The following is a 143,053-nucleotide window of genomic DNA, read 5'->3' on the forward strand; positions in this document are numbered from 1 at the left end:
CCCCCCCCCCCCCCCCCCCACGTCTCGCGATATAGCAGTGCGATTCGCGTATAGATGGTCTGGTCATCCCTACCTGCCTTAAGATTCGACGAACGTCTTTAGCATGTCAGAAGCTGCATTGTATTTTTTTTTTCATTTCCGTTAGAGCTATTATGTTTCTTCCGCACTTGCACAGCATGTATTTTTCCGTCATTTCATATTAGATTGCCTCGGTTCTTGCTATAAGGCGCACATATTTAACGACGTACAGGCTTGGTATACTTAACATTTTCGCATGGTTTATATTCTTATAAAAGGCATAAGTTATTGTCCGGGATTGGCTAATCACATCCCTGAAACATATTATTCTGCGACGTATATATGCGAAACGAAGCCGCATTCGTTGTCCACGCTGAAAAATGAAGCCAACCTCTCACTGTGCCAGTATCAGGTCTAAACGAGGCGACAGTAGAATTCATTTGTGCCTGACGTATTTGGAGGTGACAGGAGTGACATGCTGCTACCGTCGCCGACGCCCGGAAGAGCAGCGACGATGCGCGCATAACTGCGTCCCCGGGTAGCTCTTGCAGGCTATCGCGTGCTGTACGAAGACGCAGCTGCTTTTTAAGTAACCTAAACGTACTCTTTGCTTGTAGACGTCACCATAACAATTTTTTTTAGGGCGCGGAAAGGCGAAAAGAAGCGAAACAGAACCAAAACACTGCACGAGCCCCTATCAGCCCCGCAGCGCACATCCCGTCAACGACGCGGAGAAGCGGCGGCAGGCGGCGCAGCGATCGCAAAGCTCGAGGCGTATAGCTTATTTGGGCGAAGTTTACGTTAAAAGTGGTGTCGGTATGATTCTAACGAGGCAATCTTTCGAGTGAATTGCTTGCGTTTCGGCATGGTCCTTTTAAAATTCCAACTATTGCAGCGCGGAACAGGAACACTTGTCCTTCCTGTCTTTCTTCCGTCCAGTGTTCCCGTCCGTCGAGCGCAATTTTCCGTATCGAAAGGAGAAACACAGGAGAGGCGTCTGCCCCGCAGTGGACAAAAACAGGCTTTGATGGTGATGGTCTCGAAACAGCTGAGAACGATCGAAGGTAACCGATACCTTCAACAGCCGGGCTTGCTGATGAGCCACCATCCGTGCTAAATTTCCATTGCCTTGCTCGTCGATCCTATAGCGAAGTTTTCACGTACGAACATCGTCGCAGCAGTATCAGCTCACTTTCGCTTAATTTTCTGCGCCTCGTTGCCGCTTGCAGTACCACCAGCGCTACAACCCGAACCTGGTGGGCGACGAGCACCAGGAGCTGGAGGCGCACCTGCGGGCCCGCCGCCGGCGCGCCCACCGGCTCACGCTGGCCACCATGGCGAGCGAGATGAGCTCTGCCGAGATGAGCGTCGAGGGCAGCCGCGGAAACCTGGCGCCCCCCTCGCCAGGCACCACCGGGGCGACCCTGAGCCCCTTGAGCCCCGTGGCGCCCGGGGGTGCCGACGCGGCCGCGGCCACAGTCGCCGCCGCCGCCGCGCTGTCGGCAGGCGTCGAGCAGCTGGCCGACGGCCGCCCCCTGAGCGCGGCCCAGTTCCGCCGCGCCTCCACGACGCTCCAGAAAAGCGCCTACACCTGGCTAAGCCTCGCGCACCGCCGACACTCACTGCTGCGCAGGAACAAGGCCGGTTCCATCGACGGCCGCTCGCTCAGGTAGGGCGCCGCGAGCGTTAGTCATATTGGAGTGACCAATAACTGCATGAAGGCTGACCTTGCACTGCTGTGGGGAAGTTCTAGGACTGCTCTGGGAATGTTCTCGGGCAGTACGGACGGAATGACGGCAGGAAGAGGCTGAATCCTCAAAAGCGACGTTATTGCAAAACTTCCGTATCATGCCTCGTTCTGAAAGTCGGCTTTCCATCATTATGTCTACGTTAGGAGTGAAGCATCCTTTACAGGCTGTAATGTTGTCGCTGCACTATGGAGTAATAAATACCCTGGCACGCTTACCGATTATAGCTGTCGCTGTAAAAGTCGACGCAAGTGGAACGAAGGTCGTTTTTGAACGTCTGAAAAGATTTTTATTTGGAACCGTATAAGTTTGCTGATCCAATCTCATAAGAAAATTTGCAAATTATTCAATGCTTAACATATGTCTGAACACCTCTAAGTATTTTACAGTTCTGCCACACACACACAAAAATTATAGCCAGGCAAGGAGCATTCACGGCAGAACGGAAAGTGAAATTTTGGGCTTTGGAACTGCTGGTCCTTTATTTATTCTTTTTTGCGAAGTCCTTGCACTGAGGCCTGGTTGCCTTGCAATGACACTGAGCTCTGGCAGTCCTCTTCGCTTTGCTGGTTGACAGCAGCAATCTGATGACATGGTTGATGCAGTTTTTTGTTGGGTCTCCGTGGCTGTGAGTCCCTGCTTCTGCATATGCTCATGACTGCATAGAATGAATGCACATGTTACCCTGAAAACTGGTAAGCTTGGCCCTAGAACAATGTCCTATTGAGCAAAGTTAACGATGTAAACACCACAGACCAGTCGTTACGCTAAAGTGTGTGCTTTGCGGTTATCACAACTGCTCTCGAACCAAACAGAACGACAGAATTTTTATGGTGGTAGCGAACATTTTATTGGAGCAAATGGGGAAGAAGAGGGGGAGTGGGAAGCCTCTTTAGTCCAGTGTGATATATAAATCCTTCGTTAGTCAAACCAGAGCTCTTCAATGAATCGAAGGACTCTGATCAAGCAAAACGAGGTAAGTTGGAAGACGTAGCATCATCGTTTGAAGCAGGAAGCGATCCACCGAGAGGACATCATAGTGAGTCAGCGCTGCATTATCACGTCTGCGGTGACCATTTATTCCAAAGTAAACACTAGTGGCTTAACCAGAGTCTTCCAATCGGAGTCCTTAACCAGAGTCCTTAATGTACGAGCTTGGTTTCAAGCAAACATTTAAAATTGTGGGTTGACCTTATTGCACTTTGGCTGCTGCACAATGCTGCTCATCTGGTATTTAGCTAGTTAAGTGATCCTAGTTTCCTCATACCCTTCCAGCTAGCTAGCTGTTCCAGGATAGAAAAACGTATGGAATACGTATTGTCCGTAGAGGCGAACAGCTCGAAAAGTCTGTTTGTTGTCCTTGATGTCTCAGGATATAGCATTGTGAATAATATATTTTGTATATTGGTCTTTTAATTTTGGTTTATTTTTTAAGCACACTGCTTACCTGTCGAGGGTGGACAGTTCGGCTGTACTCCCCCTCACCCAATTGTTCCTGCTTACTACGGGGAAATTCTCTACCACTGCCACCTCCACTGCCCTTAACTTCGCCCATCTGTTAATACTCACGACGCCCGCCTATGGTGGCAACTCGAAACCCAAACATACTTTAACACCCTCATGGTATACCACATTTCTCCCACCCAATGTCTCTACGACTGCCCTTGCCAGACTCCTGCACCACGTACCACCTTGTGTGGGGACGCCCATACCATCCAACAACCCTTCCTTCCCCATCCTCGGAGCAGTGGGAGTGCAAACTCACCAGCTCTTGGCCTGAAGAACATTTGATCTCACAAGCTAGAACAGCTGCAACAGCAGCTGCAACAGCTCGTGGCTTTCTGGACTGAGAAAAAGCCACCTATTTTCCATTTTACTTTTCATTTATTTTTACTTGGCTCCATTAAAAGTTTTACTCACTCACTCACTACTCCCCCAACACTGCTCCTATAATAATCGTTGAGCTCCTTGCGGCCTTTGGAGTTCTAAGCCACTTAAAAGCAGAGCAAATGAACACGATTGCTTCTTGGATTAACCATGCAAGCCTTATCTTTTCACCTTTTCAGGTAAGAATGAACTCTCGCAGCTCAATACTCCGATGGTGCAAACAAAAATAAACTTGCTGCATGCCTACTACCAGGAATGCACCTACGGCTGCACACTTGCCCTACAACTACAGAAACAGATAAGCCTAGCGCATGCATGCATGTGTGTTTTCTTGGAGCAACCAAATTTAACTCCGCAACATCCTCACCTGAGAGGAAATTGCCTGCAAAGATGCGATGATGTGTACAGCTGAGCTACAGTGATGCCCTTTTGAAGGTAATAATGAGTGTAATGGTCCGTGGTTTTTACGTTGCCTTCACTCGGCAGCATGTTTTGCCAGGCCCAAGCTTACCACTTTTCCTGGAGCAGCCAATGTTGAACACATACGTGTATTATAGGCAGCCCTAGACATATGCGCAAGACAGGAGTAACATCGATCAAGTCCCAACAGAAAACGCACCAACCACGTTGTCTGCTACCATCGACCACCAAATCGGAGGTGGCTCATAAAGCTCACCAGTGCCGCAAAGCAGCCAAGCATCAGGGAAAGGGCTGTACCAGAAGGTGCAGTTCTACCGCTTAGTCACATGTGCAGGAAGCCCAGAGCAAACCTGAAACAATGTACCCAGGTGCATTTGAACTCAACAATTTGTAAATGCAGAAGTCGGATTCAAGCACGTTTTCTCAGCCCTTTTGGCAGCCGAGCTGCACTCAACAAGCAGTGATTTTGTTGTTACTCTCTTGCGGTCTTTACTCTCATCATCTTTCTCTGCTCAAGTCTCATAAGCATCACCTGACCATCCCATAACCCAGCTACAGCAATGTCATGCCTGCTCCACAACTTGTGGTGAGAGCAGTCTGTCTTGATTTTTTGCCCAACAGACCAATCTGCTACTGCTCACTGGCCAGCCAGAATCGCTGCTAATTATTTAATCACTATTCCTTGCTTTGGTTAGGGCCTCATTCAAATGCGGCCATTGATAGAGTTATGCCCAATTATCCATCACGAATAGCAGTTAACATAATGTTACGTGATGGGTTTATTATTTACAGGAGGTTGATGAGGTAAAATGGTAGGTACATGGTGTCAAGATGGAACAGCAGCGCACTTCCTGTTGTGTTCACGTTGTACTGCTTGTTGTGCTCATAATAAAGCCATCACGTAACAATGGTAATTAAAAACCAGTTAATGATTTGTGATAAAGTGAATTCTGAAGCGGGAGTGACATTTAGTTGTCGCGGTGGGAGGATATTTGGCGACGCTTGCAAGACTCTCGCCTTTTCTCCAACTCCGCCCCTGCCATCTCCTGTGTGCAGGACAAGCCTCAAGTTGGAGCGCCAGAGTGCCGTGACTGAGGATGTGTCGGACGACAACGCCGACCACGCCAAGAGTGAATCCAGCTCCACACAGGCGCACTCTCGCGAAGGCAGCCAGTCCATACAGCTGTCCGTGGGGCAGCAGCCGCCTGAGGTGCGCGAGCCCGGAGCCGATCCACCGCAAGCCAGCGAGGAGTGCAAATCACCGGACGAAAAGACTAAGGAGACCTCTCTTTAGTGCAAATGCGGACCTGCTTGCTGGTCTTCTTCAACCCCTGGCTTCCTCTTGAAACTCTAGACTTCACTTTAGGCAGGAACTGTTCTTCGCTGCCTCATCGGGCCCTCGCTCATGCCGTGGTTTAGTCTACGGCTGGGTTTTGTCGGTGAGGTAAGGGTCGCAAGATGTAGTGTACCAAGCACAGTGAAAGTAGGCTGGCTGGGCCAGTTTCTTTTTCAGGCTTGCGAGATGGAACACCAGATGAATTCAGTAGTGCGTGCAAGTATAAGTTGAATGAGTTTGCACCTAATGAACTTCTACCCTTTACTGCTATGTGTCCGTGAGGTTTGTATAAGCGTTTTTGTCACTTAACCCTACATATTACGTTGAGTCTGGCGTGTTGTGTGTTCGAGCAGACAGACGGCTTTGGGGAATAGTTTGTCCCATGCCAGGAAGAATTAGACAGCATAAGAGAGTCTGCTGGTGACATCTCAGGCAGTGGACGTATGCCTTATTCAATCTTTTTTCTTTTTGAGACGCAGCATCGTTGTGTTGCTTCTTTTGTCTTCTTGCTTCAGGGATTAGTTTTAGTCTGTTTTTCAGGATTTTTTTGCATCATCAGGCTGTACGCTTATTATCAAATGTTTTTTCACGCTTGTCGTTGCCAGTGTCCTCACATTGTTGCGTTATTCAGAGGTATGTCACCCAAGCACACAGAATGCATTGCACTATCCAAAACTAGGTGGCGCTAGCTGACATTCAAGATCAAAACAACGAAGAAGCCTCATGAGGGCGTCAGCGGGAATGAGGAGACGCTGGTACATTTCAGCAGCAAAACAGGCAAAGGGTGGCGAACAGGCGCCGCAAAGCGGTGCCACAGGTTACCAGAGACACCCGGGAGTGCTTCACTTTGGCTTCCAGTTAACCGCACCATTGAAGTGGAAACTTGGCTCTGCACCAGAGCACAGAGCCTCTGCATAGGTTTACGACTGCCCCGCTCCCCCCTTCTTCGAGGGGGTGGCGTGCAGTCCCCACTTCAGTTTGTTACAAACTTTAGCGAACCCCTCCCGACGGGTTGAGAGAGTGAGAACGTAGGCTAGGCTCTTAAACATGAAGACTAGGACCACTGCTTGCGCGACTAAATGCCTTGTCGACATCGTCGCGACGCAAACTTTCACTAGCGCGAGGCCTGGCGCACGTTTGAACCCGAACCGACACTGCGCACAGAGCGCGTCATCTGCCGTAGTTCAATCAAACTTTTTAATAGAAGCTAGCAGAAAATAGGCTAATCTAAAATCTTTTTTCAAAGCTAGGAAAGGTGTATTTATCGAGGCTAAGCTTACACGTAGGCTTTGCGACAGGGAGCTGTGGTCCAACACTGAGAAAGAGGTTATCTATACATATGTGAGCGCTACCAGCAATATGTCACGAGTCCCGCATTTCTGTTGATGTGCGTTCTTAGGTTCCTGACAGAGTCTGTGTTGGTGTCGCCACCTATAAACCCACCCCCTCGAGTCAAGTACGGTACGATCCCAGTGCACGCACACACACACATACGCACGCATCTGCATTGAGAGAATGCGTAACATTCCATGTCAACGTTAATCCATGTGCAACCGGTTCAGTGGTGCATGTCTGTGTGTGTGTCTACATGCTGCTTGTTGCTTTTCAATTGCAAGAGTTGGTTTGTTATGTATATAATAAAATCATTAAAGTTTTCTATATCAAACCTGGGCACTTCGTGCCTTCCAGACGTCTTTCTCTTCTGCTTCTAAAGAAAATTTCTCCAGAGGACACCTAAGCACTTACGAGTTGCGAGTGCAGAAGCTTTCATGTCCAAATGCCGAATGGATATGTCGGTGTTGTGGGCACTGCCCCGCACTGCACAGAGCCCCCTGGTTCGCTGCAAATGCTACAGCGCTGGGTAAAGCAATGGTGGCAGTGCATAGCTCGACTTGGCGCATACTGAAATAGCATGTCCTGTTGTCATCATTTTTTCTTTGTGTCATGACATACTGAAATAGCATGTCCTGTTGTCATCATTTTTTCTTTGTGTCATCCTTCTCTCTATTACTACAACTAAATAAGCCTCGGCCAATCGCCCTTGCTAGGCCTATATTTACGCCTACGCCTTGCAACGTGCCAAGTAGCGTCAAATTTGTAGTTTAAGCTGCACGTACCAGTTGACAAGGTTGGACCATTGACAATGTTGGACCACATACCATTACATTAGGCCTAACTGCTGAGTGTCAAATTGAACTCCACCCTCCTTATCATCGCGTTGTGTTCACAGCCACGTGATGTGCCGCAGCCAATGTGGACGTCAGCCCAGCACATACTTGCATTCAGAGCCAATGTATACCCACATTTAGCCACAACGCATGCCAGCCCGTGTGGAAGTAAAGCCTGTTCACACCTGCATTCGCAACCAATGGGTGCACTCTTTTTCTTTGCTTTTTTTTTCTGATGCACTCGTTATGGAAACTGCCGCAGCCAAATGGAAATTATGCGCCGCTACAGACGCTGGACATTGCCAATGCCGACTTCCTCACTCAATACGCCATTTAATCCTTTTGCATCAAAAGCAAGCTGTCTGGTAACCACACAAGTACAAGCCTTCAACAACACGTAGCAAGAAATCTGATAGGACAACTGAAAATATTTGAATGTGTGCAGTAGCAAAACATCTCCAAAATTAACATTGAAAGAGACGAAAGCTAAGGAAGGGCGTCGCAACAGCACTTGTAGATTAATGTCACGGTGTGAACTGATGGCATGCGGGATTTGCAGCATGGGTTTTGGTGTACATACAATCTCCTTAGTATCAGGTTGGACCATGTCCAGGCACTGTGGTGGCTCCTACCGTTTATGTTAGGTCCCAGCTGATTTAAACCAAGACTTCCTGCACTGAAGCAAGTGATTTTTTTAAATTACAGCTTGTTTGCTTTCTAATTAATAGACTTCATAAAACCAACTTTATTAACCGGAAGGATGACAAAGATCATATAACGTTGCAAAAGAACACTGCATGGATGCAAGTTCTTGCAAATTTAGGAGAAACTCTCAATTGTGGAGTCTGCGATACTTTCTTGTAAAACTATCTTACCCCTCCCCCCTCCTTAAACACACATGCACACACATACACACACCTTGTCCACCGAACACTCACTTTTTTTTGTTTTCTGCCAAACAACAAATGTCGGTAGCAAAGCAACAGGTAAGCCCTATGGCACAGCATATCCATTCTGGCTTCTCTGCAAAGCACCTGCTGTTGCGTTGGCTTTTTTTGCACAACACCGGAGCTGCACAAGAAGGCTGGATGCGTGAATGGTGGGTAAAACGTGGTGTGAGCAGCTTGCTTCGTCAGTATGTCGCAAATCAATACCACTACAGTGGGAGGTGCCCCTCATACCTTGCACAACCAGATGGGGTCCCTGGCGCATTTATTGTCAAGATTCGTTGCTCTAACAAAATATTAGGCTTTGTTTCTTTGCACTGTGAAGCAGACGATCACTGCACACTAGTGGTTGCATCATTTTTCTCGCTCTTCCACTCCCCAACAGTGCAAAGAAAAGTTTGACAGTAGCAGGAGTTTGCAAATACTGTGGGTTTGCGACACTGTGCAACCTAAGTCTATAAACAATCAATGCTAAGTCCAAAAGCCTGTCATGACCTTCATGCCTGGAAAAAACATTTCCACAGACCGATTAAAAAGATGTTTCAAAACTGAATTTTTTTCATTTCATGCTTCCATTTGTGTCTAAACCCACAACTTGTCTAGGCAGATCAATTTTTCCATATTTCATTTGAATTGATGATCTAAATTATGCACCGCTGAGAAAGTTTGTCCCGTGAACACTGGCATGGCAATACTTTATTCATATTGGCAGAACAGATGGCACGAACTATGGTTAAGGATGAGCGTAATAATATAGCTGAAACGCTTCAAGGAGCCTCGAAGTTACAGCAAGATTGTGGAACCTTCAGGACATTGTAGACCTTTGAATGCAGCTGGTCTTTTGACCGAGTACAGTTTCAAAGCTTTTACACAAGGAGAAAGGAGCAAGCATATAAGTACAAGGGAGCCTGGTTTTCTTCTGGCATGGTTGAATGCTGCTTTCCACCGACCTAAGCATGCCATTCTCAATGCTTCGCCCAATTCCAGTCACGCCAGCTTGGAATTTGGGGCGTGAATGCAGATACAGTAAAGCCTCGTTACAAGAGACATTCAAGGGACCCAAGAAACATGTCTCTTGTAACCAAGGTCTCTTGTATGCAATGTTGCTAACATGTCGAACATAGGACAACCAACCAAACTGCTTTCATACAAATGTCTCTTATAACCAAGTGTCTCTTGTAACAAGATTTTACTGTGTTCTTTTTGAGGTCAAAACTTAGACAACAAGCAATACAAATGCGTGCTTGCCCCAATGGCAAAGCTTGACAAACGCTTTTGCGGTGTTCTGTTGTGGGTGTTTGGGAACACGTGACATTCTCGGCGCCTCCACTCCGAACAGCTGGCCTCAGGTGTGGCTCCACACTCGCATCCAGACAAAGAACGCTTCGTTTTTCGAACAAATTTAATAACTATAGTATAGACTGTACACAACACAGGGGTATGTACTTTACCCAGAACTTCGTACATAAGTTGCTCATTTTCATGGAGTGCAACCGCATTAAATACATATGTACAATCAATGCAACATGCCGTAGGGGAGCTAACCTTGGGAAATCCTTGCACATGCTCATTTCGAGTGCAATACAATCATGCTGCTGCTAAGTGAAAAGCAATACCCAACCCAAAACTGATGATTCCGCGAGAACAGTGCCTTGAGCCCCCTGGATCTAAACGTATGCAATCAAAGGAATGCAACATTTCACTAACATCGAGGTTCTAGAAGGCATGTTAATGAACACACGAAGGCTTTAAATATGGGTGGTTGGGCTTTGGCGATTGCAGCGACCTCTTCTTACAGCCAGACGCTACAAAATTGAGGCACAGAAGAAGCAAGCTCTAAATACCTTGAACGTAGCCATAAATGCAAAAATCTTCAGGAAAACTAACATAACATGAATGGACTATGCAAAGCCCATGCTAGCAAAGAGGAATTGAAAAATAACTGATAATGACCCAGTAGTTGAAGTTATAGGGCTTCCTGGTAAGTGGATAACGAAATAAAAAGAACTGCAAACACCAGATGTCCTTAGGCCTACACAAAGCAGAAAAATAGAAAAGTCCTGCCAAAATGACAGGCCAGCAATAAATGCCACCAAATAAACATTCGATATTGCAACTCTGACGGTTCGCTTTAAGTAAGCCCGGTGCAACAAGCTCATTCAATTGAGAAAATTAACCCCTCCTACTTATCCACTACATTTACAGATGACGCTTTAACGCAATAACAGATGCACTGACGTACACGTGCACAGTTGACCGATTCTCTACAAAAACTGATATTTTGGCCTCAAATGCTTGCACTTAGCCTTTAAATACTCCATCAACCTAAGATATTGTTCTAGTATAAGGAGCCATCAGAATGAATTGTAATATTTAAGCTGCTGCATAAGAAAATGCCAGCAGCAAAAACCATTCGGACTCCGAGAAATATATGCGCAGCTGTGCTTATAATTGTATAGTTGAGATTACAAGCTTACGATCACACACACAAAAAAAATGATTGCTCGCAAAAAATTGTTCAGAGACAATACTTGCATAGTACGTAACATACAAAATCAATGTGCTTCGTATGTTGCATCCGCCAAAAATAAATGCACACAATATACAGGCAATTCAAATGACGTGCTCAGATGTACCTCAACAACAGATAACCACTTAGTGGGAACAATACGGTGCTCCATTTTACAATGGCACAATCCGGTTCAGAGCGAAGCCATGACCATCAAATCAATCTGGGTGGAAGGGGGATATGCAAGGAAATGCAGACATACATGATTGTACCAATGCAAAAGATATCAGGCAAGCTTGAACGTGCGTTGCGGCACTGATGCATGGGCAGAGCCTTAACCTTCGCTGCTGTTTTTTCGCAATTCATAGTTTGCAAACTGTAGAGGCACTATTTAGAGTCAGCTGACGGAACAAGCATCCCCTCTGTTGTTCCGCCTGGTGACCAGCCATAGAATAAAAACAAACAGAGCGCAAGACACAACAAGCCTTTCTAAACAGCAGTCAACAAGCACTGCAGCAACTGTGCAAAACAAACAAGTGCTCGTGTCACCAGAAATGCAAAGTCCAGGCTGCAGCACCAGACATGTTTTCGTTAAGAGATTACACCGCAACAAAGATAGTATATTCTCAAAAAGATTTTGCACTAATTGATAGAAGATTGTACAAAGAGCAGCATAAAAATAACGGATGCAGACTGCCACCTGCACTCGGACAGTCACATGCAACAAGAACGTTCAAGCTCAATCGACGCAACGCTGGCAGTCAGGTTAGTGATTGAAAAATAGTGCGCGACTTCGACAACGACACAAAGGAAGAACAACGGGACAAGTCCCGTCGTTCTTCCTTTGTGTCGTTGTTGAAGTCGTGCTCTATTTTCCATCATAATGCACCAATTTGCCCAACAGCTGTGTTGAATGCAGCCAGGTTAGTGCTCTCACTGCAGCGCTAGGCAAACCCCAGAGGCCACCCCACTTCACACCAGCAAACAGGAACTGAAACCCCATTCAGGGAAAGCGCACTGTCCGTTTTTCGTAACTTGTCGGTGACGGCGACAAACAGTACGGGCTGCTTCGATAAATAACGATCGACACGCACGAACCTTCCAGCACGCATTGGCACAGAACAAGCGCTCGGCCGCTCAGACATTCAGGAGTGACGCGCTCCCGTCGGCCGCCGCACTGCTGCCATCCTGCAGCTGGCTGACCATGTTCTCGAGCTCCTTGACGCTCATCACGGACTGCTCGAACTTGTGCGTGACGAGCTGCCGGTAGAAGTGGACGGCGAAGATGACGAACACGATGGCCACGGGGATGAGGATGATGGTGGCGGCCAGGGCGGCGCCGCGGCTGTAGTCGAGGAAGACGACCCACGAGAGGATGGCGATCTCGGCCATGAAGAGCAGGATGCCGAAGACGGTGGAGAAGGCCCAGGCGGTCTCGATGTACAAGTGCATCTTCTCGTGCGGCGACTCGGAGACAGCGGCGATGCCGTGCACGCTGGCCACGGCCTCCAGGTTGGGCAGGATGCAGGTGGAGATCATGAGCGCCAGCATGTGCACCGACACCAGCAGCGTCGTGCACACGCTGAACGCGATCAGCAACTCCCACGGGATGTTCTTGCTCAACTGGATCTCCACCAAGGCCACCTGGGTCAGGGGAGATAGGAGGAGATGTTTGGGCCGGATTTCCTCTTCCCAAGGAATCGGTAAGGGCATGAGACATGACGATAACGAACACGTCATGGGTGCGAGTCATGGTACACCACTCTCCGTTATGAAAAGACTCATCATGATCCCAATCCAACAGAGTTACACAACAGAGAACACGCATATTTATCCTTCGAAGAAGACCAAGGCAGCACTAGTTTCACTGCAGCATTAAGTAAAAACCCCTACACTTACACCATACGAGCTGCTGTTTTTTTTTTTTTTTTAAGTTGAAAGTGTATAGGAAAGGTCGTCGTCCATATGTGGAAACCAATGGACTGATGATGATTACTGCGTGTGCATAATTAGCTGACACTGCAGATACGTCACCAAGAAATGATAGAGACCATGCAACAAAACAGTGGCGCCACTTCAAGTGGATAGTTTGTTAACTACGCGGCAGCAGGAGGTCAAGCACATAAACCCTGCGGTAGTTATGCAGAACACCAATATTGAGAAGTTGCACACAAACTGTTCCGTCGTGAACTTAAAAAGAGTTAACCTAATTACTTAGCAGAAACAAGTTCTTTTTTATTTTTAGAACAGCCACCACTTCATGATCAGCAAACACAATAGATACACAGTGTGCGTCACGTAAAGGAAGTGGTTGTTCACATTTTTGTTCAAGTATCCTCCCGTGTGGAAGACGAGTGTAAACTGTTCTTAACATAGTGCCGATAGAACCGAATAACAGCCAGCAAAGGGGACAAGGATTTTAAGTGGCAAACCATCGACCAGTTCAAGATCTCCGTCATTTGTGCCTACGATTTTCTCAGTGACCTACCGGAAAATTTCCGCAATAGCTGAAGACAGGAACACTTATTATAAATAAACTTCCAGTCTGTTTTCTGAATTTTTTGTTCATCAGGCAATCCTCTTCATACATGGGAATCTTGTGAGCCATTCCGAGCCGGGGAAATAAACGAGCATTTTATTGGCTACAAAGATCGTGTCACCCTTTCTTGTGCTGAATCAGCACCACGGGGATTATTTTTGAGCCATCAATTTTCTATCCCCCTTTGCAATTCTATCCCCTTTGCAATTTTCTATCCCTTTGCATTAAGACCTGCCTGTTGATGAGCATTGCAAACTGCTACCTCACATACCTTCTTTCTCTTTTCTTGTGCTTTTTAATTACATGGTTGCGCTGAATCAGCACAGCGAAAATTATTTCGCCCCATTGCATTTCTTTTATCACTTGCGGCGGCTACCAGAACTTACATGGGATTGAACTGCTGGCTGATCTGCAATTTCAACAGCTCACTTTAAGGAAGTCACCACTGCCAGTTATTTATGTAAACAAGAAAGTGTCCAATTACAGCACTTATCACCTCTCTTGGCATTGCATTTGATTTGCCCATGAGCAGTGTGCACTACGCAGAGAAGCAAACACAGCCAGACTTGTGCACGCACCTTTATAGATACAGGAATGGTGATAAAGATGCACTGATTTCATTTTTAGTGTAGTGGAAAAGTGGCAGATACAGAAGCACAAACACTGCAGCTGTCATTTTCAAGGTTACTTCCGTGTGCAGCAAACGCATCTCTCACTCAGAATCTCATTTATCTCAACTCTCAATTTGTTAAGCCAGTTTCATCAAACATGAGGACGTTGCTTTTTCCCGAAAGACGCATGTGCTGTTTCGTAAGTACGGGGGCCACAAGAACAAAACCAGCGTGCATCCCGACAGGCGCTTGTCTCAAGCAGTGGCACTAACATTCACAAGCAGACAGCACTGAAGTGAAATGAAAATGGGCCAAACCTGAATTGCAACGGCGTAAGACATCTGCTAGACAGATGCAGCGATCTTTGCCAGTGTTGTTGTGTGTTCTGACACATTCATTTTAAACGTTGAAAACGTTCTTAATCTTGAATATTTTGCACTCTTTTTCTCATTTGCGGCAATAAAAATCCAGAGCTTTCGATACTGGGAAATTCAGCTTGTCAGATTATATTGCTTGCCATGGCGAACGCTTGTCGGTAGGCAGCTGAGGCACACCTCTCCTGCCGCGACATGATGAGACGACGAGTCGATGGTGGCGCTGCCATGCAAGCTGTGCAAGCTCTTTAGGTGACCGTGTCACACAGTCCCTACCCATTATACACTGAGAGAACTAAACTCAGAAACAATAGCAGGGCAAGAATTGCTACAGTAAACATTAAACTCACAAATTTTGGGGTTTAACTAGCTGAACACCTTTAAAAATGAAGTCAAACCATTGCCATCAACAAATTGATTTACGAGAGATTCTTGTCTTGAACAATCACACTGTCATTCTAACCACGATACACAATAGCATGTTGACCCAAGCGTGCCAAAAAAATGTGTGTGCAGTTTCTAGAATTCCAACTAAAGTGAAATATTCTGCATTTATTTTTCTTTGCCAGATTTCACAAAAAGTTACTCTGTACAGCACTCTAATCCATGCCATTCCCTCACTCGGTGTCATGCTAAGGAGGGAGGAATAGCAGTGGTGTCGCCCCATAAGGCCCTTCACGAGATTATTGTTACTGGCAAACTTCACCCATTGTGCGCTATGTCTGTCACCGTGTAGCCTCCTGTGAAATTCAACGGCCACACAAAACATTCCAAGAGTTACAAGTGGGAACCGAATCCACGTCTCATGCATTAGAAATGGAAGCACTACCCGTTAAACCACTCATGGAAGATGACTGGTAGGCATTCAAAGGAATGACAACTGCTTGTACTGAACATACCGTACATGCTGGTGTCACCACAGATGGTATGAAATACATATTTATTATTGTAATCGTCATTCATGGCCTACTTCACCCACTTTACGGTATAGGCTCCGGACAGCGAAGTTTGCCGTGCGAGCGCAACGCCAGCTGCGACAGACACGCGCAACTCTGAGTCGGTCCCGCCGCGCCGACCGCCTTCAGCGCCAGTGAACGCAACTTAGCAAAAAACGTTTGTTATAAGGTTATTTGCGCGTATATGTACTACAAAGTGCAACAAAGCCATGCAAAATGTTACACAGTCGGGGGAAGCCTCCAAATAAAATGGGGCACTGATGAAATGCTGTCGCCTCGCTGCCGAGCCGTAGGCTAGCACAACTGGGAACCAAATGTGTTCAAGGCTTTGCATTCTCCCGCGGATTCTTCTACTCTGTTTTTTTTTTTCGCAGATACCGAGCATGGTTACTGAGTCTTGAAAGGCCCACATTAAGCGAGCGGATTACATGCTGCCGTGGTGTACGATCAGCTTGTTAGTAGCCTGGTTAGCAGGCGGTCGATACACATAATTGCGCTCTGAATTTGGTAACAAAGAGGGTCCCCAAGCACAGTTATAGCATTGTAGCTTTATCACCCAGCGGTTCTGCTCTGCTTCATCTAATATTCCACGTGCTTATACTGCCGCATTAAATTCATATAACCACACGTGGGGCACGGACACTTATAGGCGTTAATGTTCCCAAATGTTTCGCGAGCATTTGGATAGCATAAAATCACCACCTCTTCTTGCAAAAGAAACAATGAAATTGTTGTCTAAGCCACTGAAAAGCAAAGAAAAATAGAGCTAATACATGCCGCAATCAAAGTTGGAACAATATGTACACAGGAAAAAAAATTTCGCGTTCGGGGAGGAGGAGGACAAACTTTATTTATCCCATCCGTGATTGCGGTCACTCCGGACCAGTGAGGGGTGTACTCAGGGAACTTAATTTTTTCTCCCGTGACTTCTGTTGAAAAAGTGTTGACGGTAATAAAAGCGCTACTATTCCTTCCTAACGGAGGTCTCCTGCCGAACCCGTTGGCATGGAGAGAAAAAAAAATACCCGAATATGAATATTCCGTAATTTATTCCGATACCCCTATTAGATGTTCTGCTTACCCTCCTCATACCATCCCTGCCCAAAGGAATTTCATGTGATAGCCTTCTCGTGATGAGTTTCTTTTTTGGGGGCGTGTTTACATACTATATGCAACTAACGTACTGGGCTACAACTGGAAGCCCAAAAGTTTCTCGGCGAAGCGGGCACTTATTAACGTCCGCACTTTCTCTATACCCCAACAAACGTAAATTTCATACTGTTACATGTATGGAGCATCACATTTGGATCGAAGACCTATATGTAACTCCCGTGTGGTCCAGTTAGTAGTTCTGCAGGCGCATGCAAGAGCACTCACATGGATGGAATACCCCGCGCGGAAACATCGCGCAACGTCTGATATATTTGCAGACAAAGCCTCATCTTTTCAGGAGTGAACAATATAAATTACGTTTTCTTTTGAAGCGGAACATGCTGATCTTGAGAAAGGTTTGCCCCGCAGGCGGGCTGTACAAGCGTTTCTCTTGTGGGCATCACGCCTCTCATACGCGAGTTCAACCGAATAAATCTTTCTCCATTCACATGCACTATGAAGCAGGATTACTTTACAATCTCTTACTTCGTTTTAAGCCCAAAAGGGACGACTAATATGCTTAATCCGCGCTGCAAAAAGAAGAGCGCCCCCGAGCCAGCAGCGTACCGGCTTGCGGGGACCGACCCAGTGTTGCGCATACTGCCGAAGGGGGCGCTGGGTGTCGCGGGCTTTGTGTCGCCCTCTGGGCGCTGTCCGGAGCCTATAGCCTCTTACGCAGAGTCATTGTGCGTGGAGCATAGGGGCAAGTCACAAGTCGTGGAGGAAGTGGGGGGAAGCGAATTCAGTTCAACACAAATTTTTCTCAAAACTGCATCAATCGAAATGATCACCCAAGATCACTGTACATCAAACTGCACCATGTGCAAGTGTGCATGCTTGGTAGCAGCTCTTGATTACCCTTATTTGACCACTGGAGATGTGACCACTAGAGGTTGAGAGGTGACCACCTCCAGTGGTCAAGTAAGGGTGACATCATCCATCATGTGCCCACCACTTTGGGTCACCAGGCTCACTCAAGGCTTCACTCGCTACTCACTCGTGAGTGGTGATTGAGCTTCGCCACCGTTTTGTACAGGCGACTGCGAGTGCCGCACGAGCGGTGAGTGCGGGCGTCCATTGAGGTTGGGGGACTACCACTGGCAGACCACCACCACTACACTGGCAATCGTATCTACGTGCACAATTATCCCCCAAAGGACGGATTTTTAACCGGCTGTTGTAACCTGTACTAGCCGAGTGCTGTACACTTCGAAATAACGGGGAAACTTTCAGAGTCCGTCAACGAGAGCAAGCGTTGTGTGTACTGGCGCTCGTGCGCCAGCGGCCGGAAATCAAGACGAAGATAACGTTTTTACACAACGTTTGAATGTAATATGAATCCTTTAAGGAAGCAAAGGTAGGCTGGATGTCCAAAGAAAGCATGCTTAGTACCTTGCGAACAAAAGCATCAAGCAAGTCCGCCCGTGGTCTACACGGAAGCCGGGAATTGAAGCGAGGAAGCTTATCCCGCGTGTAAGTATTATTAGCGGCGAAACGGCGAAACGCAGATGCAGTGCAAAGAAACGGTACGAACCATCGCAAATCCGGACAGAAGAGCCGATGTCCTGCTGGAGGCCTTGAGTTTAGCCCTGCTCAGGTGGAGCCTCCTCCAGGACAGAGCGTTTATGTTGTTCTCCGGCTTGCTCATTTCCTTGACCAACGACTGAATGACCAGTTCCTGTATGACATTGGGACGGTCTCCAATCGAGTCAGTCCATAAAATCTCTGCCCCGGGAGGGAAATTCATGGGGAAGACAGCAGTTGAACACACACGCACGCGCGCGCGAGCGCACACACCGACAGACAAGCAAGCGGCTGGAAAGTCCAGTCGCCAAGTCGCAATTACTGAGCTCGCGACAGCATCCGCATCGGACTTGTTTACTATGTAGGCACGCTAAGATATGAAAGTGGCGATGACACGTATACGAAGCAGTTAAGCACAAGGAAGACCATCTTCTACACGCCCGCTCATGACATAGCCCTAGCAAACAGGGAAAGTAGTTAATTTGTGCCAAGAATTATTCGGCAAACCGCGACTCCGCGAGCAAGTTATCGATCAGCACGCACCAATCCTTACACTTGCCCGGTACACGTAGCGTAGACGTATATTTCGCTGTGTCTGGCTACATAAGGCACTTTCTGTGCTTTGAGCAGGAACAAAACTTCGATACAATTAATAGGCTTATCCTTGAGTCGTTCCAGAGCCAGACAGCGAGTGTTCGCGGTTCAGTGACTACCGTGCGGAACATAAGCGGAAGTCGGTGCATACGGGCGCGTGGGGAAAGCAGGCGGGGACAAATCACGTGACCCTGGGAAGGCGGTGTGAGCTATGTCGTCATGAAGCACACACTCGCGGTCACGCACGCACAGTAACAATACACTGCGGCTCTGTAAATTTGCTACGCGCTTCGCGTGCCATTTGCAGAAGTATTGTGAGCGAACTTCTGACGTTTTGGTGCTCCAAAAGAAGTCATGGAGGAAGAGACGGAGGAGCGGCGAAAGTTGGTGCGTATTGTTAAAGTGGCGTCCGAGGCATCTCCTTGTCGATGCATCGAAAGTGATGGTTGTTGAAAGCTTTGCAGCCATTTTGTCGAATTTCTTTTTTTTTTCTTTGCGTCCAACCAAACTTATGGGTGAAGTGTGTTCTATCGTCGACGCTAATTTCTTCCCACGTTCCGCGTAAGCCTTTCATCGCGCATTAGCGCACGCTGTTTTCATTGTGCACGGGACGCTTTGTCTGCACTACATCCCTACTAAAAGCGCCTACGCATAGTGCACAAGGAGTTTCGGTTAATTTTACACTGGTCTTGTTTTGTTTGCTGCAGTGCGGGATTACATTACGTTTAAAAGTTTTCGAGTACACCTAGGAACTCCTGCAGCTTCTTGCAAGGCTATGATAAGTCATCGCGGCTTGTGTTTGTTAAGCTCTAGTAGATAATTTCCTTGATCTCAGCGCTTCTCGCAAGGCTTTTTTGTCGCGTGCTCATGCTTGTTTGTTATGTCGCAGCTACTGTTGTCGAAAGCATGTTCATTACGTGTTCTTGTTTGTCCTAGTTACACGAATTTCGCTTCACAACCTGTCGTGTCACCTGTGCAGTGAGAGAGAGACCGTCAAAGCGTCAGGTGCATGTTGCGCGAAAAACACAACAAAGCAACGTGCTCGGGCTTGTAAACACCCCCCCCCCTTTCTTCCCCTCCTTCCTTCTTTTCCTTACTTTTTTTTTTGTATTAAGTGTGTCTGTCAGACTGCGTCGCAAACGCAATGACTTTAAATGCATGAAACTTCATTTGCCTTGCTTCTCCATAAGATATGATCTGTAACGTTGCATCATATCGGGCCGATATTCACAGGCATTGAGGCCGGTGCACATGGTCAAGTAAATTTGGGGGTCTATGCGACTTTTTTTTAGTAATAAATCCATGTGTTGCGTTTTTTGAAAGTAATCCTGACACCATCCGTGTCAGGAGACACTAACCGTGCGCTAACGCGAAGGCAATCGCGTTAGCGCACGGTTCTGGCTCCGGTTAGGTTAGGAACCTGCCAAGCCCCCTCCCCATGTCAAGCGCGTCTGCCCCAACACGCCCAGACGCGCGGACAAACTCCGCGGAAATACACGCATACAAGTTTACTGTAGAATTGGCGACTCGGCTGCTTTGGAAAACGACACTGGGCGGCTGCATTCTCTTCTTAGCTTTCCGCGTGGTTTATCGCGTGTTGTGCCCCCGGCAGAAACTTTTGTGCGCCGTTTCCAACTTTCAAACTGGAGAATTGTACTGCGGGCTGGCGGCGTTGGTACGGGGTCGAGCTGGAACTTTGTAGTTTTGTATTGACGTTCGTTTATTGAGTTGTACAAAATTCTTCTTTTCTAACCAAACCAATCTATGTAGAAGGATAAAAAAATATATCGCTGTGGTGGACACTTTGTGTCGCAGCGGGGGGGACAAACAGGCTACCGAGCTTTCTTGTTTAGTTAGGCTTTTCCAGCTGCTGCAGTTTGGTTTATACCTCCCTCCCCTCGGCGTGGAGCGGCCGCGTCGTAAACCGGAGTGCTCCCCTACGACGCCGCGTTTTCAGGGGCTTTCATGTTGCCGCCTCTTCAGATGTATTCGGTGGCCGTATACATACCATGCTCGCGCTGCTGCTGTTGGCGCTGCCGTAGTTGGTGTATTTATCGAACAAAATTGCCTAGTAACCGCTTTGAAGGTAGTTAAATGAGCTGTTCCTGTAGACCCTGTAACCTAAATTCGTAAAAATTAGTCAGCTTCGTATACCGTACGTTCTCTTTATTATTTGGTGAGAGCCATAATACGTTTTAAAGATGTGTTATTTAAAAAAAAACATTGTTTTGCGGCCAATAATAAAGTTGTACATAATAAAACTTCCAGCTAGGGCTAATTGATCACATAATTGTGCATTAACTGGCTCAACAGGTTTATTGCGTGTTTTTCATTTGTTTTTCTTTATTGCTGTTTCGCGTTTTAAGCTGGAAAAAAAGGAAGGGCTTTCACTACATTCTTGCTAAAAAAGTACACATCACTCGTGTTTGGAGCGCCGTTGTTTTGAAATGAGTTGTTTCCTCGATTAACTAGTTCTGACAGTCCTCGTTGCCATTTATCTGTATGCAACTATCTCTCCAGCTTGTGAACAGTCATGTTCTCTTGAAGCACGACCGGCTTCAAGAGAACAGCAAACATGAAACATTAGAACATCAGAACGAAAAAGCCGGACAGCCCAATCCTTCTCCTTCTATATAGTTTGGGGGGAAAATTGGGGGGGGATGCTGTTGCTGAGGTTTGTAGGCCCCGCAAGTGTTAGTCCTGAGAACTTGCCTAATTTACTATAGCTACAAAAAAAAAAACATTTAATTGTGTCGTCCTAAACCAAAACTGCCTGAACAAGCTGTGGTCTACCTTGATTTCTTGACCGTGTTTTACAACGTTTATGTAGCTCTCCTGAAAAATGTGCACTGGGGGACTAGTGCCTGTCCAGTATTTCTGCAGATGTTCCTTTCATTTCATCCAATATTTGCTGCCTGGCCAACAGCCGATAGCTTGGGATGTACCGGACTAAGCTTCTGCAACAAGGCAACCTGTCTGTGGAGCTACTAAGCTCGGAAAGAAAACTCGCAAAAATTGTTTAGGGAGCTGAAAGCATTGTCTGTTTATGCTGATAACCAGCATTTCTTTCTTAACTTTTAAGTTAATGAGTTACTTTCTATATTTTCCCATTATGTGCACAGAAAAATGATGGTGACTGGCAGTTTTTACTTCCGTTCAAGGTGTACAGGTATCGACACCCATTTCTACCGCCAATTCTGTTTCTGAGTGAATTATTTTTTCGCAGTGTTGACTTTTTTTAGCGTTTTTGTCACCTTTTTTTAACGGTGCAGCAGAAGTTGTTCGAGCTAGAAATAGGCTTTCGTAACATCCAAAATAGCCTGAGGCTTGTGCCTGGGAAAAAAAAATGTAGCCAGAATTGATAATGCTTTAGGTATTCCGAAAATAGAGGAACGGTTTTTTTTAGCGTAGATTCTGATTATTGGACTAGAAGTTTAATAATTAGGATAAAGACTTGTGCTCAACGCTTCGCAGCGCGCGCAAGCAGAAACGGGCGAAAGTAATGAAAAACTGCAACTGCGGTGTAGCAGACGACAAATTGGGATCCGACGTTTACACCTTACGTCATGAGTTACAGTCGTCATTCAAAGACGTTTCCGGCGTTGTCTGTTTGGGCGGAGCGATTTCGCACCGCGAGTTTAATATATTACTGAGCGAAAAAAAAAAAAGCAATTGCAAACATTTAGTGTGAGGCCAAATTCGACGGAAGAGCATAATCGTCTGCGCAGGACCTTGCGAGGTTCGGCGTGCGTTCGCTAGGTGGCGGCACCTGTCCTGACGACATTTTTTTGTACTGCTGCTGTTGCGTTGCTGTTTCCCCCAATCAAAACATCGCGCCCATGACAGACGATCATGGCGGATTCCGATGTGAATACCGAAAAAGACCCTGCAGAGTCGACGTCGCTCACGTCCAAGGTATACCAGCCAGCCGCAACTCGGCCATATGCTTTCCAAAATCGCAAGCGACCGGTGACGTCCATCCCAACCGTCGCCCTGCCGTGCCGACTGCTGCTGCTCTGGGATCGTGTACGCGACGCGATCGCGCTGGGCTGAGGACGGATACTTTTGCCTAAAGCTAGTTGCTGTGTTTACTTTCGGAGTGTCCCAGGTGCTGCGGCGTGGCAAGCCATTTTTCTGCTCTCACCCCGAACGCTGGCAAAGTTTGCGGTTGTCGCGCTTCCTGGTTCGTCTCGGGCAGCGTGATCCGGGTTTCTCTTGAATACCAGCTGTTCAGTGCATCGGTGCACTAGGCTTGGCACGCACCAAGCTCTCCGCTTTCGCCTAGCGCCCTTTTTCTCTTGCGATTGTTTTTCTCGCCAGCTGCGCTAGCGTCTGCCGAGTCTTAAAAACGGCGTCAAGTGAGCAGCTCCCGACGAGAGCGCCTTCATTCGCGGGAGTGGCTCAGTTGATACTTGCCTCTTGCGATCCTGCTATCTCGCTCGACCCGACATCAGGTTTCGCATTTTACGAGGCGCTCTGGCATCCTTTTTGTTCTGATTGCCCTCGTGTTTTTCTTTCTCTCCGTGCGCGTTAATAGCGGGTGAAAGAACGGCGGCACTACACGGAGGACTGCCTTCAAGACGACGAGATCGAAGGCCGCAGGATGTTCACCGTCGAAGATAAAGTGACCAGCCCCGCGTTCACCTGCTCGTTCGTCAAGGAGATGAAAGGGGAAGGTGAGACGCGCTGCTGTCACTGTTGCTTTCATTGACAGGCGCGCCTGGTGTGTGTGTGTGGCACCCTCCCTGTCGTTTCTTTTGCCCGTCCTGTTTGCGGACCGTGTATGTAGGTCACTGTGTGCGTATGCTTGTCAAAGAGAGAGAAACTAAAGGTTGTATTTACCCAAGGCTCTCGTAGCTGCTTTCAGAGAAACTAAAGGTTGTATTTACCCAAGGCTCTCGCAGCTGCTTTCAGCCATGTCCTCATGTATACTCTTTCACATTAGCGGTAGCCAGACGTCCGCAAGAAAAAAAGAAATTTTTAGCGCCTTGCAGAAACTAGCTGAACAGATATGTGTGGTTTTGAGCGGCACTCCAGATCTCGGAACTGCAGTTTACGGTGTTGGGCTTGCTACATTCGGCTATCGGCGGTGAGCCGTTATTTCTGGCACACATATCTTGCCCTGAAGTATCTTCAAGAGCATGGCTTTGAGCACCTTTCACATTAGTGGTAGCCAGAAGTTTGCAAGAAAAAAAATTCTTAGTGCCCTGCAGAAATTAGCTGAACAGATATGTGTGGTTTTGAGCGGTGCTGCAGACCTGAAACTGCAGTTTACGGTATTGCGCTTGCTACATTCGTCTTATCGGCTTAGTGCTAGAAAAGTACTAACCTGTGGCGCGCCGTTATTTCTGACAGACTTTACCCTGAAGTATCTTCAAGAGCATGGCTTTGAGCACCCCATCCTTTTCAAGAGCAAGGCAAACATGGGAATGAGGCAAGTGGCCATCATCTGTTTCTTGGCGTTCGCTGTCATTGGTTTTTGCATGTTTGAGTCACATTTTTGCCCTGTTTCTCTGGCTACCAAAGAATGCATCCACGCTTTAATATGTTAAGCTCTCATAGTACCTAAGGGCTGCTGTAAGTCGCATTGATGCGCTTGTAGATCAAGCTTGCTCATTGTGTAAGGCACACTAAAACAATGAAATGTTTTTTGTGTGCTTTATGCATTCACCTGGCTCAGTGTGGGTGCGCACACTGGCACAATCCTCTCAGCTTGGTGAAAAATGTGTTGAGCGAAATTCCACGACAAAATTGCTATTGTTTTTTTATATTGTTGCTAGTTTTTACCATTGTTGTTGGGTTTGCCTTTATTGCAGGTTGCCGAGCCACAACTTCACATGTAATGATGTCAGACAGTGTGTGGGTAAGTGCTGCATAGCCAATTCATCTGTTTGTTTAGTTTTTTAAATCAAGATTACCTGCACTACAGAGTGCACTTGTGCGCAGTGTGCATATGTGCACACTGTGGTTGTAACACTATCAAGGTGGCAGCAGCAACAGAGTGCACTTAAACCGCATGTGCAAATGTGCACACTGTGGTCGTAACACCATCAAGGTGGCAGCGGCAACGGAGTGCGCTTAAATCGTATGTGCATCTGTGCACGCTGTGGTTGCAACACCATCAAGATGGCAGCGGCAACAGAGTGCACTTAAACAGCATGTGCACTTAAACCATATGTGCACACTGTGGTCGCAACACCATCAAGGTGGCAGCGGCAAACATTTTAGTCACCGAGTAACCTTTCTCTTTCAACCTAATGCCGTCACATTTGGTATATCAGTTGTCTATGTATGGCACACGTGCCCAGTAAAAACTAGCTTGAGCTTTGGAAATTCAGGGCGATGTTTTTTGGGTCCTGTGTGTGGAGTGTAACTTTAATGTGCCCCTCACCCCATGTCTTCTAAAAATGATTCATGAAACCATGCTGAATTGAAAGTTTGCTTTGAAAGAAGAAAAAAAAAAGGATTTTGGTTTAGTTCTTCAGTGGAGGCAGTCCTTTCATGGCATGAAGCAGAGTATTGGACATGATTAGCAGGCACATCAAATAGATGTCAATAGTGTCACGTGCATAGCATTATTTGATTCTGTTATTAACTGATAGCCAGCTTTGGTAGGCTATAATTTGACCACAGGTCAAACCCGTGTTTTTTTTTTTTTTTTTTTTTTCTGCTGTGTTGCTTTTAGGGGCTCCAGTTAGGACAACGAAGATAGTGCACACTTTAGCTGGTAGATTTGGAAGTTCATAGCACAGTCCATTCTTGTTTGATTGGAATGACACTGCTATAACTAAGAAGTGTTGCCTTAAAGGGCAGATTGTACTGTAATGGGATACAGTAGGGGCAACAAGATGGCGAATAGTTTGTATGTTGACTCCATGCAAAAAGGTGGGATAAGGAATTCGGGATATCGCGTATGAAGCATAGTACTACCTAGTAAGGTAATTGACCTGTGTAACAACATCGTCACGGTTTCTGTTATTGTATTCGTGATTTCGGTTGGGAGACCACTGAAGTAGAATTGATTTCATTTTGAGGAGTTGGTATGGCAATGTGGCCTCCAAATACAGCACTTGTGTCCACATGATGAGTTCAAAGGATTTTCCAGGCAAGCTAGGCTTTCTTGTGTCGGCAACATTTTCGGTATGCGGCTGCTTAAAACTTTCAAGGCTTGAAAGTTGTACTTTCTAAGGGAAAAGCTATGCCGTAAAATTTTTCGTTACGGTGCCAGAGGCCATGGGACACGAAAACTCAAAAGGGCGGCTTGCAGACAGCTATTGCCACCTGGCATATTTATCGGCAAATCCTCTTTCAGTTTCAGTTTCGATTGTTTGCATTTCAAGAGCAGAGGCGGCATTGCGAGCGAAATTCGAACCGAAGGTAGCTCTGAGTTGGTCAGAAGTGGTGTGCACTTACCGCTGGCTGCACCCCGCAAAGGCTGTCTATTGTTGCTGGGACTCCAGCAGCTCCTGCTGCTGTTTTTTCTGACCCCAGCAACAGTGACAACTCTAGCAATGACATGGGATCATGATATTTTAGTTCCGATGAAGCAGGTATTTGAGTGCAGGGAAGTGTCACGAGGACACGCCCCCTTTTCGCCCCTGTACAACACCAGCCGAAAAGGATGGAGAAGAGAAGGAATTGCAAGATCTGCTATGAGAAACAAAGGCACAAAGCAGAACGAATGTCTTCTGCGCCACTTGCAATGTTTACCCTTGCTTTCTGCTGGCGCATGACTGCATCTCTGAGTGGCACAGCGGTCAATGCTGCTAGATTCACGAGCCTTCAGAAATCTAGAACATGGTGTGCAGGATTGATGTATATATTGAATGATAGCTAAGGAACATAGGAACAACTTGTGTATTTCATATTTCCTAAAATCATTCTCTGGCTTTGTAAATCTCCTCTATTTCTGTTGGGCTTATACTTTTTTGTGCAGTTTTTTGTTTTTTTGACAACTAAACTCTGAGTAATTGTACCTCTCACAAAACAGCTTCTATGCATTTGACAGGGCAAAGTATAAGCTACAATTTGATGTATAATAACAATGCTAAACATGTCCAGTTGCTCAAGAGTAGAAAAAATTTGTGGAAGCACCCAAAATTGGTCATTTTTCTGCCGTAACGAAAGAGTTAAACTTTCTTAAGAACAGCACCAGATGCAGCTTGCTTCAAATGGCACCGGGCGTTTAGAGTCTCATGCAGTGAAAAAGCCACTCTCCGTATCTCTTTATCCTTACGGAAACTGTGACCTTGAGAATACTTAGCTGTGTGCGATGTGCCCCTTGTCATTGCCAGGAAGCCGCCGGATCCTTGACGTCATGGATGTGACGACCCAGAAGGACATTGAGATGACCATGAAGGACTGGTGCCGCTACTTTGAGAACCCCAACAGGGACAAGCTGCTCAACGTGATCAGCCTTGAGTTCAGCCACACCAAGCTGGAGAACTACGTGGAGTCGCCCAGTCTGGTGAGCTGCTCCCCTCCTCCTCCTAGAGGCCAACTGCACTCAAATTTCCCCTCAACCAAATTTATTTTCAATGCGTAGTAAGTACCCCCAAATCAGCTGGGACACAAGTGGCAGCCCCGTGAAACGCCTCGTTAATCAGTCAGAAGCGTTCAAAAAAGCTCCGCCGCAGACCACACTGCACCTGCCGGCGGATCGTGTAAACAGCCATGACGCCCCTGTGACGTTCCAGCTGAGGGGGGCTTCTTCCTCTGGCCAGCCACGCAGTCGGAGAACCGGTCAAGCTTTGCTGCGCACGCTTCACCCATATGCTGGCCCTTGTGCACGTAGAGCTGCGCGCAGACTTTCTCCCGAGCTGGTGACCGTCCGGCCGCTCGCTGGACAGCTGCAACGTCACTGCAATGGCCGCGCTCTCCTCGGTTTCGGTTTCAAAATTGCAGATTTTTGCTGGCTGTTCGCGGCGTCCCTGCGCGCATTTCGGCTGTTGTATTTTGCATGTTGCTTTCTTTTTAAGCAGACTGTACGAAAATAGAGTTTTGAAGAGGTCGAAATTTTGAGTGCAGTTGGCCTTCCTAATGGCGGAAGAGTCACTGGTGCTCTTGCAAAAGGGCGTTGTGCTCTGTTCGAGAAGTAGGATCGTGCTATTCCTGGCAACAAGGAGAGATGCCACTGAAAGCACCCGATTTCTGCATCTCCTTGGCTGCTCATGCCATTTGACGTTTACAAGCAGTGCTCAGCCACAAACAAGCTCAGGACACCTTTAAGGATGTTTGAATGGGCCTAGATGATTGACATCATCTGTATTTTGAGGTTGTAAATATGGTGAGAGCAGCACAAGCAACCGCAGTTTCCTGTTTCATTACCTTCGAGTAGTCGCTTGGCTAGGCTGACTGTGTAGGAGCAGGGGTGAGACAGCTGCGCATATTGCGCAGATTGGATACAAATTTGTTTTCCTGCGCCAGGCTGCTCCAAAAGCTTGAAAATTGCGAAAATTGCGCCAAACTGATCCAAAACAGTCTGAGAGCCAAGGATTTTAACGCTCCTGTCAGTTTCAGTGGGGGAAAATGCTTACTGACGGCATTATTTTCCAGCACCCCCAATGTGATGGTGTTTGTAAAGGTTCAATTGATTGATCATTCAACAAAAAACCGGCATAAAATTGTCCCCGAGATAGTTTTTTCAAAAGTCACAATGTCAGGTTGCACATGTGCGTTTGTACAGTTTTCCCATCGAAAACCATTGCAAAGTCGTTTAAAAAAAATACTTATGTGTCCTGAGGCATCGAACTACTTGTGCAAGTTGATGAAAAAAAAACGGTAATTTTTGGAGCGCCGTATCTCCGGAACGATCTTACTGGGCGCTGCCATCTTTGTGTGGTGAAGATATGAAAACGTGTCCTCCGGGCGAAGCATTTGCTTGTGGTTCAGGCAGAGTGCTCTTCGCCGATTTCTACCTTAGTTTTAGTTATGGGGGTAACTGGGTTATTATTTATTCATTTGATCTGTTGCGGGTACGTGGCGGGACTCAAAAGACGGGAGTTCATAAAAAACAACCCACGAATTCGCCGTGTTTTGGCTTCGAGTGTGAGGCCAGCGCGGGCTTGAAGTGAAATTTCGGACTCATTGTGGTGTTATAAATACCTGAGTTATTGCCGCCTTTCACAGCGAGTTTGCGAGCAGCGGGAATGGGACGATCGACGGTCGAGGCTACATCGAGGACGATCGAGGCTACATCGAGGACAATCGAGGCTACATCGCCGCAAAATGTTCAAGCAGTGTCTGATAGCAGGACGGGCTATTATTTCACGCTAGTAATAATGGTTCATTTATCTGAAGTGAAATTTATTGCCAGGAGGGAGGCGGCTAAACATACCAGCGTTACTCAAATTAGTATCGTAGTGAATGTGCGCCTTGGGGATTGAAATGGAAGGGCTGGTGGGATGTGACAACTGTCACCTCACTTTGCGCAACTTTTGCTGCGGCTCTACATTTGTGCGTAAAGCCGAGTCTGCGACGACAATAATAATAAGTTTGGCATTCACATGGTAATAAAACTGCCTTATTATTGCTTAGTTTTCCAAATTCGGCATTTTCAACTACCCTCCTCGTAATCCATGCATAGAGCCTGAGTATTTAAAAATAGTTTGTAAGAAGGTAGTGCAGTTATTATCTCGTGATACTCTGGTAGAAAAACTTTATTGAATGTCTATTTCCGTGTTATGTACGTGCAAAACCGATTGAAAAGTGCGTTTCTTCCCCTCGAGTTTCCAAAATTTGATTTTGAGGCAACTAAGGTGACATAATAAATGTCGTTCTTCTGCTCCAAAATCAAGATTTCGCTGCTCCAAAAACTGCTCCCAAATCTGATTCAGCTGTCTCACCCCTGAGGAGGCATTCGGGAAGTGGTAAATGCAGTTAAAAAAAGCACCTGTGCCTGTCAAGTTGTCCTTGGCCTTGTTTATGTGCTACTGGACTAAAATAGCCGGCAACTTGCCCTACGTCACTTTGGATTGTGGGCAGAGTTACATTTGAAATGGTGTTTAGCAAGTGTGACACTCTTTTTCTGTAGCACATATACAAAGGCAAGAACAATGTGATGTGAAGGTCGATTTGTTGAAGGCTGCTGTCAAGCTTTAGGGTATTGCGAAACAGGGTGACGCATGTCGAAAAAATCTTCCACAGGTTCGACAAGTTGACTGGGTCGACGTCGTATGGCCAAGGCACCTGAAGGAAAGCCAGACGGAAGGAACCAACGCCATTGAAGACATGAAGTACCCCAAGGTCCAGAAGTATGGCCCCTGCTTTTCTCCTTGTTTTTGAATGTGGTATGAGGCACTGAGCAAATATTGCTTTGCTAACTGACAACATTAAATTGTCTTCTTTATTTTTTAAATTTGCAGGGTTTGTTCAGCTGTTTTCTGCTTGCTTAGAGGCATTGAAAAAGAAAACAGCTGAATGCCATTTAACTGTGTGCAGCTCCTGTATATTTTAAATTGTTTTTAACTTTGGGAAAATATGGACATTCTTAAACTGCTTGCCAAATTACTGATACCAATTCTTTTTTTAACTTATCATGTCGGTTGCTTAGCAGACAGGATAGAGTGTGTCACTGGATTTTTTTTTTTTTTAATATCTCACACTGGATGTGTTTTGTAAGTGCTGCAGTGCCACTCGATGCAGAGGTTTCCTTTTTTGTTTTTTTATATCTTCTCGCTGTTTGACTGGAAACAGCTGTGCCTTGAGCACAGCTGTCGCTGTGGCATTTGCTTCGTGCCTTGTTCTGTAGTGCTGAACCTGTGTTCGTTCTTCCAAACTTTCTCCCCCCCACCCTCCTCCTCCTTCACTATGCGTCATAGGTCTATTTTTTCATGTGTGCGTGTGAGCATCCTGCGGATTTGAGCACATTTGTCTGCTAAATATGTTGCTGCTAGTCTTTTGCGGCACAGAGGCAACTATGAATTTGTACGGAGCTTTTGAACAACGCTTTCCCATAATGTCGGAAATTTTTTCCTTGTATTCGCCATCTATTTGACCCCTGCTACATTCTTCTGTTTTCCATTTTTCTTTATTTTCCTGTAAAGAGCGAAAACTAGATAAAAAAAGTGAAGCAAAACTTGGCAGGCTGGGCTTGAAACAGCTTTGTAGCTGTGTCACTGCTCTGCTATTGAGGAATTCAGGAATGCGGAGGATAATTTGTTGCTGTCCCCGCGTTACCAAGGAAAGAAAAAGAACAAAACGAAAGAAAGAATTAAACATAAAGAACGCACGCAGCCAATTGTGCTGACACATGCTGCCGCAGGTGCAGGGAAAACGAAAGAAAAGGCATTGTGAGCTCTCACGTGGCCAGTTTAGGAATAGGCCAGAGGATAATTTATGCTGAAGCACGTGACACACACTAGCACGGCAAAATAAAATGGGAAGCAAAAATTCTTTCGAGACAAATGGTCGCGTAAGAGACGTTGGCAAGGAGGCACCGGTGCGTTTTGCATTCATAAACTTGTCTACAAAGGTCACCTGTAGCCTTATTGTGCCTTTTTTCTTTTCGTGTCACTCGTTTCCTGCAGTGAGCTTCTTTGTGTCATCTGCAGCTGCTTGTTTCAGCAGTGCTGCACCTCGACAGTATATTCACGTTAATTTGCGTGCAGTCAGTTCCCAGTAAATTTGCCCTCTTAACATCCTTCGTAAGTGTGTCTCGACAGAGACTAGGGCTGGCATGGAAGTGCTTTGTTTTAAAAAGAACCTGTACCGTGCAATAGACGTGGCTTCAAGCGCAGAAGGCTTTTTGCACCTTGTAATTTACACTTTGTAGCAGTGCCATGTATTGACAGAAATAGTTCGTGTTTGAGTTGCAGTGAATGCTAAAAGCAGCGCAACATATCTCCGCGCTCGGTTTGCCCCAAAACTAGGTACTTGATACTTTTGTCCGCTTACATAGCGTTGCCATTTGTGGTAAAACGGCCACACGGGATGAAAGAGACTTCTGCGGTGGCTAGCCAATGCACCCTGCTCCACCTATTACCCAGCGGTCTCGTATTGCAGTGTAGCTGCTATAAACTGTACCTAGTGGGGAGACAACACTGCGTGGAAAATTTCGTACTGCTAACCAGTACGGAAAAAGCTGCGGCTGTTGAGGCGTTTTGGCACAGCAGGGGACACATACGGAGACGGCCCTGTCACGTCTCCGCTTCTGTGTGCGTCTCCTGGTGCACCTTCAAATGCTTTGTAGTTTTGGGGATGTGAATCCTAACCTGGCGGCTTGGCGTAACAGTTTTTTGGTGTGCAGCTTTAAGGGGGGACACTGCCCTTAAAACAGCTCCTTTTGATTTGTAAGTGAACTCTGTGAAACCTGCCAGTCTTGCTGCTTTTTCCCCACTGAATTCAAAGATGCCATTATTTTTTGAGCCAGTCAATTAGTTCCCAAAATAATTAGAGATAATTAGCCATTTTTGGTGGAACAATGGTCAAAACAGTGTGAGTCATAAAACTGTAATCTTTACATTTTACAGTACTATGAACCCTGGTTAGTGCAGTAAGAGATTAGGTTTTTTGATGCACTGCTTGGAACTAATTTTACAGCTCATTATGCTTTGGTGACACCAGTGGCAAGGAACCATTTCGAATGCCCATTTCAAACATTAAAGGTTAATGAGCTGTAAAATTAGTTCCAAGAAAGTGCATCAAAAAAACTGATTCCCTTATTGCACTCTCCAGGGTTCATAGTACTGGAAAATGTCAAGATTACAGCTTTACGACTAACACTGTTTTGTCTATTGTTCCTCCAAAAGTGACGAATTATCTCTAATTATCTTGAAAACTAATTGACTAACTCAAACTATGATGGCATATTTATCAGTGGGGAAAAAGCAGCAAGACTGGCTAGTTTCACAGAGTTTACTTGAAAAATTACGCCCACCTCCCCTCGCGGGAACCCTGGTTTGACGCGACGCTGAGGGGGGTTCAAGCACAAGCGGAGAGCAACCGTCAACCGAAAGGCCACCGAAGAGCGGCACACCGGTTATATGCGCAGCGCGCCCGAAGGAGAGGAGACCGCGGAGAGAGAGAGTACTGCACATGCGCAGCACCACGCGCAGCGCCGCCCAAAAGCGGAGTGAGAGTGCGCTGGGCCGCACACCCGCAGATGTTAAGAGAGAGTGTTCGCTCTCACCTGGGCACGCGCCGGCGCAGTGCGTCTGCCGCGGCTATGACGCAACACAATCCACTTTAATCCAAGCCAATCCAATCGAATCCAATCCAATGTCCCTCGCGAGAGAGTGTTCGCTATCGGAGAGGAGAGGGGGTGAGCAGAGGAGAGTGCGGCCGCCGCCGCCGCCGACTTACGCACGCAAAAAAGACAGGGCCGCCGACAAGAGATGCTCTCAGCGTCGCATCTAAAATTTAAAAAAATTCTTTTAGGAGCTATGTTCCTCCCTTAAGTGGGTGCATGCTATGGTTTGACTGCACTGACGGGCAGCCTGTGTAAAACGAGTGGTGTTTGTGCTGGCATTAGCAGATTGCAGGAAGGGCCTTTTTTTTTTTCTACTTGCAGGTATTGCCTGATGAGTGTGAAAGGCTGCTACACAGACTTCCACATTGACTTTGGTGGCACGTCGGTGTGGTACCACCTGCTGCGAGGCCAGAAGGTGAGGGGCATGAGCACGTTGCTCTTGCGCTTGTGCATCGCAACAGCCGCATTGATCGATCCTTCAGGCATTTCCTGCCAGCACCTGGTCTCGTCAGCACAGAACTCCCATCTGCCTCTTTCACCTAGTGCTTTTTCTTTTTCTTTCCCACTGTAGATTTGCAGTAGCAGGTGTCATTAGCTAAGCCTTACAAACGTGTGGGGATTTTTTTTTTACAGTGGTAGCAACTCGTATGCTGTGGTTATTGCACATTGCGAAAAGCGGGGACTGCCGTAGTTATGATTGGTAGAACTACTGCCATGGCTTTGAGGCTAATAGCGCTTCGAGATGAGAGTTTGTACTTCTGCTACACCTCTACAAAAGGTCTGCTGAACCAACATAGTTTTGGCACATTGCAACATTGAGAACATTACTCAAAATTGCTACAGCAAATAAAGCGGCACACTTTTTATCGTCACAAAAAAATATCAATGTTTAAGAAAGTGCAATAATTTTTACCCAGTTGTATTTTCCTTCCCCCCCCCCCCCCTTTTTTTTTTTTTCACTTGTCAGTAGATATCAGTAGACAGTGCTTGCACCGTTAGCCAGAGAGGGGGAGGGGAAGAGGGTGTAGGGTTGGTTTTGGGCCGGTGCAAAATATTGAGGTGAAATATTGCAACAGGGGTGTAGTAAAAAAACCCAGTTTTCTACCCACTCCTCAGATAGGAAGGAGCACGGGGCCGGCAAAAAGGGCATGCAGAATCTCTAATTTTGTTTTCAGACAAGAAAAGTGCTCCACTCCAGTAATTTCTCGTATACCATTTTATTTTGGAGCTACATTTCAGTAGTGGCAGCAAGGCCTGTGGTTAGAAATTTGCTGCCTAAGAGATGTAGATGTTTATTGGTATATCTGTATAATAGAAAACTGCATCCAGGTTTTTTTACGGGGAGTTCATTTTGTTTTGCCTTTTCAATAGCAACAAGAGTTTGTTTATGTTTAGCCTTAATGTTCACTCTCACAGCTGGCTAGAACAGTGCAGCAATAGTTGCATACAAAAGTTTGTCTTTTTCTTCTTGTGTTCTCAAAGAGACCTCTCTCAGTAGTATTGTGCATGCCTCATGAAGAGAGTAACAAACAGATGGCAGTGCAAAGAGATTGCTCAATTTGCACAGGGCTTTTTTTTTTTTTTTTAACCCTGCATGTTTTTGCCCTGGTGCTAGTATTACTGTTCTCCAGTTTTCTCCACGTTTGAACTCTGTTGATAGTTTTGGGAGGGCTCATTTTAAACGCCTGTATTAAGGCCTCAGCCAGAGTGTCAAGCCATTGTCGACTCTATAATGTCAAGAGTGCATGCGTCGGAGTCGTGCTGCAAAATGTGCCATTGTAAACGCCGGACGGGTGATGCATCATTGGGGCATTCTTGCTGACAGTGCGGGTGAGGCGGCCGCCATCTGGCCACCTTTGCATATTTCGCAGCCCTGCGAGGATTTTTGTTGCGCCTTGCGCTTTCCTACGCTCTATTTGTCTCGTCTATTTCTACTGTTGCTCTTTTCTCGCTCTAGGGGAGAGTGCGTCAGCGCGCTAGTTGGGCTGTGTGCTACTTGAGGGTTTATTGCTCCTCTGTGCATTCAGTTTGAGAGCCGCCTTTGTCCCGAGCCAGCTGTTGCACTTAGCGCCGAATAATTGGTTGCCAGTAAACGGCCCTGGGAGCTCGCCTGCTGCTAAGTGTTTGGCGGCAGTTAAATGCTTCTAGTGAAGCGGCACATTTTGGAGGCGTGTGCATGTGTGTTTGGAGCTGCTAATTAAGTGCGCTGTTCTTTTGAGAAAGCTATAGGACAAATAAACTCCTGTGGTATGAGTTCTGTTCGGGCTTACAAATGGGCTAACCTACGCCTTTTTTTTTTTTGTAATAAACCCAGGATTGTTCGTTTGGGTGCACGGTAGTTATGATGAGGGGACCGTGTGTGGATCAAAATGGCGTTATTGCCTGTCCTGCATAAATTTGTCTATCTTTTTCCGGGGCTGTGCAAAGCTAATATTTAATCTGTTTAACTAAGGCAGTTGTTGTTGGCGCCTTGCAAAAAGTTGATGTTAGCTTCTGTGTTGTTTCTTTTTATTTTGATGGACTGCACTTCTTGGCGGGGAAAAAAGGGAAAACGAATTGTTGCACGACATTCCCCTTGTCAAACATACGCTCGATGAAGGCACGCTCTTACTGGGTTTTGCTGACAAATTTAGCTAAGCTCAGTATGTTGCTGACACGTTATTTATCAGGGCCCTTCCCCTTGACTCATGTTCTGATCACTGAGATTTCTGCACCCAATTACTAGCAAGCACAATTTTGAAATCGCAGCTTCATAGCTTGCCCGTAAAAAGAGCGAGTGTGGCTGGCTCTTGTGTTGCTGGGTTCACGCAGAGCTCTCATTTGCGTCTTTGGAAAGCCTTGTTGTTGGGCCTGACAGCTGTGGGACGGCTGGTGGTGTTTCGTGTTCCCCTTTGACGCAAGCTGCGTTCTCTTTCGACAAATTGAACTCTTGTGGTTTCTCCACTTTTTTAGGTGGTTTGTTCTGCTTCTCAGCTTTGCGTAGAATATGTCAGCTGCCTCATAATTTTGGCCTGCCAAGAGCTGTGCTTCCTTGTACATTGTAAAGTACGACCAGTGAACTTGCAAATACTTGTTTTGGTCATTTCAGTTTTTTCGTGAGAAGCTTTGATGTTGACCCTTTGGTTGACTAAAAATGAAAATGAAACACACGCCGCCCTAATGAGGGACACTATAGGGTGAAAACAATTCGGCACGTGACAATACATTTGAGTTCTTAGAAGGCAAATACAGTTGAACCCTGTTGCAGTAAGTGCGCTGAAATGAAATTTCTCCAACACTGAAGTACTGATTTCCCCTCAGTCGCCCATATCGCTTGATGCACTAAAGTTCCCTTCTGGGCGAACAGCTTTCTCCAGATTGTTCCGCTTCACCAAAATTCTTGTGAAGGAAAAATTGCGATTTCTTCTTCATTGGGTAACGGACCATCAGAAAATCGGTATGTTCATGGCATCACAGATGCACATAGAGTCGTAATATTGCAGCTTCCCTTCCCCTTCCCTCTCCACAGCGTGACATGTTATCGTTACTACTGTGAGTAACCATGAAGTTAAGATGGAGGCCCTTTTTGTTGATGATGTTTGATAGAGGCAAAAAAAATGCCTCTGTGTCGAGTTTTCAGCACATGTTAAAGCACTCCAGGTGGGCTGAATTCAACTGTAGCCCTCAGTATGGCGTTCTTCGCAGCTCAAGTGCAAAATTGGCACATAAAGCGTTAAAATAAAAGCTGTTACCTTTCAGTTAAAACAATCAATCAGCCTTTTGCTCCCCTTTGGGAAATCTGGCGGCATACGCTTACAGATTGCTGATATGCAAGTTTCTCCGTTGGGGAGAAAAGGGGGTTATGAAAAAAAAAAAATATTGTAACTGCAGCACTGTTTTTTTTTTTTTTTAATGAATCTGTTAGTTGATGGTTTGAAACGGGTGCCCAAGTAATGGGGAGTGTCCGCGCCGCCTTTTTGCAGGTGTTCTGGTTGATTCCGCCAACCAAGCGCAACTTCCAGCTGTACGAACAGTGGGTGCTCTCTGGCAAGCAGGGGGACGTCTTCTTTGGCGAAACAGTGGAGAAGTGTGACCGTGTCACCCTGACCGAAGGAGACACCTTTTTCATTCCTACAGGTATGCTGTGTGACAGCCTGTGGCATTTCGTGCTAGCATGCAGCCAAGTCAAGCCTGTGGGCTGCCTTGCATGTATGCTGACCAATAATCGTGGCATGACCAGCTTAGTACGATTGTTGCACTAGTTAAGAGTAGAGCTCATGCTATTTTACTTCCCAGAGCCAAGGTTTTTTTTTTGTGCGTTCAGGTTAATAGGTCTACAGTTAAACCTCGATCTAACGAAACCCTCGATGTAACGAACCACGGAATTTTTTGTAACTTCAAGTGTATGCACACCATGTATTTTCACCCTCTGTGTAACGAAGTCCCATTTGCCGGAATTTCAATGTAACGAAGTTTCATGGAGAACGAGGCGTGGAATTTAAGTTTGTAGAGGTATATTTTGAAAGACGCAAGCGCCGAAATGGGGTCTCAATTAAACGCGAACGGCGAAACGGGCCGCCCAATGCCGCAGATACATGCAAGCCACGGAGTCGGTGAGCGAGCCCCTTGCCTACAAACTGCGTGACGTACATACACGGCTGGCGCACTGTTTCTGTTTCTGTCGGAGCTTAATCGTCTACGGGGGCATCAGCGTGAACCGCATGGAGCGTCTTCTCCCCGCAAAAACGCAAAATGCGCCCCGCAAGCCACAGGCGCACTGACGCAGCCGCGGACACCACCCGTGCGATATGGGTTGCTCCAGCGACCGCTTGTAACCGCTTGCTGAAACCCAGCTCGAGGGGCAAACGAGAGGGGCACGCGAAAAACTAAGTGGATAACGTGGGAGAATTTTTCACAGTATAACGTCATACGCGTCGCTTACGAAAGCGCCCATCAGATATGCTTCGCAGCGGTAAGCCTAATCTTCTCTGGCGGGGCTGCCGCTTTGCCCTTCATTCGAGTTCGCTCATGCTTGTTGGGTTTCATCGTTCCAGCAAGCATTTGTGAATCTTTATGAGCCTTGCGTGCGCGTTTTTTTCACACCCGCGTCCGCTATTGCGCGTAGGCGGCGGCTTTTGCCTCAGCCAGGAAGTGACGCGCTGCGCACGGTAGTGAGAGGAGCCTGACCAGTTTCGCCAATGGGGCGGCGCGCACCCTATGGCGGGAGCTTCGAAGCGCTCGGGGATGCCGGCTTGCCAGACGATTAAGGCTTACCGCCACGGAGGATATTTGTTAGGCGCTTTTGTAAGCGCAGCGTAGGACGTTTTTTAGTGAAAATTTCGCCCACGTTATCCGCTTTTTTTCTCGCATACCCCTCTCGTTTTCCCCTCTTGTTGCGTTTCAGCGAGCGGTTGGAAGCGGTCGCTGGAGCAACCCGCACTGCGCTGGTGGTCTCCGCGGGTGCGTCAGCATGCTTGTTCTTGTGGGGAAAAAACGCTCCATGTGGTTCATGCTAACGCCCGCATAGACGATTAAGCTCCGGTAGAAACAAACAGTGCGCCAGCCGTGTATGCCCGCCACGTTTTCTTTTGCAGGAAACGCTTCACGGGATGAACACTTCATTATAACCACGAATTTCAATGTAGCGAAATTTCAATGTAACGAAGTAAATTGCGAATTTTACCGACTTCGTTACATCAAGGTTTAACTGTATATATATAATTTTATGGGACAAGAAGAATGTTGCCAGATATAATGGAACTGCCGAACTAAGTATAACAATATTATGGAGCACGGCTTGATTATACATTTTGAACAAAAGAGAAACAGTGCGGAGAATAAAGACCAGAAAAAGAAGATCGACAAGCACCGGTCCGCCTGTTTGCGTTCTTTTCGCCTTTGCGCTTTTTTGTTTTTAGATGTTATTGTGCATTAATGTGCCAAAGACAGCTCTCGCCAACCCAGACAGACCCATGTGAATATTTTGCTGGCAAGTGTATTTGACAGCTTCAAGCAGAAGTTTCATTCTTGTCACGCTGCATCATGGCAAAACACCTGTGACCGCCTTTTTCGCAGCAAATATGATTGCAACATGAACCTATAAATAATAAGTCGTGCTCGCTCAAGACGCCTTTTCTTTTCAAGGAGAGGAAATAAGGGGGGAAATGGGGGGGGAATGGGGGGGGGGGGGGTGAACGATACAAAATCTGAGTCAATTTTGCAGCTTTCTGGGAGTCACCTAAATTTTGTGAATAATCGTGGGTTGTCTTTCTTGTTCACGACTGTTGTGCGTTACTACACAGAGTTATTTTTAAACAAGATGGCCTTGTATTGTGGCCTTTAATTGTTTTGAAATCATTTGGCAGCTGGAGTGTGCCTATTTATTGGCATTTACCATCGTTTAGAAAGATGTGCACAGATTTCCTATTTGGGATGTTCGCAAATTGTTTTTTGCGAGCATTGTAAACATCATTAGAAGTGGGCTTTTTTTCTCTCTTTTTCTGCTTCAGAGAACATTTCGGTGTCCCAGTTTAGCCCAGCTTACTCCTCCGAAGTACACTTCTTGCTTCTTCAACAGCGTGTCTAGCGACCTGGAAAACCGGGAAAAGTCAGGGAATTTCGAGCCACCTGGAAAAGTCAGGAAATTGTCGGAATTTTTCAATCAAGTAGTACCAGTCAGGGAAAACCACTTCGGGGCCTGCCCACACAGTTTTAGAGTAGGAGAAACCAGTGTTGGAGGCCCCCAAGAAGTTACCGAATGCAACATGTTCGCACGCGACGAAAGCGTGAACTGCATGAAACGTTTTCTGGTTCTTCTGCAAGCGAAAACGCACCACGCACGCGCATGCCAGAGGCGCGCTGACGCCGCTGCGGAAACCACCGCACGGTGCGTGCCGAGCGGCAGGCGCCAACAATGTGGCGGCGGCATCGGCCGCGGAGTAGTGCAGTTGCTCCAACGACCACTTCAACCGCTCTTTGAAATGCTACTCAAGGCACGAACACACTTGTTTGTTCCGGAAAGGAGCTACTGCGGGCGCGAAATCATCGACGCGGCCGTGAAAATACCGCCCACAAACGAATCGCGTGCAAAAACTCTCGGTGCGGTTCACGCAGCTCGCAGCTGGCTTAGGTTGTTAGGGGCACTTGCGCAGAGGGGCTGTGTAGATGGTGCCCAAATCGCACGCACAACGCCCCCCCCCCCCCCCTCCTCCCCCCCTTTTTTTTGCGAAATTTAAAAGGCAGTGCTTTTTGGGAGCTAATCTTAAAAGCACCTCTTTCTTATGATATCAGGAGCCAGAATTACACAATCAAAAAGGAACATGACATATGGTATAGGTGTCATCATGTCTTAGACATGCCTTAGAATCATGTTGCATGTCAAGCCAGGTCAATCAAGAAAAAAAGTAAACGGTGCTCACTGAAGTGCAACTTGAAGCTTCTGTCCTGCAAGATGAAGTAAACTCTCTCAAGCCATAACTGAAGGCAAGCAAACCTCAAACTGAACAAACAAACTTTAGTTAATCAAAGGGCATTTTGAGAATTAGGGCAGTTGCAACAAATGTGCTTTTCTCTACGCTTGTTATATGCTTCACAGACCATTCCCACAAAATGGCGCCTGTTCTATAGGTCAGGAAATTTCAACTAAAATGGTCATGGAAAACCTGGAAAAGTCAGGGAAATCGAATTAGGCAATTTGCTAGACACCCTGTTCAAAAGAGTGTGTTTTTCTGCTCCAAAATTCTCTGTTTGGTACAAAATCCCATTTTGCTGCGCCAAGAACTGCTCGAAAACGACTCTTAACACTCACATCAATCAGATTCTAGTCATGTGACGTGTAGCAAGCCGTGCACAAATGGTTGTGTTTTGTGTCACGTGAGAAACCTCGTGAAGTGTCGCTGTGGAGCCTCCCTACAGTGGTTTCCACGCCTAATGCACTCTCGTTGGCCACACGGGCCATGACAGTGAATTTTAGCAGAGGTGTGCCGATTATGATTGTGGCAAACAGATGTCTCATGGCGCTAAGACTGCACATACCGTATTTACTCGAGTCTAACGCGCCATCGATTGTAACGTGCACCCATTTTTCATGGTCCAAAGAAGAAAGAAACGCTATGTCCTCGATTGTAATGCGCGCTAGACTTTCATTACTTAATACAAAAATGCAACTTTTTCTCACTTGGAACAAGGAAGGAATATTCCAAAGGTGGCATGAAATGAAATGTGCTGATTATTGCCGGTAAGACAGTCACCACGACGACAGTCCAAGGCAGCGCCATCGCAACCCAAGCAGCTCTGTCGTTACGGGTCTCTGAGCCGCTCGCTGCTGCTGCACATACCCCGCCAGCGGGTCTTCTATTTGGGGATATCGCCCCCTCTTTGGTCCGCTGAACCCTTTCCGTGTCGCCTTGCTTGTGAAAATTTTCTCTTTTTGTTTGCGCCAGTTCTGCGCACAAGTGTCCGGAACACTGAACGCAAGTGATGCGGCCCGAATTAGGTCGCTTTCCGCACACGAGATGACTCTTCTTAATCGCAGCATCGTGGTGAACTCACTTTGTCTTCGTGGTTGGGATTTTCATGGCGCAAGAACAGAGGGACGCAAAAAAGGACTACGCAGACAGCAAAAGGCAAACATGCGCCGACTACGAAGCGCTGGCTACGCATTCAGCAGTCAAGCAGCCATCTTGAAACTTTGATGACGATAGGACCATACGGCGCCGCAGTTTTGAGTCGTACTAGAGTGTAAGCGCATGCGATTTTGGCACCTATTTTTTTCCGGAAAAAAGGTGCGCGTTAGATTAGAGTAAATGCGGTACCTGATCGTCCTGCCTCTGATATCTCTTGCAGGATGGATTCATGCTGTGTACACCCCGGAAGATGCGCTGGTGTTTGGAGGGAACTTCTTGCACAGCTATGGCATTGAGAAGCAGCTGCAGATCTGCCAGATTGAAGATGCCACGCATGTGAGTGTGCCTCGTGCCTTCTGCGACTTTTTCTGCAGGGGGGAGAGGGGCAAGGTCACTGCATCACCACTGTGGTGCAGTCGGGCAGAGCACCAATTGGAGACACTCCACTGACCATGCACACGGGTCCCAAACTACAGTGTAGACCGCTTAGAACGTAACCGCTTTTACTGTTGGACCAGATATAACGCCGGTTTTTGTGACTACTGGTTTGCCTCCCATAGAACTTAATGCAGAAGCATGCCGCTTAAAAGGCGGTTGGCCGAAGCCCAATACCGTTTGTAGTGTGGTTTTTTTGGCAGGTCTGCTGATCAACCGGTTTAGCTAAGGCATCATTTTAGGGTCACGAGAAAAAAAGAAAAGGAAAACGGAATCAACCATTTGACAGAGCACGCTCCCTGAGGAAAAAATTTCACCATCTTCCCGTAGGGGTACCCTGAGTAGTATGCGAAGCAGCCAGCACGCGCACGCATCATTTATACCGCGGAGCTACAGTGGTGCCCCCAGCGGGAGTATGCAGCGGCTACCGTCGCGCCTCTAACCCTAAGCTGCTCCGCATTATCGCGCACGGAGCCGCAGGCGTTGCCATTCGTTGCGCAATCCCGGAGAGGAGAGGAGATGGGACAAAAAGAGGAGAAGAGGGGGAGGGGGATGCGCATGTGCAGTGGGGGTGTGGACACCACACAACGGCGGAGGGCACAGGCGCGACCATAAGCTGCTTCGCATCTAAAAAGGCGAAATGAAAACCATGCTTCTGTTTTTATAAGGTACTCGTTTGAGTGGTAATAAACGCAGAATGATTGAAAGGTAGATGACAATGTGGTTGGATTCTCACGTGTTTTCTTTATAGTGTGATATCGCTTATAATGCGGATTTTCACAGCTCCCACGAAATGCTTTATAAGCGGTCCACGCTGTATTGCCAAAAACTTGAGTAGTGCTGTGAGGCCATCTGTGGTACCTTTTGTATGCTGGGAGCTTCGCATGCGTACTCATTTCAGCACACAATGTAATTTAAGAGTCGTAGGGGCTATTATATGTACACCCATAATACAATTTCCTCAGTTTTGACATGTTTTCCTTAAGAGTGTATAGTGTGGTCAACTATGTCAGTGCTGGTCATGCGTTGATGCTACAGTGAAACCCCGATAATACGACTTTCAAGGGACAGTGAGAAAGCGTCGTACGACTGGGGTGTAGTACGACCGGGGTGTGGGTAAATGCCGGCCTAGTAGACAGTCTCACGCGAGAGGTGAGGTGAGAACTTATTTAAAATTCAATATTTAGTGCGTCCTTGTGCGATTCTCGAACCTTTAGCTGAAATCCAAAGTTAAAAAAAAAAAAGTAAAGCCTATGTTCTGCCCCCTTCCGCTCCACAGCGTCTGAGCTAGCCTGCCAGCCAAGCGCCACGTGTGTCGTCCGGCACTATTAGTGCCCGCCAGCTCTGCGCCTTGCGCGCGCGAGATAAGGCCGACGTAGTCGAGCAAATTGGGAGGGGCAAAAGTGGTATGAGACTGCCAAAGCCAAGAGAAAGAAACGATAGTACAAACGAGAGTACAAGGCAGAGATGGAAAAAAAAAACAGCATTCCGTGCTGGGTGGAGACACCCTTCGAACGATACCCTGCCGTCGCTATTGGGTAAAAGTGCTCAACACAGGACTGTTTTCGTTTCCCACAAGACCTAGCAACGCGAAATAGATAAGATACTTCACAATTCGCTTGTAAGCCGTGCTGCTGCGAAAATTACAGCGCTGTCTTGCTACAGTGACTTGCTGCAGCGGCCAGCGATTGACCCAAAATGGCGGTGCCAACGTGTATGTGTCTCCACCCTTGCGGCGGACACGCGGGATTCGAGGTGCCCTAGCAAAGAAAGGAGCAGAGTGACAACGCAGCTTTGAAAGGCACTGATAAGCAGAGAGCAGAAATATAGGGAGAGAGAGCGTGTCGTGAAAGGAAGAAACTTGGATCGAGCAGGTGGGGAAAACTGGTGTTCGGTCATCACCACAGAGTTGCGTCGTATGTGTTTTCGCTTTCGGCGGCGGCTCGACGGGAGCTTCACATTCACGGTCCGCCTGGCACCTGAACTTCGACTTCTCGTGGTTGGCTCGATGGCATACTGCTGCCACTGGGGCAATCGAAGATTAACTCCTGCTCACGAGTACTCACCTGCTTGCTTACAACTGTTCACCAAGTGGTCTGGCCCGCGTAGCTAAAAAGGGGGTTAAGAATAAAGAAAGGTCGGGACAAGGCGGCGAAGCGGTGTAAAATATGGGGAAAATGCCGGTTTATCCGCGCCTGGGTCCGTCGTATGAAGCAGACCACGTGCACCTGGGCGCCATATCATCGGGGTTTCTAATGCATTGTTTCTATGGGAACTTTGCCGGGACCGTGGTGATCTGCGTAAGAAACAGGTCATCGTAAGTCCGGGGGACGTATCAGCGGGGTGCCACTGTAGTTACTATTGCGGTTTAGTGTTGGGTTCAGGGAACAAGCAAGAAGGTGAGTTTGAGGGCTGAGACTGGGTAGGTATTAAGAGGTCCAGTTTTTATTCACAGTGCTGCATTGTGCAAAAAACAAAAAAAATCAGCGAAAAGATTTTACAGTTCTGGAGGGGTTTAAGAATCTCGCAGAAAACTGTCAGTGTAGAGCACATTTTGCCATTTTTGCTGCCTGGCTGGAACGGCAATGCTGTTTAGAACACGAAAGAGCCTGTGCTGGCACGGTTATTTTTTATGGAGCCTGGACTAAAGCAGTGAAAGCTGATTTGATTCTTGCTTATATAATTACGTAGGGCTCTTGGTCAGTTAACTGCTTGAGGTTCGCCCGGTATGGCATCGGATACTTGCTGCTGCAGTACAGTTGCCATTGAATGTTGCACCTCCAACGACTGCTCCCAGATTTGCTCCCTCATCTTCGTCTCCTTGTGCTCGCATGTGTGCAGGTGCCCGTGAAGTTCCGCTACCCCTTCTACCGGGAGATGCTGTGGTACGTGCTGCAGAGATACGTGCAGTGCCTGCTGGGCATCAACCACCTCACCTGCAACGAGGACGGGGACCCCGTCGACGGCCCCAAGCGGGGGGCCCAGCAGCAGGCAAGTGGCCCCGCCACTTTTCACCCGAGTTATCTCTGTGCCCAAGAGGGCTTTTATTTCATAGGCTGTGGAGGCTGCCCATTGAACGTGTCTAACTCGTGGTGACTTTCTGCCAACGCCGGCTGAAGGGAAGCAACTGTGTGCGTTAGAACCTTGGAAGCGCATTTCTGTCCCCCTACTGGGCAGGTGGAGCTGCCTCGTAGCTTCGACTGTGCTGCACGCAACTTGGGGAAGGAACTATAGATGTCCATTCCTTTGTTTGCTGAGTTCGATTCATGCTCTGTATGCAGGCTTCTTGTTCTAGCTCCCATACCTCTCTGTAACAATGGCAAGCTCCATATGTTTATATTTCTGCCAGTTTCAGTGTGAGATGTTTTTTGATTATTGAAAGCTTTTTGTTAAACTTGCGCTCTTTTCTCCTTTTTTTTTCTTCTTTGTGTGTGTGTGTGTGTGTGTGTGTGTGTGTGTGTGTGTGTGTGTGTGTGTGTGTGTGTGTGTGTGTGTGTGTGTGTGTGTGTATCAGCTAGGTCGTAGCTCGAATAAAAGTCATGCTTGGGGAAATTAAAAGGTTTAAGGATTAATAAAAACGGGGGTTACGGTAGATCAGGACAGAGGAGCACACGAAGAAGCATCCAAATCAGTGTGTGTCCACAGGACAACTCAAGTGTACGAAGGGCATGCAACCAATGAGAGAGTCTGAAACATGAACCATATATGCTGGTTCGTATAAACATCAGCACAGCCTCGAGAAACAGCTTGGGGCACCTAAGGGCTACAGCGAGTAGTTCTTTACGTGCACTCAAATCGTTCCCGGCGCCCCGTCATGGGCACTTTTTGGTGGTGTCCAGTTCTTCGCGTTCATCTTAATCTCGCTGCCGATGATTACTCCTAATTTTCGTTTCTCAGCCCGAAAGAATTCTCCAAATCCTCGGAGCTAGCTGACAAAGGATCCTCACGTGGTCTGAATTAATCTGTAGCCCTCGTTACACTGGACCTTACAGCCGAGATGTAGTTTCAGCATTAAACCATAATGCGAAACCACTAAAATGCAAAATTAAATTTTACTTCAAATGGAAGTCTTGGGAGTGCATCCTCTAATGACACAGTTTGGGACACAATTTCAAAATAAATATGTGAGCATGTTCTCTTTACCAGTCATCAGAATGGGGAAGTAAATCTTCAAATCTTCATTGGGCAGACATTGCTGTCTTTTTCACAAACATCATCGATGTAAACCAAATAATGCTATCTCAAAGTGTACCAAACTGTGATTAGTGCGTTGAATTCTGCAAATGAGTGAAAGAGTGAGTGACTGTTCATGTGCACCTTCGCCTCAGTGGGATTTCGGCACCACATCTCAGTAGCTACCAACAGATCAGGGAAACACCTACCTACTATCGATGTTTCACCCGCGGGCTGTGCGCTAAGCTGTTTGAGACTTAATAGGTCCCTCAGTTAGGGCTGCAGCTGAGGTCTGTTGTGCTCTGTTTTCCAGGCCCCACAGCAGCCAGCGGGCGTAGGTGGTCGATCCTTCGACGGGAGTTCGTTCCTGGACCTGAGCACACTGTCGCCTAAGTCCAATGGTGCCGGCGGCAGCAGTCCGACGGTCCCCAACGAGGACTCGCTCGACTCTGCCGAGGAGCCCGGCCGCCGAACCTTTCCCCCCGGACATGTCCACCTCACTCGCCGGGAGGTCGACGGGCTGCGGGTCAGTTTCTCTTGGCGGGCCTCCTGCTTACCTAGCAACTCTTCATTATTACATTCGATACATTGTTGTAACCGATATTGTTATGAGGGGATTGGACTGTAGCGTTGAAGCAGTGCAACACTTCCTGACGCTACATGACCTCTTGTGTTTGTTTTTTCTACCATTGCAGATGATAATTCGCTGGCTTCAAAAGCTGCCACCCAACAAGAAGTTTGTCCCTGATTTGGTGAGGGACCCCGATGCACTGCTGGCTGACGCAAAGGTTAGTTTTGGCTCTCTTTTTATGAAAATTTCTGCCTCGCATTTAAAGGGACAGACAACCGATTTTTGTCGAGTATATATTCTCTATCCCAAATGAAAGGGCATCACTTAAAGCACCTTGACGAGAAACGGTTTTGCTGATAACGCCCTAGAACTTTTTAAACCGAATTTTTTTATCTACGAGCCGTATGTGTCCCTCCCAAAACTAATGCTGGCAACCATGACATAGAGTAGCTCGGCAACATACTTTTATTTGTATGCGAAATAAAAAACGATATTTAAAAACTTGTTCCCAGCTAAAAAAGTTTGAATGGCAGGCTTTCCTGCTCCTTTATGTGTTTTTTTAATGCAACGGTCTATTTTGCACGAACGCGCCATCTGTTGGGATAGACGATAGGTAGAATCTGGCCGCACGTTGTGGAGGCGGGAAGTTCGATTCTCCCCGGGCGCGACTTTTTTTTTTTTTTTATGCTGTCGTTGGCGTATTTGGAAACTGAAATCAAATATTTTGGCAGAACAAACGCCCCTGACTCAGGCAGAATCGTCAAAGCTCCTTCGCTGGGTCTGTTTACTGAACGCTGCCGTTGATTCTGGGCATGGAGGCTCAGTTAGCCACTCTGAGAGGCATGCTGAGAGGCACCCAGCGACGGCGGGCGGCGTGTCTTTAAAAATTTCAGAATAATGTTTAGAAATACATATGCAATTTAACCTTGTACAAATACTTGTTTTAAAAGGTTTTCAATACGCAAATAAACGTTTCAGCAGTTACAGTAGCTGCTAGGTTTGCAGGTCACGTGACAGGGACACATATTGTAGTGTCAAGTTTCGACACTACGAACCGCCACCCTTCCGATTTCAGGAAGTTTGCTGCCAAATTAAAATTATTTCCGCCAGTTTGTTTAGAAATTGCTTGTGGTTATCGGGCTATATAAAACGCTGGCTTTCATATGAGCTAGAGAACATATACGCGACAAAAATCGGTTGTCCGTCCCTTTAAGTGTACATCGTCCCTTGCAGTTTTTCTTTGGGCAGCCTCTCGGGAGCTCTAAATGAGCTAGCTACTCCGACATGTCTAGGATTGGATTGACGCTATTAGATTGAAAGGAAGTACATTTACGAGCTGTTACTCTCGAAACTTCTGGGCACTGTTAAGCTGGTTGGTTTTTTTCCTGCTCGAAAAATTTTTGATTCTCCTGATTGTGCACTTCTAAACATGGATGCATTATTTGCTGACGGTGCCTCCTCAACCCTTTGCAGCGCCTGGTGAAAGAGCACAAGCATGACGATCCATTGCTCGCGATCACCGACAAGCCTGTGCTGTTCTGGTCCGAAAGCAAGGTGCGTGGTGCATGCGTTGGGAACTGTTTTGTTGGAAGAGCACTTTCGTCTGCACAGCTTCGCTGCGTAATGGTAGAGAGTACTTTATAGCTACCAGGGGTGGAACAGCTGCTTAAGGGGGGACACCCCTCTTAAAACTATTTCTTTTAATTTTTAAGTAAACTCTGTGAAATTTGTCAGTCTTGCTGCTTTTCCCCCACTGATTTCGAATATGGCATTATTGTTTTAGTTAATCAATTAGGTCCTGAGATAATTAGAGGTAATTAACCATTTTTGGAGGAACAATAGACAAAACTGCGTTGGTCAGAAAACTGTAATCTTTATATTTTCCAACACCGTGAACACTGGTGAGTGCAATAAGGCTATCAGTTTTTTTATGCGTCGCTTCGAACTAATTTTACAGCTCATTAAACTTCAGTGTTTGAAGTTGGCACTTAAAATGGCTCCTTGCCAGTGTTGCCACCAAGGTTTAATGAGCAGTAAAATTAGTTCCAAGCGACGCATAAAAAAACTGATAGCCTTATTGCACTCACCAGTGTTCATGGTGTTGGAAAATGTAAAGATTAAAGTTTTCTTACCAACACAGTTTTGTCTATTGTTCCTCCAAAAATAGTTAATTACCTGTAATTATCTCGGGACCTAATTGACCAACAAAAAAATAATGCCATATTTAGAATCAGTGGAGGAAAAGCAACAAGTCTGAGAAGTTTCACAGAGTTTGCTCAAAAATTAAAAAAGTTTTTTCAAGAGCAGTGTCTCCCCTTAAGGGGGGACGCGGCTTTCAACTTCGGAAAAATGACCAAAACATCGTTTTTTTGAAACCCGCATATTCGGCTTCTATGTTTCCTATTCTATGCGTCTGCAAAGTTTTTACGCTGAAAAGCGTCGCAAAGTGGCATAAAAAAATACTTTTGTCAGGCGCGGTGACAAACTATCAGCGCAAAAGGGCGAAAAAACGGCAATTTTCGGAGCGCTCTATCTCCGCAACGGTGCCACCGGGCGCGGCCATTTTGATATGGTTAGATCGGCCGAGCGATCGTCTTTCCGGTTCCGCTCGTCTCTTTTATCTTCGTTCATTCACAAACGCACAAACGGCAGAAAAGAAACGACGCACAAACGAAGCTAGAAATAGATGCTGAAGCGCTATTGGTCCTCCCAGAACAACGACCCTCCTGATTGGATGTCACGGGCGCAACGCAAGATGGCGGCCGCCTGAGCTGCGTAGCGAGCGCATTGAGTTCATTTTCGCCGCTTCGCTCGGCCGAGTTTCTGTTCAATCTGTGGTATTCAACACGCACGTTATCGCGATGGGAATGCCTGAGATCGCGAGCCAGATTACGGGAAGTTGTGTGGCTCGAAAGGAGGAGGTCATCGAACGCTTCGTGGTGCGCGTGACTCTACCGTCGCCAGACCCCGGAGGGTGACGCGGTGTGCGCGCTTGCGATAGCGGTTCGTGAAGTGACCTTTTAGTCGGGTTTGCCATGTTTACACGCTTAGTTATTGCTGTGTTTTGACTGTGGACTCGCTAGCCTTGAAAAAGAAACGGTCGACGCGTCAAACGCGCTGGCGCGCACGGCATAGCCGACGCGCATTGGAGCAGCACATGACTGGGCAACCGGTTACGATTGAACGCCAGTAGTTGTAATTAATGCCTGCGACGTTAGATTTAATCTTAAAAGCGACCTGACAAGCCATATCAGGGATAATTAAAGTTCGATATGTCGCGGTAAGCGTGCGCTACGATGCGCGCGAGCCATATCGCCCGTATTGCGCAACGTTTCCCGTGCACTTGTAATTTTCATGCAAACAGGTTTGAGTTAGTAATATAGGAATAAAAATATGTTCTCTGCATTAAAAATGTACGTTACTGTCGCAGCATTTAACGGTGATTTTTTAGGGAAATTATTGATACCATTGCTTAGGGCATACTGGCTTTGCTGCTAGAAATATTGGATGCCTTGAATGTCAAAAGTATTAAAAAAATATGCTCTTGCATTGAAGTTGGGAGTTATGCAGAATACTCTACCAAGCTTCAAAGTAGCTCATTTTCATCCTTGTGGTATGCAAACTTTTGGCAATGAACACCTCTGCACGTATGAGTACTAAGTTGCTGTGCCAGGCAAGATGATAAAACATAAAAAAAAAAGCCAAAAATGTTCAAATTTAATTAAAAAAAATGCTCAACTTGTTGCCATGGTGACAGCACTGCAAAAGGAGGCTGTTCAGTGCAATACAGCCAACCAGCTAACCTACTTTGCATTGAAAGCCCATTGAAACCCATCTCCCCCTTCGTTTGGTCTGCAAAGTGGGGTATGTACTCTTCACGGAGGAGCTGAAAATGATGTTTTCTGGAGAGAAAAAGGCTGTAAAAGGCACTCCAATTTCAAGGCAAGGCATTCCAGAAGCCCCATGTTCAAAAGGACATGAAAGGCTACAACCATGACGACTTTTGATAAGTGAAACCTATGTTGCAACTTCGGAAGCCGTTTTCTCAAAACAGTTTTTTTTGCTACCTCCGTCGCTTGTACCAGGGATTTTTTTGTGACCGCTGGGTCTATTTTGATTTCGTTTCTTGCATTACATTCCTTGATAAACAGTTCAGGTCGTGACACTCTTGGTTTTCCAGATTTGTTTTTTTTGTGATTTTTTTATTCGAATAATCGTTCACAGTCAACATGCCTATTGCACATTAACCTCTAAAGAAATGAAAACCAAAAAACATTGTGTTGTAAAAAAAAAATTCTAAAACTGTCACGACCTCGTCCATTCATTTGGGAATGCAAAGCACTTCGAACAAGTTTTCTATCGTGTTTTATAAGCCGCTCAAGCTCGGTACAAGCGGAACAGAAAGAAAATTTAATACATAAAAAAGTTTTCAAAATATTAGTTTGAAATTTTTATGGTGTTATCACGGAAGCATTTCCAGTTGCTGTGCCAATTTTCATCAAAATCCACAAAGAAATAAAAAAGTTGATTTTGAAAGCCACGTCCCCCCTTAAGGGGACACGCGGGTCGAAAAAACGCGATTTTTTCGAAATATACCGATTTTTTGTGCTCCCTTGCATTAGCATCTTTGACTATCCTTCTTTCATGGGTAAAAAAATGAAAACGAAATACGAACGAGAACTTAGTGAAAAATGTGTCTGAATGACTCGCGGTGACCCAAGAAATCGCGCAATCAAGCCAAATTTCGGCCAGGTTTGAGAATTTATTCCGCACGGCAGCGTGGCTCGTCGCCATTTCGGTCACTTGAGAGAGGTAGATCAAGCCTTCTTCTCTCGATCGAGCCGCTCGCCAGCTTCGTATCTCCGCGTAAAAAAAATTAAAAAAATGTTTCTTCCCGCTTGTTTTGCGAGCTCCCACTGGGCATTTAAATCACGTGACGCGAAAGCGGGACCGCCATTGGCTCTTGCCGCTTGTGAGCCGCCATCGCCCGCATCGTTCCGTTCGCTACTTCGTGCTATCTTTTCTATTTCCTTATCGTGTGTTTTTAATCGTGAACGGTGAGGAGAAGCGTGACTTTTGTCGCCGGAAGCAGCGTACTTCATGCCGGTTCAAAGGAAAGCGCAAGCGGCGAAGCATTGTGACGACCACGGCCAATGCCGGCACGACCGGCACCGTGAGGCCTAACGGCGCCGGGCCTTCAAGCGTTGCAAGCGCGGCTTTACCAGGCGGGGCTGATTTTATCAGCGAAGATATCGGCTTTATTAGCGCATCGGAGAAGAAGTCGGCAGCCTTCCAAGGTGAGGAGACAGCCAGCCACGGGAGCGGTGCAGTTATCTGTGAAGTCGGCGCTCTGACTGACCTTGAGTGGCACCGTGTGCGCGACGTGCGGGAAGTGCGAACTCGTCGTAGTCGAGGTTGCGAACAAGCGGAAGGGCCTCGCATCGGTACTGGAACTGAAGTGCAAAAACGAGAAGTGCCCTGCGGGAGTGATTTCTTCTGTTTACTCGTCGCAGCGCGCTGCCGCCGTCGGTCGCGGAGGCCGCAAACCGGAACTCTGCAGGGGAAGTCCCCGTGATAGTTTCGCCGTCAATGTGAAAGCGGTACTCGCTGCACGCGCGGTTAGCATCGGACACGATCAGCTGTGCAGGTTTTGTGCCATTCTTGGTCTACCAAAACCACAGCATCAAAAGACGTTCTACAACACTGCCAAGAAAGTTCATGTTGCGGCCACAAAAGGCGTCTCTGACAATCTTGCTGAAGCAAGGCAAGTAACTGCGTTGCAAGCTGGTCAGACTGACCTCAGTGTGATTTTTGATGGTACTTGGCAGAAGCAAAGACACGAGCCACAACAGTGTTGGCACTGCCATTTCTCTTGACACTGGTCTCTGCCTGGATTTTGAGGTGCTGTCAAACTACTTGTACTAGCCGCCACCAAAAGCTTGATGAGCAAGAGGAGGAAGTGTGGCAAGCCTTTCATGCCTCTTGTGTGTGAAAAAAATGTCGACTGCTCATCCCATGCCATGGAGACGGAAGCAGCACTGCGCATCTGGCACAGGACGCTATCGTACAACCTGCAGTTCACTGTAGTGGAGACTGCCACTGCCCTCGCAGGGTTGTGGTTCAACAGGGGCCACACTAGCTTTGAGCAAGTTTTTCAAGAACTGGGAATCTTCCCTTCAGAAGAACTGGTCAGACTAAGCAATGCAAGTGACCAGCGTAGGATCAGGCAGATGTGTGCCAAGCTGACTGCTAAGGCAAATCCATTGCCGCAGCCTGGTGAAACGGTCCCATACCAAGGACTACTCCAGCAAAAACCGTGAGGGTGCAACTTATGCAGCGGGAGCATTCTAGTTTTAGTACCTCAATGTGGACATTTCAGACTGTATCCCCACCAAATTTCATGTTGTTCGAGCAAGAATTTCTGAATCTGCCAAAGAAATAAACTTTCAATTGCGTTTTTCTCAGCTTGTTGTTTTTGTCCGTTTTCTGAGTTTGTGCACACTTATTTTCCCACCTAAAGTTGTCGTATCAGGATGAAATTTTGCACAGATGTTCATTATAACACGTAGAGTGCACAAATCTTGTTCATTATGCAATTTGTGTCCTTAGATATTTCTGACGGTCATAAAACAAAAATATACAGAACAAAAAAAGGCACACTACCAGTCATTTTTTTTTCGTGGTGAGTAAAATGATGATGAGGCTTTTTCAGGTAGATTTGTGCACTCTGCAGTTCATAAGGAACCACCAAGGCTATTTTAAAAGTTTCAGAAAAAATTTTTACTATAAAAAAAAGTGTGCACAAAAAAGCCATTTTTCTGAAAGTCATGCTGCGTAACATTTTACCCGGAGCAGCTATTCAAAATCTGATTACATATATGACCAGAGGAGCTCAATCTCTACAAGCTGTGAAAATTTCAGCCTCCTAACTTCATTATTAAAAAAAAAGTTGTTTGGAGGAGCACGTCCCCTTAATTTGCACCATTGAGCGCCAAACTTGTTTTCCTGTGCCGAACTGCCCCTGTTGCGCCAAACCCGTTTATCAGCGCCGTCCTACACCGCAGTGCCTGAATCAAGCCACAAAAGACAACCGCCATGGTGCCCAGTGCCTGAAAAATTGGCTGAAGCATTGAGTTTTTGCTTTCATCAAGACGTTTATGGTTTCATTTTCATCAAGGCTTTGAGCGGCTATGGAACTTGGCTTTGGCTTAGCCGTAAGGTCGCTGGCACCATGCGCCATCTGTTTGAATTCCGGTGTGTTGCATTTGCACGGTTGTGTTTGCCGATGTAGGCCACTACGCCACAGTCAATGAAAAATGACAAAAAGTAAAATGTTTTTGTTTGTAATCACAAACAGATTAATATCTGCTTAATTCTGATTGTAGGGTTTTACGCGCCGACGCAACGCAGGCGATGAGGCGCGCCGTAGTGGAGGGCTCCGGATTAATTTTGACCACCTGGGGATCTTTAACGTGCGCCGAAATCTCGTACACACAGGCGTTTTTGCTTTTCGCCTCCATCAGAAAAGCGACCGCCGCGGCCGGGAATCGAACCCGCAACCTCGTGCTCAGCAGCGCAACGCCTTAGCCACTGAGCCACCGCGGTGGGTTAATATCTGCTTAAAAGATTGTAGTTTATTGGAGGTGGCTATCAATTTAGTCGCCCATTTTTGGCAATGCTGGCTTTGCTGCCCGCAACTTTCCGTTGCTGCGTGTATTGAGCAAACAGGGTCTTGGATGCTTAGCCCTCACTTGTTAACTCTGCTCGCTTTTTGTTTTGAGGTAATTACTCATTTTCACCTGCGAACTTTAAGTGTAAACGAGTTTGGAACTTCAAGTAAACTCCCTGTGAAACAAAGGGAAGGCTGGTCACCTACCTTTTGCCTTCCCTGTGTTTTCTTGTATTCGGAAAAGAACAAATAAACTTCAATTGAAATCAAGTTTGGGCTAGCTTAGCTTAGTGGAGGATGGTCCAGCATTAATTGTGCCTTCTGACAAGCTCTAGTTACGTAGTCTGCGGCGTACAATCGTCGACTCTCTTTTTCTCCCTTCTGTTGTATGTGTTTTAAATATTGATTGTGTAAATTCCCCCCCACCCCTCCCCCCTCCATGTAATGCCCCTTGGGGCCTTTAGGGTATGTAAATAAATAAATAAATAAACCTTGTGACGAGCAAAGCTTCAGCTTCGCAGGTACTGAAACCGCTTTTCGAAAAAAAAAAATGCACGTGAACACCTTGTTTTACGGAATGCCGCCCTGGGTTTGCATAAACACTGCGTTTACCGGACACCAAGCAAGGCCTGTTATCTGATCCCCTTGGACTCTGCGGGGGAGGTTTGACCTTCAAACGGTAATAACGCGGCGCGCTCACTGGGGCCGTAGGTAGATAAGTCCGCATTTTGTAAGCCTCTAGACCAGTGGTTCTCAGCCATGAGTGCGTCGGGGACCCTTTTTGGGCTTGCAAAAGTGACGGGGGACCCCACGATGAAATGTATGTGGATCGATGTCACAATGTCAAACAATTCGCACTTACAACTTACCTGGTCCACACACTTATTCAATGCCCGCCTTTCGTGTCTGAATTTAATGACGATGCGTGTCGTAATGTTAAACAATTTGCTTTTGAATAGCCTTGTGAACAACAATCTTCTGCCTTTTCTCTGTCTCTTTTTCGTCTCTTTCATAGCTGGAGTGTTGCGCAAAAAGCAGATGTTAAAATACGTGCTACGTGGAGAAACTAAACCTTGCAAGTCACGCGGTGAAGCCACCTTTTTCCATTGCCAGCAAGTTCTGACAAAATGAAGGAAAAAATGGCGGGGGAAACGTTTTGGAGGAGGCTTTGAGGACCCGAAAATTGCTCTCGCGGACCCCCATTTGAGAACCACTGCTCTAGACACTAGACATAGTACAAGAAGTGTGTTCCTCTTTCAGAGTAGGTCTAATGCATGGTAGAATGCCTGAGATAGTAGACAGCAGGGGACTTGCACAGCGGCCTGTCGGGAGATAAGGGAGGCGCCATAATGTTGTGAAATGGTGTTACGTCTGCTCCAGATGTCGTTTCTGGCTGCTCCAAACCTGTTCCAAAAATGCCTTTCTGGCTTCTGCAAGCTTGCTGCAAAAGGCACTTGCTCCCAGGGCTGCTCCCAACAAACCCATGTACCCTGTTCCACCCCTGAGCTGTGCAGCACAGAATGGCAATTGTATTCTCTCAGCTGCTGGGTAGTGCTACACTCGCGTGTGGTTGCACGAAGGGGCGGGTGCACTTGTTGTCTGCAGTGTCGCACTACCTCCACTAAGTGCAAGGGTCATAGGCTGTCATGTAGAAGTGAGGTCGGAGAGCGTAAACTTTGCTTTGATCAGAAGTTGCACTACTGTCACAGAATGAATCGGCTGTTAAAGGGGCCATAAAGACAAAATGCACGTTTGGTTCATTCGAAAGATTGCCTTGTTGAATAACACTCATACCACTTTTTACGCGAACATCGCTCAAATAAGCAGTATAATGAGGACAACAGAGAATGGGCATGCAACACCCTAGCCACTTTTCCCACACTGAACTCGTGAAGTATTATGAGCAGCTGGTTGTGATTGGCTGAGGCCGGCAAAATCCAGCGCTAATTAAACGGGGAATATAAGCTTGCAGAACGAGCCATTCGGTCTTAAATTTAGTGCACGCTCTTTTTATAGCAGTAAGAATGGTGGGCTAGACAGTGGAAATTACGAACAAACGTGTAAACATAGAAACACCAGTGCGTACTGCATGCACTATGCTGGTAACAGCTTCACATCAGTTCGATGCTTTGGAGCTCTCTCACACAACACTGTGTAAGTGGCGTGAGCAACATCGCCACTTATATGACCCTGTTTGTCGAGCATACCAAATTTATCACGGATGATTACTATCAACTGTAACAAAAGCAAGCCAGGCACAGGAGAAGGAGCGGTTTGAATAGAAAGTAGAAAATAAGTAGACTTGGAATATTTTGAACTCATCTGGGAGCTTACGAGCATAAGCCAGGCCCAAATCTGGTCCACAAAAAGTGCAGACAGCGGTCACTGAGCGTGTTCTCCCGCCATCTATGGAGGCAAACTGTAAACGAGGCATCAATTTAGACATTTCCCCGTACACAGCAGTTTTAGTCAACATACTAACGTTTTTTTAGGCATGTTCTCGAATACATCATTGCTGATGTCATGAAATGCATGGCAACAAACATTGGGGGCACTATAAAACAGCTCATTTTATGTGTAAAACAAACTTGTATTTTGTCTTCATGGCCCCTTTAAATCTGAGGGCGGTAATCTCGCTACGTGCTTAAACGCCACGTGTACGAGTACCACCAACACGACGTACAACTTGATGCACAATGAACAAGGGGCAGCTCGGTGCAGCATTTCGTAGCGTCACCTGGAAGGTACAGATTTTGAAAACATGTTGATCTTTGTTGCTTGTGGCAGCTATTTTGGTTCTTTAAATCTGTCCGGAAGTGCTGGCGGGTCCGTGTGTTGAGTGTGTCGCACCCCCCCCCCCCCCCCCCTCCCCCCTTCCTTGTGCGCAGAAGAAGAGCAAGCCGCGGGTGGGCCTGCCCCCCCTGGGCGGCGGGGGCGGCGGCGGGGGCAAGGGGTCGTCCAAGGGCGGCCGGGGGTCGGACAAGGACAAGAACGGGGCCCGGCGGCGGCGCACGCGCTGCAAGAAGTGCGAGGCCTGCCTGCGTGCCGACTGCGGTGACTGCCACTTCTGCAAGGACATGAAGAAGTTTGGCGGGCCCGGCCGCATGAAGCAGTCCTGCATCAGCCGCCAGTGCATGGCCGTGAGTCGCTCCTCCGCTCCCCTGCAGGGAGGGGGCTTAACCTTTCCTCTCCTACCTGGCAGTGTATGTGGCATGATGCTAGTCTGACTATTCAACTCACAAAACCACTGGTTGGGTTTCAACAAAATTTTGTGCATGCTCCAAGAGTGTACTACGTTGCTGCTAGAAGGCACGGCTTCCGATGTTATTAAACCAGGTCAGGTTGCTGTTGAAATCCATAGTAGGTTGTAGGCTACGCTGGTGAACAAAAGGTCAAGTGCCAAAACTGTGGGTCAGCTTGTGCACAAGTACTGCTAAAGTAGGCATAAATCGATGTTCTGACGCTTGTCTGTGCATGCCACTATATTGGCTGCCCATTTGTGTTTTCTTTTAGCTTATTGCGAGGCACAAGTTTGCCCTGCTACACTTTATGCCTTCCAAGAACCATTTGCCATCCCTGTGTGTGTGTGTGCGTGCGTGCAGCTTTGGACAAGGTAGCGGCCTCAGTCCGGTGCCAACGTTTTGACCACCAGAGGGCCTCCCTTCCTTAATGAAGGAAAGGCTTTTTGTCTAAACTTTGGCACCAGGCTGAGGCTGCTACCTTATCCAAATTTTTGTCTCTTGCTTGTCCGCCATCTTCCGGGGTTTATCGTTCTCTGGATATGCAAGCAAGCGCCGTAGCTGAATTTTCTCAGTATGCGAATGCCTTTTATTCCCCTCCCCCCCTCCCCTTTTAGCCCGTGCTTCCGCACACGGCCTGCTGCATGCTGTGTGGTCGGGACGGCTGGGAGAAGGGGGCCCCGCAGCCGTCGGACCAGGAGGCCTGCTCCTCCCTGATGGAGTGCTCCCAGTGCTGGGAGATTGTGCACCCGGCCTGCCTGGTCGAGCGCAACCCGCACCTCGCGGGCCTCTCGGGCAACGTCAGCGACGACCTGCCCAACAGCTGGGAGTGCCCCAAGTGCTGCAAGGACGGCAAGCCCGACCAGGTCAAGGTTGGTGCACTTCTTTCCTCAGGTGCAACACCAACAACAAAAGCCACAAGACGGCCTTTCTTGTGTGATTGCAGCCATTCACGCCTCGTTAAGGGGACACGCGGGTCGAAAAAACGCGATTTTTTCGAAATATACCGATTTTTTGTTTTCCCTTGCATTAGCATCTTTGACTATCCTTCTTTCATAGGTAAAAAAATGAAAACGAAATACGAACGAGAACTTAGTGAAAAATGTGTCTGAATGACTCGCGGTGACCCAAGAAATCGCGCAATCAAGCCAAATTTCGGCCAGGTTTGAGAATTTATTCCGCACGGCAGCGTCGCTCGCCGCCATTTTGGTCACTTGAGAGAGGTAGATCAAGCCTGCTTCTCTCGATTGAGCCGCTCGCCAGCTTCGTATCTCCGCGTAAAAAAAATAAAAAAATGTTTCTTCCCGCTTGTTTTGCGAGCTCCCACTGGGCATTTAAATCACGTGACGCGAAAGCGGGACCGCCATTGGCTCTTGCCGCTTGTGAGCCGCCATCGCCCGCATCGTTCCGTTCGCTACTTCGCGCTATCTTTTCTATTTCCTTATCGTGTGTTTTTAATCGTGAACGGTGAGGAGAAGCATGACTTTTGTCCCTGGAAGCAGCGTACTTCATGCCGGTACAAAGGAAAGCGCAAGCGGCGCAGCATTGTGACGACCACGGCCAATGCCGGCCCGACCGGCACCGTGAGGCCTAACGGCGCCGGGCCTTCAAGCGTTGCAAGCGCGGCTCAACCAGGCGGGGCTGATTTTATCAGCGAAGATATCGGCCTTATAAGCGCATCGGAGAAGAAGTCGGCAGCCTTCCAAGGTGAGGAGACAGCCAGCCACGGGAGCGGTGCAGTTATCTGTGGAGTCGGCGCTCTGACTGACCTTGAGTGCCGCCGTGTGCGCGACGTGCGGGAAGTCCGAACTCGTCATACTTGAGGTTACGAACAAGCGGAAGGGCCTCGCATCGGTACTGGAACTGAAGTGCAAAAACGAGAAGTGCCCTGTGGGAGTGGCTGCGGGAGTGATTTCTTCTGTTTACTCGTCGCAGCGCGCTGCCGCCGTCGGTCGCGGAGGCCGCAAACCGGAACTCTGCAGTTTCGCCGTCAATGTGAAAGCGGTACTCGCTGCACGCGCGGTTGGCATCGGACACGATCAGCTGTGCAGGTTTTGTGCCATTCTTGGTCTACCAAAACCACATCATCAAAAGACGTTCTACAACACTGCCAAGAAAGTTCATGTTGCGGCCACAAAAGTCTCAGACAACCTTGCTGAAGCAAGGCAAGTAACTGCTTTGCAAGCTGGTCAGACTGACCTCAGTGTGATTTTTGATGGTACTTGGCAGAAGCAAAGACACGAGCCACAACAGTGTTGGCACTGCCATTTCTCTTGACACTGGTCTCTGCCTGGATTTTGAGGTGCTGTCAAACTACTTGTACTTGTAGCCGCCACCAAAAGCTTGATGAGCAAGAGGAGGAAGTGTGGCAAGCCTTTCGTGCCTCTTGTGTGTGAACAAAATGTTGACTGCTCATCCCATGCCATGGAGACGGAAGCAGCACTGCGCATCTGTCACAGGACGCTATCGTACAACCTGCAGTTCACTGTAGTGGAGACTGCCACTGCCCTCACAGGGTTGTGGTTCAACAGAGGCCACACTAGTTTTGAGCAAGTTCTCCAAGAACTGGGAATCTTCCCTTCAGAAGAACTGGTCAGATCTTCCCTTCAGAAGAACTGGTCAGACTAAGCAATGCAAGTGACCATCGGAGGATCAGGCAGATGTGTGCAAATCTGACTGCTAAGGCTAGCCCCATTGCCGCAGCCTGGTGAAACAATCCCATACCAAGGACTACCCCAGCAAAAACCGTGAGGGTGCAACTTATGCAGCAGGAGCATTCTAGTTTTAGTACCTCAATGTGGACATTTCAGACTGTATCCCCACCAAATTTCATGTTGTTCGAGCAAGAATTTCTGAGTCTGCCAAAGAAATAAACTTTCAATTGCGTTTTTCTCAGCTTGTTGTTTTTGTCCGTTTTCTGAGTTTGTGCACACTTATTTTCCCACTTAAAGTTGTCGTATCAGGATGAAATTTTGCACAGATGTTCATTATAACACGTAGAGTGCACAAATCTTGTTCATTATGCAATTTGTGTCCTTAGATATTTCTGACGGTCATAAAACAAAAATATACAGAACAAAAAAAGGCACACTACCAGTAATTTTTTTTTCGTGGTGAGGAAAATGATGATGAGGCTTTTTCAGGTAGATTTGTGCACTCTGCAGTTCATAAGGAACCACCTAGGCTATTTTAAAAGTTTCAGAAAAAATTTTTACTATAAAAAAAAGTGTGCACAAAAAAGCCATTTTTCTGAAAGTCATGCTGCGTAACATTTTATCCGGAGCAGCTATTCAAAATCTGATTACATATATGACCAGAGGAGCTCAATCTCTATAAGCTGTGAAAATTTCAGCCTCCTAACTTCATTATTAAAAAAAAAGTTGTTTGGAGGAGCACGTCCCCTTAAAGAGGGTGCGTTTTCTTCTTTGGTTTGCTATTTCGTCCATGAAGTGAGTGCGAAACGGGGGAAAAGAAGCCTGTGAGCGATGCAATAGTCCGTTCCAAGCACGTGACAACAGGGTGCAGCCTGATTGGCAATGCCGTGCAGATCACCTGTACAGCACCATCATAACGGAGCCGTACAACAAATAAAGGCAGTGGCCAAATTCCCCACGCATAATTTTGAAAAATCATCATCATCACTTTCGGACGAAGGCAGTTAGGTCAGTGTAGTGCTGAAGCCAGAAACAAATAATTTGTACCTTCTTAAAGAATCTAGGAACACTAAAAAGCATGATAAGCACAGGTCCGCGGGGGAGTAAACGGAGCACGGGAGCGGTGGCCGAATTGCATCACGGCGCCTCCTAGAAACGCTGACGGGAAGCAACGAGCAGCATTCTGGGACTGCGTGCGCACTGCCCCCGCCACCCTATCTGATAATGCCTAATCGTCGCTCTGCTGGTGTATCTGACTGTGCGTGCCAGTTTTCAAGGGGCAGCGCTTCATTGTAGGATGGCGCTGGTTACGCCGTTCACTGCAATCAGTGCCGACCAAATTCGCCACTCTGCAGTTTGAAGAAGCTACGGCCTTTGAAAGCTTGCCTTGTTATGCGCTATTGAGCGCAGCCATCAATGTCCTTGTCAGGTTAAAGGCCAACTGCACTCAAAATTTCGACCGCGTTAAATCACTGTTCCTGCATAGTATGACTAAAAGACCGCGATGTACGAAGTATGACGCCTAAAATGTGCGTAATTGCGCCGCAAGCGACCAGCAAAAATCAACGATTTTGAAAACGAAACTGGGCAAAACGCGGCCATTACGGGCAGGCGGAAGTGACGTATCAGCCGTCGGCGCGAGCGGCCAGACGGCCTGGCCTGACGGCGCGAGCTGTGCGGACCGGCCGGCTCGGCCAGCCAGGAGGAGAGTGTGAACACGCGCGTGCGGGGGTGTGGGAGGCGCGCGGAAAAGCGAGCGCTTGTCCCGCAAACACGGGAAGCCGGCGTTCGGGGCCCCCAAGAGCGCGGCGAGTTTTGGAAGAGGGGCGCCCCCGGCAGCCCGCAACCGACTTGCGTTGCTCAGGTCGGCTCGGGTGATGGGAACTTTAGGCTTAGCGTCGTGGCGGGTATTTGATCGTCGCTATCTGTGCAACTGCGAATGACAATCCGTAACACAACTTTTCACCTGTTTATTTCAGCTATAACTGCCGTTTGAGCGATCGGGGACCAAGACATCTGCATTGCCTGTTTCGATGCTTCCGCGCAGGTTGCGCCATCTCTCGGCCGCTCCGCGCACCGCGGCGATCGGTCGGATCGCCGAACGTCCGCGGCCGGTCAGCGTAGGCTTAGCATTGCGGCAGATATCTGATCGCCGCTTTTAAAATAAGCCCTGACAATCTCTAGCACAATTTTTCATCACACTAACACCTACCTTCTCGCATGTGGAACTTCTTTTTAGCGATCACATTGATTCGGAAGAGCAGCGACAAGACGTTGCTATCGTGGTCTGCGCCGGTTCAAGCCGCTGAGTGTGCCGAGCTGGCATGCACGGCTGGCGTGTGCAGGCATTGTTTCCGAAGACAAAAAACGCTTCACGATTGCCTGCTTTATCCATTTCTTGCGAACGACGCGCGGTATCTACAAATTCAGCTCAGCGATCGTCGTAGTTGATCGGGTTAGAGTTCCTGTATATAGCTCCCACAGGGAGCTAAGAGTTGCGCGACCGACCGCCATCGTTGTTATCCGGATTGCTGCGGGAAAGCCGCCCGTCGCGAGTGAAGGAGCCTCGCCGCCACGCTTCCGACGGCGGCCGACGCGCGGTGGGGGCGCTTCGGTCGGCGGCGCTTTACGGCGGCTACACTGGATTCCTGCGATGTCGCTCACGTTTCTGCTGCTGCTGTTCCTGGGCGGGGCGTGGTGCCGCCCGCGTCGGCGGCTGCGGCGCAGCCGTAGTGGGGGCTTCTCTGCGCGGCATGGATAACCGGAGTGTCGCAATCACGGCGGCGCGTGGAAAAGAGTCGCGCAACTCTTAGCTCCCTGCGGGAGCTATATACAGGAACTCTAGATCGGGTGAGTCGAGGAACAAGCCGCAGGTTTCGCTTCGGCCATGGTCACGCGCAGTCTCGCTGGCTGCGAGAGCGACGCAAGAACGCAAACTGCAGCTTTGGGGCGCCCGCTATTCGTGCGCTCCGACAGCAGCACACCGCGTTGGCATGATGTCGTGACGACACTCGACAAGGAGAGAACCGTACGGTTAGCGAAGCCTCTTATGAGCCATGAAGGCCAGGCGTACCGGCGGCGCGAAATACGAGTTTCCTGGATTCTCCCGCTGCGAGGCAGGCCGATCGGCCTGGACGGCTGGCATGTCACTTCCGCTAAATGGCTGTTTGCGCGACACGCCGGCAGGTGCTTTGTCGTCTGCAAGGGCGTTATTTTGAGTGCCTGAAACTGAATAACCACGCATTGCACAGAGCTACCGGTCGCGTCGCAGTAGTTCTCATGGTACCTACTACACATTTCGAAGGCATTGAGCCAGGGTGAAATTTGAGTGCAGTTGGCCTTTAAATCATTCAGTTAAATCATGTTTTGTTTTTCATTATTTTCATTAAATTTTGGACGTGATTTAATCTTAACCTTGATATTCTGGCTTGTGTGGTAGGCAAAGCTATAATTCTTTTTGTAACAAAAAGCTAGGGGTACCTATTCTTTATTGTTGCGAGCAGATGTATTTTATATGAGCTTTTGATGTACTGTTTTGAAATCTATCTGCATTCAGTGGCCACAATTTGAAGCTGTTTATAGGCTGTAGAATCACCACAAGTAAATTCAGGAAATCATTAACTTCATTCCTTATTCTCTGGATACCTGCTAATGTCAACATTTTTACTTGGCAATAGCAGTTTCTTCAATTTATAAATTCAACGACAGTGGAATCTCGGTGATAGGAATCTCAAGGGGTGGCAAAAATATTCGTATCACCAGAAAATAAGAAAATATACGTTCTCTGCTCATGGAAACAATCGACCACCTCTAACTTTTCGTTAAAATTCAGCTCGAGGCATAAACTCAATTGCTCATGCGAGAAAGGAGCTGATAATGTGGGCGAAAACTGCGCCATAAAATGTTATCCCACCAAATATCCACTGTGGAGCTTGCCCAGCCAGCTGCTGCGAGCGTTTCGAAATTGCCGCCACTAGACGCGAATCTCCCCATTGGCGCAAGTAGTGAGGCTCCTCCTACTGCTGCGTGCAGTAACTGAGGCAGATGATGCCGCCGGAGTGCCTGGCCGAATCGTCAATGCGGCCGTTAAAAGAACGCGCTTCCATCGCCGACGCGCACGAATCTCGTGCAAAAATGCACCATGCGGTTCGACGCGCAAGCAATATGCAAAGCGACGACAGGACAGCTAGAGCACGGGGCATAGAGGAAAGTGAGGAATGTGGATAGGAGAAATGGCGAGTACTCGTCGTCAGAAACGAGAGGGAACACCTGATTGCTGCCCCGGCCATGGTTTATTAAAAAAGTATAATACAAATAAGGAAGCTAGAGGCACCCGACAGCGGAAATGAAAGGGACAGTGAGAAGGTATTGTAGTGGGAGATAAAAAGAGGGGAGGGAGAAAGAACAGGCGTGGAGAGGGCGAAACGTTCTGTTCATTCGAAGCAGCACCTCGCCCGCCGCTATTGTAAACACCCCAGAAGAGGAATACCATCGGTGGGGGAGGAATAATGCTTTTGTGCCCTGCGTGCAAGCAAGACCGCACGGCCGCCGCGCCAGAACTTCCACATTCTGTCCATGCCGCGGTCGGCTGCTCACAGCTTGCTCGTTCGTATCACCCGCACCGGAGTGATAAATGTGTACAGATCATCCTAATGGTTTTACATTGTATACAACACATTTTGGTTGGGAAATTTTAAAAATTCATATCACAGTGAAATTCTTATCAGCCGAATTCATATCACAGAGATTCCACTGTAATTGTTAATTACCTCTGAAACTGTCAAAATAGCATTTTGTTTGTTTCACGTTGTCAAAACAGGAGTATTTATACTTTGTAATCCCGGATTTGATTTAAAGAAATTTAATGAGTAAAGAAATGTTGATTTACACATTGATGGCTAATCAAAAGAATAAGGAAGGAAATGGTGGCACGCATCGTGTAGATTTTCATAAGGCAGGTGTAGTAGCTTCAATACAGTCAAACCCACTTATAATGAACACGGTAATTCTACGAAAAATCTGTTGTTATATCAGTATCTCGTTATATCTGGACTTACATATAAAATAAGAAAAAGGGCGATTTATGAAGTGCACTACCTTTTCATTGCAGGAATGAAGTGATGGTTGCTTGCTTCTGCACTGTAGTGCACACGACAGTCTTTCCCAGGCTATCCAAAGGTCCCCTCGCAAAAACAAGGTCCTTGAGAGCCGCAGTGTAATCTAACGCCTTGGCAGTACACTCGAGTCCGCTTATAACAATACGATTTATAACAATATACCGGATATAACGATAAACAGCTACGACACCGTCCACTTTTGCATGCTTCCTATGGTTAAATAAATCGCTTATTACAGTGCTCCAGTGCCGCTACATTGGATATAACAATTAAATCCGGTCACTGTGTGCATCAACAGTGAAAGCTGAAGACGGCCAACGGCATGCATTCCGAGCGGCGATGCACCTCACCTCTTCCACCCCTTGGAAAGGGAGCCGACTGCACCGCTTGCAGGGAAGCGAGAGAGAAGGAGAGCAGCTTTTTCTGAACCCCCCCTCGCGGCGCCAGCGCTCGCTCACGTGTTCGGTGGTTGTGTCACGTGCGTGCCGCTTTGAATTTGAGTGGGTGCCTCTTCAACTGCCTCCATCTTTCCGTGGAAGAGACGTCAGGGCCGATGTTTTAGAGACGTCCAAGTGAAGAGGCGATCGTTGCACGGATACGTGCTGCGGACAGAGGTGACAGTGACGATTCTGACGACGCGGTTGTGCAGCATAGTCAGGTAGTGTTCTCGCAGGATGCCCAACGCATAAGGACCTGTTGCTCAGCTAGGTAAAGCATCTTTTGAAAAAGATGTGCACCAGCTTTGCGTGCAGTAAACAAAACTGACCGACTATTCCTACTTTTCGGCAAATAAGTAGTACAGTAAAAGCTTGTTAATTCAAACTTGAAGGATACCGTAAAATTGTTCGAATAAAACAGAGCTCGAATTAACAGGTGGGCGCTAGAATGAATGGACATTGGGCCACATTGTGCGGGCAGAACACGAAGAAGCCACCTCTGGACTAGTTATCGCGAATTAGTTGCTACTGCATGTTTGTGGCAGGTGATTTTGTGAATAACGACACTGTTTATGCTCGAAAACACGTTTATTTCCACGGCAGGGTCGAGGCATCAAAATTAAAAGTAATCGGCCGCTGCGCAAGCGAAATAAGCTGTCGCAGCAACGTAGCGCATGCGCTTTGCTGCTGTTTTTCAGTTTCATTGTTTTGCATCTCTAGTAAACTTGGTTTGGTTTAGATTTGCAACACATTGTAATCACTCTGGGCCGACTTCTTCTGCGAGGAGCAATGGAAACCAGAGAATCCCAGTTCGAATTAACCGTTCTGGATACCAACGCATTCATATTATTGGGAGTTCTCCCCCAATGAAATATATGGGGCTGTAACTCCTTGTCGCAGTCGTCGTCGGACAATGAAGCAGACTTGCGACTAGCTGCAGCTCTCACTTGGCGGATCCTTGTACATGTAAACGCTTCCGTTTCTTCTTATCGTCGTTGAAGTTCACCAATTCCATGATCTTCTTCTCGTCTTTCAAGATAATTGAAACTGCAGACGTCGACAGTCTCTGCTTTTTGGCGACTTCGGCGTTTCTGCCCCTGAGCGTATCTCGCGAAGGATGTCCACTCTGGTGCCAACATCGATGTCTTCTCGATTTTTTGGCGCATGGCCGTCGGTTGCAGCCATTACACTCCGCTGGTAGTTGCCAAGCCAACTAATTCAACTTTGACGTATCAAAGAAGAGAGCGCACGTCCGGGTAAGAACACAAACGTAGCAACGCTTCCACCACAGGCCACCAGCACAATGTAGCCTTCTGTCGGCTCATACGATGACGGCTAGTGCGGCTGCATGAGGCTACAGGGGCAGCTAGCGAGCCCTCGTGCAAGGCTACATGAGGCTATGGGTTCCATGCTGGCTTGGGCCGGTATGCACGCGTGATGCGGGCAGGCCAGCGAGCCCTACAGTGGAGGCAATCAATCACGCACACCACAGGAGTGCGTTTTGAAAGCCAGAGTGGATGAAATGAGCATGTGCATGGCTCTCCGGAGATTGGAAAGTACACTGTTGATGCCGTTTTGTATTTCCCATGCACTCCTTTTTCGTGTTTTTCCCACAAGGGCGACTTTGGGTGCTTGTTGTACCAGTAAGCAGCCATGAAAAGCAGTCGTTACATCTGGACGCAGTTTCAATGGGGAGGAGCTCAGATTTGTATATTTGAGAAAATCCTGTCGTTATGTGTGGGATCGTTGTAAGTGGGTTTGACTGTACAGCCTGGTGTTGCCTCATGTCAAAGTAGCCTGTTCTCTTCGACGAGCTGCTTGTGACTGCAATTTTAGCATGCGAGGTTGGCACAACTGGAGCATGTTTGCCTTGGAGGTTTTTCTAATGATACCTTGACGTGGATTCGTGTCCTGTGCTGCAGCCGCGCCACACTCGAGGGAGAATGTCGAAAGGTCCCCAGGATGGGAAGTCAGAGTGCGAGTACGTGCCGGGCCTGGACATGGCGCCGCCGGTGCCTGGCAACCCTGCTCTCAACCTGACCCTGAGGCCGTACGAGTCTGAGCTCTGCCCCGGCAGTGAGCTCGACCCCTGCGGTGCTCCGGCAAAGAAGAAGGTGAGGGAAGGGGAGGGCATTCCTTGGAGCGAATGTCTATGGTTCTGCATTGGACATATTTCCCATAACGGTGCCTTGGCGGTGCTTTCCAGATCAAAATGGAAGGATCTCAAGAACCCCTCGAGTACGACGGCGTGCCTTTATCAGACGAACCAGTCCAGCACCTGTCTGCATCAGTCAAGAACGGTGATGCAAGTGACGAGGTGAGGCCCTTGTATGGCGAGTAAGGGGGGAAAGGGAAGTGTGGGAGACTAGCTAAGGACGAGCCGATAGGCCAGTGGGTTATCTATAACCGTTGTGCCTCGCCTTGAACCAGTATCCTATTTTGGCGAAAGGGACCAGGGCAAATTGAGAAAACGTGTGTTCGAGGTTCATTGAGTTCATTCAACGTGTATCCTCTAACTAGCCCTTCATTTCGGTGTAAGTGGTAGTGGAGCCTTGTTCAAGAGCGTGAAGAGAATGGTCGCGAGGTTTCGTAGGTCTAGTGATGAATGGTTGAAGGCTTGGCCAGGTGATCTGATTAAGTCTTTGTTTGAATGTAAATAAATCCAGAACAAAGGCCCAAAAAAATGGTAGTGTAATATGAAGTTGGCTATAGCACACTGATTATGTGTGGATGTCGGACGAAGGGGAATAGAATGCAAAGTTACAGTCCAGTTACATTCGAAGGCCAATGCCTTCGAGTTTTCTGGCTTTGTAATGTAAATTTCTTGATCGTATGTCGTGCCAGCTGTGCCAGAGCGTATTCAAGCACAGCAAGAATTGGGGTCGGGCAAACAAACATTCACTATGCTGTTTTCTTGGACAGACGTTTACCACTGAGGATTGGGATCCGAGGCTGGGAATTTGAGTTGCAAATAGCAACTTCTAAAAATTGCGGTCACCACACTTGGACCACCTCTCCCCCATTGTGTGTGCAATCTTTGTAAAAATATGCATAGGGCCGAATCACTTAATTATTGTTGCTTGTTGTCTGATTTGATCTGTGTGTGTGTGTGTTTGCTGGGCGTTTGCAGGAAATGTACAAGAACCCGGACACATCTTTGAGTAGGTCCCGGAAGGACGACTACGTTCGCTCTTGTGCCCGGCTAACGGTCCCCCTTGGCGACAAAGGGCCGGCAGCGAGCTCGCACGACCAAGTGGTGAAGTCCATGCGCAGCTTGCACAAGGGCTCCGAGCTGGAGTTTGCCGAAGCCGCCGTTCCCGCGACACCCGCCGTGCCAGCTGTTCCCACCGAGGAGCCCGAGCTGAAGAGCGGCCTCGCTGCCGTCACCGCTCAATTCCAGGGGGGCGAAGACAAGGAGGACCGGAAGCCGCCGGGCGCCAACGGTGCCTCCGACCTGCACCTGACGGGCGTGGGCCCGCCGGGAGACTTCAAGTTCAAGATGACCCTGCGCGACCGGGGCAACCTGCGCAAGCCCACGCACCTGGTGCGGCCCGCGCCGCTGCCGGAAGATGTGGAGAAGGGCCAGCAGCCCGTGAAGAAGGTCAAGCTGGAGGACGGCAGCGTGTGCTACGCGCTGATGCGCGAGGTGATGGTGCCCGTGCTGCAGTACCTGGGCCCGCAGGACCTGGCCCAGTGCCAGCTGGTGTGCAAGGCGTGGAACCGCTGGAGCGTAGAGCCCGGCATGTGGCCGCGGATGGACCTGTCGCGGCGCCGGGTGAGCGGCCACGCGCTGGCCGGGGTGGTGCGGCGGCAGCCCTGCTGCCTGGACCTGGCCTGGACCAACGTGTCGGCCAAGCAGCTCAGCTGGCTGCTGCCGCGCCTGCCCGACCTGCAGGAGCTCGGGCTGAGCGGCTGCTCGGCGGCCGCCGTGGTGGCCGCGCTGCGCTCGGGCGTCTGCCCCCGCCTGCGCTGCCTCGACCTCAGCTGGGTGGAGGGCCTCGGGGACCAGGCGGTGAGAGACCTGGTCGCCCCCGACGCCCGCTCCAAGCCCCGGCTCCTGGTCGAGGTGCGGCTCGCCGGTTGCGACATCTCCGACGTGGCCCTGCGGCTCCTGGCCCACCAGCTGCCCCACCTGAGCCGGCTGGACTTGTCCAACTGCCGCGGCGTCACAGACATGGGCATCGCGGTGCTCGGGGCGGCCAAGGCGTCGCGGCTGACTGCGCTCGACGTGTCGCGGTGCGCCAACGTCTCGGACACGGGCCTGGAGGCCCTCCGGCGGTGCGTGGGGCTGCGCCACCTCGATCTCAGGGACTGTCCACAGGTCACGGATGCGGCCTGCCGCCGCTTTGTGGCCCAGATACGCCTTCCGGTCACCCTGAAGGAAAGCAAGCTCATTCAAGTGGCCTCCACCTAGGCTCCTACCTCCTCCTCACCCGTTCTTTCTCATTTGCATTCAATCGGTATGCATTTCATTAGCTCAAAACGTCCCTCCGAGCTGCCCTTGCTTCGTACTTTGATTGGCAAGGGTGAAGCTTGGTGGCACCACCTTGTGGCTGCCTGTGCAATGTTTGCTCGAGGGTACAGTTCACCCTTCGTGCAAACTCTTACAGCAGATTTTGCTGCCTGAGTTGTAGTCATGCCAGCTCTCTAGCACACGCAAATTAAAGAGTGTGGAAAGCTTCAGGAACCCCAATGTGCCACAAAAAGCATTTCAGATTAGTGAGCCAGTTGCACTGCGTTCCACCAAACGTCTCGAAGAATGCTGTTAGTGAGTCAGCCCAATTAATGTTTACAGTGTTAATTTTTAACGTGGGGTTTTTCCTTTTTCGGCAGAAATATGCCAAAATTCCCATGTTCGTGCTGCTTGCATTTTATTCTAGCTAAGAAGTTGCAACTTCCTAATTTTCCTCCGAGGTGTACCTTAGAGGTGCTTTGTTGTTGCGTAGCGATTCGATTTCTTGGGGCAGGCAGTTTTCTGCTAAAATCCATTTTACTAATGGCTATTGTTAGATTTCAAGAGCTCAAGTCTTTTTTATTGAATACAAAAATAGTTGAAAAAAAAAACAAAAAAAAACAAAAACCCTTTTAAGTGCTTCCTTTATGGAAAAAATCGTAAAGGAAGGCTTTGCGAGCTTTTTTTTTTTTTCTTGCAAGTTCCCCTCTTTAGTTTTTGTTGTTTGCTTGTTACGGCCCATCATTTTTTTTTTTTTTTTTTTCAACTTTGTGTTGTACCTAGCTTTGGGCAGTAAGTGTTTTTGTTATCAGCTGCTAAACTACAGGCAGTTCAATGTGCAGTAGTGTACCTTAGTACATAACCCAGAGTTTGTAGCGTTATTCCTTTTTTTGTTCGTATCACGTAATTTATTAAGTTACCATAATCACTCATTTTACATTTGTGTGCGAGGATATTTGCATAGCAGCTCATCTCTGCAGCCATCATAAATTTGTATGAAAATTGTAACAACATGTAAATACTGTCTGACACCAGGTGTTACCATTGAAAGCAAACACACGCCATTGAGTCTTTTTTTTTTCCCCATTGTTCTCATTAATGTGTTCATGTTCTGTATATACTGGAACTTGTGTTACTCACTTCATGTAAACAAGTCTGTTTGGTGAGTAAATATTTGTAGCTAAACACGCACCATTGTCTTTTTGCTGCCACTAACTGATGTGCAGTTTCTGGCGCGTGTGGTGAAGTTTTACTGCTGACTGTTCCATCAGGAACAATGGACTGTGTAAAATGGAAACTATGTCAATGCATGCAGACGGACATTGGAAAAACGGCACAAGGCCTACCGTTTTGTGTGGCATGCGCCCACATCATTACTACTTCTTAACGAACATCTGCTGACTTGCCTTATATTTGGCACTTTATGGTCTGGCTCCGACAATAGGGCAGTAATCAGGTCAGCTGTTAACATTGTTGCTGCTGTATGGCTGCAGTTATTCACCTAATTTCAACAACCCCAAGTCACATTGCAGTTCGTGCAGCACTGCATCATGTGCTGTACCGAACACATGGTAGAATGGGCAGGTTGTCTTTCTGGGATCAAGCAGGAGCTGCTAAAAACAACCCTGCCACCTTCAATGCCTGGCATAACCATGTGGAGAGCGGTCGTGTCGCTTCAACCCTGCCACAACTGTCCATGGTCGAGAACTTCTGGCGATACTCCACAAAATGAAACTCATTGCCAAGACTAGCTGAGAGAATCCACCTTTGTATACAATGTATACACGCTTGCTGATGGCCTTTCTAAAATGTTAAGCAAAAACCGCTAATTGCTGCATGGTTGAGTGTATGTGCAGCTTGGTGTTCCACATCTGAAAAAATGAGTGTCTCATAAGTATTGGCACTCTTAGCAATGAAGAATCATGGTGGCAAATGAAGAGCAGCCTGGGTGAAACTTGCCACTGCGCAAATGCCTGGCAGAGCCATTTTCCCTGTCACGGCTTAAATGTATCGTGAAGTGTAGGGGTGTACCCTATACCTTTGGAGATAGATGCCATAGATTCACACCAAGACCAAGCTCTACCAAAGGTTCTTCTTGGGTATTCCTCTCGTCCCATAGCCCATAGCTTCTTCTGCAGGAAGCAAAGAATCATCCGCAGTGCCCTGGCAGGTATGCTAACAACTGCATTCCTGTACCGCAAAATTTGTGCAAATTACAGCATCCTTTAATTCAAGTTGCCAAAAGCTGGTTGGCTAACTTGATAACTAATTACTTCTAAGCCACCTTGATGACTGTTACGCCTTAGCCACTTCGTTATGTGCGGTCGTTGAACTAAAGAGCCCACCACTTTGCGTAGAAAGTCTCCTAAACGAGTGCTTTGTTGCCCAGTGCTCCGTAACAAATCCTAGAGGACAAGCTGATGCACAACCATGCTCATGGAAACATCATCCCCTCGTAATTGCAACTGTTGCAACGGTCCGAATCGAGCAAACTGGCGCAAATTGCAGTGCTATTAACAGATGAACACATGTGTGCACCTTTTCTGCCAGACTCTTGAGCTATGTCTGGTTTCTCTGGACCCCTGTAGGCCTCTGCAGTACCGTGTATAGTTCGACCCCACTGGTCACCTGTTGAAAGAGTGTGTGTTTATTGCCTTCATCGTTCACCCCACAGACCAAACCACATCTCCCTGCAGTGCCTGCACCATTGCCTTGCTTGATGCAATCACTTCCTCTTCCTCCCAGAGGCTTCAGAAGTGCTTCGAAGTTGGGTATGGGAAGGGATGACCCTTTGGTTTAATTGGTCAGCTGGAGGCAGGTGAATAATTTTTTAATTTAAACTACCTGATCAGAAAGTGATGGTGGTGACAGGGACAGGAAGCGAGTTTCCTGGATCAGAGAACAAACTTAAGTAGGTGTGTCATAGTTGAGAAAAAAAATCCTGGGCCATCTCCACTAACGTGCAACCTGGGGATGCGCAAAGCATGCAGTGTACTTATGTATTCTTGCCGCCTCGGCATTTTCGCCAACGGAGATGAAACTGTTAGGAGGGGGGGGGGGGGGGGGGGGTTTGAGGTATACAGCTTTGCTGTAAGTCTCTTGTATTTGAAGCACAAAGCTCTCTAGCGTGAGGTATAAATGAGTGCCCCGGTGTTTTTTTAGTGTGCGTTATGAAGCACTTCAGCGTGAGGCGAGGTGAGGCGGTGTGGTGTGTTTTTTTGGTACACATTGCGTTCTGGCGAGACGCATAAATGAGTTTCCCGGTGTTTTAGTACCATGACTACATGAAACGACGGTTACGACGATGACAGCAGGCGCCAACAGCCGCAGCCCCTAAGGGGCTTTGCCCCTAATAAAGAAAAAGATGGACTTGGGCTGGCCATGTGGCGAGACGAACCGACAACCGGTGGACAATTAGGGTAACAGAGTGGATACCAAGAGATGGGTCTGGAAGGAGAAGGCCGATAACACGGAGGGATTATATAGGGAGATTTGGAGGCAAAGAATGGATTCGAGCAGTTCGAGGTCGTTGGGAGAGGCCTTCATCCTGCAGTGGACCTAAGTAGGCCGATGATGATCGGAAAGTGTAGGTTGCTTAAAGAAAAAGTTCCTGCGTTATTGCATCCGCCCCTTCCCATAGGGGCGATTTCCTGTGCAAGCCGGGTGAACTTCCCAAGCGTTGTAGTCCCACACAAGGGCCGAGCACCAGGCTGGGGAGTCGCTTGTACCTATTTTACCAGTAGGTGCCCGGCGCCACCAAGGCACACAAATGCACATGGTGCCTTCCACAGCCACGGTGGATAGTCAACTCGCAACCGCCTGTGGCAGGACATGCCGCCAGACTCTTTCACCCCCGGCAATGGCGCAACGCGGCATGATGGCCGGAGGCCCTGCCAGATGGACAAGGGTCAGGGGCCCCTCGATAGGGCAAAGGCAGCTTTCCAGTCGTGGAATCCCCTTTCAAGGGTTTGCACTCGACCAGGGACGCCTGTATTCATTAAAGGCCAACTGCACTCAAATTTCACCTCGGCCAAATTTGTTTTTAATGCGTAGTAAGTACCCCCAAATAAGCTGAGACACAAGTGGTAGCCCCGTGAAACGCCTCGTTAATCAGTCAGAAGCGTTTAAAAAGGCTCCGCCGCAGACCACTCTGCACCTGCCGGCGGATCGCGTAAACAGCCATGACGCGCCTGTGACGTTCCAGCCTACGGTGGCTTTTTCCTCTGGCCAGCCACGCAGCGGGAGAACCGGTCGAGCTCTGCTGCCCCGTGCGCGCGTCGAGCTTGCGCGCAGACATTCTCCCGAACTGGTGACCGTCCGGCCTCTCGCTGGACGGCTGCAACGTCACTGCAATGGCCGCGCTCTCCTCGGTTTCGGTTTCAAAATCGCCGATTTTTGCTGGCCGCTTGCGGCGTCCACGTGCGTATTTCAGCTGTTGTATTTTGCATGTTGCTTTCTTTTTAAGCAGGCTATACGGAAATAGGGTTTTCAAGAAGTCGAAATTTTGAGTGCAGTTGGCCTTTAAAGAAACCAGTGGGTGCCCGCAGCGGTACCAGGATTCGAACCCGGTGCCTCCCGCATACGAGGCAAGTGCTGTACCTCTGAGCCATTGCTGCGGTTCTGCATTTCTTATGGTTGAAAGCTGCCTTTACCTCTGAGCCATCGCTGCGGTTCTGCATCTCTTGTGGTCTAAAGCTGCATTTACCTCTGAGCCATCGCTGCGGTTCTGCGGATCCACAGCGATGGCTCAGAGGTAGGCGAAAAACCTTAGCAATGGCTCAGAGGTACAGCACTAGCTTATGGGTGGTTTGGTATCTTTTAGGCCTGTTTGGGCGTGTGGTGCGGCACATGAACAGGTTTAATTAAAGTTCAGCACTACTCCAGAGATTCCTAGGTTGTACCTATTTCGGAACAAAATATTGCCACTTCGCTAGTTAAAAGCAGAACTTAAGGGTATATGCCGTCTTAAGACTAGCATATTGCTTTGAGGTCTGACTATGCCAACAGATACCCACAGCTGGACGTACAAAAAGTACGTTTTCCAATGGGTACTGGTTGACAACGTTAGAGCTCGAATCGTGACGTTAGGCCTACGTTTAGGTTTGCCATTCCGTACGTAACCTCCAAGTTAAGCCTTACAACATGCATGCAGTTAGTAGGCTTACACTGCATGTTTAGGGTTACTGTTAGTAACCTCCAAGTTAAGCGTTACGACGTGCATGCCATTAGGCCTAAATCCCGTGTTTATGGTGTGGCGGCGCCCCAACACGTACAGTCGTCTGCTGCCGCACACGGGCAACCCTTAAGAGTGATTGTGCTGGGGCTGAGCCACCACCGATGAGTGCGGCGCCAGCCACGAGCAGAGAATAAACGGGAACAACATGTTGAGTGCACGGCGGGGGAACGTTCGGACATATTCTGCCCCATCTCTGCTTGGCTGTCATGGCAATGGTTACCGCTTCGTAACTAACCTCCAAGTTGAGCCCTACGACATTTAACGTGCCTAGCATCACACTCATTGCAGGTACCCTTAGACAACGTTATACACCGTACCCTGTCGTCCCTCACTCAGCTGCGCATCAGCCTTTGCGCAAATTAGTTATAAAATTTAAAGGGGCCATGCAGACAAAAAAAATGCGCGCCGATCCACCCTGTGAATGTGGTTGGAAAGTGAAGCTATAAATGACACCCACAACGATTACCCATGCGACGTCACTTGAATTCATACTCGTGGCTCTACAAAGAGGGAAACCAGAGTCAAGTGAAATGCACCTAACCACACCCTTTATTGCTTCAAAGAGATATGCTTTGCTAAGGTCAAATCAATGCGTAATGTATGGTTGGTGGTTGGTTAAGTTGCGTTGGTGAAGCACATGAGGGGAAACTCTATAAAATGAAAGGAAGCTCAAACACGGTGTTAGACGATCCCACTTCTCCACCGTCTCTGCCGCCGATCTCGTCGCCTCCGGTGGCGGCGGCAGAGACGGAGAAGTGAGATGCCACGCGTTGGTGTGAGCTTCTTTTAATTTTAAATGCAGAGCATTTCAGTAACTCACGATGTCACCCGCGTTGACGTCGGTAGGCGTCCGTAGTCGTAGTCCGCACCCCTCCCCCTACACTATATAAAAAAAATAATATCCGGCGCCAGGTTTCGACCCTGCGGGCGGGACGCAATGTACATGGTGCTTTACCCACTGCGCCACAAAGCCGACACAGAATGGGAGGCTACGAACGCGCCTTATATCCTTGACTCATTCAAATTACTGCTGACGAGTGCTCTCTCTTCAGCAGTTGCCACAAGTGCAACAACATTAACGTAACGCAAACTACTTAACGTCGTGCGCCCCCGGAAATGCTCTGCATTTGATCGTGCCCCTCGCGAGGGGGATGTTTCACTGCGTCGCCATGCGAAAAGTTTGCCATTATAGTTTCCGCCCGCTCCGGTCGGTGTCGCCACGGTTCAAACCACGGCAGGGGAGCTGCGCGTGCGTTCGTTGATCGGCGTGCGTTCCGGCGTGGTGGTTTGATTTTTCGTTTCCCACCCGACCCAGCAACGCGAAACAGATAAGATTATTTACTAACTCCTAGCGCATGGGCACGGTGCGCACACGGCCGCTACACGCGTCAGGAATGGAGCGCACTACGCCGCCAGAGGTCGTGTGACGCTATCATGGGGCATTCAGCGAGAACGCAGGGGGTAAACCCGCAGATGTGCTCGGTGAGTGCACCGTCTGTCTCCCCCGTCTCCTCGTGGGCTCGCAGCTCAATCGGTAAGACAACGGACTGTCGCTCCGTTTCTCTATTCATACCAGGTTCGATTCCTGGCGGTGCTAGTAACTTCTTTTATTTGTTCGCGGGAGTTTTCTGTTGACACCAGTTGTCACGACAGGACCCTTGGGGGGTAGAGGTAAAAAATGGCGGAAATATGCGGCGCCAGCTAGGTGGGTTTGACGCGTTCTTGACGCAGAGGGGGTAAAGAAAGTAGCCTCTCGCAGCCAGGCGATTTCGGCAAACAAAGCAGCCAGACAAGCAGACGAGAGACGTCGTCTGCTGCGGCCGTCTGCTGCGGCCGTCTGCTGCTTGACAGCGCGGTGGCCCACTTGGTGGTGAAAGAGAACGACTCAACCTCAGATCTGCACCAAGAAGCGGCGGAAAGGAGCGAAGCAAATAGAAAAGTGGGAGCAGATTTTATTTCTCTTGTGCGTGGATGGTGGTCGCCCCAAGAAAGATTTTTGCGTCTCCGACACGATATATACCTGCAATCTTAGCCTTCAATTTTGCGGTAGTTGAACGCGGTTAAACGGAGATCGTCGAATGAAAGTTCGGTTTTCTGCTAAAGCGGCAGTGAACGCGCACACAATTTGCACTGCAAGAACGAACGCCCGCGCAGCTCCCCTGCCATGGTTTGAACCGTGGCGACACCGACCGGAGCGGGCGGAAACTATAATGGCAAACTGTTCGCATGGTGACGCAGTGAAACATCCCCCTCGCGAGGGGAACGACCAAATGCAGAGCATTTCCGGGGCGCATGACGTTAAGTAGTTTGCGTTACGTTAATGTTGTTGCACTTGTGGCAACTGCTGACGAGAGAGCGCTCGTCAGCAGTAATTTGAATGAGTCAAGGATATAAGGCGCGTTCGTAGCGTCCCATTCTGTGTCGGCTTTGTGGCACAGTGGATAGAGCACCATGTACATTGCGTTCCGCCCGCAGGGTCGAGGGATCGAAACCAGGCGCCGGATAGTATTTTTTTTATATAGTGTAGGGGGAGGGGTGCGGACTACGACTAGGGACGCCTACGGACGTCAACGCGGGTGACATCGTGAGTTACTGAAATGCTCTGCATTTAAAAGCTTCACTTTAAAATTCATGTTTGGTTCATTCAAAAGATTGCTGCATCTGTCTGGAGCGTTGAGCTTACACTGGCCAACTGGCATAAGCGACAATGTCTTCTTCGACTCTGTCTAGCGTACTTATTGTTTCACGAAACTAGTACCAGCATTGAAGGACTCTGCTAGTACTATCAACCGTAACAAACATTATCCAGGCACAAATCCGGACAAAAACAAAGTGAAGGTGGGCAGCGGCCCTGAGAAGTATGGTGGCGCCATCTAGGAGGGCTGACAGAAAATAATGTGTTCTGCCATTCGCTGCAGCTGCAGTCCGCATATTTGCGTTCGCTCCACTACTTGCCCGTGATACGTCATCCCAGACATCACGAAATACACGAATAAGCGGGAGATTAAAAATTATAGCTTAAATTGTTTAATTTCTCAGTGAATAAGGCATCATTTGGTGCCGGGCAAGCGCTGGGGGCACTATAAAACAGGAAATCATCCGAATAAAACAAACTTGTATTTTGCTTGCATGGCCCGTCTAAAGTTTTAGCTTTAAAGGGGCCATGCAAAACAGGCTTCATGAATTTCCAGTTGAATTGATGCGGCACTTCAGTGCACGGATCGAACAAATTATACTAGGTATAGTCTATCGCTAATGCGCCTCTACAACCATGCCGTATTTTGTCCAGTTCGTTACAATTCATAGTTACTTATTTCTTTTAGAAGATGAATAATGTGACGCCGCTTTAGCTGTGGTGGCTGCGCGTGGTCCAGGAAAACATCTGTGAAACGGCTTATAACTGAATTTCCTTAAGTAAATGAATTACAGCGTGCCTGTGCGCCAGGACCAAAATACAGCCCTGCCAGCCTTTTATCACGCAAGCCAACTCAAAATGGTCCTAATCACAATTTGAAAACGATTGACATTCGGTATCGCACTCGTTTGGTAGCGACAGCGTCGTTTCGGCCGCTTTGTGCGATCACAATAAAGCTCTCCTTGTCATTGTTCACCACAATGAGGGCGAAAAGTCGACCAGCTTTGATCAAAAAATATACTTGACGTAAATCAAACCAGAATAGCAGATGACATTTAGAACCTTTCCACTACTGTGAAGATGGAGGACCAGCGAAGTTGTATTGGTGGGCTATGCATATATTGTACGGCGATTTACTATGTGGAATGTCGTGGGGTTCTTCGGGGCGACCTAGCCAGTACCACAGAACAGGGAGGCCACTACTCCGACGTAGGCCACCACGCTAGCTCCCGGCGTGTCAACCACGCCGACTCCCGAGCCTACGGCAGCCCAGCGAGGTTCGCCGATACGAGAACACAGTAGACAATAGTGCCGAAGCACAGCCGTTTATTTATGAACTCCCAAAGCATGCGCGCACAAGGCTCGACGGCGTTTACGAATCACGCCGTCCGGGTCGTGACCGCGAACGGGAGGCAGGCACTCACGGTGCGCGCAAACAGCAGTTCCCACCTGAGATACAGGGTATCCGCCAGCGCCGCGCTATTCCGCCGATCTTGCCCCGACCGGGCCTCCGGCGAGACTCCGTCGTCCGCGCGCACATGTTCGCGCCGCCCGCGCGCCTATGCGCCTCTGCCCCGCATGGACCGGTGGTACCATCTCCTGGGGCGCGCCGATGAACCAGTGGAGCTCCGGACCGGTTTCAGCGCAACGCGTCTCTCCCGAAGCGCGGGCCGGCTCGGGTTCGCGGGCCGCGGTTCTCCACGATTCCCACAACTATATTGATCGCATTAAGACGCATACACATTACTTCCTTAGAATTTATGCAAAATTAAGGGGGACGCTGGTCTTGAGGTCATTTTCGTTATTTTAAATGCAGAGCATTTCAGTAACTCACGATGTCACCCGCGTTGACGTCCGTAGGTGTCCGTAGTCGTAGTCCGAACCCCTCCCCTTACACTATATATAAAAAAAATACTATCCGGCGCCTGGTTTCGATCCCTCGACCCTGCGGGCGGAACGCAACGTACATGGTGCTCTACCCACTGCGCCACAAAGCTTTTTTTTTTTACTGCTGACGAGCGCTCTCTCGTCAGCAGTTGCCACAAGTGCAACAACATTAACGTAACGCAAACTACTTAACGTCGTGCGCCCCCGGAAATGCTCTGCATTTGATCGTGCCCCTCGCGAGGGGGATGTTTCACTGCGTCGCCATGCGAACAGTTTGCCATTATAGTTTCCGCCCGTTCCGGTCGGTGTCGCCACGGTTCAAACTACGGCAGGGGAGCTGCGCGGGCGTTCGTTGATCGGCGTGCGATCCGGCGTGGTGGTTTGATGTTTCGCTTACTTTCGTAAGAACCAACCCAACGAGCGTTCCTAACTAAATGAACGCGGGTGCTGCCTTTACTACACATTTAAATATAAATTTTCGGGACGGGAAGAGCTGCTGCTGCCCGACGCCGCTATGCTGGCTCACCCGAGCCGACGCCATTGTCCCTGTGTTCGTTGCGCTTTTTTTTTTAACCTATGTGCTTGAGATTTACACATTGAGTATCTTAACATCCTGAGCACAAATATGCAGTCAGTTTTCGTCTATGTGGTGTAAGGTCCGAGTTGTGCAACTTGTTATGCATTTCCATTTCGGACAATTTTTTAATTATCTACCCATGAAATACTCGAATAGTTGTTATCTCTGTGTGCTGTAACAGGACCAGGGAGTGCAACTACACTACAGAAGTAATTTTGAAGTTGTTTCCGCAAACACTGTAAACCTATTAAATGTGTCAGGTTATGAATTTCCAATGTTTTCATAAAACGTATTGCATAAAATCTTGTGCTAGTAAAACGACCCCTGTTAAAATGGAAAGAGCATTTCTAACAAGGAATCATAATTTTGCGCTTCATTTCTGACTAGATTATTAGATTCTAGCTGGAATCGACAGCTTCTAACTAGAAAAATTCTTAGTCTAGCTAGAGACGATTATTTCCAGCTTGCGGGGTTTTTTTCTTCTAGCTGGACTGACAAATGCTAGCTAGAAGTAAATCTCAATCCAGCTAGAAATAAACTAGAAACTGAATTTCTAGCTAGAAATTCTGATATTTCTTGCTAGAATATTTCTAGCTAGAGGGAATTTTTGGTTCAATAATCCAGCTAGAAAAAGACATATTTTCACCTGGGGAAATTCTATATTTTTGTGGTTTTATTGCACTTCTCAGTTCATAAGCTTTTGAATGTAGCAAGGATGGAGCACATCTGACCAGTACATCTCAAGATATTGTACCCGACAGTCGACCTCGTGGGAAAAAAATTCGTTCTGAGAAAACGAGGCACGAAGGTTGGATACATAGGCAAAAATGGTCACTTGGGCGAATTTAAAGGGCGACAGCTTTGTAAATACTTATGGTGCAGCTATGAGATTTTGCAGGTACATTCTTTGGGACCTGTACACTGCAAATAAAATTGATGCAGAAAATTGATTTTTTCGAAAATAGTCCTCAAGACCAGTGTCCCCCCTTAATTATACAATTTGTCTCGGGGTAGTTTTGATAAAACACGAGCTGCAGCCGTTTTCTGTAATCATATTCCCACCGTGGACGGCCATCAGCAGACGGGAATACGTCCCGGACGCGGTGGCAGCTTTTCCGATAGAGGCGAAAAGCGAAAACGCCCGTGGTCGAGATTTCGGCACACGTTAAAGATCCCCAGGTGGTCTAGATTAATCCGGAGGCCGGAGCCTTTCACTACGGCGCTCCTTGTAGACCAGGTGTATCTTGGGAGTGTTAAACCCCGCAATCGCTCAGACGGGAATACTGTGAGTCTGTGACGTTTACAAGTTCACTGTGAGCCTACTAGTTTTTCCAAGAAAATGAAACTGGGAGTAATGACCGATCGAGTCGTCTTGGCAGGCAGTTTCAGTGCGATGTTTTTCCGGGATACCTGGTTGGTTACAGAATCGAACACGTTAAGTCGGAGTGCCACAACAACCGAGACCCGCCACCCCGTTCCCCATTTCCTGAGCAATGGGAGATATTGCAGCTACCTGCCATAAGACCAACTTCTGCTGATCGAGAGCGCCAGTCGAGCCAAGACGGCGCATCGGTTCCTAAATGAGGGACCACCCCACATCTAATGCTCATTACCAAAATATTCCTCTCTCTCTCTCTCTCTCTCTCTCTCTCTCTCTCTCTCTCTCTCTCTCTCTCTCTCTCTCTCTCTCTCTCTCTCTCTCCAAGTTGCCTCATCACATTTACAGCTATCGATTATTTTAAACCTGCTCTGAAGCGAGCGGGTGCGATTCTTTGTCGACGTGACCCGATATCCGCAGGAAATGTTGGTCGGAGCCTAGCGCATGACAACGTCGCTGTAAAAAAAAAATAAAAAAGAAAAAAAAAACTCCTTATTGTCATAGGGACGGGCTACCCGCCAAACATTTACCGAATTCTATTCAGTTGGGCTTTGCAAGCACCAGCGTCGGAAACCGTTTAGAAAAGTACGCCATAGGATTGGGTTAGGCCAGTGCGATTACGCGCTGTATACGCGTATACATAGTCGGCGAACTGTATCAACCTCCGCCGCTCCTCACGTATGCCTGATCACGGGAATGAAAACAGGAAGAAATGGAGGCCAGCTTGCGTCTAAAAATAAGATTGCGGCTGCTAAAATTGTCCCTGTTGCACAAACATGTTGACGAGACCTAATCTCGGTCCATTATCAAGTGCTTCTCTTCGCACTTGCTGCTAACGACGCTCCGCCGTTATGCGGTCGTGTGAATTGCGAACATCCGCCACGGTCTCCGTGACCTTGCAGCAAGGCGGCCCCCCTTTTTGCGCAGGAAAAGACGACCACGTGCGCTCGCGCTGCCTTACCTGTACACGCCTACGCCTGCTCCAGCTTCAGGTTGCAGCGAATAAATATTAATACGCCATTCCGCCGAAGAATTGACAGCGAAAGCCGCATCAACACAATTGGCACCTGTCTGTAAATTCAGCTTTGCTTAAATGGGCCAAGAAGACAATTAATATATTGATTGATTGTGGGGTTTGATGCGCCGAAGCTACACCGGCGATGAGGCGCGCCGTAGTGGAGGGCTCCGGATTAATTTTGACCACCTGCAAGGGACCGTTAACGTGCGCCGAAATCTCGAACACACGGGCATTTTCACTTTTCGCCTCCGTCAGAAAAGAATCAGACGATATAAAGCTATCCAGTTTGAAATAACTAGCCTTTTGTAACCCATGACTGACTCGAATGGAGCTTAGTGCACGAAGCTCCATTAGAGCCACGAAAGACGTTTTTAACAACAACGAAAAGAAGTGAGAAACTCAAATTTCGCACTACAGTGACGTCATATGGGCAAGTGTGACGTAATATGTGCCAGCACAAAACACATAGTCATCTTTGTGTTAACTGCGCGTTAACACTAAAGTAATACGATCAAACGGAACAAGAGGCCCAGCCATATTTCTGGGCGGTTGCTTAGGTCGGCGGCCGCCGATCGCACCGACAAAAAGCTGTGACGTCATTGATAAATCTCCGGAAAGTTGCCGGGGAGCCGCCACTGCTTCATCTGTTTTCTTTTATATCTCGATTAATCTCGATGTTTGACATCAAATTGTCACCACTGTTATCGGGACAAAGCAGTCTTTTTATGAGCCAAACTTGAATTTGGTCTTCATGGCTCCTTTAAATGTTGGCTCGAGAGGTTGCCTTTGCCGCAGTCGGTACTGTCAGTGTTTTCGGTCTAAGGTTCGGTCTATCGCCGAGACATGCCGGTTCGGACGCAGCAGCAGTTCCAGACATATGCTGCACTTCGGTTCCAGGCATGGGCACAGAGACAAAACGGTGAAGTTTGCTTTGGCGCGAAGTACACTCTGTGCACCGATTGACGGGGAATATGGTGTCTGTAGGGCCTGGGCCACCAACAGTTTCCGGTGTACAGAGTTGATGGTAAGTGCGCATCTGTAGTCTTCCACGTTTCGAACTCAGTAATTGACTATTCAACTTCGAACTAATGACATTTATAGGCCCCGTCGGCTAAAAGCTTTCGTTCTGAAAGCAACGTGGCAACGTCATTTCAAGGTCACCTGCTCGATAGCGTGTATTATAGGTGAGTACGCTGTTTCTTGGGGCGCCTGTCGCAATGACGTCAGCATAGGCGCACCGTAGGTGTCACATCATGTTCACCCCTGACTTGACCACTATGTTGCACCTCACTTATACGACCTAGGTCGTATAAGTGAGACCTTAAGCTTAAGGTCTTAAGCTTAAGACCTTAAGTGCGCATGATCACGCACACTTAAGGTCTTATTTTGTTAAACTAGATTTCATTCGACGCTCTTCCCAACTTTCTTCAACTTCATCATCATCATTAGCCTGTCTACGCTCACTGCAGGGCAAAGGCCTCTCCCATTTATCTCCAATTACCCCGCTCCTGCGCTAACTGCGACCAATTTATCCCCGCAAACTTCTTGATCTAATCTGCGCATCTAGCTTTCTGCCACCCCCTGCCACGCTTGCCTTCTCTAGGGATCTACTCTGTTACCCTTAATGACCAACGGTTATCTTGCCTTCGCATTACATGCCCTGCCCACGTCCATTTCTTATTCTTAATTTCTACTAGTATGTCCTTAACACGCGTTCGTTCCCTGACCCACTCCGCTCTCTTCTTGTCCCTTAATGTTACACCTATCATCTTCCGCTCCATTGCCCGCTGAGTCGTTCTCAATTTAAGTTGAACCCTCTTAGTGAGCCTCCACGTTCCTGCCCCGTAGGTGAGTACCGGTAAGATGCAGCTGTCATACACTTTCCTCTTCAGGGACAGTGGTAGGCTGTCATTGATTATCTGAGAATGGCTGCCGAAAGCGATCCACCCCATTCTTATACTTCTAATTATCTCTGCCTCATGGTTGGGATTGATTGATTGATTGTAGGGTGTAACGCGCCGACGCAACGCAGGCGATGAGCCGCGCCGTAGTGGAGGGCTCCGGATTAATTTTGATCACCTGGGGATCTTTATCGTGCGCCGAAATCTCGTACACACGGGTGTTTTTGCTTTTCGCCTCCATCAGAAAAGCGACCGCCGCGGCCGGGAATCGAACCCGCGACCTCGTGCTCAGCAGCGCAACGCCTTAGCCACTGAGCCACCGCGGCGGGTGTGGTTGGGATCCGAGGTCACTACTTGGCCCAAGTAGATAATTACCTTACCACTTCCACTGCCTTGCCACCTAATTCAAACCACTGTGCTCTCCGAAGACTATTGAGCGTTATTTTAGTTTTCTGCATATTAATTTTCAGGCCCATGATTTTACTCTGCTTGTCCAGTGCGGTAATCGTGCTTTGCAGTTCGTCCCCCGACTTAGCAAAGCAACGTCATCAGCAAATCTGAGGTTACACTTACTGAGGTATTCTCCATTAACCCTTACGCCCACCTGTTCCCAATACAATGTTCTGGATACCTCTTGTAAACATGCTGTGAGTAACTTTGGAGAGATTGTGTCTCCTTATAGGTACTTTACTGCTCTCCTTATGGAGGATGATGGTAGCTGTTGATTTATTGTAGATATCCCATAGTATTCTTACGTTATGCTCGTCTACACCCTGATTCCGCAATGCCTGCATGACTGCTGAGGTTTCGACCGAGTCAAAAGCTTTCTCATAATCTATGAAGGCTATACATAGGGGTTGAGTATATTCCGCGCATTTCTCTATCACCTGGTTGATCGAAATTGTGGTGACAACATCGCCATCCTCATCATGAGCGCCACAATCACCATCAATGGACTGGACTGACACGTGAGCAGTTGCACGCGACAACAGATGGAACGTCGAGTCAGCAGCTGGGCGGCCGCTCGTTCTGGCCGTGCCTACGCGACCTGAATAAATGTAGGAGACCACAGCACCCAACCGAGTCTGCTCCGTACAGTACCACCTGATTGATTGCGGGTTCTTCAACTTATACTAAACTTATCCGCGAGCCAACGGGCATCCTACTTACTTGCTATTACGTAAGTGTGGTATTATGCTTTCCTTGGCGGCCGCAACGCTGAGGAGTGAGTTTGACAGCGAAGTTTAATATCTCTCGGTTTCCCCGTATACAGCGAGCGTTAACGGGAGTAGCGTCGACAAAGAATGGTACGTGCCCTCCCCAGAGCTTGTGTAAAATGCTCTGCAGGTCTAAATCTAATGTAAATATCTTGAAAAAAAAAATCATGCTGAAATTGGCCACTAAGGCGACTCTTCAGTTGTACCAAAGACTTTTCATTCGGCCGAAACTATAGGCCGAGCATTCGGACCACCTGGGCGACCGGTCTGCGCTGTTCTCCTTCCCCTTAATTACGCCGAGTTTCATTTACTTGTTGTAATTAGTTCACGGTGAAGTTGTAAAAACGTCAGAGAATTCCCGTCTGCTTCCAATACATGGGCGTCGTCTACGAAGAGAGTACTGTTACAGAAAACTGCTGCAACACTTGTTTTGTCGAAACTATACGGAAACAAATTATATGAGAGCTAGCCGCTAAGACGTCGCTAACTTTACGCCGAGTTTCATCTACCTTTCGTAATTAGGGAATTCCCGTCTGCTGTCACTGCATGCGGGCATAGTTTCTACGGGAACGAAACGGGCAGCCCCATTTTGCCCGCCTATTATAATGAGACTCTAGTCCTTCCAAGTTCCCTTCAGCTAATTAGCTAGGAAGTATTCGCAATCGCAAATTAGAAACAAACGTGTTTTGTTTTGTGGATTCCTTGGACTGCGCTTTGCTTCACCGGCCACCTTTATTCGCAGAGCAGGAATGCACTAAATTTTTTTTATTTGCAATGCGGTAAATAAACATTTATCAATGTTTAATTGACCACTTTTTCCAATTATTTGTCCGACGTCTAAGGGTCAGTTAGAGATCCGTAAACTACATTTCAAATTAGTCGATTACGTTAGATAGAACGGTACGCAGGCGCATTGAGGAGGGGAGAGTGGTGGGGGTGGTGATTTATTAAGAAAGCTGGGAAGAGCAAAGAACTGGGGATATTGTTGAACTTAACGGGGAGTTCACCTTCATGCAACCCAGCCCAGGGAAGGGAAGGGGGGGTTTCAAAGGGTAGGAAGACAGAAAGAGAGGGAAGAAGGAGGTGAGTGGGGGACAGTCTATGTAGCGTAGTTAAGGGGACCGACCCCCCCCCCCCCTACCTTCCGTCCATCACACTACTCTATTAGGTCAACTGCACCAGCACCGCTAGGGAAGCAGTGTGTACTGTCAATTCTTCCCATGCTTTAAGGTATCTGACATTTACCTCCCGTCTATAAGATGTCAGTCCGGATATACTTGGGCGTCTACGTCTCCTTCGCCTAAGAGTACTTCTAGTTCGCCTGGACGTAACGTGTGCACCGAATCATCGCTGGGGGGGGGGGGGGGGGTGGCAATGTCCAGGGAAATCTCCAAAAGACCCAACGTTGCACAACGCTACAGGTTGTTGCGACCGGGTGGTACGACCCGAGCCGAGCTCCGTCGCCTCCGACATACGTGTGGTAGCGTGGTGTGAAGAGCGGCCAGCCGCTGTTGCAGCCGTGAAGAAGTCCAGAAGCCGTAGGCTAACGTAACTGTTTACTTCATAGCGAGAGGTGAGCCGAAGCCAAAGAACAACACCCCGACGGGCGAGGTAACAGTACAGGACTCGAGCAGAGCCACAGCATTGATTCTCTGCTCTTACAGGAATGGATCTACAGCGCTTGGACGGCTCTGTTTATACCGAAAAGCGGCAACGGTCAAAACAGCGTCCCCTCTAGAATGTGCACACGCCACGAACGTCACAGACACACACAACCCTCTTTCCAGAGTTCGTGAGCAGTCGGTAGCATCGGCGCACGTTGAGTCCAAGAGAGGGGAGAGAGGAGGACTCCGCGGCGATCGCGGGGCCTCTGTGTCCTTGGGCGCCTCTCTACGTGTCACTGGCAACCGCCGGAGTTTGAAGCGCGCCGAAAGTGAGGCGTCTGACCCAAGCTTGTCGAAACGTGAAAACATGAGTCACCGATACGGTGGGGCTTGTTTGGAAGGCGCACGTAGTGGCTTCGCCGCACAGCCGAGGAGTGCTGAAAGAAAGCCCGTCGGCGGGACCATACGTAACAAGGTGCGTCACACAGGGCGTCGACGTCTTCTGTAGGACTGCCTGTGATCGCTGCATATATAACTGCGATTGGGCAAAGGGGCCGACTATTTTGTCGGCAAAAGGTTGAATGAATAACAACCTCTCTTCTGACAAAGCCGAGGCCGCGCCAGTAAAGAACTACAAACAACTTAACGTAAAAATTTACGACATGAAGGAAAAGTCCAGGGCATTTTGAGAGGTTTAAAGGTACGTGAAATGTAAAATCAAGCAGGCTTATGTCGGTAGATTAGAATGTCCTGAATACACATATACCACCCGCAGCAACAGTAGCTGCTTATTAATTCAGAAATTGCCAAAAGCGTATAAAACAGGCATTGCCACCGCGTACAGTTTCCCACACTGCATTTTGTGGCATCACGAATCGCGAATGCATGCATGGTGAAGCGGGATTGGTGTAATTTGCCGCAATGTTTTTTTTTTTATTTAAAGACGATAGTCTTTCTTGGGCTACTTAAACGCAGAAATTTTGGTCTCTCTGTATGTCTGTCTGTGACTCGTTCGATTCAGCCACCCGGCAAAGTAAAAATAAACTGCGCAGTAGTCTTATAAACCCACAGCCAAATCTAAACGTCGAAGTCCGGTGTCACTGTTCATACTTGTCAACATTGTTGAACAAGAACAAGATATTACGCAAATATACGGGAGAAAATCAATACATAAGTGATATTTGCAGTGTCGACACTGCAAATATCACTTATGAGGGATCCCTTTATTTAAAAACTCACGGATGCGTGGTTTTTGCGATAGCAAACGAAATACTACATCAACGGCTAAAAACTGTCGCCTGCTGTTGTCAGTGCTACTATAGCTCCTGGCGGCATTTAAGAAATCAAACGGCAACAGCAACGAAAGGTTCCGCTAGATAGGATCCACGTTCCGCTTGGAACGCACATGGAGTTGGGCAACGTGGCTTATAAACGTTGGAGTACGGTGCCTCGATTCACGTGCGTCTCCGACGTACAGCAGCGCTGGCATGGCATCGAGGCACCCGTCCTGGAACAGTGGAACGCGGTAAATTTAAATTGACTTGAGCAAGCCTCTAGCGTGTTATCTTGGGAGGAACGAGACGGGAGAGGAACAGCATGAGAGGTGAGCGGGAAAGAGAAGGGAGGCGTTTACTTGGCAGGGGCGCCAGTCGACTATCGTCTTTTGTCGACATTTGCAACGGAAGGAGCAGATACGCAGCCATTTTTTTCTGAATCAAACAGATGAGGCAGCAGGGACATGTAAGTGTAAAACAAATGTGTACAGGAAGTTTTTCTCATGCTGTGCTTTTTAAAGACACGAATCAGAGCTAGGAAACATAGTAAAACAGGATGCTTCAGCCAAAGCGGTAGTCTCTGTTTTAGTTTTGATTTTGTTGAAATGCTTTTGCCTTGCGTAAAAACGCGGTAAAAAGATGCATTCATGCATATTTTTTTTTCATGCATTTTTTGATCATGAGCCATGGCCACTTCTTTCTGGGCAACGCCCTACGATGATGGCATGAAAAACAACTCCTTCATGTTTGGATTCCAATCCTTGCAATTGAAAGTGAACGCCTATGGGAACAGGCGCTCATGAAGATGGCGGCGATCGAGTGAAGCCGAGTATAGGGCCCCGGCTTATTGTTCTGGGAACTTTACAACGTTCTGCTCAACGTCGCGTAAAAATAGAAGAAAAACTAGGGAGAGGAATGGCGGCTTTCATTATATATTTCTCAGCAAGCTAGACATCGATGCTCGTCGAATAAAACCCGAGAGAGCTACGGAACGTATACGATCGTTGAGTTAAAACAAAGAAGTTATTCAACCTTTAGTGTCCCTTTGAACGTGGAGAGATTAGGCTCAAAAGTAGAAATAGCTACGAAACTGGAATTGGATTTCTTTCTTTTTTTAGAATAGAAACCCACAAGGCAGACAATCAGATAATTCCTTCCGCGTTTGAAACTCTGCAGTTACTTACAAACGTTTGAAAATTTTCTTTCAGATTTTGGGAGTTTAAAATGCCGATCCTGCACCTGGACTATAAGGCGCGCTGTAGTAGAGGGTTCCGGATTAATTTTGAACACCTGGGGACCTTGAACGTGCACCATAATCTAAAACAGCACCCAAAATAGCAAAGGTTTCAAAGGGTACCAACATCTCTGCGACGATGTTGTAGGCCTTTATTACTCGTTTCCCGGAACTGAGTTGTCCACTGCGAAGAAATTCGCCACCAGCGAAAATGATGAGTTAGCCTTTACCAGAATTTGTAGTGTTTCGGTAAAGCCTTTCTTAAATGTTTTGTCTTTCTATATAGAAGCCCCTACTAGCATTTACGGTACTTAGGTAGAGCCCTTCTTAAATTTTTTTGTCTTCCTATATAAATGCCACTATTAGAATTTGTGGCACTTCGGTAGAGCCTTTCTTAATTTTTTTGTCTTTCTCTATATAGAAGCCTCTAATAGCATTTATGGTACTTCGGTAGTGCCTTTCTTATTTTTTTTTTTGTCTTTCTATATAGAATCCTCTACTAGCATTTGTGGTACTTCGGTAGAGCTTTTCTTACATTTTTTGTCTTTATATAGAAGCCTCTAATAGCATTTGAGTACTTCGGTAGTGCCTTTCTTATTTTTTGTCTTTCTATATAGAAGCCTCTACTAGCATTTGTGGTACTTCGGTAGAGCCTTTCTTAAATTTTTTGTCTTCCTACATAGGTTGAACCTTTACCATATATGGCAAAGGAAAATTCGCACACAGAAAAGTGGTGTGTGTCTAGGGCCCATTGTAGCCCAGTTCTTCGGGAAAATGTTTTGGAAGCTATGGATAGTAATGTTTACACTTCCTTGAAGGGTGTAATTCAGTGTGCGTTCAGGCACATTGATGATTTTCTGCTTTTTAAAAAAATCGTGTCCTTTGTGCGTGCCGATGAAATGCTTAAAATCTTCGAGCACCGTGCTCTTGGCCCGAGCCTTACGATAAACTCACCGCCCTTTTATTCCCTACTATTTCTGGATTTGAACGTTGACATACAACATGAACACCCGCATACAGGCAGTAAAAATCCCGGTCGGTAAATCTAAATGTAAACTACTACTTGAACCACTCAAAATTGGTAAAAAGATGAATTGCCACTTTCTTCATCCATTCTGTTCTTTCAACGTCATGGAATCATGAAATGCAGCAGTTTTTTAGATGCGACTGCATCTCATTCACTCGCCTTGTCCCTCCATTCGGCGTTGTTGTTGTCCATCCACACCCCTCCCCCATTCTCCTCGCCGCGCGAGCTGCGCTCTCCGCCGCTCACCCCCTCTGCTCTCCGATAGCGAACACTCTCTCGCGAGGGGCATTGGATTGGATTCGATTGGCTTGGCTTGGCTTGGCTTGGATTGGCTTGGCTTGGATTTGGATTGGATTAAAGTGGATTGTGTTGGATTGTGTTGCGTCATAGCCGCGGCAGGGGGTTCACGGCACGTTTCACGCGATGGGAGAATCAACCTAACGGAAACAGCAACGGAACCCCCTATGCGTCGCATCTACACAAGGGTTCCCGCGAGGGGAGGTGGGAGTAATTCTTAGCACGAAAGTGTTTTATGCCAGGATCCACAAAGATCTGAATGACGTCATATCCGTCACGGAAATGACATCGCCAGAAAAAGTTCCATTGACGCGGCGGCGCCAGGATTCGAGTCGGGTTCTCCGTCACCGCTACTGCGCCATGAGCTGAAGCGCATACAGCTGTATGAACGCGCCATACACCCTTCCTATAACCTCCTCCATTTATATGGTGCAGCCGTCTAAGACAGGTGAAGCGAAGTAGGGCATCACGATGCTAATGAGCGCCGACAGTTGGCGCCAGCTGAGCTAGTCACAACGCAACCGACTGCCGTAAACTACACGGGGCAGGAACACAGTGGCCACACATTTGCCAAAGCAACGCGCCAGCAGGTCGTCGCTCGCCAAGCACATCCACAAGACAGCCCCGCAAATCACACTCTTTCGCTGCAGCGGACCGTGAGTTCACCAAACGATTCGCTGGCAACCCGTTCGGTATCGCTCGCATGGTTTGCGAGCGCGTGTGGTTTCATTCGGGTTTACGCAGTGCTCCGGCGCGTGCAATCCAGTGTCTAGTGTTGATGCGTCTGACGGTGTTATACCGACGAAATATAAATAGCGATGTGCAAGTTCATATCGATGCAGAATAAACATTCAACTGATCCTGTGAAGGCACATCTCACTTTCGTGTTTTACCGATTCCTATGAAGGAGGGATCAACCAAATGTTTTTATATCCTGGCAAAATGCAACCTTGTTTAATTTTAAAGAACTCGCCTTTGGGACTCACTCAGGTCAATTACAGCCACGGAAAACGTTTTCTTAGCCGAAAATAGGCCGGGATATTAAAGGACTCAAATTTCGCGCTGCAGCGACGTTATATGGGCAGGATGTGGGGTAACACGGGTCAGCATTAAAAGCATACCGTACTTACCCGATTGTAACGCGCACTTTTTTTCCGCAAAACAGGTCGAAAAATCGCATGCGCGTTAGAATCGGATACGAAACCGAAACTGCCCAAACAGCGGAAATTTCGTCCCACCCATCGGCTTCGCAATCTCAAGATGGCGCCAAAGCTTTTAGCAACAATCAGTATATTATCTCTATGGCAAGAATTTTTCGGACGCAGGAAGCATAGGCCATAGAGAAACTCTATGGCATAGGCGCCTAGGCTAAATTTCTATCGGCGTTCACACAAATCGTGAAATCATTCCACTTGCGCGCTTGATAACAGCAATGGCAGCAGCGGCTCTCACGCGTTCAAAACGAGCGGTCGGCTGAAGAGAGAGAGAAAACTTTATTGAAAACAGAACACGGTCCGGTGGCACCTAATGGCGACGACCGGGCCGGCACTAAGAGCCACAGTTCGGGCGGCCGGAGCGCGGCCCCGAGGGACCCTCCGCGCCTGCCCGCTGCCGCTCCAGGGCCTCCCGGACGCACTGGACGACTAACTTCTGGGTGTTGTAGTCGGACGAGGTGATGGCTCTACACACGAAGGCTGGTAGCTGCCGGAGGCTAGAGGGTGCGGGGTCTTGGGGAAAGCACTGAAGGATATCGACTAGCGTACCACAACACACAGCGCACACTGCACTGGGATACACTTCCGGAGCCACATGTTGGCCCAACACAGGGGTGAGCACTGAGTCCGTTTGTATCTGGCGCAATAACACTCCTTCACTGCGGGTGAGTCTTGGGTGGGGAGCTGGGAGGCGACGCCTGCAGTCCCTGTACCAGCGCAGTATAGAACCGTAGTCTTCGAGCGGGGTGGGTGATTCTAGCCGTGTCTCCGAGGGGTCCAGCAGTTCCGACCCAGGGCCTGTTAGTGGCCTGGGGGACCTCGCCCGAGGGGATGCCTGACTGGTTAGATCGCGGGCGGCCCGGTCCGCATCGACGTTGCGGTTGTGGGCTCTGTCCCTAATCAGGGCGTGGTCCAAGTGGGCTGGGAACCAGATGAGGTGCACAGGACTGCTGGAGGGGGTGGCGGTGTTGGTGAGAAGTCTCGCTGTCGGCAACGTGATTGTATTGGCTTCAAAGTTACGAATGGCCGTCTTAGAATCACTAAGGATCGCAGTGCAGTGCGGATCCGTGGCTGCCAGGGCGATCGCCATCTCCTCGGCCTGCGCCGGCGTGTCGGCACGAAAGCTAGCCGCTGTGGCAATTGTTCCCGAGGTCGCCGTCACGACCGCGGCCGCGAACCAACCCGGACGGGTTTGGTAGGCGGCGGCGTCTACGTAGCGGGCTCCTGTGTCGTTTGTGTAGAGCTTGTCCAGAGCTCGCGCCCGAGCCTGGCGTCGTGCGTCGTGAATTCCGGGGTGCATGTTCTTGGGCAGGGGTGCAACACTGAGGCGTCGGGCAAAGGGCGAGGGAAGGGATTGCACTTCTGGTGGCAGGGCACGGATAGGGCGCAGGCCCGCTCTGTCAAGTATGTAGCGGCCCGTGAGCGTGTTGGAGAGGCGGTGGAGTTGATTGACTCGCTGGGCTTCTGCAATTTCAGCAATCGTGTTGTGGACCCCCAGGGCATCGAGGCGGTCCGTCCGGGCGCACCGGTAGAGACCGAGGGCCTCTCGGTATGCCCGGCAGAGGGCCGCATCTAGACGTTGCGTTTCCGTCTGCGTCCAATTGTGGTAGGCCGCTATGTAGGCAATGTGGTTAACGACGAACGCCTGGACCAGTCGAAGTATGCTGGCCTCCGGCATTCCCGCGTGGTGAGTGGCTACTTTGCGGATGAGCGTCATGGCGGCGGCGATCTTGCCCAGGAGCCTTTGCACAGTGAAAGAATTGGCTCCGTTAGCTTGGGTGTGCATGCCCAGTACTCGGATCCGGTCGACTTTGGGAATGTTGTTGCCGTCGGCCGTATAGAGGTTGATGTCGGGCGGGCCCGATGAACGGGGGCGCCGAGGGGTGATAATGAGCAATTCCGATTTGGCCGGCGAGCATTTGAGGCCCGTGTCCGTGAGGCTGGTCTCTACAGCTTGCACCGCGCGTTGCAGCGTGTCCTCAATGTGTCCGTTGCTGCCACGCGCAGCCCATATGGTGATATCGTCCGCGTATATGTTGTTGCGCGCCTCCGGGACGGTGTCCAGGGCTGCGGCGACTTTGAACATCACTATGTTGAAAAGGAACGGCGAAATGACCGCCCCCTGTGGCGTGCCAACGCTGCCCTGTCGTTTGGACGGGAGTTGCATGACTCCTGCGTGGAGGGTGATAGTGCGATCCGATAGGAAGGCTCGAACGTAGGCGTGGGTCCGTTCCCCCCTGTTGAGGGCCGAGATCTGCTGGAGGATGGAGACGTGTCTCACATTGTCAAAAGCCCCCTGCAGGTCTAGCCCAAGGATCGCCTTGCTGTCCACTGTGGGTTGGTCGTAAATGTCTCTTTTGATGAGGAGCATGGCGTCTTGGGTTCTGAGGCCATGGCGAATGTCGGTCATAGTGTGTGGGTAGCGGTGATTGGACTCGAGGTAGGGATTCCAGCGGTTCAGTAGTACGTGTTCGAGACATTTTCCCACACAAGACGTAAGCGAAATCGACCGGAGGTTGTCAATGTGGGGTGGCTTGCCAGGTTTGGGAATGAGGACTGTTTTCGAGGCCCTCCAGCTTTGCGGAAGGTATCCCGCTCTCCAGCAACGGTTGAAGTATCGCGTGAGCTGCTCTAGTGATGCGTCGGCAAGATTGCGGAGCTCTTTGTTAGAGACCCCGTCGGGCCCTGCCGCCGAGGTGACGTTAACGATTTGGAGAACGTGACGCACCTCCCACAACTCGATGTCCGCGTCCAGTATATGGTTCGGTGTCCCGGTGTAAGAGGGCATCGCCACTGCAGGGGTGGTCGGGAGATATTCCTCCTGGAGGTGGCGGATAGTATCCTGAGTTCCATTCGCTTGCAGTGCTTGGTGCAGTGAGCGTTGAAGGTGAGTCCTTTGCGCAGTCTTAGATTTCGTGGGGTCGAGGAGGTATCGAAGTAAGTGCCACGTACGTCCAACGTGAAGTTGCCCGCCGGCCTGTTGGAAGACGTCATGCCATTGTTGCCGGCATAGCGTGGCACAATACTTTTCGATGTCCCGATTGAGCTGGGCAATGCGCTTGCGAAGATTGCGACTGTGACGGCGATTCTTCCACCTGCGCTGTAGCGACTGGCGAGCTTCGATCATGCGTGCAAGGTGGTTGTCAAGCTTATCTGCCGGAGCGGGCACGTCGACGGCCCGCGTTGTTTGCTATGTGGTCAGGAGAAGCAGGCGCGACCACTCGGCTATATCCCGGATGTCGCTACTCCCGTTGAGATCCGGCTGTTGAGCTACCGTCCTCCGGAAGGCTTCCCAGTTCGTGAGGTTGAAGCGTGCGCCTCTGGAGAAGCTCACGGGATGGGCGTGCGAGGCGTGGGCCACGATCCCATCGACCATGGTTGAACGTTCGTTCAGAAGTGTGGCATCGCGAACGCGCTTGACGGCACCGAGGACGAGATGTTGTGGTCAGCGGAGAGCGACGAGGAGTGAGATGAGTGAGATTACTTCGGGAAATAAATCGCCCGTTTCTCTCGCATTCGTGTTTCTTGCTCACAAGGTTTCGTGCGCGTTACAATCGGAGGTGCAAGTTTTTTCGGATTTTTTTTTTTGCCAGGAAAGTCGGGTGCGCGTTAGAATCGGGTAATTACGGTACTTCTCAGTGTGTTTACAGAACGTTACCACTCAAGTGATGCAATCAAACGGAACTAGAGACCCTACTGCAACCGAACAGTCATGTTGATTAGCGGTTGCTTAATAGCCGGCGTTCGCCAATCACACAAGCAAGATTCTGTGACGTCATAGAAAAATCGCCGTATAACACGTTTTCCCTAATACCTCCATTATTTCTTTGAGGTTTGCGATAAAGTTGATATCACTGTGAACCAGGGGCGTAGGGAGGGGCATCGCCTCCTGTATTTTACAATGCCAAACGCATCAGCCCAGAGCGGCCAACCAAGCCCTTGCCTTCTACTCCGTCCACTCCCCCTCAATTGCTAGCCTTCCCAGTGCTTTAGTCACGTGACCGGTTAAACTTGGGGCGATGCGTGGTGGAAATCGGCAACGTTGGCAAAACGTGCTGCTCCGTGGCGCTGAGTTTTCTATCGCTGGCCAGAGCACCGTTACTTCGGCAGTTTCAAACATCGGTTGTTTTGGAAACTGCAGGCACAAGCCGGTCTCGAATTTATTTACGGTCGGGTCCCACCTCACGACATGTCGGCACAGCAGGCGAGCCACTCACCCCCATTGGGAAGCGGGCGATGCGTTTGGTTTTGTAAAATACAGGAGGCGATGGGAGGGGGGGGGGTGAAGGGGGCTTATGGGGCTTCAGCTCCCCCTGAAATTTTTGTCGTGCTGTCATGCACTGCGACCAAGGCAACCACCTGCGCCGGAGACCATCGTATAGGATTTTGTCTAGAACCTCACAAATTATGTCCGGGAGGGTGGCCCGTTTCCCTCCTGGCAGGCCAAACACTCATGTAAGGCATCCATACATCCATGTTTTTTTCTTTTTTCTTTTTGCGAGCTCGTGCTCCGCGAGGCGGCGGTGAGTCACTGCTCAGAACAAACTATACAGTGGAGATTCACATGCGAAACCGCAGGCCTGGCTGCTTTAGCACCTCCATGCAACCATGGGATGCCGCCGGAAACCATTGCGCTAATGACTTCGGACTTCGTCTCTCTCGCCCCCACTCCCTTCCTCTACATGTTGCGAATTTGCCTGCGAATTTGCTGCTGCGGCGCCCGCAAAGCGGTCTGTTGCCACAGCTAAAAAAATGGCCGCGTATCTGCTCCTTTCGTTGCAAATGTCGTCAAAAGACGACAGTCTTTATCTACTTTTGCCAAGTAAATGCCTCCCTTCGCTTTACCGCTCACCTCTCATGTTGTTCCTCTTGCGTCGCGCTCCTCCCCAGGTAAAGACACCAAAGGTTTGCTTAAATCATTTTAAATTTACCGCGTTCCACTGCTCCAAACCGGGTGTCTCGATACGAACGCTGCCGTACGGCGAAGGCGCGCGTTAATCGAGGCACCCTACTCCAACGTTTATAGAACCGCGTTTCCCTACTCCACGTGCGTTGCAAGGAGAACGTGGAAACTATCTAGTGGAACCTTGCGTAACTGTTGACGGTTGATTTCTTAAAATGGCGCCAGAAGCTATAGTGGCGCTGGCGACAGCAGGCGACGGCGGAGTGAATTCTTTTTCTGCAGTTGATGAAGTATTTAATTTCGCAAAAGTCAAGCATGTTTGAATTTTTATAAAGGAACACTGCAAATATCACTTCTGTATTGATTGGTTGTCTCATATTTGCGTAATGTCTTGTTCTTCTTCAACAATGTTGACAAGTATGAACATTACACCGGACCAAGACGGGTAGATTTAGCTGTGACTATATAAGACTATTGTGCAGGCGTTGTTTTGCTTTGGCCGGGGGGCTGAATCGAGTCACAGACAGACAGACGGACACAGACAGACATACAGACAGACCAAAATTTCTGGGTTTAAGTAGCCCAAGAAAGACTATCGTCTTTAAAAAAATTGGTAGTCTTTCCGCACGAGCGGCGCCGCGGCACCGAATTCGCAGGTAAATTCACACCATGTAGAACGGGCTTTCTGTATTAATGTACTCTTTGTTGCCAGTGGCACTTGTGTTGCCCTGATCAAACTATTATCTTCTCGCTTTTTTCACCACCACTGTACATTTTGGCGTAGTTTTTGTGTTATTAATTCTGGTGCAATTATCCGCTGTACAAACTGCTCCTACAAAATGTATTGGCATAAAAAAAGGTGTTAAGTCGTGAAAAAAATGAAAAAAATTCTTTGATAACAAAGCAACTCTAATATAAATAGAACGTCCACCCACAAGTCGTTGGTTTTGTGCTTTTTATGTTTATAATGTCCGCTCCGTGCATTGTAAGTTTTAGACGAATTAGTTCCTTACTTCCATGTCTTTTGCTTCAATGTTTCTTAAGCATATATGTTCTACATTTCTATATTTCTTTAAGTGCTATTTCTTCTTATGTAGACAAAACAGAAAATTACAAGCAGTGATAGCAATTCTGCCACAAAGCTCTGAACGTGCGAATAAATTTTTATGAAGTGTTTTATTTTCCCCGTTCTTTGCAGTAATCTGCAGTTATTTATTTGCTGTTTATTCTTATAAATTTCAGTCAATAGTTTCAGTTATTGTTCTGTATATTATCAGTTAAAAGTTATGTATATACATTCGTATTTTAATCCCTTGTAAAATCATATGGTGGAGGTCGAGGTGCAATCTTAGCCCCTCCTCCAGCAAAATTTCTGGTTACGCCCGTGTTGTGAGCGGGACAAAGCAGTCTTTTTAATGAACCAATCTTGTATTTTGAATTCATGGCCCCTTTGAAAACGCAGGATTCCCTCAACGCGTGCTTCCTTTTGTGTGGGAAAAGAAATGCCTAACGCGACCAAGCGGGCAGGTGGTTCAAAGCCGAAAGCACCACGGAATGCAGAGGAGCTTGGCAAAAAGCGTGCGCAGTATCATCCCCCGCATGCACCAAGCGTCACTCAAGACTTAAGAAAGTTAGATGATATGTAGGGCTTAAATGTTGTTTTTAAACAAATTGGAAAAAACTTGTCCCATCGTTCACAGTCACCTTGAAAATTGTGCAACTCGCGACATATGTCAGTGTAATGTTAAACACTCCGCATAATTTTTCCGTGCACCACCGGTGTCGTAATTACTCCCTTCCACTTATTTGCGGGCAGGTATACCTTGAACAAACTGGCCGATTTTTCCCGGTCGCAAGGCTGTTTTTAAACACAGACATCAATTTATATGCGAAGTTTGCGACGCATTCGAAAGCAGGCAAAATGAGGACAGTCCTGTTATTCAACATTCAGTTTATCTATCGGACAGGGAATTTGCCGACATCGACTCAAACGATTAGAACATGCTCTTCGGGCAAATATTTTTTGTTGCGTTTCTTGGCATACTTTTTGTTTTTGTGCGTGCTGTTTAGTGGGCGTGGCGTGTGACTTCCCTAAAAGGCTCCGTGTGAGACTATATATATATATATATATATATATATATATATATATATATATATAGGGAACAATAAAACTTGTAAGATGGTAGATAGAGAACACAAGAAAAGAAAACTTCGAATAAGGTAGAAACCACGATTGTTTCCAACGTTTCAGCAAAGAGATCCTCTGTTCCTAAATAGAAAGAAAAGGTGTCGTAGGAAGTGAGGTAGACGTTTAATTTGTACATGAATGCATAATCCACAACTACCTTCAAGGTGCGGCAAAAGGGACCGTGCATGTCTCTGTGGGTGATGAGTTTCATAATAATACGTACTAGAGGGAAATCTGTCACCGCAATCGCGTTCCGTCGCAGCTAGCAGAGTTACTCCGGTTCTCCTCCTACCTAGCCGGCTAGCCACACGGCTTCTTCCGCTCTTGAGGCCAAACTCAACAAAATATGGTAAATTTTTGTAGTTCGTCTTGCCTGGAGCTTCTGAACAAATTCCGAGAATCAGTTTTTTGAAGCTATTTTTCTGTTATTTGAACGGATGTAAGTAACATTTTACAGAAATATTGTTTTTTTTTTGCCGCCACAGGAAATATTTGACCTTGTTGGTGAGTCATGCGAGGTAACGATGGATCGTTTCTTCGCGGCATTCGGTTCCCGGCCGCGGCGGCTGCTTTTCTGATGGAGGCGAAAAGCAAAAACGCCCGTGTGTACGAGATTTCGGCGCACGATAAAGATCCCCAGGTGGTCAAAATTAATCCGGAGCCCTCCACTACGGCGCGCCTCATCGCCTGCGTTGCGTCGGCGCGTTAAACCCCACAATCAATCAATCAATCAATCAATCAATCAATCAATCAATCAATCAATCAATCAATCAATCAATCAATCAATCAATTTCTTCGCGGCACATGACGACACGCTGGCTAATGAGCGACTCACCTAGACGCTAGCGCCAGCTTTCCCTCCCGCGTACGTTATACCCCTGCCACACGGCAGACCTAATGACATTTAGAGCAAATGTCATTCGCTCTAAACGTCAATTATTCGGCGCTACACGGGAATACCGAATGACATTTGAGGCGAATGACATTTAGCGGCTAACTGAGGTCCCGGACCTCAGTTAGTGCTTCGACAGCAGTGGTGCATCACTATACAGCGAAATTCAGTAATAAACCAAAGAATACTTTTTCTAGAAACTGTCAGTAAACTTATATTTTCTTCTTTGTGTTGTTGTTAAAATAAAGAAAGGCAAACAAATACTGCAAACAAGAAAATCTCCTCCCCAGTGCGCGCGCTACCTATAATACGGAATTTTATAATATAATACGGACTTCTATAATAATACGGACTTCTATAATACGGACTTCTATAACCTATAATACGGACTTCTCTCGGCTTGCGATGTCTACTGATGTCAGCTAAACCGGTGGTTTTCTTATTTTTATTTTTAAAAAATCGTTTGTTACGTTTTTAAAGAAATATTATGCGTGAAAACATTCTAGACGCGCTTGAAATATAATTATGGTTTTGTCAGCTCGCTAATCGTCACCGCTATCAAATGACATTTGTTTCTAATGTCATTCGCTTTGAATGACGTTATAGAATTGCCGTGTGACAGGGGTATTAGTGTGAAACTCTGCGCTGCAGGTACGGCATAGCACCATTCTTGCGCAGCTCTTTCAGCAGACATCGCCACTGACCTGCAAAATATACTCCCCACAGCACGTCAATGCGTCCTTCGTAGTAGCGGAACAGGGGTGACGTTGGTGGGTCATGAATGGGCGGCCGTATTTCTTGTGGTGGGGCGAAATAGACATCCTGTTGCTCATGATGCTTTCTGGCACGAATAGGCTTAGATTGCCGGAGCTCCGATGTCTTCGTTGGACGACATATTTGATTGTGTGGTGGGATTACGGGAATGTGATGCAAGAGGGCAACTCATTCACGCATTACGCAACAGCCGAGAGTATTTTCACGCAGGCCGTCCGCGTAACCGCACCATTGACTCAGACGGCTCCGAAACTGGGGCAGCGGGGGCTTCCACGACCAGTCTCGTGACCGATACGTGTGGGGTTTTCCCTGTGACCTGAGCTGAGTCACTGTGTTTTCGGCAATAACGGGGTCGTCCTCGTAGCGCAGGCAGGGGCTATACGAACGTTTCGCGATCGTTAGGCGACCTATATTACACAGGTTAGTTTGCACCACGCAGCACAATCGGCGCCCACTCACATGACCCGGAGGCTGCACCGTACGATGGCCTTTGAGTCACCCAAAATTTCATCATCTCTGTATGTGAGCACCGACAAAGGGTCTCATGGCAGAAGGGCTGGTGTCGCGACGGCGCGGGCAACACGGAAGGCGTCGAAACAGCGACAAAACAGTCCAGCGATAATACAGCGAGGCGACAAGACAGCACAACTACAAAACATTCCAGCGACAAAACACCAAGACAAAGGAGCACATGCCAGAATAGCCTACTGAAGAACGGGCACTGCAGCGCAATTGTCTTCATTTTAACGCCTGAATAAGCTTCTTTTAGCGGTCACAGCATGATTTGGGTCTTTCTTCTTTATAGTTTGCTTTCTCAAATTTTCTCAACAGGAGTTCCCTTCAGAAAACGCTGCTTATGCTTCTGACACTCTTGGCATATATTCGACGAGGTATTGAACAAAAAGGAAAAGGAAACCTTTGAATTTTTAAACTTTTTTTCTTGTAGTTTTGGTACTCGTGTTATGGAAATAAGTAAAGTTGATTGATTGATTGTAGGGTTTAACGCGCCGACGCAACGCAGGTGATGAGGTGCGCCGTAGTGGGGGGCTCCGGATTAATTTTGACCACCTGGGGATCTTTAACGTGCGCCAAAATCTCGAACACACGGGCTATTTTGCTTTTCACCTCCATCAGAAAAGCGGCCGGGAAGCGAACCCGCGTCCTCGTTCTCAGCAGTACAACGCCTTAGCCACTGAGCCACCGCGGCGGATTCCAAATATAATTTACCGGTTTTCATATTAGCGTCAATTGCGTGGGTGCCAAAGATTTTTGGCCGCCATTGGCTTACGTCAGTTGCCGGTGAAACTTCCAAGCGTTGCGTTGCGTTCCGTTCCAGTGTGCACCGCCACTGGCAAAAAAAGGAGCCGTTCCATTCCGTGAAGGTAAATGGCGAGTGAAACTTTTTAGCACACGACGTGAGCTGATCCAGAATTTAGGCGAAATGTATGAGCAAATTTTATTTTATTCGACGGTGGACGGCGGTCGTCCCTAAGAAGAGTGTTGAGTCTCGGACACGATTATGCAACCGTAGCTAGCCATAAATTTTGCCGCGGTTGAACACGGTCAATACAAGTTTGTCGAGTGAAATCGCGGTTTTCGGGCTAGAATCCGCAGTGTGTGTGTGTGTGTGTGTGTGTGTGTGTGTGTGTGTGTGTGTGTGTGTGTGTGTGTGTGTGTGTGTGTGTGTGTGTGTGTGTGAGAGAGAGAGAGAGAGAGAGAGAGAGAGAGAGAGGGAGAGAGAGGGAGAGGGAGAGGGAGAGAGAGAGAGGGAGAGAGAGACTTTTATTTGCTCCATCGGCCAGCGGGCCGCCACGGCGGCCCGAAGGAACGTCACCAGCGCTTGTACCCGATCAGTGGGCGCCTGGCGAGTAACCTCCTTGACGGGAAGTGGTCTTGTCAGGCGTACGGGTGACGAGTGCTCGTGCTGTCTTATGAGCCCACTCCACGCCGTCTAGACCCGTGTGTGCCGGCAAACCAGAGGAGCTCGGTATTATAGGTTGCTGGGGGCTCAATTATGAAAGAGGATTTTGCAGGCTAGCATGGAGACAGTGCCGCTAGCAAAATTTTTGAGAGCCATTTTTGAATCAGATATGAACGAGGGGCGTACGCTATGACGTATCTTTCTCGTTCCGAGCAAGTGTTGCACGATACGGCGAACAATGGAGTTTTCTTATGGCCAATGTCGCCCAATCTCCCTAAGTAGGTGTGCTTGGCGTGACGGAAGTGCGCTCAAGGCACGCGGCGAACGCTGGAGTTTTTTTAAAGCAAAGCTTTATAACCTCTACCCTAGCGCGACCAGAAACTCCCAACGCGGCTGAGGAGGAGGAAGACGCTTTTTACTCACGGAGCACAGTGTAGATGGCGCGGCGATAGGCCGCTATTACCCAGCGTTCCCCGCGCGCCGGAGCCTGCTGGCGCGTCGGCGGGACCGTTCCGTTGGCTTTGTCGTCTGCTTTAGCGACGGTTGTGACTCTGTTTCGGCACAGCTTCGTGTCCATAGCGCGCTCCCTTCGCACGGTTCGACAGCACCTCCTGGGTAACCTGGACCCGACGGAATCAAGTGGTCGTACGGCAAAGATACGTTAAGGAATATTTTTCAGGGCGGGAAAACAAAATGTAGAGACCACATACACACATCTGGCCGCTGGAGAAACGCTACCTTTAGCGCACTGCTTGCCACGAATGGTACTCCGTTTTCTAAATTGGTGAATACCAATTCGGTTGTGTTTTACGGGTATTACAAAAGGCGAAAGGAGCAACTTGCTCTGATAAATAGCGATTATAAAAATTCCCCCAGCTTTCTCGCAATTCTCAAGATTACGAAACTAACTAGTTTAAATTGGTATAAATGAGAATCACTAAGCTCACATGCCGAATTGTTTCGGTGTCTGCGCTTGTGACGCGCGGTGGTGTAGCCCCGCTCTAGCACATCAGGATGGCTAGGTTCCGCTGTCTCACCCTTCGAATGACGCTCCTCTCTGTTTTCTTTCCGCCGACGCACGGTTGGGCTACAGCGGCGCCGTCCGCCGCTCTAGCCCGGCCGCGTGTTTCCAAACGCTTCGCTGCACAGAGCACCCACGTGACATATGTGGTGTCACTGCGCGTGCGCCTGCGAGAGAGAGAGAGAAATAACTTTTATTTACGTAAAGGGTTAGGGCACGGTAGGCACCACCCGGAGGGTCGCGACGACTTCAGCCGCTCGAATTACAAGCTCCTTCTGGAGCTGGGGGTCCGAGCGGCCCAACGCCTCCATCCACTGGTCAGGAGAATTAATTGGAAGGAATGGGTCCTCTGCAGAAGCCCACATTTGGTGCTGTACCGTGGCCTTTTCACCGCAGCGGGGGCAGAGTGAGGATGGGTAGAGAGAGGGGTGGACATGATGAAGGACCGCTCTGCAGGGTAGAGATTCTGTTTGGAGCTGACGCCAGAGGCGTTCCTCCTCCATAGTGAGGGATGAGTGAGCGGGGGGAAGCTTGCGGCAGGAGAGGTGGTAATGCTGTGTGACCTCTCGGAATGTGAGGAGACTGTCCCTGGTCGATCTGGCTCTATGGAGGGAAGAGTCCACATCGTACGCCCGGGTGACAACTGCTCGGGCTGCCGTGTGGGCCGTCTCTATCCCTCCAGTGCCCGTGTGAGCCGGGAACCATTGGAGTTCGACCGTGTCGGATGGCGAATTTAGACAGAATTTTGAGTGCCGGGGTGAAAATGAGCCCTTTGGCAAAATTTTGAACGGCCGTTTTCGAATCCGAAAATACAATTTCAGGGGTGGGCCTTTGGGTTAATGCCAATGCGATTGCCGCCTCTTCCGCGACATGCGGGTGACGGGTGTGAATGGTGAGGGTTGCAAGAGGCGGAGATGACGTGGAGTGAATTACAGCAATGGCGAATGCATCTTTATGCCGATATTCTGCGGCATCGACATAGAAGGTCGCTCGGAAAGGTGGAAATTTTTTATCTAGTGTCCTGACTCGATGAATCCGCCTTTCAATGTGAAATTTTGGGTGCATGTTTTGGGGAATCGGTCGAACGATGATATGATTTCTGATTGATGATTTGATGCAGCACACAGACTCAGGGCTTTGAGCTGGGCCGATCCCGAGTCTCTGCAAGAGGAGTCTGCCCGCGGAGCAGCGCCCCAGGCGGTTGATTCAGCCAGTGCGGTGGCCTTCGATTAGTTCTGCTACCGTATTGTATGTCCCTGTTGCCTTTAATCTAGCAGTGGATGCATTCGGGGGTAACTGCAAGGCGGTTCGGTATGCTTTTGCGGATGAGACCATCTACTTTCCTCATTTCGCTGTCGTTGAGGGGAAGATAGGGAAGAGCATATGTGAGTCGGCTGATAACAAACGCTTGTATGAGTCTCAAGCGGTCTTGCTCTTTCAGGCCGTACCCTCGGGCAACGATCCTACGGAGCAGGCCAATTATTTGGGTAACATGCGCGGAGAACTTTTTGATTACCTCCGTATTGCGCCGATTACTCTGTAGCATAAGTCCTAGAATTTTGAGGCTCGCGACCCGCGGTACAGGCTTCCCGTCCACTAAGACATGGATGGAAGCCTCTCGTGAAGGTCCAGATCTTTTTGCTGGCAAGAAAAGCATCTCTGATTTGGTGGGAGAGCATTGCAGGCCCGCTACTCGGGCTCCTTGCACGACGGCTGTAGCGCCAGCTTGAAGGGTTTCTTCTATGTATGCATCACTCCTTCGAGTGACCCATAGGGACATATCGTCTGCATACATGCTGTATTGAAGACCAGGCACTCGATCCAGAGCACAGGCTACGTGTGACACGGCTAGATTAAACGGTAGGGGGAATATGACCGACCCCTGCGGTGTGCCGCATGATGATAGCTGTATTTCAGGAGATTGTAAGTCACCCAGTGTCAGCGTGGCTGTTCTGTGTGATAGGAAGGCGCGAACATAGTTGTACGTCCGTACGCCTGGCCCTTTGCGCTCTACGCCTGCCAGGATGGCTGAGTGAGATACCTTGTCGAATGCTTTTGTCAGGACCAAGGCTAGAACGGCCGCTGAGTCACGTGAGGGAGAGAGAGAGAGAATGGTTTAATGACACTGACGAGGTTTGTCCAGCAAAGGGCCTGACATGCTACGTCAGGTGAAAAATGAAACGATTGAGAAAAAAAAAAAACAAGAAAAAAAATAAAAGCAAGAAGGGGAGATAGAAAGAAGGAAAAATCAGAGAAAGAAAAAGTATGGTGACAATTGGAGTCGCAAGCAAGTTCAGGAGTTTGGTAATAAAAGAAAAATGTTGAAGTATACTCGAGGAAATGTTCGCTTCAAGATGACAGAGTTCTGAGTTCACGGAGTAGTCTCACGGGAACGCGGCACATTCAGCGTTACATTCAGCACATTCAGCGGCACAATCAGCGGCACATTACGTGAGGGAGGGTCCTTCAGCAAATCCCAGTATAGCCTCAGGTGGACATCGTTTGTGGCAAGTCCTGCCCTGAAGCCATACATGTTGGGCGACAATAATTCTTTTTCTTCTATTAGCTTGTTTATTCGTGCCATAATTATTCGTTCCATTATTTTTCCTATACATGACGTTAGCGATATCGGCCTGAGATTTTCTAAAGAAAGCTGTTTGCCCGGCTTAGGGATTAGGGTAACATTCGCATGACGGAACTCTCGAGGAAGAGTGCCCTCTGTCCAATGCTTGTTAAAGAACTTGGTGAGATAAGATATTGAGCCATCGTCGGGGTTCCTGAGCTTCTTATTCGTGACTCGGTCTTGCCCTGGGGCGGAAGACGTCCGCACGTCCTGCAGCGCTCCCCTGACCTCTGCCTCTGAGATATCCTCGTCCAAGGACGTGTTAGGCGGCCCAGAGTAGTCAGGGTGCTGTTGCTGTTCCCCATCTGGTACATATCTATTGATGAGGTACATATCTATTGATGTCACGTGGGTGCTCTGTGCAGCGAAGCGTTTGGAAATACGCAGCCCGGCCATGGCTGATGCTGCTGCGTTCGGGACGCCGCCCCCGAATGCAAGGTAACGGCTGGCGGAATCTCTCGTTTCACTCTTTGTTGAGCCACGTCTGTGAATTCAAGTGACGTCGCATGGGCAATTGTTGTGGGTGTCGCTTACAGCTTTGCTTTCCAACCATCTTCACAGCGTGGATTGGAGCCAATTTTTTTGCCAATATTGGCCAATCTCCATAAGTGGGTATGCTTATCTTCATGAACGTGCACTCGAGGCCCACGTGCATGAGCGCTCGGCACTTTCTTGGTATTTTAACTGCGGACACCATGCGCAAGCGATTTGCTCAACAGCTTCGCTGTTGCTATAATGATTTCTGTTTCACATATTCTGGCTATTTTTATTGGCGTTATCAACTCATGGCTAAAAAATAAGAACTATATATTTCTGAAATGCTTTGAATTACACCCAGCAAATAGTTTTTGTTGAACTACTTGCAGCTGCGCAGTGAAACGGCGTGATTCCGCTATGTTGCCTTGGCTGCATTGCCGCAGAAAAGTTATCCCCGAGTATAGTGCGTAGACGCTTTCCCTGCGGAAGCGCGCGAAGGTCTTGACCGTGGTTGTACTTGCCCGTACTCTTCCCCTATCCCCCTGGCCGCAGCCCTCCACTTGGAGCGAATGTTTAGACGCTTTCATTGCGGAAGCCACGCCGCGTTGCGAATTCAATCAGTTGGTGGCCGAAGCGTGATAGGTGGCGCTTCCGTAGACACGGAAAACCTCACGTATCGCTTGTAACCTTGAGCGCATGGCGAGCTTGCAAAAGTCAGAGGGACGCCCTGGCTTTCACCTGAAGTAATAAGCTTCGCTTAAAATCGAGAGCCATTCCATTCGAGACTGCTGTGGTAGTATTAGAGCGACCGGGCGCACGCATCTGGGTGCACGCGGCTGACAGCAATGATCATGCAGGCAGCCGAACGAGGCGAAAGAAAGAGGAACAAACAATAAAAATGAAAGGAAAAGAAAGAGGAAAGAACAACAAAAGAAAGAACAGAAAAAAGAGATGATTAGGTGTCTTCATAGCCGCCGGGCGAGTCGCTCTGCGCATGCCGAACTTGCCTAGGCGTAGCCTAGCAACGGAGACGAGCCCTTCTATTTCTTGCTGGCTCGGCATTCTTCCGCTCAGGAGGCTTCGCGCCTTTCAGATACGGGGCGGCATCTGGTGCTTTCGCAGAAAAATGGCGGATAGGTTGGCTGCGCCAACAGCGGAATATCGTGCGAAAGCAGCACCCATACCTGCTTTTTCTCAGCCTGGGGTCTAGCTATTGGCGGTAATATGTTTGAGGGGCGCCCCCTGGCTCCTGACTCCAGCTTAGTGACTCGCGCCGCTGTCGTCTGCTACACTCCGCTTGTGCGCGGCAACAGTTTCTGTGCTCAACGTTGCCAATTTTTGCGACTCAACAAATTCCGGACGAGGTCGAAACCACGATGATTTTGTAAACAAACAGAAGGCTATGCTACATTTAGCATGCTATTTGTGAGACCTTGGCTGGTGCAAGCCGGCGTACTTGCGTGCCATGACGTCATGAAGTGATGATACAATACTTTCGAGCATTCCGCAAGGTTACAAAAAAAAACTCGTTTACACTCTGCTTACAAACGGTTACCAAAAACGGTAATACTTTCTCGCAAAGCCGGAACAACCTACCAAAGGAGAGCTGGGAATTCGCATTGGTCTTGCACTTTCTTGGTATTCGGTTATTAGCATTGCTCCCCTAGTTTTAAAGTACGCTGATAGAGAAGCCTACGCCTTGATTAGTCGAGCAGTAAGACGCTCGAACACTGTACGCTTCGCGTGGGATAGGCTTCGCAAGGAATGGTTTGAAGCCGGCAATGCTTCCCCCGGAATGGTATCAAACAAGCAAGCATGCTTGAAAGGATGTCGTGAGCATGTGTATGAGATGTGAGGTGTTTTTTGTGATAAAACGTTATACGCACGCCAAATATATGGGGGGAGGGGAGGGGGCGAGGATCAATCGGCAAAGGAACAGCAGGGAGAGCGAGCCCGAGTAAAGCAGACGACAAATGCGAGTATCCCTAAGCTGACGTCACGGAGACGCGTTTCGCAGCGCCGATCGTGGTCGCGCTCACCGCCAATATCTACGGGAGTATAGATGATGGGATTCGGCCTGTCGCTTGCTCTGAAGTGTACGCACAGGCGGCCCTGCGCCGGCAAAGAGGCCGTTAAACTCTCGCGTAGTCATGTGGTACCACATCAACGAGGCAAAGCGAGCGCCGCAGCAGCGCCTTTCTGCAGCGGATCACGTGGGATGACGTCACACCGGCAACACTTGCGCTTAGGCGGCTCAAGGTCATTGCGACGCGATGAATGGCCCTGCGAGAAACGGCGTAGTGGAGCTTAAATTTTCACTCTAGAAAACGTGCCGTAAAGCAACTGCTGGTGCTGACTAATGAAAGCCTTATTGCGATACTCCTTATTGAAATACTCCCAGTAAAATATTACTTATTTGTTAGTCTTTGGAAGAGCGCACGATGCCACAAAATAAATTTAAATAATCGATATCGCCGCGGAATACGAAGCCAGAATGTAAATAGCGGTTACCCGTGCTAATGAACCAAGTTATGATGAATTTGCGGCAGTGGTCTCTATATCACAGCCGTGGTGCCCTTTTTAATGTCCCTGCATCTGATGAGATGGATAAAAAAGACGTGAGCGAAGAGAAGTGTCGAACACTTGCTATATATTCTCGCAACAAGATCGTAAGCTTCGATACTCAAGTGTCTTTTACTTCCGCCACATGTCCTGTCAATACCTCGTGTGTTATGTAATGATCCGAATCACGGATGTCAATGCTGCGAACTTTGTAAGAAAGCGCAGATACAAAGGCGCAGATATATTCCATGCACCGCCAAGGAATATCGAAAGGCTATGTGCTGATAGGTCATTGCAATGGAGCTTTCCGTTGCATTTCCAAGTTCTTGGTGAAGCTTGTTAATTTCAATCAGGACCCACGGATGCCGTTTTGCTGCCTTGAGTCGTCTTCGCTCACCGTTTATTTGTAACAGTAGTTGAGTACCTTTAACTTTGATATCCGAAAATAAACTACACTCCCGCACCATGCATAAGCAAAAAAAAAAAAAGGATGTTGGAGTTACTTTTGCTGAAGAAAGTTCGTGCCTAGTGAAGAATTTCGGAGAAGTTTGCTTTTATGTCTTGTGGTGCTCTTCGACACGTAACAGAGAAGTTAAGCTACTCTGAGAAAATCAGCGGCTTCCGCTAAGCTTTGTGAATTTTAAAGCGATAGCGTTGCTGAGCTCATCATGAAGAATCATGACATGATTTGTTGATAAGATTTTGAGCAGTGCCGGTCACGGGGAGCGTAAATTTTCCATCCATCGTGAAGTCCGCCGAGTGGCGCTGCGATCCTAAAGTTGATAGGATGCCTCGGTGTCCGCCATATTAAAGGCACCGTGGAAGTTCAGACTAACGCTGGGCAGGTGGCGTGGTTTTGGTTGTGGCCCGTGAATTGGCACAGTGCTCCTTGCATGCAGTTGTTCCTCGCTTACATTGGCAGAGGCTTTGAAATACTGTCGTCTTGCTGGTGTTACATTGGCGAAGGTGTCCCGAACCGGGCTCCGTGGCCTCCGTCAATGTAGTGGTAGCGTGTTGGACGAGCGACCAGCAGAAGTTGCTGCCTTGGTGTTGGCGACAAAATGCCGAAGGCAAAACTTACCATGTTTACTGCATAGCGACAGGTGATCAGCGACGATACAGGAACGTCACCCTGCAGGGCGAACTTTACAGCATGGCTCGAACAGAGCGGCAGCGTGGTCCGATTGCGTGGTCCGAAAAGAATGCTACTGCGCTCGGAGGAACCCCGCGTATTTACCCCCGAAGCGCCAACGGTCAAACAGTGCACACGGCCCGAACACGGTAGAGACACATACAAAGTCCAAACACGCAGAACAGTTTGTTTTGTATTTTGCAGTCGCCGAGGTTGAGTCACCGACAGCGAGGCGCCCATGCGGCGGCCGTTCTCCGGCGTGTCGTAGCCTGTTCGAGGAAGGCAGGCTTTCTTAACTAGCCCCGGAGCTCTACACAAAGCTTGCAGCACACACGCGGAAGGTAGCAGCACGCCGAATCGTAACAGTAGTTTCTATGCCTTTGGCCGACGAGAATATAAATTTTAAAGACGAGATGAACTAGCTACGTGAAAGGAAGTGTCTCCACCCAGAGTACTTCCTTGCTCGAGGGGGTACACCCGGGGCGGAGAAGATCTTCCGGGTGCCCCTCAACCCTCTTCCCCAATACGTGCTTGATACATACACTTGCACACAAATGTGGGTGGTACATACATACATACACACACACAAACACACACACACACGCATATATATATGTTACGGTGATGCTCAGGCGTCGAGGGGTGAGCTGAGGGTTTATTTAAAAAAACCTGGGTGAGGACCGTTGCTGAGCGTCGAGTCCGAGCCCTGGATACGCGAAAAGCACCTCGTTCTTCTCTTCGTCGTCCCGGCATTTTCGCTGGCGGGATTGGCCTGTGCCATAGTCAATGCCATCTACTGTGCACAACATTCAACAAGTTATGTAGCGTTACATTTCCCCCCTCCGCAGACGAAACCCGCCGGGTGAGTCACTCAGCAGCACGAGGGTGATAAGTCTTTAGCCGGGCGACGTGCACAAGTTGGGTCTTGCTGGACCGGCGACCATGTGTTGTGAGGCGCGAAATGACGTAGGTCACGTCGCTTACACGGTCGAGAATAACGAATGGACCAGTGTAACGCGACAAAAACTTGCTACACAGTCCACGTTTCCTAAAGGGAGTCCATAACCACACCAAATCACCTTTAGAGAATGATACACTGCGGTGGCGAACGTCGTATCTCTGTTTAGACCGGGTCTGTGATGCAAGGGTGCGCAGGCGAGCTAATTGGCGGGACTCTTCGGCCAGGCACAGAGTCTTGGCAACTGAGTCCTCGTCGTGCAACGAGAATGGCAGGATGGTGTCCAGAGGAGTGCGAGGATTGCGTGCGTAGACGAGGTAGAAGGGACTGTAGCCGGTTGTTTCGTGCTTGGCCGTGTTGTACGCGTAAGTTATGAAAGGCAATATTTCATCCCAGTTTTTGTGGTCTGAGGCCACGTACATTGAAATCATGTTGAGAAGTGTTCGATTTGTGCGTTCAACAAGTCCGTTGGTCTGCGGATGATACGGTGTAGCATGGCGAAACTGTGAGGTGCAAAGGCGAAGTAGCTCCTCTACAACATCCGCAATAAATTGGCGGCCACGATCACTTATAAGCACGCGCGGAGCGCCATGCCTCAGAATCATAAAATTTAGCAGGAACATAGAAACCGAGGCTGCTGAAGCTGTTCGTACAGCCGCAGTTTCTGCGTAACGCGTCAGGTGGTCCACGCAGACGATAACCCAGCGGTTTCCAGCTGGCGTCCGTGGAAGTGGGCCAACGAAATCAATCCCGACTTTCTCAAATGGAGCAGTGGGTGGATTCACAGGATGGAGGAGGCCGGGCGGTGTGGTTGCAGGACGCTTGTAGCGCTGACACTCCACACAACTGGCGACGTATTTTTCAGTCGTGCGCCGCATGTTGGGCCAGTAAAAGCGTTCTTGTACGCGGTTTAATGTGCGAGCGAAGCCAAGGTGCCCAGACGTCATGTCATCATGCATAGCACGAAGCACGCAAGGGCGCAGCCGCTCGGGTACAACGAGAAGGAACCGCGCTCCAGTCGCATTGTAGTTTGCTTTGTAGAGCAGACCATCCCGAATAGAAAAGCGGTTGGGAGGGGTGGAGTCGCGAGCAGTGGCGAAGAAGGACGCTAGCTTGGGGTCACCTTCCTGTTCTCGCCGGAAGGTTTCTATGTCAGGGAATGTCTCAACGACTGCTGCAAGATAGTCGTCGAAATTGTCAGCTTCGCAGGCGGTAGATGAAACTGGGAGCCGGTAAAGGCAGTCAGCGTCGGTGTGTCGGCGGCCGCTTTTGTAGGAAACAACGAAATCATATTCTTGGAGTCTGAGGGCCCAGCGGGCGAGCCGTCCAGATGGATCACGTAGTCCAACAAGCCAACATAAGGAGTGGTGGTCCGTAACAATTGTAAAAGGCCGTCCATAGATGTAAGGGCGAAACTTATGCACAGCGAAGATGACAGCCAAACATTCTTGCTCAGTCACTGTATAATTTTTCTCAGGTTTGCTGAGCGTGCGGCTGGCGTAGGCAATCACATGCTCAGTGCCGCGAAGTCTCTGCACAAGGACTGCTCCGATTCCGATGCCGCTGGCGTCCGTATGCACTTCTGTAGGAGCAGCCGGATCGAAATGGCGTAGTATTGGCCCCGACGTCAGAAGAAATTTCAGTTGAGAAAAGGAGGCTTCGCACTCAGATGTCCAGTAGAAAGGAGCATTTTTGCGTAACAGAGAAGACAGAGGAGAAGCGAGCTCTGCAAAGTTTGGTACAAACCGACGAAAGTAGGAGCATAGCCCCAGGAAACTTCGTAGGTCACGCACAGACTTTGGCTGCTTAAACTGACTCACGGCTTCAATCTTTTGTGGATCAGGTCTAACGCCATCTTTGTCGACTAGATGCCCCAACACTAAGATCTGGCGCTCGCCGAAGCGGCATTTTTTTTTAATTTAGCACAAGGCCGGCTTTTTCTAGGCAGTTCAGGACCATGTCAAGGCGGGTGTTGTGCTCTTCAAAAGTGCGTCCAAAAATTACTACGTCGTCGAGGTAGCACAGACAAATCTCCCACTTTAAACCACGCAAAATTGTGTCCATGAACCTTTCAAATGTAGCTGGGGCATTACAAAGGCCAAGCGGCATGACGTTAAATTCAAATAGCCCGTCAGGAGTCACAAAAGCCGTCTTCTCTTTGTCGGCCGGATCCATCGGAATTTGCCAGTAACCAGATCTTAAGTCAACTGACGAAAAGTAGGAGGCGGAGTGCAGACAGTCAATAACATCATCTATGCGAGGAAGAGGGTACACGTCCTTCTTTGTAATTGCGTTCAGGCGTCTGTAGTCAACACAGAATCGCCAGGAACCATCCTTCTTCTTCACCAGGATTACCGGCGCTGCCCAAGGGCTAGCTGATTCCTGTACCACTCCCTTCTGTAGCATCTCGTTGACCTGGTCTGCGATGACCTTCCTCTCGCCAGGAGAAACCCGATACGGTTTTTGCCGGAGCGGGCGGGCGGTTCCGGTGTCTATGCTGTGGCGCGTGCGAGAAGACGGGATTTCGGTCTTGTTGCCGGGGTTGGTGGAAAAGTCAAATACTGTCGCATGCCTTGAAAGGACATGGGCTAACGCCTCCCTCTCGGCAGAAGAAAGACCTTTGTTGATCATCTTCAAAAGCTGTTCGTCACGCGTAGCGCAGTCACCCTCGAAATCGCAAGTTTCGTCACTCACTGTTGCCAGGGGTACTCTGGTATCCTTTTCAAATAGTGCAAGCTTCATCCCTAGTGGTAGAACGGTACTAGCGGCTGAGCAGTTAACTGCGCATATGGAACTGCGCCCACCGTGTACGGAAATCAAACAGTGCGGCAACAAAACATCCTTCTTGACGCAGTTCGGCAGAATGGGCTCAACAATTGCACAAAAGGAAGGCTCCACAGCACCGCATACCATGACAGGTATAAAGGACGCCGATCGGGGAGGTAGAACCATGTCTTGCGAAACAACCAAAGCGTGTTCGCTCGAACGTGAAGGTTCTTCGGCAAGTGCAGAGTAAAGAACACTGCTTACACAGAGTTCGCCAGTCGCACAATCTAACTTAGCACCACATTCTTGCAAGAAGTCAATACCGAGAATAACTTCGTGTGTAGACTTCTGAAGTACCGCAAATTCTGCTTTGAAGCTTTTGCCCCCTAATGACACATCCACAGTACAAGTACCAAGGGGCCACAACGGTTCACCGCCAACGCCTCGAAATGTGGCACTGCGATCCCAGCTGAACATTACTTTAGTCCCAAGGCTGTCTTTAAATGCCTTACTCATCACAGAAACTGTTGCCCCAGTGTCAACCAAAGCCATCGTGGGCACACCATCAATTAAAACTTCAATCTTATTTTTGACCATGTAAACAGGCAGAGGTATATTTCGTAAAGGCTGTCCGGCGACCTCACCTCCATCGGCCGCGCCGGCTAGTTTCCCGGCGGTGGCGACATTGGACGGCGCCGAGGTGATGGAGACTGGCGCTGGCGTAGAGGCGGTGGAGTTAAACTTCTGTCCGAAGCGGGGGAGCCATTGCGTGGACCGGTCAGCTGGTCGTTACGTGTTGACGACAGTGGTGGATACCATCGAGTGCCAGGGTTGAGGTTATTGGGCCGAGGAAACGTGTACGTGGGATCGTCGTTGGGTCCTTGGCGCCGACGGCGACAAAACCGCGAAATGTGGCCGACTAGTCCACATCGATAGCAGGTGGGTGGTTCGCGACGAGGATACTGCTGACCAGGCGAGAATTGCCTTCTTGGAAAACTCGAGCGATGGTGCTCTTCCGGGTAGTAGACGTGCTGTGTACGATGGGAATCACGATGAAAATCTTCCCGTGGCTGGTAGTGGGGCGCCATAGTGTACACGCCCCTTCGCTGGTAGTCGTCCACGTCGGCAACGTTGACCGACGGCCGTGAGGAGCCAAAATGTGTTGTTGAATGGCAACAAGTAGGTGACGCATCGCGGAGGCAGCTTCCGTCGCGAGAGGGTGTCCAGCAACGAGTTACGTCTCCATGCCGCAGGAGCTCCTCGCGAACGATTTGTCGGATAGTCGCAGAGAGGTCGGCAGACGAGCTGACGTCCACGCTGGCCACCGTTGTGACGTTGGCCAGTCGGCCAAACTTGGGCGTAATTCGACGCGCCTTCATAGTTTCAAACGTACGGCAGTGGCGAATCACATCGGTGACCGTATTCAAGTTGTCCTTGCCGATAAGGAAATTATATACGTCTTCCGCGATCCCCTTGAGGACATGCCCAACTCTGTCATCTTCTGGCATGCTGGCGTCAACGATCCGGCACAGCTTGAGGATTTCCTCAATGTAAGTTGTACATGTTTCCCCGGGCACTTGCGCTCTCTGGAGAAGCGTCTGCTCGGCCCTCCTCTTCTTCGCTATCGAGTCACCAAATCCTTTCCTAATTTCTTCAACAAACCGTTCCCATGTGGTCAACGCTGCCTCGTGGTTTTCAAACCACGTCAGTGCTGTCTCGTCCAAGTAGATTTCGACGTTCGCGCGTCGGGCCACAGCGTCCCAGCGGTTATATTTACTCACTCTTTCATAATGAGCGAGCCATTCATCCACGTCTTCTCCGGCCTTCCCTGAAAATGACCGGGGTTCCCGATGGGGCTGCCAGCTGCCCGTCGGTGGTGTCTGGGAACTGCCTGCAGGCGGAGCCATCGTTTCTTGGATGGGCGGGAGGCCAGCAACGCGACGGCTTCGGCGCAGATCCAGGGACTCTGTTGTCCGCGGCGTCGTACCCCGCACCTCTCACCAAAAACTTTTACGGTGATGCTCAGGCGTCGAGGGGTGAGCTGAGGGTTTATTTAAAAAAACCTGGGTGAGGACCGTTGCTGAGCGTCGAGTCCGAGCCCTGGATACGCGAAAAGCACCCCGTTCTTCTCTTCGTCGTCCCGGCATTTTCGCTGGCGGGATTGGCCTGTGCCATAGTCAATGCCATCTACTGTGCACAACATTCAACAAGTTATGTAGCGTTACAATATATATATATATATATATATATATATATATATATATATATATATACAGGGTGTCCCAGCTATCATGCACCAAGTTTTAAAAAAAGAGTAATGGCGTAACTCGAAGAAAACCTAATGCATAATGTTTGCAGTACTGTGGAGAAGCGGGCAGCATTTTTTTCGTTAATGAGACTTAACTAATTAATTGTAATTAATTATCTAACTCGAGAAGTACTGTTCTAATCACTAAAGTGTCAATGAGGCACTTGTAGGTACCCACGAGGGGCATCTAACTGCAGTATTTTCAGCGACGAACTAATTGCGTACTCATTTATTCTGACTGATAAAGAAAACCCGCGAAATATGAAAAATACCACGTGACGGCGCCTCCGCGCGCATTAGCGCGCACCGTAAAGCAATGCCCTCAAACAGGCTGCCTCTGAGTTAGCCAGAATGAAATAAACAAAAGAAAGAAAGAATAAATCGCGACCGAGTTTGTGCCTTATCTGCACACGCACCCCGCGAACCTTGCTGCTGTTGCTCCTTCCATGCATGCCATTATCAAGGTGATGAGTGTCTCTTCAGGCAGGTGACAGGCGAAGCAGTTGCTTTCAATCAGCTTATTTGGGGACGCTACTTTACAATGCGCGCGGAAGCGCCGTCACGTGGTATTTTTCATATTTCGCGGGTTTTCTTTATCAATCAGAATAAATGAGTACGCAATTATTTCGTCGCTGAAAATACCGCAGTTAGATGCCCCTCGTGGGTACCTACACGCGCCTCATTGACACTTCAGTGATTAGAACAGTACTTCTCGAGTTATATAATTAATTACAATTAATTAGTTAAGCATCATTAACGAAAAAATTACTATCCGCTACTCCACAGTACTGCAAACATTACGCACTAGGTTTTGTTCGCGTAAAGCCATTGCTCTTTTTTTAAATCTTGGTGCATGATAGGTGGGACACCCTGTATATATATATATATATATATATATATATATATATATATATATATATATATATATATATATATATATATATATATATATATATATATATATATGCATACATACTTACATGGCGAAGGAACACTTGCCCTGACGAAGGCAAGTTTCTTGTAGAAACGTTGGCAACGCTCCAGGTCGCTATCTTGTTTAATTTGTTTTTCTTGTTCCCCGTCATCATCAAATTTTCATTGCTATCTACATCAATACTTATATGCATACGTCATCCGCTCAGAAGGTGACTAAGGAACTCTTACGCTTTCTACGGGCGACAAACTTAAACACCAGACTACAGACTGAAAGACTCCAGTGGCAATCACTGAACTTGAACGTTTAGGGCTTCAGCGCTGGGCATACGTGTCTGCTCCAACTTTTCTTCATTCTTTCCTTTCTCTTTTAAGTGCAGAGCACTTTAGGCGCTCGCCTTGTCGCCCTAGCTCGCTCGCTCGACCCAAGTATATAGAGCACCAAGGCGGTGTCCCGGGGTAACGCTGTTCGCGGCGTACCCCTGAGGATTGAAAGCCAAGCGGTTTATATAGTCATAAGCATTCGGAACTCGTGAAACGCTGGAGCTTGTCATACATCTTTCAACCGTTGTTTAGTGCAAAGAAAACTATAGGTAATTTTGAGGAAAAATATATGTGATTACCCGGCCGCGCCCGCGTTCCTTTAGTTAAGGAAGCCCGTTGGGTTGGTTTTTGCGATAGTAAACGCAAAATGTGGCAGTGCAACGCCAGAACGTGCGGGGAGATAATCACAAAGAGAACAGAACTCCCGCGGGCGCAGTTTCAGGCGGGGGGCGCGCGAGCACTGCGAAGGCGGGAAATTGGAATCGCATTTGGTGGTAACAGTGAGCGGAGAACGGCGCTACAGCCCGTTATGGCGAATCACTGCTCTGCACTTCCGATGGCTTTCACATTGAGCGGAACGGCTTTTTTTGCCTATTTCCCTTTCCCACGTGCAATACAGCAAACCAGGCTCCAGCCAGATTAACTTTTCTGCCTTCGTTCTACATCCTTCCTTCCTACATACATACATACATACATACATACATACATACATACATACATACATACATACATACATACATACATACATACATACATACATACATACATACATACATACATACATACATACATACATACATACATACATACATGCATACATACATACATACATACATACATGCATACATACATACATACATACATACATACATAGGTCGGCAGGCTCACTCACGAGTGCACTCCCCCCCCTCACCACTCACAAGTGAGTGATGAGTGAGCCTCACCATCTTTTTGGACTGGTGAGTGCGAGTGAGTGCGAGCCCCACTCACCACTAGTGAGTGCGAGAGCCATTCGCGGGGAGCCTCGCTCACCACTCGCGCATGCGAGTACCACTCGCCGTGAGTCCCGCTTAGCACTCGCGAGTGCACTCGCGCTACTCGCGCGATTTGCGGGGCTTACCGCGGTGAACGCCATTAACTATCTGGTGGCGTGTTAATTTAGGAATATGATTTGTATGCACTTCTGACTTAATGTACTGATACTGTTCCGTTTCATGACCCATGGAGGGTGTGCTGCGCACACTCGCGTGCGAGGGGTGACGGCAAGGGCTGAGCGTTAGCGCGAGTGAGTTCGAGCGGTCACGGCGAGTGGTAAGCGTGAGCGCGAGTAGGTGCGAGGGGTGAGAGCGAGCGGTGAGTGTATGTGTGAGTGAGTGCGTGAGGAAAAACATTTTTTGAGTGAGTGAGTGAGTGGCGTCCAGTTATGCCGGGGTATGCATACACATACATACATACATACATACATACATACATACATACATACATACATACATACATACATACATACATACATACATGCATGCATACATACATACATACATACATACATACATACATACATACATACATACATACATACATACATACATACATACATACATACATACATACATACATACATGGTGGTACGACGATAATTATAGCAATTTAAACTTTTTTTCTTGGTGAACTGCCTCTCTGTTCACGCTCAAACTTCACACGAAGTTCGAATTTTGTTGTCTATTTTGTTTGACAGCGGGAACAACGACGGTACTTACCTGTTTATTCTGAAAATAAATCAAAACGATTTTCGACTATGGGAAAATGGCGGCCGATTTGGACGGACGAGCTAGTGCAAGCTGATCTTGGAACGGCGGCGCCACCTGGGGTATGCAGAGCAATTTTATTTATTTTGAATTGGTTTAAACCTGCGATAGCTTGGTTGGTGCGGGTTTCGCCCTCAAATTTTTTTAGTGTGTACATTAGAGGACAGGAATTAAATGGGATTAAATGGGATTCAGGCTCCTTCCATGGGAGGAAGGAGCCAAATGGGATAGCAGACGATCAGAAAATCAGAGTTACTTCGAATAGCTCTGCAGAAAATGTGAAAGCAGGTGAGAAAACAAATTATTGGCGACGATGAACCATGCAAATATTTTATTGTGATTGGTATCAGCTGTTATGCAACTATTTGTGATCATCGTGAACTCGGGACGAGAGATTTTCTGATCGTCTGCTGCCTTATTTGACTTCTTCCTAACGTGAATCGCCATCGTCTGTTTCTCTCTGCATACCCAGCTGGCAGTGGGTCGCACCTTCAAATCGGCCGCCATTTTCCCGAAGGCGAAAATGGTTTTTATTTATTTTCAAAATAAAAAGTAAGCAGCATCGTTGTTCCCGGTGTCAGACAAAATACACCACAAAATGCGACTTTCGTGTGAAGCTTGAGCGCGAAACGAGCAGCGCTTCACTCAGGAATTTTTTTTAAAGTGTTTCAGTTATCGTCGTATACCACCGTACCACCCTGTACATACATGCATGCATACGACAGGCCATATTTGTATTTTACGGTCAGATAGGAAACTTAGAGAGCACGTTCAGATATTCTTGTCACCTCGAGAGGGGCTCTCATCGCCTGGAGTGAGTGACCAAGTAGGAAGCTGGCGTCTCATGCAACGAAAGCCACTCAAGCGCGGATAGCTTCCTGCCGAATTATTGGTAAATGCGCCGGTACGCACTCGTCTTTAGAGATGAAACTTTCCGCAACCGAACAAGCACCCGCATGGTGGGTAGACAATATAGTTCTTGGCCGCTGCCTCCACGGGTGAAGCGTTTTGTTTGCATCTATACGCACGTGAGACACTTTCTAAGGGTCAAACCAGCAGCTCACCTAGATAGCCCCTAGCTTTTAGGTGGTACTAGATATGTTGTCCAACTTCTAGCGATACCCACTATTTGGATAAGATTACGAAAGGCAGCCAAAACAAGCAAGCGAAATTTTAAAATAAACAGTTCCGCTTGTAAGATAGAAATGAACTCAACGCAAAGATTAGGCTTTTGTGCAGGCTCGCATTAGGAGGGAACTCAAAAATAGTGTTTCGGGGCTCTTTAGAGAAACCGGGAGCTCGATAAACTCGAGACCTTCGCCGGGACCCACTTGTGTAGAAGTGGAAAACTCGTGACATGTGTTGCTTCACACCAGCACACGCGCCTCTTCGTTCCGTAGACTCGCACTGTACCTTCAAGATGAAGCCTGCACTTAACAAGGGAATCTACACCGTTTGCAGCTGAGCCACCCCGGTGCACGGCTATTCAGTTTTAAGGTTAAACAGTTCGCTCCACCTTTACGCCCACTTTGCCACGTACTCGAGCACATAGGTCATATCATCTGTGAATGTGCGTCATTCGCAGCTCCCATAGTATATCCCTCGAAGTGTCTTTCGACTGGCAACTTCCACTTTTCGGAAGATTAAAAGTGAGCCACGTATCAGGTCTCTGGCCGTCCCTGAAACGTTCATTCCGCGTGACGAAATCTCTATTGGCGCACCTGCGAAGCAAGGAACTTGGCCATTCTCCGTAAATATTTTTTATTTTTATATGCACGTGCATCTCATAACTATACGCCTCGAGCGCGGCCTGTAGGGGCGCCACTGAAATCCCCCTAGCGGCCCGTTTCGAAAGCAGCCGCGGGAGTCCGCGCCCCACTCCCCAGTGCTGCCGCTGCTTTTGCGGCACGTTCACGACTGAGCTTTACCATTTGCTGGCGCTTGAAATCCGTGTTTATGTGGAGCAGTCACTCTGTTCGCAAATAGGGTGCATTTACGAGAGTGTAAACGTTTCTGACGCGATCTTAGTAGGGTATATTCGGTCTGTATAAGCGCCAGGTGTGTGTCACAGGCCAGCGTCGCAGAACCGGTGTATGATGGAGCCGATTGTAGTTACACTGACCTGAATTTACTAGCCGTGTCTCCGTAACCACCGGTTCCTCACAAGTTCATGCTACAGCTATACACTACGATTTCAATCGGTTTTGTGCGCTTACATAATCAGCGGAGCACTCATACCTGACAGCACGGCAGTTACGTTTGCCAATATATTATACCTCATTTATTGATCACCACCATTTACAAGCCAGTCTGTGTTAATTTCGGGAATATTCAACAAACGTACGATGGACAATGCATAATTATACTCGGGGATCAGCACACGACAGAGTCGTCTTGTCGTGAGGTGAGGGCCCGCAAGCACTCTTCTGCTACATATATTCTCTGCGAGCAGCGCGGAGACGGGCTTAGAATATAATCCGCGTCCGCGACTAAATGCTTCTTCGAAATATCGTCATATAGCACAGGGAGCCTGCAGAATAAACCAGAAACTGAAATCAGAGGGCCTTATCACATACCACACTCTTCCGACGACACCTTTCATCGTTTGTTGAACAGCCTACCCTGTATACTTCCAAAAATGCGTCCTCCATACGATCAGCTCTTCGTTGAAGTAGAAAAACAAAAGGAAACTGAACGAGATATTTGTGTGTGGGATTACTAAAACGTTCATTGCCTGATTCCGCTCCGCATTTGTACACAGCGTCCCCCCCCCCCCAATGTCTCGCGCAATAGCAGCGCATTTCGCGTGTAGTTGGTCTAGTGAACCCTACCTGGCTTATGTTTCGACGAACGTCTTTAGCATGTCAGAAGTTGCACAGTTTTTTTTTTATTTCCGTTAGAGCTATTATGTTTCTTAATTCCGCACTTGCACAGCATTTATTTTTCCGCGGTTTCATTACTTGCCTTGGTTCTTGCTATATGGCGTGTGTGGGCACATATTTAACGACGCACAGGCTTGGAATTTACTTAACATTTTTGCATGGTTTATATTCTTATAAAAGGCATAAGTTATTGTGCGGGATTGGGTAATGACATCCCCGAAACATATTTTTCTGCGACGTATACATTCGAAACGAAGCCGCATTCGTTGTCCACGCTGCAAAATGAAGCCAAGCTCTCATTGTGCCAGTATCAGGTCTAAACGAAGCGATAGTAGAATTCGATTGTGCCTGATGTTTTGGAGATGACATGGGTGATATGTGGCTGCCGTCGCCGACGCCCGGAAGAGCGGCGACGAGGCGCGCAGCACCGCGTCCCCGGGTAGCTCTTGCAGGCGATCGCGTACTCTACGAAGACGCAGCTGCTTTTTAAGTGACCTAAACGCACTCTTCGCCTATAGACGTCACCATAACAAGTTTTTTTTAGGGCGCGGAAAGGCGAAAAGAAGCGAAACAGAACCAAAACACTGCACGAGCCCCTATCAGCCACGCAGCGCAAATCCCGCCAACGCCGCGGAGAAGCGGCGGCAGGCGGCGCAGCGATCGCGAAGCTCGAGGCGTATAAGCAACATCTCCATGATATTCACTCTTTTGTTCCGCTCATCTCGCGTAACAAGCTGGGCGTGCTTGCTCAGCTGAGTTGGCTGTCACGTGTCTCCCAAGAAAAAGAGTGCTTCACATTTAAAGATGAGTATTCAAATTCTGTGGGCTCTCTCTCTCTCTCTCTCTCTCTCTCTCTCTCTCTCCTGGAGCCGAAGATACACTTGGGCTATAAGGCGCAACGCAGTGAAAGGCTCCGGGATAAATTTGACCACACGAAGGTCTTAGCGCCGAAATATATCGACACTCGGGCGTTTTCGCTGTTCGCCTCCATCAGAAAAACGGCTGCAGCAGCCGTGATCGAACCCGCATAAACCTGTGTGCGTTTCAGTTCGTATGGGCATTCGTAAACAATATTCTGAATTGAATCCTGGCTGTAATTTTGTTCACGAGTAATTCTTCATGCAGCATTTTGTGCACTCTTTTAATTAAGAAATCTACAGTATCGGTACTCTCGCACCCTGTCCATCGACAGTCCTGCTGTGTGATTAATTATTTTGCATGATGTCCGGACTAGGGACTTTAACTGGCTTTCAGACCCCGAATTAATGTAAACGTACCTACGTTTAATGGCACACAGTCCAGGGGCCCTTTCACCAAACTCGCCCACTCTTAAAAAAATGCATTGTTTTATCACTGATAAAATAATGTATTTTTTAAAGGAATCAATAAATGCCACGATACGAATTTCGTGCATGCTGCGCGAATTTCGTATCGTGGCATTTGTTGACAAGTGCTGACTAAGCGTATGTCGGATGTGAACAACGCTAGCGCAATCTTCTAGATGATATCTGGTCCGTGCTGGACTAAACTGACACTTGCCTGCCATGATGTCACCACAAGAACGGTCCTGCATTCTCGCAGAAATTCACCTATGTTATAAAACAACCCTCGCAGTCAAATACAAGTCCCTTGCCATGTTTTAAGTTTGTGAGTCGAAAGCGCTTAGTACCCCGTTGTACGAAAAAGAGGCGCTGTAAAAAAAACACAAAAATGTAGGAATTTGTACCAAAGCGCGTACGTGGATTAATTTGGATAAAGTAAATCAATAAGCGTGGAAAGAAAATTTGGCACACGGGAGTTGGCATGGGAACAAAAGCCGGGTCTCCACAGTTGGAGTCGAGTGCGTTACCACCACATCAGCGAAGAAAGAGACGAAGACATATTGTAGCAGTAACAAAGCTGTTCAAAAACTTCAGCATAGATTTTACCATGTTGTTATACTTTCTGACTCCCTCTCTGTGTGTTCCGCATTAACATCCGAAAAAGATTCCTCAATTATCCGCACATTCCGATCATTTGTTCCCCATCAGCCCTGTGAGGTTCGGCTAGTGTGGGTTCCAGGACATGCAGGAATCTCATAGAATGTAGGGGCCGATCAATTAGCCAGCATGTCTCTTGGTGGCCCTGTGGTCGTGCAATGTCCAAATGATAGCTTTCTATTGGGGGCGCGATTTAGGCGTCTACAGCTACTCCAGGCTTATAAGCAAGACGCCCTTCTCTCTTCTAGAGATTGTAGCCACCTTCGTCATGCTTGGAAGCCGATGCTTTGTGAAACAAGGCTATGCGAGATAGCAATCACTAAACTTCGGTGCAAAATTCCCCCACTAAATTTTTATCTTTATAAATCTCGTCTGGCTCCATCTCCGCAATGGCCTTTCCGCGACGAACTGGAAAATATAGAAAATTTCCTATTTAGTTGCCGCAGCTTCTCCCCAATGCGACGCACGCATCTGGGGCGGTATTCTGGTAACTGTCCCTTTTGAAAACGTCCCTTTTGCGTCCCTTTCATCGTGACGTACTTCCGGTTAAGAAGTGGACGTTGGCAGCATAAAGCAAGGTTAGCAGTATGTTTGCCACGCTTGCGTTACGTCACTTCCGGTTGTTGGCTTTTAGCCAATCAGAGCTCGCCAAAAGGGACACTTTTGAAAGGGACGCAAAAGGGACAAAACTCGAGAATACCGCCCCTGGAGTCAACCTTTAGACGCCTTCACCCTCCGCTATCTAGTTCCGAGGTCCTGTCACTAGGCGCTTCAGCCACAGGGATGTTGTGTCTGCCCTTCATTCTTATGTTGCGGCGACAGGCCGGTTTTCCTGCTAGCCAGCTAAACGTTCACACTTATCACATTTTTCTTGCTGAATCTACTTTTATATTATACATGTTTAAATAATTCTGTTCTCTATTTCCGTGTCTAAATTTTGGGATCTAAAATAATAAAGGTCACATCCTGCTTAGGTACAAAGCTTCTTGGACAATCCCCCGCGTGGGTATGTGCCATGGTTTGAGGCAACCAACCAATCAACCAACCAACCAGCCTTCGATGAGTATCGTCAGGGAAAACCATACGGCTTTCGCATTCAACGCACGTAAGCAGACTTAAACGCTCCAGAGATTTTTTTCTTTAAAAGCGACAACTTTAGGATGTCGCGAATGAAACATTGTCCTTGTAGACTCATCACAAGTTACAACGCTATGATGCTTTGCACACAAATTTATGCGTAACACTGTCCAAGAATGACTAGTGTATGCACGTGAAAGCGCGAAGCTGCACGTCAAACCGTTCGCATGCTCATGAAGCAAATGGGTGTCTTATTTACAATACGATCGCTCTCGACTACATCTTGGTGTCTTTCTCTCGATAGCAGCAAAAGATTTTTATTCGCTACTCACCACTACGTTTTTTACGCCCCTTAGAAAGTTTAAGCCACTGAATGATGGGGCAAATATATCACCACTATTCCTGCGAATATGAATCCCTCACACGACGACATGGTAACGACATCACGACGCAAAAGGAATAGCCCCCAAGTTGTATATCCAAATTTTGTTGTTATTGCGCATCCTCTGAGAGTGGCTAGTGGCCAGTACCAACTGTCACCTAAGTTTAAAAAATTACCATTGACAATTTTATGTTCTTGGAGGCGTTATTTTCTCCGAGCGCACCCACATACATTTTTCTAGTCTGGCTTGTCCTGGTAGCTGCTCACATTTATTCTGTCCTCTTTTTGATGGCTAGGCTTCCCTTTTTTTGGCCATGCGAATTGTTCCGTAGTATATTCACTATAAGGGCAACGCTCACGGCCATCTTCAAAAGCAAAGAGGAGCGTTTCGCCGGCGCGGTGGTTTGAAAATTATGGTTTATTTTTCGATTTGCCCGCCGGCCGCGGCGCGTCCAAACCACCTCGTCGACGTCCACTTTCGCCAACACCGGGCCGGTCAGATGATGTCATCCTACAGATTTTGCCAGGGTGATGATGATTATGGTGATGATGATGATGAAAAACTTTTATTTAGCATCAATCAATGGGTTTTTTTAAAAACCCTTTCTAGGAGTCGGCCAGTATTCCTTGGGACCTGGCGGCTGCCTGGGCTTGATTAATGATCTTCCGTTGGGCTTCTATAGGTCTGGGCTGAGCATCGGCGCCTCCCCAGTGTCGATGGTGTGTGCGTCGTCCGATATCTGTGGGCACGTCCATATCATGTGGACCATGCTTGCCAGGCTTTCGCGATGTTTGCATTTGGGTTCAAATTGACCTGGGTAGAGTTTACTAAGCAGTAGCGGATTTGGGTAAGTTCCAAACTGTAATTTTCGCCAGATTGCCTCTTCCTTTTTGCTCAGTTTGCGGTCTGCATCTGGGTATTCTTTCTTTGTTAATCTATAGTATTGCGTTATTTCTCGGAAGGTGAACATCCACGGAAAAAAAAGAGTCCCCTTGACAAGTTTGTAGCGGTTCGAGACGTAACCATGCTTCATCATTCTGATACGCTTAATAGCCAAGTAGGTCGGCCGCGCGTACCAGACACGCGACGTCTCGGAAGAGTTGGTTGCTCTTTTCAAGAGCAACGGCTCCCTTCCGCGCAGTGAGGGGCTACAAGTTCTCGATTTATTGCGTTAGCGTAAAGAGTTACTACACCCGTCGATAACCAGATGCGCTTCCGCCTTCATTAAGCGTCTGCGGCATTGAGCGCGGTTCGACGGCGGCCCAGCTTCGTTCCTCGCGCGCTGCTGCGAGTGGCGGCGAACGCGTGATGCTTCCTGTCGGCCTAAGGCGTGAGGAGTGCCCGGGGCTGTTGTTTGTCGCAGCGCCCTGGCGGCGACAGGCGTCTGGGAGACGAGGAAGCACAGATTACACTTCGATCTGCGGCCAGTTTCGTAAGCGCCGCCATGTCCGGCTGACACAGTTCGCTATCCCCATTCGCCGCCAAAGGACTGGCCGGCTCCGCGGTGGCGAGCTGGGGTCCTTCGACGCCCGGCAGAGAGCAAGAAAAAACACGCCCGCGGAACGCAGTAAACTGGTATATACGAGTGGGGTCCGAGCATGGCCGAAGAGTAAAAAAGCGATCACCTCTCTCCTTGCCGCCTTCTCCTCTGGCAAGGGCGCGGAAAGAACGTTCGAGAACACACCGCTCACGGCTTGGCCCTGCGTACAAAAGATACCACTGGACTGGACGTCCTGCTCTGTCTGTGAAGCTAGCTGTCTACGAGATGTCCAGCCGAGTCACCGTTTCGCCCGAGGACGTCTTGATGGTCTCAAGCTGGCACTATTTGCAAATATTTGTCCAGTTCACTGGGCACACAACATGCACAAGCTGTCGTGATTCACTTTCGAACAGCAATATTTGTTGTCTAGAACGTCGGTTCAATTCCAGGAATGTCTAACCACCTTGAATGTGTTTGGTGTGCAGGAAAGTAGGTAATTGCAGTGGCCGACCAATTTTTCGGACCTGGAGGGGAACGACAAATAGTCCGAATAAAAGAGCAGTCCGAAAAATTCTCGAGTCGCAAAAACAACTTTATTTCTGGTTAACGTTGATACTTGGGCGAGTTTGAGAGCACTACAAAGCGCCTGTGTGCCGTGCTCTCCTTATGGGCCTTGTTGCAAATAGTAGAGGAAGAAGATGAGGCTCCTGGCTCTAGGGCACTACTATCATTATCATTGTACTTAAGTCAGTCATCACTCTTAAAGGGACATTCGATCTGGGCTCCCACGGCTTCGTTTCCTGGCGGCGCACCCGCAACGAGGTGTCCGATCCGCAACATTTGGTGCCGAATCCCAACGGAAAACGAGCGGCTCCCACCGACGTGGGCAACGAGCGACGGCGACGACGAGTTTCTTCTAGAAACGGTCGCCCAAGCTTCGTCCTTCTCGGAACCGCACCCAGGGAGACAACGCGCGGACCGGGCTGCCTACCAAGCGAGTAAGCCGGACTTTTTCGCTGACCGATGGACCGGCTGAAGGCGAACCGCGCGGCAAGGCGAGCCCAAGCGACGAAAATTTCGACAGAGGTGACAGCACTCATCGAGAGCGGCTGCTCCGACCGGCTCGCGCTCCGGAAGGTGTTGGACAAGCTCATGGCTAGCCGCGAGGAGCTTGGCAAGATCGACGCCCAGGTCGAGGACGCGGTTCCTGTCGAGGAGCTGGAAAGGGAGTACGAGTCGGCTGCCCATAACAACGACCAGACGCTCGAGGACGCGGTTCCTGTCGAGGATATGCAAAAGAAGCACTCGTTTCGCTTGGCCATCGAAGCATGCGGACGTTGACTGGCCGTTACGTTGGAAGGGGTCACTCGATTCGGTAGGAGTCCCTACTGGAGCACATTGCTCTCTTGCCTCGAGCTCGATTTGCGTGTACCGCAAGAGTTCTCCAGTTGCCGGCAAGACGTTGCGGCATTGGTTGCCTCTACTAAAGCAGAAGGCACCGCTCCCTGCGTATCACCTTGAAGACGTCCGTGGCGGTGGAATGCCAAGACGATTTCCTTCGGCAACGCCTCCAGCAAAACGTCGTACAGCATTGCCGAGAAGCTGCTCGTGGGAACGTCCAGTACGTTTAGGCAGCGGACATTCAGCGTAACACAGTCGTAAAGCCTGCGGAGCTCCTTGTCCTCAGAGTAAGACGTCACGGGCCGTAGCTCTCGGAGGTTTGAAAATGCCGCTGTATGATACTGTTCTTGTCCGCCGAACCTGTCCTTCAGCAGCTGGACGGCACTTTCATAACAGGCCTCCGTTGTTGGCAGCCCGGCGATTGCAGCTGCTGCTTCACCCGACAGGTAGTTCCGGAGGTAATGAAACTTTTCGGTAGCGGTGAGCGCCCGGTTCGTGTGGACTGCGCCATTAAATTGCTCCCAAAACGACATCGAGCTACACATGTCTCCATGAAAGGGCTGGATGGTGAGCATGGGCAGACGGGGTCCAGAGATCTGAGATGGAACCGTCGTTGGGGCCTGTGGCATGCTAACCGCAGCCGAGGGGGCAGGTTGCGCCGTGTCGCTGACGCCGAGTTCCTCGAGCCGGTACGTAAGGCGAGTGAGAGCCACCCGCAACGAGGTGGCCGATCCGCAACAGGCCTTGTTTGTTGTTTGGGCTGTTGGTTTTAAGACAATGGAACTTTATTTCATTTAAACAGGACTGAATAAGTCCCGAATGGTTCCTAGCCTTAAATTCCTCCTTCGTGTGAGAACGTCTGCTTGCATCTCTGCAAGCGTCACGCTTTCTTCGTAAACATTGGACAACAGCGCCCAAGCGTTGACAATGTCTTGCCCTGACGGTTGCGGGCGGCCGGGAGTTCATCGTCGAAGTCGGAGTGCTTTGCGTCAGCGCGGTGACTTTGCGCACGATCTCGTCGTCCGTTAGCGCCCCGCACAACACTATGTTTATGGCCCCTGCAACAAACTCTTGAAATGCCGCGAAAGATGAAAGTTGGTTACCTCGGCGGGAGTCAAGCCAATCCCCATCAAAGCCGAAGCTAGCCAGGAGGTTAGGATTTAAAATGACGTCGTCCTGGTGTCGCACCGTGTCTCCATCGCGGAAAATGTCCGAAAAATCGAACTTTTGGCTTTATTTTGTCCGAAATATCCGTTGTTCATATACGTTACTCCTATGGGACAACTGGCGATTCCTCGGGAAAATCCGGAATATCCAGCAAGTCCGAATTTTCGGAGTCCTAAAAAACGGTCGGCTACTGTATTGCCGGTTATGCGCACTAAAACAGAGCGATTTCGTTCCACGGATGATGAGAGAGTTTTGTCGGCGGCACGAATTGGTCACTCAAGTGCACTGTGGCGAAGCGGAACCGCGGGATTGCCTTGGAGCGTGGGAACAGACACATGTGACCTTGGCTTCTGGTGTGCGCCACGTTTTGGTTCTTGCTTAAGAATGACTGAGTTCGCAAAAATAAACGACCGTTCATTTTCTTTTCCTTAACCGTATTTCTCGCTGCCCAATTACATCTCTCTTCTAACGGCACGAAGATATGGTTTCGTGCAAGTGGCCTTGGAACGTTACTACTATCCACCTCTTCACACCGGGAGCAGGCAGCGGCTGGAAAAAGGCTAACCGGTACTGAAAAACAATTAATACAAGAATCAATCAATCAATCAATCAATCAATCAATCAATCAATCAATAAATAAATAAATAAATAAATAAATAAATAAATAAATAAATAAATAAATAAATAAATAAATAAATAAATAAATAAATAAATAAATAAATAAATAAATCAATCAATCAGTCAGTCAGTCAGTCAGTCAGTCAGTCAAAGTTTATTCGACATCAACAGAATACAGATGTCAGGAACGCGGACAAAAAGCCAACAGAAGCGGCTTGACGGCGTCCGCTCCCCCTAGCGTATTTATAAAACAAATGTGTACGCTTATACATGACGAAAACACACACACAAAAATTACCATCTCTTCCTAACGAAAGTTACGACAGCTGAAAGTGCTTCGAACCTTGGCTGAAAGTGCGTCCAATCGATTGTCAAAGCTGCAAATGTCCAAAATCGCAAATGAAGAACCAACCCTAGCGGCGATATTGTGCGCAGTAAGTAAACCCATCTACGAACGATCCACATTTATACCGACACGTGGCTTCTGAGATAAAGGCATCCTATTGTACTCCTTCATATCATCGGTACGTGTATTGTATTATCTAGAACCATTCCTTTTCGCGGTTTTCAAGTAATCGTTTTGACACAGTGGAACCCCGGTTTCACGCGCGGGCCGTGTATCCAAAGATCTTATCAGAGCTTTTCGGGCGACCAGCCGGTCTATGGAGAAATGCACCAGTTTCCTGGCAGGACGCTATCAGTCCCACAAAGAAAGCTTTCGCTTCAAGAAACTACGTACATAATGTGTGTTGTCATAAAAATTCCCAGTCCTTGGCGGCAACATAACCAATTCATGGTAAAGCCAAGTATCATAGCCAAAATGCAAGAAGTGGCTTGCATAGAAGCAATAAGGTGAACCACAAGAAATGGGAAAACCAATAATAATACAAGCACAACATAGTTCATTGAATAAGTGAATTTAACAGAGATGGTAAAGTGATACGTTTGCACCATGAGTAAGTGCGTCCTAGCTAACAAGTGTCTATGACACTGCACGAATATCAGGTGAAGCTTTGGTTCGTACGAATGGCAGCTGAGTTTACTGAAATGAATGACCCTAAACTACGAAAAGATGAAAACTCCTGCTTTTCATTTTTCAGAACGTCCGATTAAGGACCCCTTTAATGCTCCCGGAGTAACATGCAAGGTGTGAGGTGGATGAGGGTGTTTGTGTTGCCAGAGAATACAAAAGAACAAACAGTTCAAACAGCTTTATTTCCTTTGAAAAGGAGGAGTACGGGACTAAAAGCTGGAGCAGCTTGACGAGGTCCCGACCCAATTACAGGTCAGCAAAACAGCAGCATAATGATCAATCAGGAACAATGAATGCAAATAAATAAACAAATGTTACATAACATCGAGTAATACAAAACTTTTGAGACATAACGCAACATAAGAACATACGAAGAACATAAGAAGTGTGATGAGAACATAACATAAGAAGTGTGATGATTAGATGTATGTGACCGAACACTCGCAATGACTAAAACGGCGAAGTGGCTGGAAGTCTTTGGAAGTGTACTTCGTCCTGTCGAACACACAAAACGGTGGTTGTTGCTGGTGATTATAGTCGTGGTGAGGGTGGTGGTGGAGGGGTGGCGGTGGCAAGAAAGTGAATGGATCAGATCGGCATGAAAAGGCAGGCTGAGGGGATGAAATTCAGCCGCAAGTGTTTGTGCAATACTGGAAGGAACTTAGTTTACGACTGTAAACGGACGTTGTAACCAGATGTGGTACGTAATAGTGGACAGGACCCCACAGCAGGTGGCGGATGTCGGCTTAGCACAGCCGCGATGTGAAGCCGTGCATCCGGGGCTCATGAGGCACCTTAAAAGTGAGATGAATGAAGAATCATGGGAAAAATTAAGGCCGCCCTCACCTGAAAAGGCATTTTCAATGAACGCAGATAATTTTAGTCTCAAGCTTTTTTAGGAGAATATTTCTATTATGTCAGGTGTCTACAAGTGCGGTATCGCTGAAACAATATACAGCGGGATGAATCATTTGGGGTGTATCCGTAGCCTCTAGGAGATTGTTGCCAGTGTCCTGGGGCTACGTCGACAAGTTACGGCCAAATCATAATCAATTAGTAAGGCCGGCGACTGAGCACCTAGTAGAAACGTTTCATGAAATATTTCTATGGGGTAGCGAACACTCGGAATTCCTAACACCAACCTAATGTAATTTGTTATTCGATTTTAAGAATTAGATATCCGCGCTATCTTTGAATAACTGATTGTGGTGGGATATTAAGGCTTTCCATGACACTATATTTGTATTTAATTCAATTCGAACAGTTCATTGTTCCGGCTCAACTAAAAACTGTGAAGGAAGGAAACTTCTACTTTAAGTCACTGCGTAAAGCTTTGTTAGAGCTTCAACAATTTTATCTAATTAGTAGTCCAGAGCTGCTGCCCACGTACTTACTCCTCATGGCTTCCAAATCTGTGCAACCCTTGTAGAGGCATGCGCTAAACATGAAGTCGTGCAGAAGCCAAGCTTCTCATTTAAACGCTAACTGAGAAGGAAGACATTGCAGGACATCCTACAATGCTAGAGTAACTCACGAACGTAACTCTCACGAGCGCTACTCGAAGTCCCCAAGTTACGGAAGTTATGACAGCTGCAAACATTCGGAAGTTCGAGCAGAGTGGAGAAGTGGTCCCGTTACGGTACACGGCAGGCGAGCGGCGCTGCGCGTGCGCTGAGGCGTAAAACTTGGTTGTGCGCATGCGCAGGTATACCGGGTACCATACCAGTACCGGTCCTCCGCTCTGCTGTAATTCTCTGTTGGCTTGCGTACAGTCTACGTTACCGGGCCGGGCGGCGCCACAAGGCCCGGTGCCACGTGCCCAACGGTGCAAAGCCGCGTACCGCCGCTCCGTGGGGAGCGCGCCGGGTGCAGCCGCGGAGAACGGGGTTGGGGACGCGCGCGTCCAGTCAGGTTAGGTAACGCCGGCACCCGAGGCGAACGCAGCAGCGTGGCGCGTGCGTACAGGTGACCCTCGCGATCCAGTCGGCCGCCGCTCGCGGACCACAGGCCCGGTGGCCGAGGCGTCCTTGACTCGCAGAATGTCCCAACATGCTCCCGTTTTGCTCCTGTCTTCTCAGGGTGGCCGCGGCCGCCGCCGCCGAGAGTGGTCTCGTGGGCGCCAGCAATTGTCTATAATGTGAACTGCCTGGCGGCGCGGCCCGCGAAAGTGGGAAAAGCGCTTTTCTTTCATAGATGGTCTGCGTCCTTGCGCGCCCTTCTGGTAGCTGGGCTTTGCTTTTCTTCTTTCGTCTCCAGTGATCCTTCTCTCCGGGCAGGTGCGAATATTGATGTGACATGATATGCGCGGCTCCTTTCCCCTTGTACCAACGGCGTTCTTGACATCGTTGATTAACCCAGTTCGTGTCCACCTTTGCGCTCTCCTCATTCTTCATTGGTTTGGGTTGAAGTCACGTGGGCCACATGTGTTTTTTTGCGCGGTGGTGTGCGTGCACGGGAGCTTGTACCCAAAGTACATAATGACGCTCTTCTACCACACGCATAACGCTGGAATGGTCCACGTAATCCGTAGGAATGGTTTGGTAGTGCAACCGTAAGAGACCTACCTTGGCTGCGAGTTATGTGGAATCCGTGCCCAATTTTCAAACAACGCATTCTTACGGAGTTTACATCGGCTTCGTATTCTTTATTGCCAAATGCTACATTATGCCTCAGAATTTGTCGCGTCTCAACAAAACACCTCATGCGTATCATCAACGCCGGAATAGCGGACCCGGAATTTCGGGCCGACTGTGTGCCCCGTTAGCACTGAAACTAAACGTACTTTCAAATGTCAAGAGGCAGAGGAATCGAAAGAAATTTTTATCACCCACCTCGGTAGCTCAGTGGCTAAGGCGTTGTGCAGCTGAGCCAAAGGACGCTGGATCGATTCCCCGCCGCGGCGGCCGCTTTTCTGATGGAGGCGAAAAGCGAAAACGCCCGTGTGTTCTTAAAGATCCCCAGGTGGTCAAAATTAATCCCGAGCCCTCCACTACGGCGCGCCTCTTCGCCTGTGTAGCGTAGGCGCGTTAAACCTCACTGACCAATCAACAAGACAAATAAAAAATAAAACCGGTTGCCCGTGTAGAGTGCACACATCTTCAGAAATTCGTTATGTGCGTGAATTATGTAAAAAAAAATAAAAGCCTTTGCGCCATGGATGGGCAATGTGTTTCAGGAGTGTGGCGTGCCGATCCATGTTTGCTACCAACAATAAGTGATCGAATTGTTGCATGCATACTCGCCCCCCCCCCCCCCCCCCACACACACACGCACACACACACACACACACACACACACGCACACGGGGGTCGCGATGATTCTGACGACGATGAAGCGTCGTGAAGCGCATGCGCACACAGATTTTTGCTTGGAGCCACGCGTACATTTCATCCTACGACAAAAATGTTGGTTCGCTATGCCTGGAGATGCAGTAGTAATTTGGCGCTGACGTAGTTATTTCTCGATACCTCCGCAGCACATCCGGTGTTCGGACGACTGTCCAGGGGCGGTATTCTCGTAACTGCCCCTTTTGAAAACGTCCCTTTCGCGTCCCTTTCATCGTGACGTACTTCCGGTTAAGCAGTGGGCCTTTGATTCAAATACCGTAACTGTTCTTGCAAACGCATTTTAAAGAACTGAAACCGTATCAGAGTATCTTTTATGTGTTTATTGTTCCGCGAGCGAACCAACAATATGGCGACGAAAAATTGTCTGCTCCAAATCGTCTGCTCCGAGTATCCACGGCTCATAGCTCCGCCGTGCTTGCACAGCGTCACATCCGGGTGTTCGATTTTAGCCAATCAGGGCTCGCTCAAAAGGGACACTTTTGAAAGGGACACAAAAGGGAAAAAACACGGGAATACCGCCCCAGTTAATAGGGCCCGTCGACAGTGCACGCTTGCCTGCAGCCGTCCAAGGATAACCCTCGCAGTCCTCGTAAAGTTTCTTGGGCACAGGTTCACACCGCCGGCGCGCTCATGTCTGCAACCCTCACCCCCCTTGGTTACCGGGAACATCCATCTCTTAAGGCTTATTCGCGTCCGAAACCCCATGCCCATGTCAGTGGTTTCAAATCCCAATGTGATCGGCTTGAGTACGCGGAGATGTAGAATTTGCTAAATAATGCGCAACAAACGTGATGAAACGTTTATCATCCTTTTAACCAGAACTTACGGTAGTCACTTCGCAATGGGCCTTAGTATACAACACCGCTCCGCAGCTTATTAATGTTAATAATGCTGAAACGTTTCCTAATGCTTAAATAAGATGCAGATATCTTGAGCAGTCGCTGCCTCGCAAAAATTCAAGGCCATTTCGCCGCACGAGGGTGGATAGCCAGCGAAGGCGTATAGCTCCTGGGGGATCCGTCTATACGCGCATCAATTTGTCGCACACAGCTGAGACAGGACACCACGCACTAAGGAATCCTTGCACTTCCTGCCTACTTTGAACGCTGCCACGTCAGTGTTGTCTGGAAAGGTACGCATCTATACGTCAATCAAACGTTCACGCCTCCTGGCGTCTCAAACGTTGCTAACAATTGTCAAATCGTCCTCGAACTAGCCTGTCGCACACCACACAACTGAATCCAATATGCCTACCCAGAAAATCTCTCTGAAATTTCGCGTTCGCGCCAATGTGATCGTCCATTTTGCTGGAGGGGTGTCTGGGTCGTTTCTCCGCATTCTCCGCTTCGCAGCATCCGCCTTCCTGTCCAGCCCGTGCGGGCAACCTCCGGTGTAGACAGAAAACCCCGAGCGCACGTGAGCGCGTGCCTCGCGGCGACCGCCCGGAGTCCCGACAGCTAGGCTCCGGGCACGACCTTCACGCAGTGGCTTTAGCAAAAAAAAAAAAAAAAAAAAAAGGCGCAGCTTGCACTGGTGGTTCAGGGCTGGAGAAACTGCAAAGCTGGGGATTCGACCTATCTTCTCCTGACACTGAAAGCGGATCGCGGGAGAGAAGGAACAGCCGGACCTCAGCAGTGCAAAGCTGTTTTGGGGGCTTAAAGTATGTACAGTATTTTATTCAGTAACAATCGTCGTCATCCATATCGTCATCGCCTTTCGACGGCACAGCCGCGTAGGGCAGATCCTCTTGTAGCGCGTCCTCGCCTCGGTAGACCTCCACTTCGTCAGCTGGTCCGGTGGCCGCCTCCACATGTGGATTGTGAAGGGATGACTTGACAGATTCGTCATCGTCTTCGACGCGGCGGACCCTTGGCGCGCTGGTCGCTTCGCGACGACGACGGCGAACGCGGGAGCTCCTCATGTGGCGTGAGCCAACTCGCAAGCCTGTACGGCGCCTGGCGGTCGCCGCGAGGCACGCGCTGACGTGCGCTCGGTGTTTTTTCTTTCTTTTCTTTTTGCTGAAGCCACTACACGAAGGTCGCGGCCGGCTTCTCGCGTCGGGGACGCCGGGCTGTCCCCGCAAGGCACGAGCTCACGTACGCTTGGGCTCTTGGTCGACCGACCGGATTTGTGTCGGGCTAAAGAGCTCTGCTGTTAAAAAAAAAAAAAAAAAAAAAAAAAAACTTTACTGCTTTTGGAAACACTGCCTTTCCAGCAATGCATATGTGCTCAGAAGTGAAGCCGACTTTAAGGTGGGTGTAATCTTGATCTTTGTAAGCTGGCCTTCCTAGTGTCAGATAAGATGACAGAATAGTGTCAGATAAGATGACAGAATATCGGCACTCTTTTCACCTATTGTTCTATGCCGCCACTGTCATCATTGGTCAGTTCGCATCACGTGACATTCGTTTACACTGTGACGGTTCATGGGCACCACCATTTTGTTGTTTGTCTGTTTGTTTGCTGTCGGTCAAATGTGGTAGTCTCAGCTTGTCTGCCCTGCTCTGCGGCTGCGCGCGAGCGCGATGTTTCGAACGCGAATCAAAGATAACGCGCTTCGCTGCATTTCAGCGGCAGAAGTGTGTCCGAAGGTGCCGTATTGCTGCGTCTTCAGCAGTGTTGTTTATAAATGACGCCGTCAAATTTAGCGTCGAGGCCGCGGAAGCGGAAATCTGGCAACACTTTTAAACACCAAAATGGCCGCTGTTGCTTCCTTCCGTGGTGACGGTACTCTCTATCTTATCTAGTAACACTAGGCCTACCCATGTTGTGGGTTGCGTATGGTTACAGTACCACTTTTTAGTCCATTCCACCGCCCCCCCCCCCCCCCCCCCATCTTTCCCGAATCGTGTATACAGCTCGCTACGCGCGACGTCTCCCTCCCCTCCCCCTCCGCCATTTTATGCGTTTATTTGGCGGTAGAGGGGGGGGGGGGGGGTGCGTGCCCGCGCTCACCTTTGACATACACACGCGTTCTGCTGGGGGGCGGGGGGGGGGGGGGGATTTCAACGTGGGCGACTCACGACCCGATGCCACCTGAATGCTTTGCCGTGGTCGAACGGTTCGGGCTGGTGAGTTACACAGACAGCAAGATGCCTACGACGCGGGAGGAAACGGACAGCCGCACGTTTGTAAAACGGTAGCTTTTCCAAGTTTAATTCAGCTGATTTCCTAGGAAGTATTCTTATTCGCAATTTGCAAACAGCCGTGTCTTGTTTCGTGAACTCCTTGTACTGCGCCCAGCTTCGCTGGTCATCCTTCTTTAGAGAGGGGAAGGGAACTGAAGATTTTTAATGCGAAGTTTTCTTCAGTTCTCCTTCCGGTTTTATGGGAGCTACTGCTGCTGTTGCTGCTTTCTGGGAAAGCGCACAGCTACGATGTGCGCGCCGGGAATTTACATAAGATAACGCTGGCCTCAGCGTATGGTACCAGGAAGCGGCGGGCGGTGGAGAAGCCCCAGCTCATGCGTGGGTCACGCGCTCTGCGTTTTAAGCTGGGGGGGGGGGGGGGGGGGGTCTAAATATCGTGCTGGCCAGAAGGAGTGTTTTTGGCATGTAAACCGCGAATGTAAACGGGACTGTCTATGCGGAAGCTGAGGGCGTCTAAACAGCGTGCTGGCCAGAAGGAGCGTTCTGCCATGCAAACCGCGAATGTAAACGGGACTGTCTAGGCGGACCGCATGCTTACGGCACTTCCGCTTGACGTTTCTGACAACGAGGACATCCACGTCCACCGTAAAAACATGCAGCTGATGATGACAGTGTAAAGTGTAAAGCTTCCCTTTACATCGACCGCTACCTATTTGCGGGATTCGCCCTTTTTTTTTTTCTTCAGATCTTTGCTTGAGAGTCGAGACGCGCGCGTACGCACTCGCGCACAGAAATTCCATTATATGTAGGCTGCAGCCAAAGCCACATTACACATAATCACACGACACTATCATGTGAGCAGTGATCTACGCAGCGCACGAAACAGCGGGCTTCCACTTGTTAAAGAGCCAGCAAAGTCTACATGGGCGTCATTAACGTTTCAAAGCGCCGTCCTTCCTACATATACGAGCCAGTTCGGACATCGAGTCCTTTTAATATCTGTACGGAAACAACGGACGGCGTTATTTCAGAACACACTCGGACTGCTCACTACTGAAGTTTCCTGATATACTTCCAGCGCCCGAATTCACGATACCCTGCAACGTTAGAGGCAATGTCATGTGACGAAGGAGTACCGACCCCTGAACCACTCATATACATTTGGCCGGGTCACATTAGAGCGTCGTGCGAACGTCGCAAAGGTCGCCTCTTTTGCTTTCAAAATGCCATCAACCCCCCAACCCGCGCTGCGGCTCTTCGTAGCCGGCAGTGTTGCGTCAGCGTAGGCAGCCGAAGATCCTCCCCTCCCAACTGAGGGAAACTACCGACCGATCGGCCCCGCAGTCCACATCGGGGTCATGGCGAGAAAGCCCGAATTTCTCCCGTACGACAAGGGCCGCCTCAAACCGCCCGCGTGTGTCTTGCTAGGCTGTACCGGCGGCAGCCGAACCGATTCTGGCGTTTGCATGAACTGTCCCTACATGGCACGCGGGTTCCCTCCGCCAGCTGACACTACGTCACCGGACCTCGACCCGGCCATCAGTCAAGTGGGGCAGCGTAGATGACTCGCGTTTCTGTCACGTTCTCCAAGCCTGGAGCCCCAGGCATGCAGACAAGCTTTACCACTCAGAACACTGCCCCGTAGAACATTTAAAAGATCTTCGAGGGTTGCGCAAACCGTCTCTGTTTGGGAAAATAACCTCAGGTTAGGTTAAATGGGAAGATTTTCTAGACAGTGATTCCGGGTGTGTGTAGGGTGCATCCGGACCAACTTTGCGCGGAAATCATTCCATAAAGGGAAAGCAGACGAACGTGAGCATTCAGATTAATTTACCGGCCGCGTGGACGTGCCTCGGAGGCGAATCCGATACACCAAACGTTCGCAAAACGTTTAGCAACTACAGAGTCCTTAAAGGGACCCTGCAACACTTTTTTAAACTTTTTTTGAAATCCTAAATGCTTGCAGAACGTAGTCACCCAACACACCCAGTACTTATATTAGGGGGACGCAAAGTACCTCAGCCAAAAATTACTGCTCTATGCCCATCAGATAACTTGGAAACTCGCTCAAAAGATTTTTATCTCTTTCCCGGTGTTGACGTTCTTCGACGGCCCGAATTACGTCACTAAGGCCACGTAGCGGCTGTTGGTCGGTTTTCCTTCTGTTGCAGCAATGAACGCTTTTCGATAGCAACTTTAAAAATAAAGCCACAAAAACAAACAGACACGGAAGGCGTGTCTGGTGCGACGAGCAAATCACGCATTACCGCTCCATGCTGGCGATAAGGGTAGCTTTCGCAGTGATTCCAGACGCGAAGGAAAGATTGAAAGCGTTTATCAAAAGTGTTTCGCGGTCGCTTTAATTACCGTTAACCTTTTTGTCGCACCGAAGGCGTACATATAGCGTAGTAGTTGCTTCTGTATGAGGCTACAGATTTTGTAGGTCGGAATTCCTACATAATAAAGCAGACGCGCGGGGCACGCGTTTAATGAAAGTAAGAAATTGCGGGTGAACATTCTGATTGGTGCGGTGGGTCTACGAAGGCAGGGCGATTGGCATGTGTGACGGATTAGTGTTGACGGACTATGTTAACTTCAACCACCCTTCTCTCCATCGCTATTCTTCTACACTTCCGCGGCGGCTTCCCACAGCCAACCTTGACAAAATGTTTAAAGAAATGACGCTACAGCTGGTGCGTCTGTTTATTTATTGCTTCTGTTTACTATTTTCCGGTCCCGTGTTCCGCCCTTCTGTAACTCTACCTTAAAATCTGGGCGTTAAAGCTGGTTGCGAAATTATAACAGTGGCACCCCCATTGGCGGATCCAGAGTGGGGGGGGTCCGGATGTCCTGACCCCTTCCTTAATTTTTGAATTTAAACCTCCAAGAAAATGACCACTGAGGTCGCAGAAAAAGGTGAATTGATGACTTGTTGTATTCCTTGTGTTTTTGCTTTCTCGAAATTTCAGTGAATAAATAAGGCTCCTCCTCCTCCTCATGCTGATCATCATCATCATCACCACCACCACCATCATCATCATCATCACTGATAGGAGGTGACCCCCCTCTCAGAAAAAGCCTGGATCCCCCCCCCCCCCCCCCCCCCCGGGCACCCCTCGGTGTTAGGAGATGGTGTTCGGAGAGAAGGAATGTGAAATTAGCATATAAGCTTCATGGGAAATTCTTTTTGCGCGCTGCTAGACAGAATTCAAGGAGTTTAGCAACGCTTCTCCAAAATTTGCGATACCCCTGACCAACGCAGTTTCTCAGGGCGTCGCACACAGCTGCTGACTCCCGAGAGGTAAAACCGAACTCCTGGCACGGTGAAACAGACCGCGGTGTTTGATTTAAGTCACACTTATATTGATGGCTCCGTAAGGAACCGGATTTTACCCGTCGAAGTGTCTCAAGCGCGTAAGTGTCCAAACTCAACCCGAGATGTTCTTTATGAATACCAACATATTTAGGGGCGAAAAGTAATGTACCCTCACCCCCCTTCTCTTTCGATGTGATGTGAGAACCGGCCCGTAAATGACGAAGCCTAACGTACACCAGGGGCGCCGTTCAAGTTTTAACATGGCGCGAATTTCTGCGCGAATTCGCTGCTGCGGCACCACTCGTGCGGCAAAAAAAGGTCTATTGTCGTTGCGGTGGCATATTGCCAAATGTTTGCAACGGCCAGACTTTCCCCGTGAACGCCGTTTTGACATTTGACAATTTGCCACAGCCACGAAAAATATACATTTTTTGCCGCATCTTCTGCCTCACATCAGAAAAACTATACCGCATAGTGTGGGAATGCCCCACCACCACTGACCTCCCTCCCGATTCCAACCCGACCCCTTCACAGAGGGCGGCGACACTGACCAGCTGCTCCGACACCTGCTCCCAGCGTCGTCCAGGGAGTCCTGGACTGAGGACACCCCTCACTGGTCCGGAGTGACCGCGATCACAACGGATACGATGAAAAAAGTTTTTTTCCTCTTCCTCCCCCTCCTTGCCACACCAGCGGCGCACCAATAGCAAATTCGCGCTGAAATGCGCACCATGTAGGACGGGCAGCGGCTGCGTTTCCTTTGGTGCCCCCGTGCAAAACGCCTCATCCTCCGCCAGTTTTACCAGCGCGGAAGAGCAGCTTTCGCTGCGAAGTGAGCGAGAATGAGTGACGAGTGTGTGAAGGTGATAGCGG

At 48.5% G+C, this 143,053-nt stretch overlaps 5 protein-coding genes across 13 annotated transcripts in view; 2 read left to right on the top strand and 3 right to left on the bottom strand.

Annotated features, from left to right (window-relative positions):
• LOC144145047 (sodium/hydrogen exchanger 3-like) overlaps positions 1–7,083 on the top strand; it is a 349,094-nt gene extending 342,011 nt beyond the window's left edge. For all 6 annotated transcript variants that reach the window (XM_077676547.1, XM_077676545.1, XM_077676551.1 and 3 more), the window contains 2 exons: positions 1,248–1,687; positions 5,130–7,083. In XM_077676547.1, the coding sequence (XP_077532673.1) occupies positions 1,248–1,687; positions 5,130–5,367 (678 nt within the window). In that variant the 3' untranslated portion in view covers positions 5,368–7,083. The remainder of the gene's footprint in view (positions 1–1,247; positions 1,688–5,129) is intronic.
• A 2,825-nt stretch (positions 7,084–9,908) lies between these two features.
• Positions 9,909–18,904, bottom strand: Orai (calcium release-activated calcium channel protein orai). 3 transcript variants are annotated; one of them, XM_077676557.1, is made up of 3 exons: positions 18,743–18,904; positions 18,200–18,343; positions 9,909–12,677 (listed from the first exon to the last, which is right to left on the bottom strand). In XM_077676557.1, exons 2-3 carry the CDS (start codon positions 18,311–18,313, stop codon positions 12,171–12,173), a joined length of 621 nt encoding a protein of 206 aa, XP_077532683.1. In that variant the 5' UTR covers positions 18,314–18,343; positions 18,743–18,904; the 3' UTR covers positions 9,909–12,170. The 3 variants fall into 3 exon arrangements, with proteins under 3 accessions (XP_077532683.1, XP_077532682.1, XP_077532681.1); XM_077676556.1 differs by having other exon boundaries at positions 18,733–18,904; XM_077676555.1 differs by lacking the exon at positions 18,743–18,904 and having other exon boundaries at positions 18,200–18,726.
• Positions 18,905–18,982: 78 nt separating this feature from the next.
• Positions 18,983–71,507, top strand: Kdm2 (Lysine demethylase 2). 2 transcript variants are annotated; one of them, XM_077676554.1, is made up of 18 exons: positions 18,983–19,170; positions 23,321–23,459; positions 24,139–24,217; positions 24,600–24,646; positions 27,078–27,250; positions 29,929–30,035; positions 33,293–33,386; positions 36,934–37,087; positions 41,795–41,910; positions 44,851–45,000; positions 46,496–46,708; positions 46,878–46,970; positions 48,227–48,307; positions 57,311–57,562; positions 58,279–58,533; positions 67,792–67,983; positions 68,076–68,186; positions 69,000–71,507. In XM_077676554.1, the coding sequence occupies exons 1-18, from the start codon at positions 19,138–19,140 to the stop codon at positions 70,281–70,283; spliced, it is 3,573 nt and encodes a 1,190-aa protein (XP_077532680.1). In that variant the 5' UTR covers positions 18,983–19,137; the 3' UTR covers positions 70,284–71,507. The 2 variants fall into 2 exon arrangements, with proteins under 2 accessions (XP_077532680.1, XP_077532679.1); XM_077676553.1 differs by lacking the exon at positions 18,983–19,170 and adding an exon at positions 22,547–22,698.
• A 44,193-nt stretch (positions 71,508–115,700) lies between these two features.
• LOC144146226 (uncharacterized) lies at positions 115,701–117,007 on the bottom strand. The gene has a single exon (XM_077678190.1). It carries the CDS (start codon positions 116,943–116,945, stop codon positions 115,701–115,703), a length of 1,245 nt encoding a protein of 414 aa, XP_077534316.1. The 5' UTR covers positions 116,946–117,007.
• A 12,587-nt stretch (positions 117,008–129,594) lies between these two features.
• LOC144146227 (uncharacterized) lies at positions 129,595–130,239 on the bottom strand. The gene has a single exon (XM_077678191.1). It carries the CDS (start codon positions 130,237–130,239, stop codon positions 129,595–129,597), a length of 645 nt encoding a protein of 214 aa, XP_077534317.1.
• Between the last annotated feature and the right edge of the window lie 12,814 nt (positions 130,240–143,053).

This window comes from Haemaphysalis longicornis, unplaced genomic scaffold (genome assembly GCF_048455015.1).
Source record: "Haemaphysalis longicornis isolate Haplotype H1 unplaced genomic scaffold, Haemaphysalis longicornis Haplotype H1 scaffold_7, whole genome shotgun sequence".
Classification (NCBI taxonomy): Eukaryota; Metazoa; Arthropoda; class Arachnida; order Ixodida; family Ixodidae; genus Haemaphysalis; species Haemaphysalis longicornis.

What these genes read in the sequence shown, in the direction of transcription:
- Orai (XM_077676555.1), bottom strand. Translation starts at nt 18,412, where the DNA reads ATGAATTTCCCTCCCGGGGCAGAGATTTTATGGACTGACTCGATTGGA. An exon ending in TTCTGTCCGGATTTGCGATG is followed by an intron (nt 12,678 to 18,199) that starts GTTCGTACCGTT and finishes CCCCTGACCCAG; the next exon opens with GTGGCCTTGGTGGAGATCCA.
- Kdm2 (XM_077676553.1), top strand. Translation starts at nt 22,636, where the DNA reads ATGGCGGATTCCGATGTGAATACCGAAAAAGACCCTGCAGAGTCGACG. An exon ending in CACCTTTTTCATTCCTACAG is followed by an intron (nt 37,088 to 41,794) that starts GTATGCTGTGTG and finishes TATCTCTTGCAG; the next exon opens with GATGGATTCATGCTGTGTAC. An exon ending in GTGCTCCGGCAAAGAAGAAG is followed by an intron (nt 67,984 to 68,075) that starts GTGAGGGAAGGG and finishes GGTGCTTTCCAG; the next exon opens with ATCAAAATGGAAGGATCTCA.
- LOC144146226 (XM_077678190.1), bottom strand. Translation starts at nt 116,945, where the DNA reads ATGGCTCCGCCTGCAGGCAGTTCCCAGACACCACCGACGGGCAGCTGG.
- LOC144146227 (XM_077678191.1), bottom strand. Translation starts at nt 130,239, where the DNA reads ATGCCACAGGCCCCAACGACGGTTCCATCTCAGATCTCTGGACCCCGT.